Source organism: Zea mays, chromosome 3, assembly GCF_902167145.1.
Source record: "Zea mays cultivar B73 chromosome 3, Zm-B73-REFERENCE-NAM-5.0, whole genome shotgun sequence".
Classification (NCBI taxonomy): Eukaryota; Viridiplantae; Streptophyta; class Magnoliopsida; order Poales; family Poaceae; genus Zea; species Zea mays.
In genome coordinates, this window is record NC_050098.1 from 112,362,117 (window position 1) to 112,506,295 (window position 144,179).

The window sequence follows — 144,179 nt, forward strand, 5'->3', positions numbered from 1 at the left end:
CACGAGTGTGGCGGGGGAGACTGTACGTGGGCCCGAAGTGCAGCGAAGCGCGGACACGAGTGGGCGACGTGGCGCGACTGAGCGACAGACAGGTGGGGTCTGTATGCCAGGGCAGCAGGATGCGCGGTGGAGAGAAACCCAGGCCGCGCGAGTGATTTCCTCAAGCGGGCCGAATTGGGGTAAGCTGGCCTAGTAAGATTCTCTTTCCCTTTTTCTTTTTCCTGTTTGGTTTTCTTTTATAATTATTTTGAATAAAGTTTGAATTTGAATGTGAGTTTTACCTTTGAGTACATTTTACAAATTCACACTCTAGTGTAGGAATAATATATTTTTTGTACTTATTTTTATCCACATAATATTTATTTTCTTTTCTAAATTCTAGAATCTATTTTGGATTCTAGATTTCCTTTTTGAATTAATATATTCCTTGTCTCTTTATTTTTATATTGTCACAAAATGCATACACAAAAATAACATCCAGCATGATGCATAATTTATTTGAGTGTTATTTTGTTAATTATTTATCTGCGCAAGTGGGGTGTCCACATGGAATGATGGATTGTCATAACACACATAAATAAGGGAATATAATTTCTCCTTTTAGATTTTTTTCTTACAAAGTGGGTATTACATGCTGGAGGTTACCGGGGGTGGATGGCCCAAGAATGTTCCTATCCCCCGCGCGGCTGGCGAAGACTTCTTTACGTCTCGCATGGCTCATGACTTGAGGGTGTTTACTTACGAACAGAATATTGCTGCTGTTGTGTCGGCAGTGATGAACAAGGACCGTCAAGATGCTGCGCAGAAGCGTCGGGCAGTCGTCAGGATGGTCGATCCCGTGCGCGAGGCAAAGAGGGCATGTGGAAGCGCGAAGGCTGTAGCCTCCGGCAGTGGCAAGCCGGTGCCAGCTGCGCCCGGAGGCAGCAAGGCGTCGACGGGCGAGAAGGCTGCAGCCGTGGGCGGAACCAAGCCTCCCCCGGGCAGACCTTCGCCCGCGAAGCTGCCTCCGCCGGGGAAGCGTGTTGTTGACTTCGGCACGAATATCAGTGTCGAGGATTATCTGGTTGGTAAGTATATATATGTTTTTTTTGACCGGAGGCATGTTGCAGGGTCGGGCGAGGGACAATTGGTTGTTGTCCCGCCTTCGGTGGTAGCCACCTCGCCATCGGCGGTGGTAAAGGCGAAGGGGGCCACGCAGGACCCGTGGGCCGCCTTTTGCGTGAGCGGCGAGATTCTGACGGCCGCTGCCGCTAGGGACGTGGCGGGCACCATGTCCCAGCGGCTGAGGGAAGTGTCTCATCAGCTGTCGTAGCAGCTGACGCAGCAGCTGAAGCAAGTAAGTTGTGCTGGACTTCGATGTTTGTTGTGTTTTGGCTCATGTGTTTGTGTCTCATGAAGGTTTGACTTGTGTTTTTGGCAGGCGGCCGACTTCACCGACCGTGTTGCGTCGGGCGTCCTGACTGCGGACGTCGCCACCGAAGTCGAGAATCTTCGGGCGCAGCATGAGGATGCTGTCCGGGATAAGTCGGCTGCGGAGAGCAAGAACCGCAAGCTGGCGGAGAAGGTGGCCACCCTGGAGGCCGAGAAGACGGACCTCCGGCGATGGCTGGCGGAGGAGAGGAGGGAGGCTAACCAGGCCATCGCTGAAGCGCAGGCTGCGCAAGCGGAGGCTAAGGTGGCGCTGGCGAAGGGTAGCCTCGCTAGCCAACGCGCCGAGGAGTGGGAGGCGAGGTTCAACGCCCTGCGCAGTCGTGTGGACAAGGCCAAGACCTCAGTACGCTCAGAAGTCGTGCGGACGCACGCGCAGCTTGCGGAAGCATACCGCGATCTGGGTGCGTGGACTGCAGATTTCGATGTGCCCGACCACGAGGCCAGCCTCCGCTTCCTTGAATGGTTGCAGGAGGAGCTGCTGGTGCTCCCGACTATTGTGCAGGGCTTCATGTCCTACGCCTCCCTCGTCACATGCGAGGGGGCCATGAATGCGTTGTCCCGCGAGGGGTGCAAACACTATGAGGTCTTCGACCAGTCAGATGAAAACTTTGAGCGCGAAATTTTTAAGGTCGAAGACCCTGTGGTAAAGGATTCCGCGGGGACACTCTTCGATCGGATGTGGGGTCCTCATGGCCGGGAGGCGGTTAGGGAGCGGTCTGACCGGGCGAGAGAGCAGGTAAAGCTTGTCTTTTGTTTCGTGTGGTTGAATGTGGGTACGTGTGGGTTTGCTGAGTGAGTGTGCTGTTGCTGTAGATGGCGCGTGCTAAGGATGTCGAAGAGCTTGGAGATCTGAACGGCGCGCGGCCCGAGGCTGAGGTCAACCCGGTGCTGCCCAAGGCTGAGGTTGACCCGGCACTGCCCTTGGAAGCCGGTGAAGGCTCCTCCGCTGCGCCTGTGCCTACTGTGTCCGGTGAAGGCTCCTTGCCAGCCCCTGCGCCGATGGCGGAGGACCCCCCGAAGGCGGTGGTGGAGCTGGCAGCAGAGGATCCCATGGCAGCGGCCGGGCCTTCGCAGGTGGCTTAGTAGGTGTGGGGGAGTTAATAAATTTTGTCTGTGTTACTGAACCTTGGTTGCTGCGCAGGTTCAGGATTTTGGGCCTGCGCACGCAACCGCTACTGACACTGCTAATTTTGTGGTGGCTTCGACCGTGGTTGCTGAAAATGAATCGGATGATTCTGTGTCTAAGTTTTTTGAGTCTGATGATTCTGGGAGTTCGGTTGTGTGGACGGAAGAGTCTTCGGATAAGGACTTGGATTATTTTGCGGCCTTGGATGTGGCTGTGGCGGAGGCTTCTCCGTGTGTGACAGATGCTGAAGTTTTTCCTGGTCCAAGTGCTAGGCGTAGGCGGCGAAGGGCGGTGGCGAAGCGTAGAGTGAGTGAGGTGGAGGGTGGTCGTCTTCGTGTGGACAGGGCTGGCAAGCGGGAATTGTTGTCCTCGCCGGTTGGGGCGAGTGTAGGTGAGGGGGAGTTGCGAAGTCTTTTTGAGGGTGAGGAGCTGAGGATAATGTTGTTTAACTATAGGGAGATGGGTATCATCCTGAAGGTTGAACCAATGTAAGGTGTGATGCCCTCGCTGTACGTATGTAACTATAATTTGTATGATGAGGCTGTGTGCCTTCGCTGATCCGGCCGTGCCCGTAGGGTACTTGTGCACTTGATCTAGCGTGTTTATTATGTCGGTCCGGCTGCACCTGTAGTCGGTCTTTGCACGGATAGTCTTTTGAGGAAGACTTCGATTTTGCGCACTTGTTGTGCTAGTCTGGCTGCACCCTTAGGCGACTATTGCACGGATAGTCTTTTGGGGAAGACTTCAGTTTTGCGCACTTGTAGTGCTAGTCCGGCTGCACCCTTAGGAGACTTTTGCACGGATAGTCTTTTGGGGAAGACTTCGGTTTTGCGCACTTGCAGTGCTAGTCCGGCTGCACCCTTAGGCGACTTTTGCATGGATAGTCTTTTGGGGAAGACTTCGGTTTTGCGCACTTGCAGTGCTAGTCCGGCTGCACCCTTAGGCAACTTTTGCACGGATAGTCTTTTGGGGAAGACTTCGGTTTTGCGCACTTGCAGTGCTAGTCCGGCTGCACCCTTAGGCGACTTTTGCACGGATAGTCTTTTGGGGAAGACTTCGGGTTTGCGCACTTGCAGTGCTAGTCCGGCTGCACCCTTAGGCGACTTTTGCGCGGAGTGTCGCACGTGAGGGTAGCCAGCGCTGCCCCTCGCGGTGACTTCGTTGTGGTCGAATGCCGAAGACCGTCGATGCGATCTTTTTTCGACGTTGTAATTTTTTGCGGGGGATTTTTTGCGTGTATATTACATGGCTCCGCCTCATTAAAAACCTCACTCCCCGGGAGGAAAAGAGTGCGGGCCAGAATAAATCTGTTTGGGGAATTACAAGGGTGAGTTGGCCTTGAGGAGTCAAACAAAAAATTTGCGAAGGTTGTCTATGTTCCAGGAATGTTCCAGGTCTTCGCTAGATTGTGTTGTTAATCTGTACGCGCTGGGAGACGACTTCGTCTTGACGATAAATGGTCCTTCCCACTTTGGTTCTAGCTTACCCCGTGACTCTATCCGGGTTGTGCGGACAAGTAAGAGGTCCCCTTCGTTGAATTCTCTTGGGACGACTGCGTGGTCGCGCCAGGCCTTCGTTTGGGCTTGATATTTATCGAGGGCCTGCAGGGCGAAGACACGGTCTCCGTCAATGAGGTCTTTGGAAGTTGGCTCGTCGACGTCGGGTACTGCTGAAGCGCTTGTCCGCTGGGACCCATGTTTGATTTCCTGCGGGGTCATGGCCTCCGATTCGTATAGCAGGCGAAAGGGAGGGAATCCGGTCGCCCGGCACTCGGTCGTGTTCAGTGCCCAGACTGCTTCAGGTAGCAGGTCGGCCCATTTGCCCTTCTTGTCGTCGAGGAGCATTTTCTTGATCGCTATGAAAATCTTGCCGTTGGCGCGCTCCACGACGCTGTTGGATTGTGGGTGGTACACTGAGGCGAAGGCAAGTTTGGTGCCAATGGAGAAGCAGAAATCCCTGAAGTCTTGGCTGTCAAATTGCTTGCCATTGTCAACTGTGAGCTCAGACGGGACTCCAAACCAACAAACAATGTTTTGCCAGAAGAATTTCTGGGCAGTCTTTGATGTTATTGTGGATACTGCCCTCGCCTCGATCCATTTGATAAAATACTCGACAGCGACGAAGGTGAACTTGAGGTTCCCTTGGGCCGTGGGTAGTGGCCCGACAATGTCCAGGCCCCAGCGCTGAAGGGGCCACGTGTGGGCGATTAGCTTTGTGAATTGCGAAGGGCTTCCTAAGCGTGGAGAAAACTTCTGGCAGGCTTCGCATGACCTTGTGACCCGATTTGCGGCGCAGATCATGGCGGGCCAATAGAAGCCTTGTCGGATCACCTTTGCGGCTAGGGCCCCAGGCCCTGCGTGAGAGCCGCAAGTCCCGCTATGGACTTCGCGCAGGATTTGGACGCCTTTGGTCTCAGTGACACATTTAAGCATGGGTTGGCTAACCCCCTTGTAAAGTTGGCTTCGGTGTTTGAGGTGCTTGGCCTCATTGATATCGGTTGGATGATAGTACCCCTGCAGGAACAGGTTTATTGGTGCCCACGAGTCTTCGGTCATGATAAGGTTGACTATGCGGTGGCCCTCACTGTCATTGGTTATTTGGAGGCCCTCTGGGCTGCGGACGGCTGGCATGCCGATGACATGGTAGAATACGTCGGAGGGCAGGGCCTCGCCTCTGGCGGCTGTCTTGGCCAATGCGTCGGCCTCCTCATTCTTGGCACGGTCCACATGCTGCAAGGTGAAACCTTTGAATTGCCTCTCGAGACTGTGGATAGCCGCGAGGTACTGCATAAGTGCGGGGTCCTTCGCTGCGTAATCTTTCTCGACTTGGCCGGCGACTACCTTGGAGTCTATTCTGATGATGCAGGTAGTGACACCAAGTGCCCTTAGCTTGCGAAGGCCGAGGATGACAACTTCGTATTCTGCTATATTGTTGGTGCATCTGTCAGACTCCAAAGCAAAGCTGAGGCGTGCTGCATATCTGTGCTTCACCCCTGTGGGTGAGGTAATGACTGCAGCGGCGCCTGCCCCCTCATGGCACCATGCGCCGTCGCACTGGATTGTTCACACCTTCTCTGCGGACCTGTCCGGCTGCGTTATTGGCCCAGTCCAGTCGACGATGAAGTCTGCCAGGACTTGTGACTTGATGGCTGTCCTGGGCTTAAATGTGATATGGTAGCCGGAGAGTTCAGCTGCCCATTTGGTAATCCGGACTGATGCCTCCGGGTTTCTAAACAATTCACCGAGTCCCCTATCTGAGGTGACCCGGACCTTGAACGCTTCAAAATAATGGCGCAATTTGCGCGAAGCCATAACAACTGCGTAGGCGATTTTTTCCAGTTCCGTCATATTGCATTTTGATGTCATGAGTACTTCGGAGACGTAATAAACTGGACATTGCTTGATCGTGCCCTCTCTGTCCTGCTCTTGAACCAGTGCTGCGCTGATCGCATGCGGCGAAGCTGCGATGTAGAGCAACAGGGGTAGCGAGGGGTTGGGGCTTGTAAGAATCGCCAACTCTGATAGGTACTGCTTTAATGAAGAGAAGGCCGCTGCTTGCTCTGGTCCCCATGCGAAGTCTTTTGCGCCGCGGAGTGTTTTGAGGAAAGGGAGGCTTCGCTCTGTGGATTTGGAGATGAATCTGTTGAGGGCGGCCAATCTGCTTGTCAGTCGTTGGACGTCTCTGGCTGACTGCGGGGGCGTCATGTTGATGATGGCCTGGATTTTGGTCGGATTGGCTTCGATCCCGCGGTGCGACACCAGGTAGCCCAGTATTTTCCCCTGGCGAACGTCGAAGACGCACTTTTCAGGGTTTAGGCGAAGTCGTGCATCCCGCATGTTCGCAAACGTTTCGGCGAGGTCAGCCAGATGGTCTTCCTTGCTTCTGCTGGCGACGACGATGTCGTCCATATACGTAAATATGTTTCTGGCGACTTGGCTCTCGAGCACCGTTTTGGTGAGCCGAGAGAATGTGGACCCGGCGTTCTTAAGTCCCTCCGGCATTCTGATGAAGCAATACGTGCCGAAGGGTGTTATGAAACTAGTGCTTGCCTTGTCCTCCTCCTTCATATATATTTGATGGTAGCCGGAGAAGCAATCAAGGAGTGACATGACTTCGCACCCGGCCACACTATCGACGATTTTGTCGATCCGAGGCAGCGGGAAGTTGTCCTTGGGGCAGGCCTTGTTGAGACTGGTGAAATCAATGCACATCCGACATTTGCCACTCTTCTTCTGCACCATCACTACATTGGCGAGCCATGTAAGGTAGGCGACTGGCTCGATAAATTTGGCCTCAAGCAGGCGATGTACCTCGGCCTTGGCGGCTTCTGTCTTCTCATCAGACATCTTGTGCAGCCGCTGTTTCTTCGGCCTCACCGAAGGGTCGATTCCCATGCTGTGCTCGATGATGGAGCGACTGACTCCGACTTGGTCGAGGGCAGACCAGGCAAAGACGTGTTTATTTTTGGACAAACAGCAGAGGAGTCTCTCCTCGTCATGCGAAGTGAGGTCTTCGCTGATGGTGACCGTTTGCTTGGGCGTTGCCTGGTCGAGGGGAACAGTCTTGGTCCCATCGTTGCTCTGCAGCTGTGCCTTGTCATGTTCTTTGGCGGTTGGGCTGGCAGACTCGGGGACCTCGTGCTGGGTCGTGAGGCAGTGTATGTTCCTTTGCCCAGGAACGAAGTCACTTTCTATGTTGCACGCGGCCTGCTGGTTGCCGTAGACTGTGATCGCGCCTTGCGGACCTAGGATCTTCATGCACAGGTAAAGTCCGTGAATGGCTGCCTCAAACTTGTTGATGGAGCCCTGACCCATTATGGTGTTGTACGGGTACACCATGTCGACGATGTCAAACATGACTTTCTCACTTCGTGTATTGGGTGCTACACCGAAGGAGAGGGGTAGCTCTATTTTGCTGACAGGAAAGGTGCCCTTGCCGCCGAAGCCATACAGTGGGTTGTCCGAAGGCTTAAGCAAGATGTGGCTGATGCCCATGCGGTCGAAGGCATGGAGGAAAATGATATCCGCCTGGCTGCCATTGTCGACTAAGACTTTGTGCAGGTCCCAGCCTGCCACGCTGCAGTTGATAACCATGGCGTCGATGTGGGGTGCGCTGCGCAGGTCGACGTCTCGGGCGTCGAAGGTCAATGGCACATGGGACCACTTTGTCTACACGACTGGACCGGTGATTGCGACGTGGTTGATGTTGTGGTAGTGGTCCCTCTTCTGTCGCTTTGTGTCGAAGTCGACGCTAGACCCCCCAGTGATCATGTGAATGACTCTGCGATACGACTGATCGGCGAAGTCTTCTTGCTTTGGGGCTTGGGGGTGGTTGGGGTGGTGGATGTTTTGCTGTTGTGGGTGTGGAGGTGGGAGTGGGGGAGGTACGATTTGTACCTCCTGGTGGTGTTGGTATGCGTGGTGAGGTGAATGCGGAGCGGGGCCGTGGTTGTATGGCTGAGGGGGTTGTTGATATGTGTGCGCGACAACTCTAGGGTTGTCGGCTGGTTGCGCCCGTGCCATACTATCTCTGGTGGCCTTCGTCTCTGGGCAGTCTCTTGTAGGGTGCGCACAGTCTTCGCCGTGGAACAAGCAGTAAAATCCGCGCGGCTGCTGCGCACGTCCCCGGCCCCGACCACGAGTTCTGTTTCCGTGGCCCTGGGGGATACTCCTGGCGGCGAGGGGTCTCACCAGCGGGGTGCTGGTTGGCGATGTTGTGTACCTGCTGCTGACTGCGGCCGTCACGACCGGAGTCTGCCTGCGAAGGCCTCGTCCACGTACGGCTGGACTACGGAGGGTATTTAGGTTTCCTCTGAGACTCGACTTTGCACTGGTGGAGCTCTTCGGATCTGGCGTATTTTTCGAATAGCTGATACAACTCCTGGAGGTTCCTGGGCAGATCTCTGATGCAGTGGCTGTAAAGGACGCCAGCCCGAAGGCCACTGATGGCGTAGTGAATGGCGATTTGGTCATCAACCGAAGGCAGTTGTGACTTGAGAGTCAGAAACTTGTGGTAGTACTCCCGCAGAGTTTCTCTTTCTAGTTGCTTGCAGAGTGAAAGTTCAGCCAAGGCGTTGGTGTCTGGGCGGTACCCTTGGAAGTTGAGCAGGAATTTGTCCCGGATACTTCTCCAGGAGTCGATGGACAACGGGGGCAACCTGGTGTACCAGGTGAGGGCCGGGCCTTCGAGGGCGATGATGAATGACTTGGCCATCATGGCGTCGTCCCCTCCGGATGATGCAACAGCGACCTGATAGCTCATGATATACTCTGCTGGGTCAGTGCTGTCGTTGTACTTGGGATAGGTCCCTGCCTTGAGGTTGGCGGGCCATGGTGACACTTGCAGGTGTGGCGCCAGGGGACTCCGCTCGTCAAGGTAGTTGACACCTTGGAATGATGCGGCATGCGGGATGGCGTGTCCGCGCTGAGGGATGAACAGGTCTTCGATTTGTGCGCGCTGTTGGAGGGGTGGGCCGTGTTGCAGACCGAGTTGGCCTTCGCGCTGCATGAGTGCGATCTCTTGCTCAAGCTCCTGAGCCTTTTGCTCTTCATCGCGTATCATCTGGCGCACCTTGGCTTGCGCAGACACACGTTGGCACTTGGCCTCGAGGATCTCTTTTTGCTTCTGGAGGTTGCGGTTCTTGATGCGCAGGGCACGCAGCTGTAGTTGTTCCTCTGCTGAAACGCCGATGACTTCGCCGTCCTCGGTGGCGTCCATGCCCTCCAATGGAGTGAAGCCTGGGGGAGGTTGTGGTTGTCCTCCGGAGCTGCAGGTGCGGAGACTGCCTTCGGGTGTGGGTTGTTCATTGCGCTGCCTCTTGCTGAGTGCGTCGTCTTCGCAGGCTTCTTGGTGGGTGGTGTCGACAAGGGCCTTGCCCTTTTTCTCGGCCATCAGCGCTGCCTTCGCAGCTTCGTCAACGGATGGGGCTGCCTTCGAGCTAGCTCTCTTGGGTGCCATCGCGGGTGGTTTTTCGTAGCACGAACGGTGGGCGCCAAATGTTGGAACTTGCTCTCCCGAGCAAGATGATCCAACGGGGGAGTGAAAGTAATGAAAACAAGGTTTTAGCTCAGGAAGGCAATTGCTCTGTTAATCTAGCCTCTCAAGGGCACTGTGCGGGGGTATTTATAGGTGCCTGAGTGCCCAGCGTCTTGGGTTAAGGACGCATGTGCCCTCAGGCGCCCTGGTTATCCCCAGAATATTCCTATAAAGCAGGGTTACAGACTGTAATTACAGAGAAACCTTTACAAATTAGGCCCGTAATGCGCAACGGCCACGCGGGGCCTGTTACAATGGGCCGGTATGCACGTGGGCCTTCGTGTTGGACGAGGCTGCGGGATGGGGCGACCGCATCGTAGGCCTTCGTCCTGCGGCGTGTTGGACGAAGGGTGGAGACTGGCAGTCTTCTTGTCTCCGTTGGTGCAGCGAGATTGGCGAAGGCATCGAGCGAAGGGTAGCATCTTCGCCTTCGCCCCAACATCGACTAGCTAGTTCTCGGTGCTAATGTGGCAAACATTGATATCTCCCCTTTGTTGGTGGTCTCTCAAAAAGTGATGTCGGATGTCTATGTGCTTAGTGTGATTGTGTTCAACAGGATTATCCGCTAAGCGGATTGCACTCTCATTATCACATAGGAGTGGGACTTTGCTCAGATTGTAGCCAAAGTCCTGGAGGGTTTGCCTAATCCAAAGTAGTTGTGCGCAACACTGACCTGCGACAACATACTCGGCCTCAGCGGTGGATAGGGCAACAGATGTTTGTTTCTTTGAGCTCTAAGACATCTGAGACCTTCCTAGAAACTGATAAGTCCTCGATGTGCTCTTCCTATCAACCCGGCATCCGGCATAGTCGGAATCTGAATATCTGATAAGGTCAAAGGTTGACCCCTTTGGATACCAGATCCCGAAGCAAGGCATATGAACTAAGTAAAGAATACAGTTCACAAGCACAAGGTGACATTCCTTGGGGTTGGATTGAAATCTAGCACACATGCATACGCTAAGCATTAAATTCGGTCTACTAGCACAAAGATAAAGTAATGACCCTATCATAGACCGGTATGCCTTTTGATCAACGGACTTACCTCCTGTTGGGGACTTGTTCTCAAATGCTATGAATTAAGAACAAGGCAACACAAAAGTTAATGACTAAAGACCTTTCGTCCTTCGAAGCATTATTTCCCTTAGGATATAATGATCTTCAGACGAAGGTCATGAAGGACATACCTTCATCATCTCAATATACGATGGAAAGCATAATCATATGACATATATAAAACATGAGTAATCATATGGTATCATTCAAGCATTTTTATTATATAATTATGAATAAACATGGATAATATTTAATTACATTTATACCTTTGGCTTGACACAAGGTGAGAATCCGAGTATGACATGCGAGTGAATATAAGCCAACGTGAACAGTATGGGGGTACTGTTCATCTATTTATAGGCACAGGGCACAGCCTGTGAGATATTACATTCATGCCCTTTGCAAAATATTACAATTATGACACAGACTCTCATGGATCAATCGGTCATTTCATCTTTAAGTCGGTGCAGTCCTTCGTCTTGATACATGCCACTATGCCGAAGCTTTATGGATGATAGCTTCGGCACTGCTTTTGAGAGGATCTGCCGAAGGTGTTTCTTCTTACAGGATCTTCGGCGACGAAGCATACCCCCAACAGTAGCCCCTTCGCGGTGCTAGATCGTTTTTCGTAACGAGCTTGATCCGTGAAAAAGTCTCCTAGGCTTCGGAATGCCGAAGGTCCGAAAACACCTTCCCTGAGCTCGTTGCCGAGAAACGATTAAAATATTCCATGCGGCGGGTACATGCGTCCTGGCGATTCACCTTCTCGGGTTATGTGGCCCACCATTCAGTGGGTGCGGGCGACTGTTCGTCCGGTGCGGAAGACTTGACGATTTGCCTTCCCACCTGCGGCACTATATAAACAGACCGGTAGGTGTGAAGTTACCACAACATTCATTGCTATTGCACTGTTTTGCTGCCAAAAATTTGACCATAGCTAAAGCTTGTTCATCGCACTCAACCGAAGCACCGCTGTTGGTTTTGCTTCGTCACAAGAGGAAGAGCTTCGGGAAAATTAAAAAAGTTAACAACTTCATCAAAAATTGTGAGGAATTCATCATCAAATGGCAAGGGTACGTTCCACTGCTAGGGTTACACGTGACGGAGAAGAAGCCGAAGCTGCTGAAACCGCTCCGATTTCCGAAGTGATGAAACGGTCGGGGCTGGTAGTGCCGGAGGATATTTCTGACGAAGGTGCACCTGCCGCCGAAGCTGAGCAGATTATTGCTGAGGAAGGTGAATCTGAAGATGATTATAGTGTCGTGCCATCTAAACCCAGCCACCTGGAGTTTGGGAGGTCCACTGTTACTGAAGATGATATGCCTAAGTTGATAAAATTAGGCTATTTCAGTGAAGCCAAAAAGGAACTAATTCGCTTTGGCGGAGAGGAAATTACTCCGAAGCCAGAAAAGGATGAGGTGGTAGTCTTTAAAAGCTTCTTTAAAGCAGGATTAAGATTTCCTTTGATTGAGATGATTGCGGATGTTTTGAAGAAGTTTGGGATTTATGTTCATCAGCTAACTCCTAACGCCATCGTTAGGCTTAGCATCTACATCTGGGCTCTCCGAAGCCAGGGGCAGAACACCTTGCCGAAGGCTTTTGTCGGGCACATGAGCTTTATTATCAGACAAAAGCTAGAGAAGATGGGCTGCACGAGAACTTCGGCTGCTACAATTTTGCTTATCGCAAAGATGCGAAGTCTCCAGTTATCAGCTATCGTACCAAATGGCCAGCTGGCTGAAGACTGAATGGTTTTATGTCAAAGTTGATGAGAAAAAGGAGAAGCCGGTTCAAAGCCCATTAGAATTAATCTTCGGAGAGACTAGGCCCCAGTGCAACATGAAACCGGAGATTCCATGCCAAATTGCACTAGGCGAATTTCGAGTTATTACGGAGCACATTGGTACTAGGGATCTGGTGCAAGAATTCTTAGCTTTTAGAGTATTCCCAACTTTGAAAGAATGGGACATGCCGAAGCTCAAAGGGGAAAAGAAAAAGAAGGAATTTGTTAGGTTGCCCTATTACTATAAATTCAAGAAACACTTCAAAGAACCTTGCTAAGAATGGTTAGACATGATTGAAGTTATGTGCAATGAGATCCTCGGCAACTATTCTAAAAAAGAAGATCAATTAATGATTGCAGCCTTCGGCACTCGACCGAAGCGAAGGTTGAACCGGGTGATGGATGCCCTGAATTTTGAGTATCCGGACTATGAGCGATTGGACAGAGGTGCCGAAGGACAAAAGAGTTGCTAGCGTCCTGGATAAAGAAGCTGCTAAATTGGTGAAAAAGGATGAAGAAACTTTGAAGAAAAGAAAATTAAGCCCTGAGCTAAAGATAGCTGCTTCGAAGAAAAAGAAAGCTGTGGCTTTGAAGCGAAAAACGACTGATATTGAGGATGAAGCTCCTTCAACACCTCCTGCTACCGATGTGGAAGAAATTTTAAAGGTAATGACTGAATCTTTGCCTGTCAAGCTAAGTCCACAAGGGCCACATCTGACGAAGTTTTTTCAGAAGGAAAAGGAGCCTTCGGTGGCAAAGAAGCCAGATGAGCCGAAAAATGAGGAATTATTCAAGTAGTTGAAGTTATCGAGCAGACACCGCCGCTGGCATCGGCGTCAAAGACTCCAGCTATTGAGAGCACCGCTGCTGCCGAAAGTGCCAAAGGTGAAACCGCTGAAAATGTAAATCTAGAGGCTACACTCTCTGAAATTGATACCATGCTTCTGGATGCGGCCTCAGAAGAAGTTGTTGCAGCCGCAGAAGAGATCCCTAGCACAGTGGCTGGAAAAGGGAAGGAGAAAGTCGAGGATACTTCGGCAGAAGATGACTTCAATTTCCAAGATATACTTGGGCAAGAATTGTCAAAGGCTGAAAAAGAAGAACTGAAAGAGTATGCTATATCTTGCGGGTACAGACCAGGTGCATTACTCTTCGGGGGAGTCAACGAAGAAAGCTTAGGATGCCTTCAGGACCACACTGGGGCGAAGGTTGTCGGCACTTTATCGAAGAGTGTTGGCTTCCCGAAGGTTGAGGCAGACCTTAGCAGGTACCAGCGACAGCATATCGCCGGTAGCCTATTTTATGCTAACTTTAAGGTAAAATTCTTAACTTTTTATTGCTTTAACACGAAGATTGTTCTCTGATGAAGCTTATTTTATCAGAGCTTACTGCTGAGTAAAGTCCTGAGGATGCAACAAGACCTCGAGGACAAAAAGAATGAAATTATAATTGAAGGCCTAGAGAAGAAGATTAAAGACCATGAGGCTACCCTATAGAAAAAAGACTTCATACTTCAAACCATGGAAGGTTCACTAGCGAAGGCCCAGGCCGAAATTGCTAGATTGAATAGTTAACTCTCCACGCAAAAGAAAAATTTTGAAGCCAAACTCAAAGCTGAAGCTGAGAAAAAATCAAATTTGCGGAAATCACTGAAAGAACTTCAAGAAAATTGCGTAAACTTCGGCAACCAGTGCCTGCAGCGGTTAAAGCAGGTTTTCAACTCGGTTGGAGCTAGCGCTGAGAAATTCAGTCCTTCGGTTGAGAACCTGCCGGAAACCTTCAAACATATTGAAGGCGAAGTTGATGCACTCGACGAAGTTATAGCTGGACATGCCGATTTCTGCGCTCTGCTAGCTTCTCGGGGCACAGTTGTTGCCTTCATAAAATCTGGCTGTGAACATGGAAAAATTGTCAACAGACCAAATTTTAGCTTATCACCGACAGATTTAATTGATATCTCCAGCCTAGCTTGGAGTATAGGAAATAGATTCATAACTCAAATTTGGGTAAAAGGCGGGCAAAAAATGGCCGGCGACGAAGCTCGAAGCCACCTTAAGCCGGTAAAAAATTTGTGCCTGTTACTTTACCTTCTTCTTGAACTCTATGTTTCTCTCATACCGTTTTAATATGTACAGGATGACGATGCTGAGGAACAATGAGCTGAAGCTTGACAGATGATCCGAAGTTCAATGATGTCAAAGCCGAAGACCTTGCTAAAAAAGTTCTAGAGAAAAATCTTGTAATATCGTTGTAAAAATATTTGTAATTTAAGAATCAAATACTAATTTTGTAAATTTGTACATACCTTGTAATATATTTTTTCCTTTTCGTCCATGTATGAACTGCTTTGATGTGGACGAAACTAGTATTTTTTGAGCCGAAGGCGAAAAACACCTTCCCTTCTTTTCGTACACAACGAAGCATGAAACTGCTTCTTTTTCTTTTTTGCCGAAGCCTTATCTTTATAGCCGAAGCATCTGCCTGTGTCTGTATGTTATGATGATGATGATCCTATGTATGTCTAAATGTATGTTTATGTATGCAATGTATGATGTAATGTATCGTGTAAATGAATGCCCAAACACACACACATCCGAAGCTTCATCCACAACCTTCATTCCCTAAGGAATGACTGAAATCTCTTTGTCGTTTATTTTTCGGCTGCACCTTTTATTTTTTGGTGTAAGTTCAGCATTCCCTAAGGAACGTCTTTTGAACTTCTTCGCCTTCTATGTCGGCGGTATTCGCGTTGACTTTTCGCGCTTCGCCTTATATTTCGGCGGTACTAGCGTTGACTTTTCGCTGTAAGCTCTGCATTCCCTAGGGAAACGACTTTTGAGCAGAAAACTTACACTCCGCTTCCTTAGGAACGGCTTTTTGTAGCTTCGTCGTGATCTGCATCCCCTTAGGGACGACTTTCGAGCTTCTCCCTGTTTTTTCCTTTTTCCCTGCACTCAATGGTGCATGCTCAGTTTTTACACTTACATATTTAGGGGATTTTGCTCTCGTAGAGCTGAATAAGAAAAAGAGAAATTACATGCTATGGCCCCATTAAAAACCTTTCTCCCCCTTTGGAAAGGAAAAGGGTGCCATAGGAAAAATAAAAAGATTACATCAAGCGAGACATAATATCGCCAAAGCTCATCCACATTCCAAGATCTAGGAATGTCGTTGCCGTCCATATCCTTCAATCTGTAAGAACCGGGTGTTGACGAAGATACTACCAGAAAAGGTCTTTCCCACTTTAGCTGTAGCTTTCCTACTGTATCTGGATTGGCCACTCTCTGAAGTGCCAAATGCCCTGGCTTAATGTTCTTTAGCCGAACTTTTCTGTCACGCCATTTTATTGTTTCAGCTTGGTATTTATTGATATTTTCCAAGGCCTGAAGCCTGATCCCTTCTATAGCATCTTTTGCCACAGAATAATCAGCTTCGTCCTCTGCCAAAGCCACTATTTTATTGATCCTGCCTTATCTTCTTCTGGGGTTATTGCTTCGTCACCAAACAATAGTTTGAATGGTGTAAAACCTGTTGACCTTGATATTGTTGTGTTGTGGCTCCACACCACTTTGATCAATTCATCTGGCCACTTTCCTCTGGGATAATTGAAGATTAACTTCATTATTCTCGTCATTATAATGCCGTTAGCTCTTTCAACAAGTCCATTTGACTCCGGATGTCTGACCGATGCAAAATGAATCTTCGTGCCAATTTGTTCACAGAATTCCTTGAAAGCTTCAGCATCGAACTGTGTTCCGTTGTCTACAGTAATAGCCTTCGGCACTTTGAAGTGACAAACAATGTTTTGCCAGAAGAATTTCTGGACGGTGACCGAAGTTATTGTGGCTAAAGGCTTCGCCTCAATCCACTTGGAAAAATACTCTACCGCCACCACAACATATTTTAGATTTCCTTGTGCTGGTGGAAGTGGGCCTAGCAGATCGAGGCCCCACCTTTGTAACGGCCAAGTGGGCTGTATTAACTGAGTGAGGGATGAAGGTTGCTTCTGGTCTCTTGCACATTTTTGACAGCCTTCATATTTTTGGACTAATTTTGCTGCATCCAAAGCTGCCTTCGGCCAGTAAAATCCTTGTCAAAAAACTTTTCCCAATAAGGGCCTAGATCCAATGTGAGATCCACACAGACCAGCATGTATCTCTTTCATTAATTCCATACCTTCAGTTCTTGATAAACACTTGAGGAGTGGTGAACAAACTCCATGTTTATACAATTCCCCTTCTATCATCACATATGGTCTTGTTCTTGCCTCCATTCTCTTGTTATAAGCTTCGTCACTTGAGAGACAATTGCCTTGGAGGAAAGATATTATTTCAGTTCTCCAGTCTTCACTGTGTACTAGAGAAATAGTAAGCACTGCTCTCTCCATGAGCTCAACCGAAGGTGCTTTTATTGTTTCAAAAAATACTTCCGAGGGTAGGGGGAGCCCCTAAGCTACTGATTTGGCTAACAAATCTGCATGCTCATTTTCACCTCTTGGAATATTTTTGACAGAAAAACCTTCGAAGGATGCTTCCAACCTTCGAACTATATCTAGATATCTTTCAAACTTTGGGTCTCATGCCTTGTTACTTTTGTCCACGTGGCCAGCAATAACTTGAGAATCAGTCTTTAGGATGGCCCTTCTTATTCCCATTGCCCTTAGTTTTCGAAGCCCCAATAGAAGTGCTTCATACTCAGCAATATTATTTCTGTAACTGAAATCCAGTTTGACTGCATAACATGTTTTGACTTTTGAAGGTGCCACTAGGACCGCAGTTGCTCCTGCTCCGAAGGCTCCCCAAGAACCATCGCAAAACACTGTCCAAGCTTCGGCATCTTTGCTTGTCCCCTCTACGTGAGCCCCTGGCGTCCAATCAGCGGTGAAATCTGCTAGCGCTTGGGATTGAATTGAAGATCTGTGTACGTAGTCAATAGTGAATTCATTAAGCTCTGCGACCCATTTTCCAATCCTTCCAGTAGCTTCTCTATTCCTCATGATATCCTTTAGGGGCTGTGATGAAGGAACAATTATGTGATATGCTTGAAAATAGTGTCGAAGCTTCCTGGATGCCATTAACACAGCATACAACACCTTCTCCAATTCTGTATAGTTTTTCTTTGATAAACTCAAAACTTTGGAGACAAAGTATACTGGGACTTGCTTTTTAGCTTGCCCTTCAAGCTTCTCTTGTACAAGCGCCGCACTCACTGTAGAGTGCGAAGCTGCCACATACAATAGCAATGGAGCCCCTAGCACGGGTGGAGTTAATGTTGTTAAATCGATCAGGTATTGCTTCAACTCTTCAAAAGCTTTCTGTTGAGTTGGGCCCCATTGAAAAACTTCAGCTAACTTTAGTACTTCAAAGAATAGTAAATTTCTTTCTGCTGATCTAGATATAAATCGATTCAAATATGTCAGTCTTCCTGTCAGCCGTTGGGCCCCCTTCTTTGTGCTTGGCGGCTCCATTCGAAGGATAGCTTCGATCTTACTTGGGTTGGCTTCGATCCCCTTCGTTGAAACTAGACAACCAAGGAACTTGCCCTTCTTCACTCCGAATACACATTTTTCTGGATTTAATTTTAGGCCAGCTTGCCTAAAATTAGCAAATGTTTCCTACAAATCAGTAATGTGGTTTTCTTGCTTCGTGCTCTTCACTATGATATCATCAACATATGTTAGTACATTTCTGCCTATCTGAGAATGAAGAACCTTGGCTGTCATCCTGCTGAAGCTTCCTACAACATTCTTGAGCCCCTCAGGCATCCGAAGATAACAATATGTACCACTGGGGGTTATGAAGCTGGTCTTTGGCTCATCTTCCTTCTTCATCCAGATTTGGTGGTAGCCTGAATAGCAATCTAGTAGGCTCATGAGCTCTGACGAAGCTGCTACATCTACTAGAGATTCTATTCTTGGTAATGGGAACTCATCCTTTGGACAAGCCTTGTTCAGATCAGTAAAATCAATGCACATTCTCCATTTACCATTGGCCTTCTTCACCATAACAGTGTTGGCTAGCCATTCTGGGTATTTTACTTCTCTGATGACACCAGCACTGAGAAGTCTTTTTACTTCGTTCCGAGCACCTTCGTCTTTATCGTCAGACATTTTCCGAAGCTTTTGCTTCCTAGGTCTGAAGGATGGATCGACTTTGAGTGAATGTTCAATGACGTCCTTGTTGACACCACAAAGATTGTTGGCTGACCATGCAAAAACATCTTTGTTGTTGAATAAAAACCTTATCAAAGTTTTCTCCTGCTCTTTAGATAATTGGGACCCCAGTAATACCTTTTGCTCTGCTATGTCTTCACATAGAAGCATGGGCTTCAGCTGATCAGCCGAAGCAGCCTTCTCTCTTCTGTACTTATACTGTAAACAAGCTTCGGCTCCATCTATATTGTGGATTGCTTTTGAGTCTGTCCAATTTCCTTCAGCCTTTCTGGCAGCTTCCTGACTTCCATGAATAGCAATAGGCCCTTGATCCGAAGGTATCTTCATGCATAGATATGCTGGATGAAGAATTGCTTCGAATGCGTTGAGTGTTCCACGACCAATGATTGCATTGTAGGGGTATTCCATGTCAACAATATCAAACACAACCTGTTCAGTTCTTGTATTGTGGACAAATCCGAAGGTTACTGGCATCGTGATCTTGCCAAGTGCTACAATCTGCCTTCCTCCGAAACCACAAAGAGGGTGTGTACCATCATGGATCTTATCTTCTAGCTCTTGCATCTGTCTGAAGGCCTTAGCAAATATGATATTCGCTGCACTGCCTGTATCAACCAGAACATTGTGGACTAGAAATCCCTTGATGACACAAGATATGACCATAGCATCATTGTGAGGGTAATCCTTGAGCTGAAGGTCCTCTTGGGAGAAGGTAATTGGGATGTGGGACCATTTCGACTTGATGAAGGGTCCCTGCACTCCAACATGTTGTACCCTTCTCTGGGTCTCCTTCTTCTACTTCTTGTTGGCCGGCTCTGAGCATGAACTGCCTGTTATCGGGAGCACCATCTTCGTAGCCGAAGCAGCTTTGGATTGATTGTTGAACGAAGCCATCAGCTCAAAAAGTGGAAGTGAGTTCACCGAAGGTGGGCGCCAATGTTGGGGACTTGTTCTCAAATGCTATGAATTAAGAACAAGGCAACACAAAAGTTAATGACTAAAGACCTTTCATCCTTCGAAGCATTATTTCCCTTAGGATATAATGATCTTTAGACGAAGGTCATGAAGGACGTACCTTCATCATCTCAATATACGATGGAAAGCAGAATCATATGACATATAGAAAACATGAGTAATCATATGGTATCATTCAAGCATTTTTATTATATAGTTATGAATAAACATGGATAATATTTAATTACATTTATACCTTCGGCTTGACAGAAGGTGAGAATCCGAGTATGACGTGCAAGTGAATACAAGCCAACGTGAACAGTATGGTGGTACCGTTCATCTATTTATAGGCATAGGGCACAACCTGTGAGATATTACATTCATGCCCTTTACAAAAGATTACAATTATGACATAGACTCTCATGGATCAATCGGTCATTTCATCTTTAAGTCGGTGCAGTCCTTCGTCTTGAGACATGCCACTATGCCGAAGCTTTATGGATGATAGCTTCAGCACTGCTTTTGAGAGGATCTGCCGAAGGTGTTTCTTCTTACAGGATCTTCGGCGACGAAGCATACCCCCAACACCTCCCTTGTCGAGGTCCAAGTGTCCATCAGTTCCCATTGGTGTCTTTGCGGGCTCTGCATCCAAACTTTTTGAGCAAGTCTTGAGTGTACTTCATTTGGGAGATGAACATCGCTTGAGTTGTTTCACTTGAAATCCAAGAAAGTAGGTCAACTCGCCCATCATCGACATATCAAATTTTTGCATCATTACCCTGCTAAACTCCTCATAAGACTTTTTATTAGTAGAACCAAATATTATGTCATCGACATATATTTGGCACACAAACAAAACACCATTACAAGTCTTAGTAAAAAGAGTAGGATCAGCTTTCCCGACCTTGAAAGCATTGGAAATAAGAAAATCTCTAAGGCATTCATACCATGCTCTTGGAGCTTGCTTAAGCCCATAAAGCGCCTTAGAGAGCTTATAAACATGGTCGAAATACATGTCATCCTCGAAGCCAGGAGGTTGCTCCACATACACCTCCTCCTTGATTGGCCCATTGAGGAAGACGCTCTTCACGTCCATTTGAAAAAACTTAAAGGAATGGTGAGCAACATAGGCCAATAATATGCGAATTGACTCAAGCCTAGCTATAGGAGCAAAAGTCTCCTCAAACTTCAAACCTGTGACTTGAGCATATCCTTTTGCCACAAGTCAAGCCTTGTTCCTTGTCACTACCCTGTACTCGTCTTGCTTGTTGCGGAACACCCACTTGGTTCCCACAATGTTTTGCTTCGGACGTGGCACTAGGCTCCACACTTCATTTCTTTTGAAGTTGTTGAGCTCCTCCTGCATTGCCAACACCCAGTTCGGATCCGGCAAGGCTTCTTCTACCCTGAAAGGCTCAATAGAAGAAACAAAGGAGTAATGCTCATAGAAATTAGTCAATCGTGAACAAGTAGTTACTCCCTTGCTGATGTCACCAAGGATTTGATCCATCGGATGATTCCTTTGAATGGTGGCCCGGACTTGAGTTGGAGGTGCATGTTGTACTTCTTGCTCCTTGTCCTTTTCTTCATGTGCTCCCCCTTGATCCATGCCTTCTTCTTTAGGTACATGTTCCTCATCTTGAGTTGGGGGTTGCACCATTGTTGAGGAAGAAGGTTGATCTTGTTCCTGTGGTCGCACATCACCTATCGCCATAGTTCTCATTACGGCCATTGGAACTTCATCTTCATCTACATCATCAAGATCAACTTGCTCTCTTGGAGAGCCATTAGTCTCATCAAATACAATGTCACTAGTGACTTCAACTAAACCCGAAGATTTGTTGAAGACCCTATATGCCTTTGTATTTGAATCATAACCTAGTAAAAAACCTTCTACAGCTTTGGGAGCAAACTTTGAATGTCTACCTCTGTTAACCAAGATGTAGCATTTGCTTCCGAATACACGAAAGTATGAAACATTGGGTTTGTTATCGATTAGGAGCTCATATGTTGTCTTTTTGAGGAGGTGATGAAGGTAGAGGTGAGTTATGGCATGGTAAGCCATATTCACGGCTTCCAACCAAAACCGCTCTGTTGTCTTGTATTCTCCCAGCATCGTTGAAAGTTGCCTAGAGGGGGGGTGAATAGGGCGAATCTGAAATTTACAAACTTAAGAACAACTACAAGCCGGGTTAGCGTTAGAAGTATAAACGAGTCTGAGAGAGAGGGCGCAAAACAAATCATGAGCAAATAAAGAGCGAGACACGATGATATGTTTTACCGAGGTTCGGTTCTTGCAAACCTACTCCCCGTTGAGGTGGTCACAAAGACCGAGTCTCTTTCAACCCTTTCCCTCTCTCAAACGGTCACTCGGACCGAGTGAGCTTCTCTTCTCAATCAAACGGGACAACAAGTCCCCGCAAGGACCACCACACAATTGGTGTCTCTTGCCTCGGTTACAATTGAGATGATCACAAGAAAGAATGAGAAAGAAAAGAAGCGATCCAAGCGCAAGAGCTCAAATGAACACAACAAATATCTCTCTCTAATCACTAAAGCTTTGTGTGGAGTTGGGAGAGGATTTGATATCTTTGGTGTGTCTTGTATTGAATGCTATAGCTCTTGTAAGGTGTAGAAGTGTAGAAACTTGGATGCCATTGAATGTGGGGTGGTTGGGGTATTTATAGCCCCAACCACCAAAAATGGCCGTTGGAAGTGTGCTGTCGTATGCGCACCGGACAGTCAGGTGCGCCACCGGACACTGTCCGGTGCGCCAGCCACGTCAGCAAACCGTTGGGGTTCGACTGTTGGAGCTCTGACTTGTGGTGCCTCTGGGCTGTCCGGTGGTGCACCGGACAGGTCCTGTAGACTGTCCGGTGCGCCAACTGCGCGTGCTCTGACTCTGGCCCGCACTGTAGCGCATTGAATGCGGTTGCAGTCGACCGTTGCGCGCGAAGTAGCCGTTGCTCCGCTGGCACACCGGACAGTCCGGTGTGCACCGGACACTGTCCGGTGGCTCACCGGACAGTCCGGTGAATTATAGCGGAGCGCCCTCTGAATTTCCCAAAGGTGAAGAGTTCAGCCTCGAGTGCCCTGGTGCACCGGACACTATCCGGTGGCACACCGGACAGTCCGGTGCGCCAGACCAGGGTGCCTTTTGGGATGTCTTTTGCTCTCTTTGTTTGAACCCTTTCTTGGTCTTTTTATTGGCTTATTGTGAACCTTTGGCACCTGTAGAACTTATAGACTAGAGCAAACTAGTTAGTCCAATTATTTGTGTTGGGTAATTCAACCACCAAAATCAATTAGGAAAAAGGTGTAAGCCTAATTCCCTTTCAATCTCCCCCTTTTTGGTGATTGATGCCAACACAAACCAAAGCAAATATAGAAGTGCATAATTGAACTAGTTTGCATAATTGTAAGTGCAAAGGTTACTTAGAATTGAGCCAATATAAATTCTCATAAGATATGCATGGATTGTTTCTTTATATTTTACATTTTGGACCACGCTTGCACCACATGTTTTGTTTTTGCAAATTCTTTTGTAAATTCTTTTTAAAGTCCCTTTGCAAATAGTCAAAGGTAAATGAATAAGATTTTGAGAAGCATTTTCAAGATTTGAAATTTTCTCCCCCTGTTTCAAATGCTTTTCCTTTAACTAAACAAAACTCCCCCTTAATAAAATCCTCCTCTTAGTGTTTCAAGAGGGTTTTAAGATACCATTTTTGAAAGTGCTACTTTCTCCCTCTTTTGAATATAATAAGATGTCAATTGAAAACTTCATCATTTTAAAACCTTTTGAAAATGGGTGGTGGTGCGGTCCTTTTGCTTTGGGCTAATACTTTCTCCCCCTTTGGCATGAATCGCCAAAAACGGATACTTGAGTGAAATATAAGCCCTTTCTACTACTTTCTCCCCCTTTGGCGAACATAATATTAGTGAAGATTATACCAAAGTTGGAGAGTTGCTCGGAGCGACGGCGAAGGATGAGTTATGGAGTGGAGTGGAAGCCTTTGTCTTCGCCAAAGACTCCAATTCCCTTTCAATACACCTATGACTTGGTTTGAAATATACTTGAAAACACATTAGTCATAGCATATAAAAGAGACATGATCAAAGGTATGCTTATGAGCTATGTGTGCAAAACATCAAAAGAAATTCTGAGAATCAAGAATGTTTGGCTCATGCCTAAGTTTGTTAAAAGTTTGTTCATCTAGTGGCTTGGTAAAGATATCAGCTAATTGTTCCTTAGTGTTAATATATGCAATCTCGATATCTCCCTTTTGTTGGTGATCCCTTAAGAAGTGATACCGAATGGCTATGTGTTTAGTGCGGCTATGCTCAACGGGATTATCCGCCATGCAGATTGCACTCTCATTATCACATAGAAGAGGAACTTTGGTTAATTTGTAACCATAGTCCCTAAGGGTTTGCCTCATCCAAAGTAGTTGCGCGGAACAATGACCTGCGGCAATATACTCGGCTTTGGCGGTAGAAAGAGCCACAGAATTTTGCTTCTTTGAAGCCCAAGACACCAGATACCTTCCCAAGAACTGGCAAGTCCCCGATGTGCTCTTTCTATTAATTTTACACCCCACCCAATCGGCATCCGAATAACCAATTAAATCAAATGTGGATCCCCTAGGATACCAAAGCCCAAACTTAGGAGTATGAACCAAATATCTCTAGATTCGTTTTACGGCCGTAAGGTGAGCTTCCTAAGGGTCGGCTTGGAATCTTGCACACATGCATATGGAAAGCATTATGTCCGGTCGAGATGCACATAAATAGAGTAAAGAGTCTATCATCGATCGGTATACCTTTTGATCGACAGATTTACCTCCCGTGTCGAGGTCGAGATGCCCATTAGTTCCCATGGGTGTCTTGATGGGTTTGGCATCCTTCATCCCAAACTTGTTTAGAATGTCTTGAATATACTTCGTTTGGCTGATGAAGGTACCTCTTGGAGTTGCTTCACTTGAAAGCCTTAGAAGTACTTCAACTCCCCCATCATTGACATCTCGAATTTCTGTGTCATGATCCTACTAAATTCATCACATGTAGATTCGTTAGTAGACCCAAATATAATATCATCAACATAGATTTGGCATACAAACAAATCATTGTCAAGAGTTTTAGTGAACAAAGTAGGATCGGCCTTTCCGACTTTGAAGCCATTAGTGATGAGAAAATCTCTTAGGCATTCATACCATGCTCTTGGGGCTTGCTTGAGCCCATAAAGCGCCTTAGAGAGTTTATATACATAGTTAGGATACTCACTATTGTCGGCGTTTCGAGACCGGGGGGTCCCTGGGCCGACGAGTGAATGTCGCCGCGTGCCCCAGCCCATATGGGTCGAGCGCGAGGGCGATCGCGAAGGGGGGAAGAGCGAGGCGGCTGGAGACCGGCGTGAGAGAGGTGGGAATCCCGCGGCCTTCGTGTTCGTCCCGCGCCTAGGTCGGGTGCGCTTGCAGTAGGGGGTTACAAGCGTCCACGCGGGAGAGGGAGCGAGCGGCCCCAAGCGAGCGCCTGTTCTCGTCCTCGTCCCCGCGCGGCCAACCCTCTCTAAGAGGGCCCTGGTCCTTCCTTTTATAGGCGTAAGGAGAGGATCCAGGTGTACAATGGGGGGTGTAGCAGAGTGCTACGTGTCTAGCGGGGGAGAGCTAGCGCCCTAAGTACATGTCGTCGTGGCAGCCGGAGAGATTTTGGGACCCAGCTGGTGTGATGTCGTGGCCATCGGAGGAGCGATGGAGCCTGGCGGAGGGACAGCTGTCGGAGCGGTTGGGTCCTTGCTGACGTCCTCTTGCTTCCGTAAGGGGGCTGAGAGCCACCGTCGTCACAGAGCATGCGGGGCGCCATCATTGCCTATCTGGCGGAGCTAGCCAGATGGGACACCGGTCTGGTTCCCTGTGGCCCGAGTCAGCTCGGGGTAGGGTGATGATGGCGCCTCCTGTTGACGTGGCTGGCCTGCGCCCTAGGTTGGGCGATGCGGAGGCTCCTCCGAAGCCGAGGTCGAGTCTGTCTTCCGTGGCCGAGGCCGAGTCCGAGCCCCTGGGTCGGGCGAGGCGGAGGTCGTCGGCTGAGGCCAGGGCGGAGTCCGAGCCCTGGGGTCGGGCGAAGCGGAGCTCGTCGTCTTCTGGGACTTAGCCCGAGTCCGAGCCCTAGGTCGGGCGGAGCGGAGTTCACCGTCTTCCGGGACTTAGCCCGAGTCCGAGCCCTGGGTCGGGCGGAGCGGAGTTCGCCGTCTTCCGGGACTTAGCCCGAGTCCGAGCCCTGGGTCGGGCGGAGCGGAGATCGCCGTCTTCCGGGACTTAGCCCGAGTCCGAGCCCTGGGTCGGGTGGAGCGGAGTTCGCCGTCTTCCGGGACTTAGCCCGAGTCTGAGCCCTGGGTCGGGCGGAGCGGAGTTCGCCGTCTTCCGGGACTTAGCCCGAGTCCGAGCCCTGGGTCGGGCGGAGCGGAGCTTCCTATGGTGCCTCCGGTGGGGCCTGACTGCCTGTCAGCCTCACTCTGTCAAATGGCACCGCAGTCGGAGTGGCGCAGGCGGCGCTGTCCTTCTGTCAGGCCGGTCAGTGGAGCGGCGAAGTGACGGCGGTCACTTCGGCTCTGCCGGGGGGCGCGCGTCAGGATAAAGGTGTCAGGCCACCTTTGCATTAAATGCTCCTGCGACTTGGTCGGTCGGTGCGGCGATTTAGTCAGGGTTGCTTCTTAGCGAAGGCAGGGCCTCGGGCGAGCCGGAAATATGTTCGCCGTTGGAGGGGGGCCTCGGGCGAGACGGAAATCCTCCGGGGTCGGCTGCCCTTGTCCGAGGCTAGGCTCGGGCGAGGCGTGATCGAGTCACTCGAATGGACTGATCCCTGACTTAGTCGCACCCATCAGGCCTTTGCAGCTTTATGCTGATGGGGGTTACCAGCTGAGAATTAGGAGTCTTGAGGGTACCCCTAATTATGGTCCCCGACAGTAGCCCCCGAGCCTCGAAGGGAGTGTTAGCACTCGCTTGGAGGCTTTCGTCGCACTTTTTTGCAAGGGGACCAGCCTTTCTCGGTTGCGTTTTGTTCTGGTGGGTGCGCGCGAGCGCACCCGCCGGGTGTAGCCCCCGAGGCCTCGGAGGAGTGGTTTCACTCCTCCGAGGTCTTAATGCCTCGCGTAATGCTTCGGCTGGTCTGGTTGTTCCCTCATGCGAGCTGGCCGTAGCTCGGGTGTACGGTCGGGTCCCAAGTTCTCGGGCTGGTATGTTGACGCTGTCAACGGTTCAGCCGGAGCCGGGTTTGCGAGAGCAGCCCCCGAGCCTCTGCACAGGGCGAGAGGGCGATCAGGAACAGACTCGGCTTTTTTAAATATGCCCCTGCGTCGCCTTTCTGCAAGGAGGAGGGGGGGAAAGTGCCATGTTGCCCTCGATGGGCGCCGAACATGGTGTCTCCGGTGAGCTGCAAGCGGGTAATCCTAGTGGACGTCCGTGCCCCGTTCGTTAGGGATCGGCTAGGGGCCCAGAGGCACGCCCAAAAGTACCTGCGGGTGATCTACCGGACCCGGTCCCCTGGCGACGGGGTCCGAGGGCTTGATGCCTCCCTCTGATGGGATTCTGTTACAAGATCGCTCCCGCTGGTCTCGGAAATGTCCTAGGGTACCTCGGGAGCGCAGCCCGAGCCTTGGTTATGTATCGAACGTACCCATGGTCATCCCTCGCTCGGCGTCTGAGGCGGCTGTGAACCCTTCGGGGGCCAGCCTTCGAACCCCTAATCAGTAATGGGCACGGAGCCCGAGTAGCCTGAGGCAGCCGTGGAACCCTTCGGAGGGCCGGCCTTCGAACCTCTGACCAGTAGTGGGTGTAGGGCCCACGCGATCTGAGGCGGCTATCGAACCCTTCGAGGGGCCAGCCTTCGAACCTCTGATCAGTAGGGAGGCTCGGAGCCTGGTTCCTTCATGGGGAAGGACCCTTTTCGGGGTATCCCCCTTTCCCGGTCCCTGTTGTAAGAGAGAGAGAAAGAGGAAAAAAGGAAAAGGATAAGAAATCGAACGACACGGCGTACCTTTACTGGCGCGGACATTATGGCGAAGGCGAAGCGTCGCCTGCTTCTCCTGCCAGAGGCATCGCCTGTCCCGCCGCGGAGTTAATGCGGCGGGGCGAGTGGTTGGCGAGGCGGCCGTTGCGCGTGCACGAGCTGTTCGAGGAACGGAACACGGGCGCGTTGTCTTTACGCCGTGAGAGAGGGTTCTCTCGCTGCCCCTGGATGGGATGTGAGCTTGGCTGACGACGTGACTGCTGCTCCTGCCCGCCTGCCACCGTCATTACTGCCGGCCCATTTTTGGCCGCACTGACCGCCGCGCCAGGCTGGCGCTGCTGGGTCGTGCGCTGGGTCGCCTCGAGTCGCGGTATTGGTTCCGCAGTCGAGGAGGCGCGGTGGTGGCGCAAGTGGCGGTGCAGTTGCATGCACGAAGCAGTCGGCGCGCCGGTTGCATGACGCGTGGGCCTGGGCCTCCGTGCCGGGCGTGTTAGGAGTCGGAGAAGCGTGCCCACTTGGCGTGGTTGCATGCCGCCTGCATGGCCGCCCACCCTTTCGCCCGCTGGTCTGGGCAAAAGTGGAGGGTCGCTTGTAACCGCTGGGCGGTTGTATGCACCGCGCGCGGCGGTTTGGCTTCTTCTGCCCTGAGTCGGCTTGCATGACTTGTGGGGCCCAGCCCCCGCGCCGTAGGGGAGGACCTTGGAGTGTGTTGGAGAAGACTCAGCCCGTGACGGCTGGGGACGCGAGTAGGGAGAACCGCCCTTAAAAGGAGGGTGACCCCCTTGGAAGGCGACCATGTCTTCGCGCTCCCTTATGCATCGTGTCTTTCCACCTTCCAAGCCCCCGGATAGGGGAGATCCGCCGTCTTTCCGCCCCGTCGTTGGGGGAACGCAACTCCACGGGAGTTGGTACCTTTCAGCCATCACTCGGCTTCAAGGATTTTCATCACACAGCCCGGTTGCACCCCTCCGCTGGTGGTCACCCAAGACGGTGACCTCCAGCTCCTGTATGGGGAGAGGCAAGTCGGGCTGTGATCTCGATCCCGCCCTCAGCGTCGAGGGTGTTCGTCATCCTCGCTGGGGCGGGGAGCGAGGCGAGCCGGGGCTCTACCTCCTGCGCGGGTCGGCGGGCCACCTCTTCTTCCAGCTTCTGGTGGTGGCAATCGCCCTCCAGCCCTGCGGCGGAGACGTCCTCTAGCCATGCCGAGGAAGGCGAACTGTTGCTGCCCAGCTAGGATGCAACATTCCGCCCTCTTCCTCGCATTCGCGGCGGGGACGGCAGCGAGGACCTGCCGGTGCGCTTGGGAGCGGCCCGCTCTTTGGCTTTAATAGCTGGTTCGCGTCCCTTGAGCGGGAACGCGAACGAGAGCCCTCCGGCGGCCGCGTCCACCCGGGACCATGGCTGCTGCTGCAGAGGTCACTGGCGGGTCTCCCGATGTTCGTCGCCCCGCAGGCTCGAGGTTGCTCATACCCGCGGGGACGGAACCAGGGTTCCGTTTGTAATGGCACTTTGGATGCCAGTGTTTTTTGTTCATTGTGGCTGTCAAGGCCTGAACATGTATGTAATGGAGCCGTGTTTTTTCTCATTTTCGAGCACTAGGACTCGCCTGTTGGTTGTCTGAACCGCTTCATCAAGCGTGAGTCGCCCCGTGTCAAGGTGACGAGTGAGGTATCCGTATCCCGGAGGCGTAGGAGTCCCTCGGCTCGGTCGGCCTTGTTGTCTGAGGCTTCTCTAGCTTAGTTAAAGGGACCCCTTGGCCGCTCTTCGATGAGCCGAGGCCAGGGGTAGCGATATCAGCATGAACAGGGGCGGAGTTGGCTCGAAAATGAAACCTGGTTGGCCGGAGCCCAGCTGGGTCGTCCGTTAGCGGGACCGACGCCAGAGTTGACCAACCGAGGCCTCGGGTCGGGCTGACGTCCTTGGAGGGCAGCTGGCTGAGGCCCCGGGGTGACCGGCCGAGCCGCCTGCTCGGGCCAGATTTCCGGAGAAGACCCTGGCAGCGATTGCCCGGGTGTGGCGATGACGTCGTCCTTTAGAGCGGAGATCCTTGGACCGCGTCGCCGTCTGAGGCTAGGTCGGACCTCGCCGAAGGTGTCGTCGATGCTGAGGGTGCTGCTGCCCCCTTCCAGCGTCAAGACCCGAGTCTGCAGGATCAGATCGTCTTGTAGCGTGTGTCTCCTATGGCCGCCGAGGCCAGAACACACACCCTCGCTGTGTTGTAAAGCTGCGTCTCCTTTCTTCTTGTTTCGAGTATCTGGACTTTTTTGTCGGCAACAGGGATGTTTGTGCGAGCGAGAGTTGCTTCTCGCGGAAGGTGATGAGTGAGGTATCCATATCCCGGAGGCGTAGGAGTCCCTCGGCTCGGTCGGCCTTGCCGCTTACGCGCACTTTTACCCGTCCATGAGGCTCTGTCACCGACTCAGTCGAGAAGGCTCGAAGGATCACTTCGGCAGAAGAACTTCCGAACGTGAAGACTTGTTCGGTCCGCGGAACCACTTATCCGAACGTGAGTTACTTATCGCAGAAGGTGATGAGTGAGGTATCCGTATCCCGGAGGCGTAGGAGTCCCTCGGCTCGGTCAGCCTTGGCTGCTTACGTGTACTCCGTCGTTTTCAGGATCCACTTTTCGAAGTAGTCAAAAAGCACGAAAGACATTCTGGCAGAAGAGATCTTTTTTCGAGGAAAAAATTCGACGCAGAGGGGGTTCCCCCCCTTTTAGCCCCCGAGGGAGGGTCGGGCTTTGCCGAGGCGAGGCCGACCCTTCCTTGATGACTAAACTTTGCATGGGTGCGAAGTATATGAACAACTTGAAAACATCTTAAGGGTAGAAGCGACGTAGCTGTTGGATGTTCCAAGCGTTGCCGTAGACTTCGCCTTGACTGTTGGCCAGCTTGTACGTTCCGGGCTTCAGAACTTTGGCGATGACGAATGGCCCCTCCCAGGGGGGCGTGAGCTTGTGCCTCCCTCGGGCGTCTTGTCGCAGTCGAAGCACCAGGTCGCCCATCTGGAGGTCTCGGGACCGGACCCCTCGGGCGTGGTAGCGTCGCAGGGACTGCTGGTACCGCGCCGAGTGTAGCAAGGCCTGGTCCCGAGCCTCCTCCAGCTGGTCCAGCGAGTTTTCTCGGCTGACTTGGTTGCTTTGGTCGGTGTAGGCCCTCGTCCTTGAGGAGCCGTATTCTAAGTCTGTGGGCAAGATGGCTTCGGCCCCATAGACTAGAAAGAACGGCGTGAAGCCCGTGGCTCGGCTCGGCGTTGTCCTCAGACTCCAGACCACCGAGGGGAGTTCCTTCATCCATCGCTTGCCGAACTTGTTGAGGTCGTTGTAGATCCGAGGCTTGAGCCCTTGTAGAATCATGCCGTTGGCACGCTCCACCTGCCCATTCGTCATGGGATGAGCCACGGCGGCCCAGTCCACCCGGATGTGGTGATCCTCGCAGAAGTCTAGGAACTTTCTGCCGGTGAACTGGGTGCCATTGTCGGTGATGATGGAGTTCGGGACCCCGAAGCGATGGATGATGTTGGTGAAGAACGCCACCGCCTGCTCGGACCTGATGCTGTTCAGGGGTCGGACCTCAATCCACTTGGAGAATTTGTCGATGGCGACCAGCAGGTGCGTGTAGCCCCCGGGTGCCTTCTGCAAGGGGCCGACGAGGTCCAGACCCCACACCGCAAAAGGCCAGGTGATGGGTATCGTCTGCAGAGCCTGAGCGGGCAGGTGGGTCTGCCTCGCATAGAATTGACACCCTTCGCAGGTGCGGACGATTCTGGTAGCGTCGGCCACCGCCGTCGGCCAGTAGAAGCCCTGTCGGAAGGCATTCCCGACAAGGGCTCGAGGCGCTGCGTGATGGCCGCAAGCCCCCGAGTGTATCTCTCGCAGGAGTTCCTGGCCTTCGGCGATGGAGATGCATCGCTGGATGATGCCTGAGGGGCTGCGGTGGTAGAGCTCCTTCTCATCGCCCAGCAAGACGAACGACTTGGCGCGCCGCGCCACCCGCCGAGCCTCGGCTCGGTCGAGGGGTAGCTCTCCTCGGTGGAGATATTGCAGGTACGGGGTCTGCCAGTTTCGATTAGGTGCGACCCCGCTTTGCTCCTCCTCGACGCGCAGTGCCTCACCCTCGGGGGCCGAGGGTACCTCGGACTGAACCGAGGGCGCCTCGGGCCGAGTTGAGGGTGCCTCGGGATGAGCCGAGGGTGCCTCGGACTGAGCCGAGGGCGCCTCGGGTTGAGCCGTGGGTGCCTCGGACTGGGCTGAGGGTACCTCGGGCTCGGACGTGTCGTCGATCTTGACGGAGGGTTGATGCAGATCCCGGGAGAAGACGTCCGGGGGAACCGTTGTTCGCCCCGAGGCTATTTTAGCCAGCTCGTCCGCAGTCTCGTTGTAGCGCCGAGCGATGTGGTTAAGCTCGAGCCCGTAGAACTTGTCTTCCAGGCGCCGAACCTCATCGCAGTAGGCCTCCATCTTCGGGTCGCGGCAGTGGGAGTTCTTCATGACTTGGTCGATGACGAGCTGCGAGTCACCGCGGGCGTCCAGGCGCCGGACCCCTAGCTCGATGGCGATCCGCAACCCATTGACCAGAGCCTCGTACTCAGCCACATTGTTGGACGCCGGGAAGTGGAGGTGTAGCACATAGCGTAGGTGTTTCCCGAGGGGCGAGATGAAGAGTAGGCCTGCGCCGGCTCCTGTCTTCATCAACGACCCGTCGAAAAACATGGTCCAGAGCTCCGGTTGGATCGGAGCCGTCGGCAGCTGGGTGTCGACCCATTCGGCCACGAAGTCCGCCAAGACCTGGGACTTGATGGCCTTCCGAGGGGCGAACGAGATCGTCTCGCCCATGATTTCCACCGCCCATTTTGCGATCCTACCCGAGGCCTCTCGGCACTGGATGATCTCCCCCAGGGGGAAGGATGACACCACAGTTACCGGATGAGACTCGAAGTAGTGTCGCAACTTCCGCCGGGTCAGGATCACTGCATATAGCAGCTTCTGAACTTGTGGGTAGCGGATCTTGGTTTCAGACAGTACCTCGCTGACGAAGTAAACCGGCCTCTGAACGGGCAATGCATGCCCCTCTTCTTGCCTCTCGACCACAATCGCGGCGCTAACCACCTGGGTGGTCGTGGCGACGTAGACCAGGAGGGCTTCTCCGGCAGCTGGGGGCACCAAGATAGGCGCCTTTGTGAGGAGCGCCTTCAGGTTCCCGAGGGCTTCCTCGGCCTCAGGGGTCCAAGTGAAGCACTCGGCCTTCCTTAAGAGGCGGTACAGAGGTAGACCTCTTTCGCCGAGGCGTGAGATGAAACGGCTCAGAGCCGCGAGGCATCCCATGACCCTTTGTACGCCTTTCAAGTCCTTGATGGGCCCCATGCTGGTGATGGCTGCGATCTTCTCCGGGTTGGCTTCGATGCCCCGCTCGGAGACGATGAACCCCAAGAGCATGCCTCGGGGCACCCCGAAGACACACTTTTCGGGATTGAGCTTGACGCCTTTCTCCTTGAGACATTGGAATGTCGTTTTAAGGTCGGAGGCCTTCCTCGTCTTGACTACGATGTCATCGACGGTAGACCTCGACCGTGCGGCCAATGTGTTCGCCGAACACATGGTTCATGCACCGCTGGTACGTCGCGCCCGCATTCCTCAAACCGAACGGCATGGTGACATAGCAGTACATGCCGAAGGGTGTGATGAAAGAAGTCGCGAGCTGGTCGGACTCTTTCATCTTGATTTGATGATACCCTGAGTAGGCATCGAGGAAAGACAGGGTTTCGCACCCAGAAGTGGAATCCACGATTTGGTCGATGCGAGGCAGAGGGTAGGGAACCTTCGGACATGCTTTGTTGAGACCAGTGTAGTCTACACACATCCGCCATTTCCCCCCTTTCTTTCTCACAAGAACAGGGTTGGCAAGCCATTCGGGATGGAATACCTCTTTGATGAACCCTGTCGCCATTAGCTTGTGGATCTCCTCGCCTATCGCTCTGCGCTTCTCCTTGTCGAATCGGCGCAGAGGCTGCTTGACGGATCGGGCTCCAGCCCGAATATCCAGCGAGTGCTCGGCAACATCCCTCGGTATGCCAGGCATGTCCGAGGGACTCCACGCGAAGACGTCGGCGTTCGCGTGGAGGAAGTCGACGAGCACTGCTTCCTATTTGGGATCGAGCCCGGAGCCGATCCGGACCTGCTTGGAGGCGTCGCCGCTGGGGTCGAGGGGGACGACCTTAACCGTCTCCACTGGCTCGAAGTTGCCGGCATGACGTTTCACGTCTAGCACCTCCTTGGAGAGGCTCTCCAGGTCGGCGATGAGGGCCTCGGACTCGGCGAGGGCCTCGGCGCACTCCACGCACTCCATGTCGCATTCGAACGCGTGCTTGTACGTGGGGCCGACGGTGATGACCCCGTTGGGGCCCGGCATCTTGAGCTTCAGGTAGATGTAGTTGGGGACGGCCATGAACTTTGCGTAGCATGGCCTCCCCAGTACCGCGTGGTAGGTTCCTCGGAACCCGACCACCTCGAACGTCAGGGTCTCCCTTCGGAAGTTGGAGGCTGTTCCGAAGCAGACGGGAAGGTCGAGCTGTCCGAGGGGTTGGACGCGCTTCCCGGGGATGATCCAATGGAAGGGCGCAGCGCCTGCCCGGACAGAGGACAGATCAACACGCAGGAGCCCGAGGGTCTCGGCGTAGATGATGTTGAGGCTGCTGCCTCCGTCCATGAGGACCTTGGTGAGCCTGACGTCGCCGATGACGGGGTCGACGACGAGCGGGTATTTCCCCGGGCTCGGCACGTGGTCGGGGTGGTCAGCTTGGTCGAAGGTGATGGGCTTGTCGGACCAGTCTAGGTAGACTGGCGCCGCCACCTTCACCGAGCAGACCTCCCGGCGCTCTTGCTTGTGGTGCCGAGCCGAGGTATTCGCCGCTTGTCCACCGTAGATCATAAAGCAGTCGCGGACCTCGGGGAACTCTCCTGCTTGGTGATCTTCCTTCTTGTCATCGTCGCGAGCCCTGCCACCCTCCGCGGGTGGCCCGGCCCTATGGAAGTGGCGCCAAAGCATGACGCACTCCTCGAGGGTGTGCTTGACGGGCCCCTGATGATAGGGGCACGGCTCCTTGAGCATCTTGTCGAAGAGGTTGGCATCTCCGGGGGTTTCCGAGGGTTCTTGTACTCGGCGGCGGCGACAAGGTCCGCGTCGGCGGCGTCGCGTTTCGCTTGCGACTTCTTCTTGCCCTTCTTCTTGGCGCCGCGCTGAGTTGACGCCTCGGGAGTACCTTCCGATGGGCGGCCCTGGGGCTGCTTGTCCTTTCGGAAGATGGCCTCGACCGCCTCCTGGTCAGAGGCAAACTTGGTGGCGATGTCCATCAGCTCGCTCGCCCTAGTGGGGGTCTTGCGACCCAGCTTGCTCACCAGGTCGCGGCAGGTGGTGCCAGCGAGGAACGCGCCGATGACATCCGAGTCGGTGATGTTGGGCAGCTCGGTGCGCTGCTTCGAGAATCGCCGGATGTAGTCCCGGAGAGACTCTCCCGGCTACTGCCGGCAGCTTCGGAGGTCCCAGGAATTCCCGGGGCGCACATATGTGCCCTGGAAATTGTCGGCGAAGGCTTGAACTAGGTCGTCCCAGTTGGAGATCTGCCCCGGAGGCAGGTGCTCCAGCCAGGCGTGAGCGGTGTCGGAGAGGAATAGGGGGAGGTTGCGGACGATGAGGTTGTCGTCGTCCGTTCCACCCAGCTGGCAGGCCAGGCGGTAGTCCGCGAGCCACAGTTCCGGTCTCGTCTCCCCCGAGTACTTTGTGATAGTAGTCAGGGGTCGGAACCGGGTCGGGAACGGTGCCCGTCGGATGGCCCGGCTGAAGGCCTGCAGACCGGGCGGTTCGGGTGAGGGACTCCGATCCTCCCCGCTGTCATAGCGTCCCCCACGCCTGGGGTGGTAGCCTCGGCGCACCCTCTCGTCGAGGTGGGCCCGACGGTTGCGGTGATGGTGCTCGTTGCCGAGGCGGCCCGGGGCCGCAGGCGCGGTGTTGCGCGTGCGCCCGGTGTAGACCGAGGCTTCCCGCATGAATCGGGAAGTCACGGCATGAGGTTCCGAGGGGTATCCCTGCCTTCGGGAGGCAGAGCTCTCGGCCCGTCGGACCGCGGCGCCTTCCAGGAGATTCTTGAGCTCCCCCTGGATTCGCCGGCCCTCGGTGGTTGATGGCTCCGGCATTGCGCGGAGAAGCATTGCTGCGGCAGCCAGGTTCTGGCCGACCCCACTAGATGCGGGAGGCGGCCTGTCCCTGACGTCGTTGGCGACGCGGTGTTGGAAGCCCTGGGGCGGATGACGTATTTCTCCGGCCGGGGGTTGGCCCGCCCATGCCTGCCCGACGTCCCGGCGGATCGGCTCAAGCGCCCCTGCTCCCTCGTCGAACCTGGCCTGCGCCCCACGGATTTGCTCGAGCTGTGGGTCATGGCCCCCCGCCTGAACGGGGACCACAGCTAGCTCCCGTGGGATGTCGACGCGGGGCACTGGCCTAGGGAGATCACCGTCCTCCGGCATGCCGAGATGATTGCCTTCGGAGGGACCCCCTAGATCGACGTGGAAACATTCGCGGCTTGGGCCGCAGTCCTCGTCGCCGAGGCTGCGGCTACCGTCAGAACAGTCGGAAAGGCAGTAGTCACATGCGGTCATGAAGTCCCGCATGGCACTGGGGTTGCCAAGTCCAGAGAAATCCCAACAGATGCTGGGCCCGTCGTCTTCCTCAGACCCAGAGGGCCCGTAGGTCGAGACGTCCGTCAGCCGGTCCCAAGGCGACCGCATGCGAAACCCCAGAGGGTTCGGATTTGCCTCTACGAGAGCGCCCGCCAAAGCGAAGTCGCTAGACGGGTTGAGGCTGAATCCGAAAGACGCGGGATGGGAATCGATTGGTACCTTTTGGTCGACGAGCGGTGATGAAGTCACGTCGGGGACTGACCGCACCGTCGTCTGAGGTGCGAGGGTGATGTCCAGCAAGCTCTCCGCGAGCGCGCTGGCGTCGTCCGCTTGCTCGGGATTGGCGTGTCGCGGGGGGACGGCGCTCGCCTTCGTCTCAAACGCGAGGTCGACGCCCGCTGCGCCCCCCGTTGGGGTGCCGGGGCCGTCGGCTCGCTCGACAGCCGACGAGGCGCTGTCTCCTGCTTGGCCTTGGTTGCCCCACCTCCTCCTCCGTCGGCGGAGGAGAGGACGGGGTGAGCTCGAAGGTTGCTCTCCCACCATGCGGGGAAGACGTCGCCGATTCCGCCGCCGGCGGGCGGGCTGCCAGCCTCCATTGTCGTTGTCGCGCGGCGGTGGAAGGAGTATCATGTCATAGCTGCCGTCGAGGGACACGAACTCAAGACTCCCGAAACGGAGCACCGTCCCGGGTTGGAGAGGTTGCTGGAGACTGCCCATCTGGAGCTTGACGGGAAGCTGTTCGTCAACACGCAGCAGGCCCCTACCTGAAGCGCCAACTGTCGGCGTTTCGAGACCGGGGGGTCCCTGGGCCGACGAGTGAATGTCGCCGCGTGCCCTAGCCCAGATGGGTCGAGCGCGAGGGCGAGCGCGAAGGGGGGAAGAGCGAGGCGGCCGGAGACCGGCGTGAGAGAGGTGGGAATCCCGCGACCTTCATGTTCGTCCCGCGCCCAGGTCGGGTGCGCTTGCAGTAGGGGGTTACAAGCGTCCACGCGGGAGAGGGAGCGAGCGGCCCCAAGCGAGCGCCTGTTCTCGTCCTCGTCCCCGCGCGGCCAACCCTCTCTAAGAGGGCCCTGGTCCTTCCTTTTATAGGCGTAAGGAGAGGATCCAGGTGTACAATGGGGGGTGTAGCAGAGTGCTACGTGTCTAGTGGGGAGAGCTAGCGCCCTAAGTACATGCCGTCGTGGCAGCTGGAGAGATTTTGGCACCCAGCTGGTGTGATGTCGTGGCCATCGGAGGAGCGATGGAGCCTGGCGGAGGGACAGTTGTCGGAGCGGTTGGGTCCTTGCTGACGTCCTCTTGCTTCTGTAAGGGGGCTGAGAGCCGCCGTCGTCACAGAGCATGCGGGGCGCCATCATTGCCTATCTGGCGGAGCTAGCCAGATGGGACGCCGGTCTGGTTCCCTGTGGCCCGAGTCAGCTCGGGGTAGGGTGATGATGGCGCCTCCTGTTGACGTGGCTGGCCTGCGCCCTAGGTTGGGCGATGCGGAGGCTCCTCCGAAGCCGTGGTCGAGTCTGTCTTCCGTGGCCGAGGCCGAGTTCGAGCCCCTGGGTCGGGCGAGGCGGAGGTCGTCGGCTGAGGCCAGGGCGGAGTCCGAGCCCTGGGGTCGGGCGAAGCGGAGCTCGTCGTCTTCTGGGCATTAGCCTGAGTCCGAGCCCTGGGTCGGGCGGAGCAGAGTTCGCCGTCTTCCGGGACTTAGCCCGAGTCCGAGCCCTGGGTCGGGCGGAGCGGAGTTCGCCGTCTTCCGGGACTTATCCCGAGTCCGAGCCCTGGGTCGGGCGGAGCGGAGTTCGCCGTCTTCTGGGACTTAGCCCGAGTCCGAGCCCTGGGTCGGGCGGAGCGGAGTTCGCCGTCTTCCGGGACTTAGCCCGAGTCCGAGCCCTGGGTCGGGCGGAGCGGAGTTCGCCGTCTTCTGGGACTTAGCCCGAGTCCGAGCCCTAGGTCGGGCGGAGCGGAGCTTCCTATGGTGCCTCCGGCGGGGCCTGACTGCCTGTCAGCCTCACTCTGTCAAATGGCACCGCAGTCGGAGTGGCGCAGGCGGCGCTGTCCTTCTGTCAGGCCGGTCAGTGGAGCGGCGAAGTGACGGCGGTCACTTCGGCTCTGCCGGGGGGCGCGCATCAGGATAAAGGTGTCAGGCCACCTTTGCATTAAATGCTCCTGCGACTTGGTCGGTCGGTGCGGCGATTTAGTCAGGGTTGCTTCTTAGCGAAGGCAGGGCCTCGGGCGAGCCGGAAATATGTTCGCCGTTGGAGGGGGGCCTCGGGCGAGACGGAAATCCTTCGGGGTCGGCTGCCCTTGTCCGAGGCTAGGCTCGGGCGAGGCGTGATCGAGTCGCTCGAATGGACTGATCCCTGACTTAGTCGCACCCATCAGGCCTTTGCAGCTTTATGCTGATGGGGGTTACCAGCTGAGAATTAGGAGTCTTGAGGGTACCCCTAATTATGGTCCCAACAACTATCTTCAAAGCCGGGAGGTTGCTCAACATAGACCTCTTCCTTGATTGGTCCATTGAGGAAGTCATTTTTCACGTCCATTTGATAAAGCTTAAAGCCATGGTAAGTAGCATAGGCAAGTAATATGCGAATTGATTCAAGCCTAGCTACGGGTGCATAGGTTTCACCGAAATCCAAACCTTCGACTTGTGAGTATCCCTTGGCCACAAGTCGGGCTTTGTTCCTTGTCACCACACCATGCTCATCTTGCTTGTTGCGGAAGACCCACTTGGTTCCTACAACATTTTGATTAGGACGTGGAACTAAATGCCATACCTCATTTCTAGTGAAGTTGTTGAGCTCCTCTTGCATCGCCACTACCCAATCCGAATCTTGAAGTGCTTCCTCTATCCTGTGTGGCTCAATAGAGGAAACAAACGAGTAATGTTCACAAAAATGAGCAACACGAGATCGAGTAGTTACCCCCTTTTGAATATCGCCGAGGATGGTGTTCATGGGGTGATCTCATTGGATTGCTTGGTGGACTCTTGGGTGTGGTGGCCTTGGAACTTGTTCATCTTCCTTATCTTGATCGTGGGCATCTCCCCCTTGATCATTGCTCTCCTCTTGAGGTGGCTCAATATCTTGATCTTCTCCTTCATCATTTTGAGCCCCATCCTCATCTTGAGTTGGTGGAGATGCTTGCGTGGACGAAGATGGTTGATCTTGTACATGTGATGGCTCTTCGGATTCCTTAGGACACACATCCCCAATGGACATGTTCCTTAGCGCGATGCACGGAGCCTCTTCATCACCTATCTCATCAAGATCAACTTGCTATACTTGAGAGCCGTTAGTCTCATCAAACACAACGTCACATGAAACTTCAACTAGTCCAGAGGACTTGTTAAAGACTCTATATGCCCTTGTGTTTGAATCATATCCTAGTAAAAAGCCTTCTGCAGTGTTAGGAGGAAATTTGGATTTTCTACCTCTTTTAACAAGAATAAAGCATTTGCTACCAAAGACTCTAAAATATGAAACATTGGGCTTTTTACTAGTTAGGAGTTCGTATGATGTCTTCTTGAGGATTCGGTGTAGATACAACCGGTTGATGGCGTAGCAGGCAGTGTTGACCGCCTCGGCCCAAAACCGATCCAAAGTCTTGTACTCATCAAGCATGGTTCTTGCCATGTCCAATAGAGTTCGATTCTTTCTCTCCACTACACCATTTTGTTGTAGCGTGTAGGGAGAAGAGAACTCATGCTTGATGCCCTCCTCCTCAAGGAAGCCTTCAATTTGTGAGTTCTTGAACTCCGTCCTGTTATCGCTTCTAATTTTCTTGATCCTTAAGCCGAACTCGTTTTGAGCCCGTCTCAAGAATCCCTTTAAGGTCTCTTGGGTATGAGATTTTTCCTGCAAAAAGAACAACCAAGTGAAGCGAGAATAATCATCCACAATAACTAGACAATACTTACTCCCGCCGATGCTTAAATAAGCTATCGGATCGAATAGGTCCATATGTAGGAGCTCGAGTGGCCTGTCAGTCGTCATGATGTTTTTGTGTGGATGATGAACACCAACTTGCTTTCCTGCCTGACATGCGCTACAAATCCTGTCTTTCTCAAAATGAACATTTGTTAGTCCCAAAATGTGTTCTCCCTTTAGAAGCTTGTGAAGATTCTTCATTCCAACATGTGCTAGTCGGCGATGCCAGAGCCAGCCCATGTTAGTCTTAGCAATTAAGCAAGTGTTGAGTTCAGCTCTTTCAAAATCTACCAAGTATAGCTGACCCTATAACACTCCCTTAAATGCTACTGAATCATCACTTCTTCTAAAGACAGTAACACCTATATCTGTAAAAAGACAGTTGTAGCCTATTTTGCATAATTGAGAAACGGAAAGCAAATTGTAATCTAAAGAGTCTACAAGAAAAACATTGGAAATGGAATGGTCAGGAGATATAGCAATTTTACCCAATCCTTTGACCAAACCTTGATTTCCATCCCCAACTGTGATCGCTCTTTGGGGATCTTGGTTTTTCTCATAGGAGGAGAACATTTTCTTCTCTCCTGTCATGTGGTTTGTGCACCCGCTATCGATGATCCAACTTGAGCCCCCGGATGCATAAACCTACAAAACAAGTTTAGTTCTTGATTTTAGGTACCCAAATGGTTTTGGGTCCTTTGGCATTAGATACAAGAACTTTGGGTACCCAAACACAAGTCTTTCATCCCTTGTGTTTGCCCTCAACATACTTGGCAACTATCTTGCCGGATTTTTTAGTTAAAACATAAGATGCATCAAAAGTTTTAAATGAAATGTCATGATCATTTGATGTAGTTGGAGTTTTCTTCTTAGGCAATTTTGCACGGGTTGATTGCCTAGAACTAGATGTCTCACCCTTATACATAAAAGCATGATTAGGGCCAGAGTGAGACTTCCTAGAGTGAATTCTCCTAATTTTGCTCTCGGGATAACCGGCAGGGTACAAAATGTAACCCTCGTTATCCTGAGGCATGGGAGTCTTGCCCTTAACAAAGTTAGACAATCTTTTAGGAGGGGCATTAAGTTTGACATTGTCTCCCTTTTGGAAGCCAATGCCATCCTTGATGCCAGGGCGTCTCCCACTATAGAGCATGCTTCTAGCAAATTTAAACTTTTCATTTTCTAAGTCATGCTCGACAATTTTAGCATCTAATTTTGTTATATGATCATTTTGTTTTTTAATTAAAGCCATATGATCATGAATAGCATCAATGTTAATGTCTCTACATCTAGTGCAAATAGTAACATGCTTAGCGGTAGATGTAGAGGGTTTGCAAGATTTTAATTCAACAACCTTAGCATGTAATATATCATTTTCACTTCTAAGGTTAGAAATAGTAACATTGCAAACATCAAAGTCTTGAGCCTTAGCAATCAAAATTTCATTTTCATTTCTAAGGCTAGCAAGAGAATCATTTAATTTTTCAATCTTAGCAAGCAAATTAGCATTATCATTTCTAAGATTGGAAATCGAATCATCACAAACATTAGAATCAACCCTAGCAATAAGTTTAGCATTTTCATTTCTAAGGTTGGCAATAGTATCATGGCAAGTGCTTAGCTCACTAGATAATTTTTCACATTTTTCTACTTCTAGAGCATAAGCATTCTTAACCTTAACATGCTTCTTGTTTTCTTTAATAAGAAAGTCCTCTTGGGAATCCAAGAGATCATCCTTCTCATGAATAGCACTAATTAATTCATTTAATTTTTCTTTTTGTTGCATGTTAAGGTTGGCAAAAAGGGTGCGCAAGTTATCCTCCTCATCACTACAATTATCCTCATCACTAGAGGTTTCATATTTAGTGGAGGATCTTGATTTTACCTTCTTCTTTTTGCCATCCTTTACCATGAGGCACTTGTGGCCGACGTTGGGGAAGAGAAGACCCTTGGTGACAGCGATGTTTGCAGCATCCTCGTCGGAGGAGGAGTCGGTGGAGCTCTCGTCGGAGTCCCATTCCCGGCAAACATGGGCATCGCCGCCCTTCTTCTTGTAGTACCTCTTCTTCTCCTTTCTTCTCCCCTTCTTGTCGTTGCCCCTGTCACTATCACTAGATAATGGACATTTAGCAATGAAATGACCGGGCTTACCACACTTGTAGCATACTTTCATGGAGCGGGGCTTGTAATCCTTCCCCCTCGTTTGTTTGAGGATTTGGCGGAAGCTCTTGATGATGAGCGCCATTTCCTCGTTGTCGAGCTTGGAGGCGTCGATGGGTGTTCTACTTGATGTAGATTCCTCCTTCTTTTCCTTTGTCGCCTTGAATGCGACCGGTTGTGCTTCGGACGTGGAGGGGCCATCAAGCTCGATGATTTTCTTTGAGCCTTTGATCATCAACTCAAAGCTCACAAAATTCCCTATTACTTCCTCGGTAGTCATTAGTGTATATCTAGGATTGCCACGAATTAATTGAACTTGAGTAGGGTTAAGGAAAACAAGTGATCTAAGAATAACCTTAACCATTTCGTGGTCATCCCATTTTTTGCTCCCGAGGTTGCGCAATTGGTTCACCAAGGTCTTGAGCCGGTTGTACATATCTTGTGGCTCCTCCCCTTGGCAAAGTCGGAAGCGACCGAGCTCCCCCTCGATCGTCTCCCGCTTGGTGATCTTGGTCACCTCGTCTCCTTCGTGTGCGGTCTTTAGCACGTCCCAAATTTCCTTTGCGCTCTTCAACCCTTGCACCTTATTATACTCCTCTCGACTTAGAGAGGCGAGGAGTATAGTTGTGGCTTGGGAGTTGAAGTGTTGGATTTGTTCGACCTCCTCCGAGTTGTAATCCTTGTCTCCCTTCTTTGGTACCTACACTCCATACTCAACAATATCCCATATGCTTTTGTGGAGTGAGGTTAGGTGATGCCTCATTTTATCACTCCATATAGAATAATCTTCACCTTCAAACATAGGTGGTTTGCCTAATGGAACGGAGAGTAATGGAGTGCGTCTAGAAATGCGAGGATAGCGAAGGGGCATCTTACTATACTTCTTGCGCTCATGGCGCTTTGAAGTAGTTGAGGCCGATTCCGAGCCGGAGGTGGAGGGTGACGAAGAGTCGGTCTCGTAGTAGACCACTTTCCTCATCTTCTTCTTCTTGTCACCCATCCGATGGGACTTGATGGAGGAAGAGGATTCCTCCTTGTGCTTGTGGGCGGACTCCCTTGAGTGTGTTCTTCCCGAGCTTGCGGACTTGTCACCGGTCCCGAGATCCCTCTTGGCGGATGCTCCCGACATCACTTCGAGCGGTTAGGCTCTAATGAAGCACCGGGCTCTGATACCAATTGAAAGTCGCCTAGAGGGGGGTGAATAGGGTGAATCTGAAATTTACAAACTTAAGAACAACTACAAGTCGGGTTAGCGTTAGAAGTATAAATGAGTCCGAGAGAGAGGGCGCAAAACAAATCGTGAGCAAATAAAGAGCGAGACACGATGATTTGTTTTACCGAGGTTCGGTTCTTGCAAACCTACTTCCCGTTGAGGTGGTCACAAAGACCAGGTCTCTTTCAACCCTTTCCCTCTCTCAAACGGTCACTCGGACCGAGTGAGCTTCTCTTCTCAATCAAACGGGACAACAAGTCCCCGCAAGGACCACCACACAATTGGTGTCTCTTGCCTCGGTTACAATTGAGATGATCACAAGAAAGAATGAGAAAGAAAAGAAGTGATCCAAGCGCAAGAGCTCAAATGAACACAACAAATCTCTCTCTCTAATCACTAAAGCTTTGTGTGGAGTTAGGAGAGGATTTTATCTCTTTGGTGTGTCTTGTATTGAATGCTATAGCTCTTGTAAGGTGTAGAAGTGTAGAAACTTGGATGCCATTGAATGTGGGGTGGTTGGGGTATTTATAGCCCCAACCACCAAAAATGGTCGTTGGAAGTGTGCTGTCGTATGGCACACCGGACAGTCCGGTGCGCCAGCCACGTCAGCACCGTTGGGATTTGAACGTTGGAGCTCTGACTTGTGGGACCTCTGGGCTGTCCGGTGGTGCACCGGACAGGTCCTGTAGACTGTCTGGTGCGCCAACTGCGCGTGCTCTGACTCTGGCGCACTGTAGCGCATTGAATGCGGTTGCAGTCGACCGTTGCGCGCGAAGTAGTCGTTGCTCTGCTGGCACACCGGACAATCCGGTGTGCACCGGACAGTCCGGTGAATTATAGCGGAGCGCCCTCTGAATTTCCCGAAGGTGAAGAGTTCAGCCTTGAGTGCCCTTGTGCACCGGACAGTCCGGTGCGCCAGACCAGGGTGCCTTTTGGGATGTCTTTTGCTCTCTTTGTTTGAACCCTTTCTTGGTCTTTTTATTGGCTTATTGTGAACCTTTGGCACCTGTAGAACTTATAGACTAGAGCAAACTAGTTAGTCCAATTATTTGTGTTGGGTAATTCAACCACCAAAATCAATTAGGAAAAAGGTGTAAGCCTAATTCCCGTTCAATCGTCCTTGCCATGTCGATGAGCGTCATATTCTTCCTCTCTACTACACCATTTTGTTGTGGCCTGTAGGGAGCGGAGAACTCATGCTTGATGCCTTCCTCCTCAAGATACTCCTCTACTTGAAGATTCTTGAATTTAGATCCATTGTCGCTCCTGATCTTCTTTACCTTAAGCTCAAATTCATTTTTGGCTCTCCTTAGGAAGCGCTTCAATGTACTTTGGGTTTCTGATTTATCTTGTAAAAAGAATAATCAAGTGAAGCGAGAAAAATATCAACAATTACAAGACCATACTTACTTCCCTCGATGCTAAGGTAAGCAACGGGTCCGAAGAGATCCATATGAAGAACTTCCAGTGGCCTTGATGTCATCATCACGTTCTTGCTTGGATGATTTGTTCCCACCTGCTTCCCTACCTGACACACTGCACAAGGTCTGTCTTTCTCAAAACAAACATCTGTTAGTCCTAACTGAAAGTCGCCTAGAGGGGGGTGAATAGGCAAATCTGAAATTTATAAACTTTAAGCACAACTACAAGCCAGGGTTAGCGTTAGAAATAAAAGCGAGTCCGAAAGAGAGGGAGAAAACAAATCACAAGCAAATGAAGAGTGTGACACGGTGATTTGTTTTACCGAGGTTCAGTTCTTGCAAACCTACTCCCCGTTGAGGTGGTCACAAAGACTGGGTCTCTTTCAACCCTTTCCCTCTCTCAAACGGTCACTTAGACCGAGTGAGCTTTCTCCTTAATCAAACGGGTCACTTAGACCCTACAAGAATCACTACAAGCTTAGTGTCTCTTGCTTTGATTACAAGTCACTTGAAGAATGAGAATGAAGAAGAAGAAAGCACGATTGCAAACACCAAGCGACAAGAGCGACAAATAACACACGGATCACTCTCTCTCTCAAGTCACTAATCACTAATGATCACTTGTCTCAATTGTGGAACTTGGAGAGATTGGAAGCTTTGATTGTGTCTTGGAATGGATTGCTAGCTCTTGTATTGAATGTTGAAGGTTGGAATGCTTGGATGAAGTGAATGGAGGTGGTTGGGGTTGTATTTATAGCCACCAACCACTTCCTAGCCGTTGCTTCAATTCTGCCGACCGCGGACGGTCCGCGCCCCTAGTCCGGACGGTCCGCCCCTGTACATCAACGGCTAAAATCGCAACGGTCAGCAGTAACGGCTATATCAACAGCTATAATGCATTAAATGCGTCGTCAGATGTCAGATAAAGGTAGTCGCGGACGGTCCGGTCGTGCACCCCGGACGGTCCGCGAGGACGCTATAATTCATTTTACCGAACCCGTCACCTTCGGGTTTTTCGGATCCTCACCTACCGGACGGTCCGCGCCTGAGTCCAGACGGTCCGCGTGTGGTCTCGGGCGGTGCTTGCTTGCCCTCCGGACGGTCCATAGTGTAGACTTGGGTTTTTGCATTGGTTCTATCCGAGGGTCATCCTGGTGTCGCGGACGGTCCGCCGCAAGGGCCCGGACGGTCCGCGCTTAGTCTGTTTTTCCAAAAAGCTTCTCCTGTCCGGAATAATCTACGGTATTCCGGACAGTCGATTTAGAATAGTTGTAGATGAACCTTTGGCACCTGTAGAACATATAATCTAGAGCAAACTTAGTTAGTCCATTTATTTGTGTTGGGTAATTCAACCACCAAATTATCTAGGAAAATGTTTGATCCTATTTCCCTTTCAATCTCCCCCTTTTTGGTGATTGATGCCAACACAAACCAAAGCAAATATATAAGTGCAGAATTGAACTAGTTTGTGTAGGGTAGGTGCAAAGGTTACTTGGAATTAAACCAATTTACATTTCATAAGATATGCATGGATGGCTTTCTTCTTATTTAAAATTTTGGACCACGCTTGCACCACTTGTTTTGTTTTGCAAAGTTTTGGAAATCCTTTTTCAAAATCTTTTGCAAATAGTCAAAGGTAAATGAATAAGATTTTGAGAAGCATTTTCAAGATTTGAAATTTTCTCCCCCTGTTTCAAATGCTTTTCCTTTGACTAAACAAAACTCCCCCTCAGTAAAATCCTCCTCTTAGTGTTCAAGAGGGTTTTAGATATTAATTTTAAGAGAGGTTATACCAATTTGAAATTGAATCAAAAATAAGATACCAATTTGAAAACACTTCTTTAAATACAAATTGAAAGACTAAATTTTTGAAATTGATGGTGGTGTGGTCCTTTTGCTTTGGGCTAATACTTTCTCCCCCTTTGGCATGAATCGCCAAAAACGGATACTTGTGAGTGAAATACAAGCCCTTTTTCAAACTTTCTCCCCCTTTGGTAGATAATATAGGAGTGAAGATTATACCAAATTGGAGAGCGGTGTGGAGCGACGGCGAAGGATGAGTAATGCGATGGAGTGGAGTGGAAGCCTTGTCTTTGCCGAAGACTCCATTTCCCTTTCAATCTATGGCTTAGCATGAAATACACTTGAAAAACACATTAGTCATAGCACATGAAAGAGATGATCAAAGGTATAAATGAGCTATGTGTGCAAAGCATCAACCAAAATTGCGAGAATCAAGAATGTTGAGCTCATGCCTAAGTTTGGTAAACGTTTTCTCATCTAGTGGTTTGGTAAAGATATCGGCTAATTGTTCTTTGGTGCTAACATATGCAATCTCGATGTCCCCCCTTTGTTGGTGATCCCTCAAAAAGTGATACCGAATGGCTATGTGTTTAGTGCGGTTGTGCTCAACGGGATTATCCGCCATGCGGATTGCACTCTCATTATCACATAGGAGAGGGACTTTGGTTAATTTGTAACCATAGTCCCTAAGGGTTTGCCTCATCCAAAGCAATTGCACGCAACAATGACCTGTGGCAATGTACTCGGCTTCGGCGGTAGAAAGAGCTACAAAATTTTGTTTCTTAGAAGCCCAAGACACCAGAGATCTTCCCAAGAACTGGCAAGTCTCTGATGTGCTCTTTCTATAAATCTTACACCCTAGCCAATCAGCATCTGAATATCCAATTAAATCAAAAGTGGATCCCTTGGGGTACCAAAGACCAAACTTAGGAGTATGAACTAAATATCTCAAGATTCGTTTTACGGCCCTAAGGTGAACTTCCTTAGGATCGGCTTGGAATCTTGCACACATGCATACGGAAAGCATAATATCCGGTCGAGATGCACATAAATAGAGTAAAGATCCTATCATCGACCGGTATACCTTTTGATCTACGGATTTACCTCCCGTGTCGAGGTCGAGATGCCCATTGGTTCCCATGGGTGTCTTGATGGGCTTGGCATTCTTCATTCCAAACTTGGTGAGTATGTCTTGAATGTACTTGGTTTGGCTGATGAAGGTGCCCTCTTGGAGTTGCTTGACTTGAAAGCCTAGAAAATACTTTAACTCCCCCATCATAGACATCTCGAATTTTTGAACCATAATCCTACTAAACTCTTCACAAGTAGATTTGTTAGTAGACCCAAATATGATATCATCAACATAAATTTGACATACAAACAAATCATTTGCAATAGTTTTAGTAAAGAGAGTAGGATCGGCTTTTCCGACTTTGAAGTCATTAGCGATAAGAAAATCTCTTAGGCATTCATACCATGCTCTTAGGGCTTGCTTAAGCCCATAAAGCGCCTTAGAGAGTTTATAGACATGGTTAGGGTACTCACTATCTTCAAAGCCGGGAGGTTGCTCAACATAGACCTCCTCCTTGATTGGTCCATTGAGGAAGGCACTTTTCACGTCCATTTGGTAAAGCTTAAAGCCATGGTAAGTAGCATAGGCAAGTAATATGCGAATTGACTCAAGCCTAGCTACGGGTGCATAGGTTTCACCGAAATCCAAATCTTCGACTTGTGAATAACCCTTGGCCACAAGTCGGGCTTTGTGCCTTGTCACCACACCATGCTCATCTTGTTTGTTGCAAAAGACCCACTTGGTTCCTACAACATTTTGGTTAGGACGTGGAACTAAATGCCATACCTCATTCCTCGTGAAGTTGTTGAGTTCCTCTTGCAATGCCAACACCCAATCTGAATCCCTTAATGCGTCTTCCACCCTGTATGGCTCAATAGAAGACACAAAGGAGTAATGTTCACAAAAGTGAGCGACATGAGATTGAGTGGTTACTCCCTTATGAATATCGCTGAGGATGGAGTTCATGGGGTGATCTCGTTGTATTGCTTGGTGTACTCTTGGGTGTGGCGGTCTTGGACCCTCATCATCTTCCTTGTCTTGATCATGGGCATCTCCCCCCTTGATCATTGTCCCCTTCTTGAGGTGGCTCATCTTCTTGATCTTCATTTTCATCCTCTTGAGCTTGATCCTCAACCTGAGTTGGTGGAGATGATTGCATGGAGGAACATGGTTGATCTTGTGCTTGTGGAGGCTCTTCGGATTCCTTAGGACACACATCCCCAATGGACATGTTCCTTAGCGCGACGCACGGAGCCTCTTCATCATCTAGCTCATCAAGATCAACTTGCTCTACTTGAGAGCCGTTAGTCTCATCAAACACAATGTCACAAGAAACTTCAACTAGTCCAGTGGACTTGTTAAAGACTCTATATGCCCTTGTGTTTGAATCATAACCAAGTAAAAAGCCTTCTACAGCCTTAGGAGCAAATTTAGATTTTCTACCTCTTTTAACAAGAATAAAACATTTGCTACCAAAGACTCTAAAATATGAAACATTGGGCTTTTTACCAGTTAGGAGTTCATATGATGTCTTCTTGAGGATTCAGTGAAGGTAGAGATGGTTGATGGCGTAGCAAGCGGTGTTGATTGCTTCCGCCCAAAACCAGTCCGAAGTCTTGTACTCATCAAGCATGGTCCTCGCCATGTCAAGTAGAGTTCTATTCTTCCTCTCCACTACACCATTTTGTTGAGGTGTGTAGGAGAAGAGAACTCATGCTTGATGCCCTCGTCCTCAAGAAAGCCTTCAATTTGAGAGTTCTTGAACTCTGTCGCATTATCGCTTCTAATCTTTTTGATCCTTAAGCCGAACTCATTTTGAGCCCGTCTCAAGGATCCCTTTAAGGTCTCTTGGGTTTGTGATTTTCCTGCAAAAAGAACACCCAAGTGAAGCGAGAATAATCATCCACAATTATAAGACAATACTTACTCCCGCCGATGCTTATGTAAGCTATCGGGCCGAATAGATCCATGTAGAGTAGTTCAAGCGGCCTGTCGATCGTCATGATGTTCTTGTGTGGATGATGAACATCAACTTGCTTCCCTGCTTGACATGTGCTACAAACCCTGTTTTTTTCAAAATGAACATTGGTTAGTCCCAAAATGTGCTCTCCCTTTAGAAGCTTGTGAAGATTTTTCATCCCAACGTGGGCTAGTCGGTGATGCCAAAGCCAACCCATGTTAGTCTTAGCAATTAAGCAAGTGTCGAGTTCAGCTCTATTAAAATCAACTAAGTATAGCTGACCCTCTAACATTCCCTTAAATGCTACTGAATCATCACTTCTTCTAAAGACAGTAACACCTATATCCGTAAAAAGATAGATGTAACCCATTTTACATAATTGAGAAACTGAAAGCAAGTTATAATCTAAAGAATCTACAAGAAAAACATTGAAAATAGAATGGTCAAGAGATATAGCAATTTTACCAAGTCCTTTGACCAAACCTTGATTTCCATCCCCGAATGTGATAGCTCTTTGGGGATCATGGTTTTTCTCATAGGAGGAGAACATCCTTTTCTCCCATATCATGTGGTTTGTGCACCCGCTATCAATGATCCAACTTGAGCCCCCAGATGCATAAACCTACAAAACAATTTTAGGCCTTGTTCTTAGGTATCCAAACGGTCTTGGGTCCTTTGACATTAGAAACAAGCACCTTGGGTACCCAAACACAAGTCTTTGAGCCCTTGTGTTTGGCCCCAACATATTTGGCAACTACTTTGCCTGATTTGTTAGTAAGCACATATGATGCATCAAAAGTTTTAAATGAAATGTTATGTTCATTTGACGCAATAGGAGTTTTCTTTTTAGGCAATATAACATGGGTTGTTTGCCTAGAGCTAGATGCCTCACTCTTATACATAAAAGCATGATGAGAGCCTGAGTGAGACTTCCTAGAGTGAATTCTCCTAATTTTGTGCTCGGGATAACCGGTAGGGTATAAAATGTAACCCTCGTTATCCTGAGCCATGGGAGCCTTGCCCTTAACAAAGTTAGACAATCTTTTAGGGGCATTAAGCTTGACATTGTCTCCCTTTTGGAAGCCAATGCCATCCTTAATGCCAGGGCGTCTCCCACTATAGAGCATGCTTCTAGCAAATTTAAATTTTTCATTTTCTATGTCATGCTCATTAATCTTAGCACTAAGTTGAGCTATGTGATCATTTTGTTGTTTAATTAGAGCTAGGTGATCATGAATAGCATCAACATTAATATCTCTACATCTAGTGCAAATAGTAACATGCTCAACGATAGATGTAGAGGGTTTGCAAACATTTAATTCATCAATCTTAGCATGTAACAAAACATTTTCATTTCTAAGATTGGAAATAACATCAATGCAAACATTTAAATCTTTAGCCTTAGCAATTAATTTTTCATTCTCAATTTTAAGGCTACAGAGAGATGCATTCAATTTGTCAATCTTAGTAATCAAACTAGCATCATCATTTCTAATACTAACAACTGAATCATCACAAACATCTAACTTCTCAACCTTAGCAATTAATTTGGCATTTTCATTTCTAAGGTTTGAGATAACATCATGGCAAGTGCTTAGCTCACTAGTCAATTTTTCACACTTTTCTACTTCCTGAGCATAAGCATTTTTAACCTTAACATGCTTTTTGTTTCTTTAATTAGGAAGTCCTCTTGGCTATCCAAGAGTTCATCCTTCTCATGAATGGCACCTATTAACTCATTTAATTTTCCTTTTGTTGCATGTTTAGGTTGGCAAAAAGAGCAAGTAAATTATCCTCATCATCACTAGAGTTATCCTCATCACTAGATGTTGCATATTTAGTGGAGGCTCTAGATTTTACCTTCTTTTTGCCGTCCCTTGCCATGAGGCACTTGTGGCCGACGTTGGGGAAGAGAAGACCCTTGTTGACGGTGATGTTTGCGACGTCCTCGTCGGAGGAGGAGTCAGTGGAGCTCTCATCGGAGTCCCACTCCCGACAAACATGGGCATCGCCGCCCTTCTTCTTGTAATATTTCTTCTTCTCCTTCCTTGTCCCCTTCTTGTCGTCGCCCCTGTCACTATCACTTGATAATGGACATTTAGCAATGAAATGACCGGGCTTACCACACTTGTAGCAAACTTTCTTGGAGCGGGGCTTGTAGTCTTTCCCCCTCCTTTGCTTGAGGATTTGACGAAAGCTTTTGATGATTAAAGTCATCTCCTCATTGTCGAGCTTGGAGGCGTCGATGGGGAGCCTACTTGACGTAGACTCTTCTTTCTTCTCTTCCGTTGCTTTGAAGGCAACGGGTTGCACCTCGGGTGTGGAGGTGGTGCCTTGCTCGATGATTTTCTTGGAGCCTTTGATCATTAATTCAAAGCTCACAAATTTTCCTATAACCTCCCCGGGAGACATTAGCTTGTATCTAGGATCACCACGAATTAATTGAACTTGTGTAGGATTAAGAAATACAAATGATCTTAGAATAACCTTGACCATTTCATGGTCATCCCATTTGGTGCTCCCGAGGTTGCGCACTTGGTTCACCAAGGTCTTGAGCCGGTTGTACATAGCTTGTGGCTCCTCCCCTTGATGAAGCATGAAGCGACCGAGCTCCCCCTCGATCGTTTCCCTTTTGGTGATCTTGGTCACCTCGTCTCCTTCGTGCGCGGTCTTTAGTACGTCCCAAATCTCTTTGGCACTCTTCAACCCTTGCACCTTATTATACTCCTCTCGACTTAGAGAGGCGAGGAGTATAGTAGTGGCTTGGCAGTTGAAGTGCCGGATTTGGGCTACCTCATCCGAGTCATAGCCTTCATCCCCCACGGATGGTTCATGCGCACCAAACTCAACAATGTCCCAAATACTAGCGTGGAGTGAGGTTAGATGGTGCCTCATTTTATCACTCCACATAAAATAATCTTCACCGTCAAAAACCGGTGGTTTGCCTAGTGGGACGGAAAGTAAAGGTGTGCGTTTGGAAATGCGAGGATAGCGTAAGGGGATCTTACTAAACTTCTTGCGCTCATGGCGCTTAGAAGTGACGGAAGGCGTGTCGGAGCCGGAGGTGGAGGGCGACGAAGAATCGGTCTCGTAGTAGACCACTTTCTTCATTTTCTTCTTCTTGTCGCCACTCCGGTGCGACTTAACGCGGGGAGGTGATTCCTCCCTCTTCTTGTTGCCGGACTCTCCCGATGGAGCTTTACCGTGGCTTGTGGCGGGCTTGTCGCCGGTCACCATCTCCTTCTTGGTGTGAGCTCCCGACATCACTTTGAGCGGTTAGGCTCTTAATGAAGTACCGAGCTCTGATACCAATTGAAAGTCGCCCAGAGGGGGGTGAATAGGCAAATCTGAAATTTATAAACTTTAAGCACAACTACAAGCCGGGCTTAGCGTTAGAAATAAAAGCGAGCCCGAAAGAGAGGGAGAAAACAAATCACAAGCAAATGAAGAGTGTGACACGGTGATTTGTTTTACCGAGGTTCAGTTCTTGCAAACCTACTCCCCGTTGAGGTAGTCACAAAGACCGGGTCTCTTTCAACCCTTTCCCTCTCTCAAACGGTCACTTAGACCGAGTGAGCTTTCTCCTTAATCAAACGGGTCACTTAGACCCTACAAGGATCACTACAAGCTTAGTGTCTCTTGCTTTGATTACAAGTCACTTGAAGAATGAGAATGAAGAAGAAGAAAGCACGATTGCAAACACCAAGTGACAAGAGCGACAAATAACACACGGATCACTCTCTCTCTCAAGTCACTAATCACTAATGATCACTTGTCTCAATTGTGGAACTTGGAGAGATTGGAAGCTTTGTTTGTGTCTTGGAATGGATTGCTAGCTCTTGTATTGAATGTTGAAGGTTGGAATGCTTGGATGAAGTGAATGGAGGTGGTTGGGGTTGTATTTATAGCCACCAACCACTTCCTAGCCGTTGCTTCAATTCTGCCGACCGCGGACGGTCCGCGCCCCTAGTCCGGACGGTCCGCCCCTGTACATCAACGGCTGAAATCGCAACGGTTAGCAGTAACGGCTATATCAACGGCTATAATGCATTAAATGCGTCGTCAGATGTCAGATAAAGGTAGTCGCGGACGGTCCGGTCGTGCACCCCGGATGGTCCGCGAGGACGCTATAATTCATTTTACCGAACCCGTCACCTTCGGGTTTTTCGGATCCTCACCTACCGGACGGTCCGCGCCTGAGTCCAGACGGTCCGCGTGTGGTCTCGGGCGGTGCTTGCTTGCCCTCTGGACGGTCCGTAGTGTAGACTTGGGTTTTTGCATTGGTTCTGTCCGAGGGTCATCCTAGTGTCGCAGACGGTCCGCCGCAAGGGCCCGGATGGTCCGCGCTTAGTCTGTTTTTCCAAAAAGCTTCTCCTGTCCGGAATAATCTATGGTATTCCGGACAATCGATTTAGAATAGTTGTAGATGAACCTTTGGCACCTGTAGAACATATAATCTAGAGCAAACTTAGTTAGTCCATTTATTTGTGTTGGGCAATTCAACCACCAAAATTATCTAGGAAAAGGTTTGATCCTATTTCCCTTTCACTAACACATGTTATCCCTTTAGAACCTTATGAAGGTTCTTCATTCCAACATGTGCTAGATGGTGGTGCCAGAGCCAACCCAAGATCTAGATCAGCATTCTCTTTAGTAAAATCAACCAAATAAAGCTTGGCGTCTAATACACCTTTAAAGGCTAATGAACCATCACTTCTTCTAAAGACAAATACATCAATAATTGTAAATAATCAATTATAACCCATATGGCATAATTGACTTACAGAAAGCAAATTGTATCCAAGCTATTCCACTAAGAATACATTAGAAATTGAATGCTCGGTAGTGATGGCTATTTTACCCAAACCTTTGACCTTGCCTTGATTCCCATCTCCAAAGATGATTGTGTCATGGGAATCCTTGTTCTTGATGTAGGAGGTGAACATCTTCTTCTCCCCCGTCATGTGGTTTGTGCATCCGCTATCAATAATCCAGCTTGTGCCCCTGATGCATAAACCTGCAATGTACTTTAAGCTTGGGATTTAGGTACCCATCTCTTGTTTGGTCCTACAAGGTTAGTCACATAATATTTTGGAACCCAAATACAAGTCTTGCCTCCCTTGCATTTAGGCCCCACATTTTTAGCAACAACTTTATCATTTTTACAATGTAGCACATATGAGGCATCATAAGTACGATAAAGCATAGTTGGGCCATTAGATGCATTTCTAGGCGCATGAGAAACGACATGATGAACACGGCGCCTAGGTCTACTCCTACCATGAACATATGAAGAGCTAGATGATGCAATCATGGCATAAGCATCATGACACACATGTAAAACAGCGTGATCATAACAAACATCATGACGAGCAATATGAGGAACATTAGAAGCATTCTTAACATGAGCATACAAATAAGCATGGTTCTTCTTGTCATGAAAAGAATGTGAACTACTAGCCAAGGGTGCCTTCCCTTTCTCATTGATGAAGTTGGAAGCCCTTTGGCTTGTTAAGTTCTTGGTTCCCTTTTGGAAACCAAGTCCATCCTTATTAATGGAAGGATGTCTACCTATGGTGTAGGCATCCCTGGCAAATTTTATCTTCTCACATTCTGTCGGTGTTTGGACTAATGGACCTAACCAACTAGTGAAATGATGTCGCGTGCCCAGAATCTAGATGGCATGCAAGTTGACATAAATAATTATCCTGGTTCGGGCAATGCAAGTTGACATAAGTAATCAAGATGGCATGCAACTAGAGAGAGATGAAGCTTATATAACTCGCACCGTGGTGCTTGCAGTAGGGATTACAAGCCAAGCGGGAGAGGGGAAGTCCCCAAGTCCCTAGAACGAATTGAGGCAAGTGCCAATACCGAAGACTGGAGGAAAACTACCAAGTGTTCACCTGCCTCCATGGAGGAGTTACGACTGCCCTATTTATACACCTAGGGGGTGTACGCTGTTGAGTCGGAGGCCGTCGCACTACTAGGGAGACGTCTTGGCGCCCTGTGGATGACACGACCCTGCACTGCATTGTTGACTTGAGCTTGTTGTTTTCCCTCTGAGAGCCGAGGCCGATGCCGAGCGGTCGGCCACACACCTGAGCCCCCAGGGGAGGGGTTGTCCATACCGTAGTGGTTGTAACAGGGCCTTGGCATGGGTAAAAGCCTGCTTATGGGAGGCGTCAGCGTCCCTGTGCTAGGTGACACTAGGAGTCCTTCGCTGCAGATATTGAGGTCAGAGACCTGCTCGGGCGAGGCGGAAGTCTTCCCGAGGCGATGGTCGAGCTTTCCCTGACGTGCGCCACAGTTGGTGGAGTGGTCGTCTGCGGGATTCACGGTGGAACAGGTAGCCGAAGACGAGTTCGGGCGAGGTGGAGACGATACCCGAGGGCGAGCCCAAACGTCGGGTGAGGCGGAGATGGTGCTTGAGGGCAAGCCCAGCATCGGGCGAGGTAGAGTTTTGCGCCCGAGGGCCAGTCTACTCTTTCGCCGTATGAGGTATCCCATCCGGGTATAGCAGGTGGCGTGCGCGCATAGTGGCACATGCGTAATCATGTTGTTGCGTCCAGACGTGACCGCTGTCTTGTTGCCATTGTGCTCCTGTGCCTCTGTGTGCGGTAGGTATGCACATTAAATGCGAGTGTCCCTCGCTGGCCTTCGGGTGCGCCTTGTCCTCTTCGCCTGAGATGGGCTCGGGCGAGACAGATATGGCGATTGTAGAGCGAGGCAACCTCGGGCGAGGTGGAAATGGGAGTCATGAGCCATGAGAGGCTCAGGTGAGACAGATATTTGTCTGAGGTGGAGGGCCCTCGGGGAGGGGTCTCGGTCACGACGACATTTATGGGGAAGACCCCTGCGGTGGGCCTCGGATGAGGAGGTGACTTGGCCTCTTACCTTCGGGGATTACGCCCGGGCAATTAACCTTTCCTAATCCCCGAGCCTTTCATGGAAGTACTTTGTACTTGCGTGGAGGCTTTGCCACTTTCTGTGCGGGTGCGCTATATTCTCAGGGTGTAGAAGGCTCAGTTTCCGATGGGTGCGCGCGAGCGCACCCGTCGAGTGTAGCCCCTGTGGCCCTAAAGGCGTGGTTGACTCCTTTGGGGGGCTTCATTCTTTACTGTCGTTGGTGTGATGGGTTCAATTTGACCCTTGGCTGTTCTGTTAGAACCTGCAGTGTGGTTTAGCGAGGGCAGCTCCCGAGCCTTTGCTCGGAGCAAAAGGACGATCGAGGGGTGCCTCGACTTTTGATTTATACGCCCCTTCGTCGAATCTCTGTGAGGAGGAAGAGGAGGAACGTGTCATGCTACCCTCGATGGGCAACGAGCATGACATTTTTGTTGAGCTATTACCGGGTAATCCGAGCGGGGGGGTTCGAGCTCCTTTCGTTAGGGGTTGGCTAGCGGTCCGAAGACACATCCCAAAAAGTACCTACGGGTGATTCACTTGGTCCTGAACCCATTTGATGGGGTCCGAGGGCTCGATGCCTCCCTACGATGGGATACCGTCACGAATCGCTCCGGGGGGTCTCAAATATGTCTTAGGGTACCTCAGGTCGCAACCCGAGCTATGGCCATGTACGGGCATACTCACAGTCATCCGTGACTCTATGATCTGGGATAGTTATGAAGCCCTTCCAAGGAGCCAACCTTCGAACCCCTGATCAGTAATGGGCTCAGAGCCCTGACGTCCTAAGGCGGTCTTACCGAACCCTGCCGAGGGCCTAACCTTCGAACCTCTGAACAGTATTCCGCCTTGCCTTTTTTCTTCCCGAGGGAGGATGCCTGAGGTAGTAGACGCCTTCTTCCCATTGACTGCAAGGGGATGAAAGAAGGAAAGAGAGGCAGAGGGAAGAGAACATACCTTTTGAGGCATGATGTGAAATGGCGCTCATTGCATTTTCTCTTTAAGGGGACACGGTCATTTAATGCGATGGGATGCCCTGACCTGTCAGCCGACCATTCGCGGCGAGCATGCGCGCGGGATTCGAAACAACTGCTAACTGGTCCATTGCGGTCCGCACCTCGGTGACTTAAGATGGGTGCTTCGAACTTTACCTTGCCGCTTTTGCTTTTCTGCTTTACACACTATCTTCCTCCTCCACGCAAAGAGCTCCTTGCCTCTTTTTCATCTCCATTAACGGTTTCAATGGCCGAGAAGCTAAGCGTCCTCCCTCCCCGTGACCCATGGCCTATTTCCTCCGCTCCCGCTCCCACGGCCCGTAGCCCGAGTGGTATGCGCCGGGCGATGAGCAAGAGCCAGCTCCGCCCACGGGCTATGTGGTGAGCTTCACCTCGTTCCATGAGCGAGGGTTCAGAGTGCCAACGAGTCGCTTCATGTGGACACTCCCGCACTACTATGGGGTGGAGTTGCACAATTTCAACCCAAACTCCATCGCCCAGGTGGCCAACTTCACCGCCGTCTATGAAGGGTACCTGGGGATCAAGCCCCATTGGGACCTGTGGCTCCACCTCTTCTGGGCAGAGGCATTCTCCCTCCCTTGCAAGGTGAAGAAGGTGTGTCACGCCGTCTGGGCTAGCGGCTGCATGCTCCTGCTACGCTCGGACCGGGCGCGGCTGTATATTCCTACCACCCTTACCTCATCGAACAAGGGGTGGCAAAGTCGATGGTTTTACCTCCGCAACGACGACGAGCGACTGCCGGCGTTCATGCACTTCGTTGGTTTTTGAGCGAAGGAGCGTTAGAGGTGGGGCTTGCCTCGGGAGCTCTAGACCCACCTGAAGCCCTACGGAGTCTCTAGGATCGCGACCTCACTGCGACCGGGGTCGTCGCCGCGTTCCACCGGTGGAGGGTTCTGTCGCTCACCGAGCATCGGCTCCGCCTCGATGAGATGATGCCCGAGGCCTCCATGGAGAAGTCCCGGATGGCTTCGATTGCCCTCCCCACCGACAAACTCCTCCTGCGGGTGAAGGGAACAGTGGGGAAGGTGGATTACTCCATCGTTGTGTCGATGCACCCTGATCAGGGCTACGTGTTCCTAGTGAGTCCTCTGTTTTTACATCTATTTCTGGTTTTTTCCTTCCCATCTTACTCCTCCTATCCCTTCATAGGGGTTGCGAGGCTTTTGGACCGCCCGACCCCCAGTTTCGGAAGACATAACTGGTGGGGAGGCGCGTCGGCTGGTAGCCGAGGAGAAGAAGAAGAAGAAAGACTAGGAGAAGAAGCGGTCTCATAAGAAAATGCTGGCCCACGATGCACTGGGGAAGCGCCGCAGGGCGCAGGTGATGGAGGGGCTACCGCTTGAAGCCTCGCCTAGCATGGAAGATGACAACGACAATGATGATGAGGGGATGGAAGTCCGCTTGGGCTTCAGCCCTGAGGCCGGACTTTGGTCCGCATTGGCCTCAGCGGGCCCCTCTGGCAGCGTGGCCCTACTGCGCAGGGGTCATCATAGCCCCTGTCTGAGTCGTGGGCGTCGGCCGAGCCTGCCCCTGTCCCTGCTTCCGCGGAAGAGGCGGGGCCATGGAGGAGCAGGTCGCCCCCCTCTCCTGCGAAGCCATCGTGGAGCCTGCATGTTTGCAGGCTGGGACCCCCATCGATCGCCTGCTGTGGAGAATACGGAGGAGGGGCTCGTCACCCCTCCCCATGCAGTCGTTCCGGGGCCCGTAGTGGACTCGGCCATCGCTTTGCCTCAGGCCCCCACCCCGGGCCCCACAGAGGAGAGGGCTAGCGCCCCGCCACCAATGTCTGTGGCGGAGTGTCAGGGTCTGAGGAGCTGGAGGCCGATACCGGCCATCGTGCCCCTTTCAGGGTAAGTCATCGGACCACAAAAATGGCTTTTTAATGTGTGAGGCTTCTTCGTTTTCCTGACATACCCTTGTTTCTCCCTCACGCATGCGACTCGGCTATGGTTATCTCGCCATCTCACATCGTGTCGCGGTGTTGATGTCTTCCAGATCCTTATCTAGTGATGGTTTGGTTTTGATCTAAGTTGGGATGAGTCGAGAGGGCGCAGGGGCCCCCCATATTTATATGAATGGGAAAACCGACGTAAGATCTGGGGTTCACGTGAAACTCGACAACAGAATTCATCATCCAGAGCGAACTCGGGGTAGGGAAGGTGCTGAATTTAGGGTCCCACATGTAGGTGCCAGCTAAGCAGGGCGCAGATGGAGATTGCCTCGCGGGCCCCGCCTGTCGGCGTTCTAGGGTGGGCGCGAGTGAAAGGGGTTGGCCAGATGCCTGCTGGGCTAACATTCGGGCCACACGGGTGAGGGTGGGACTGGGCCGGGTGGGAACCAGTCTAGTGCTGGTCCTCTATTCTTTTTACGAATGCAAAGTAGTATTTTATTTATTTATTTATTATCCTATTTAAGAAAATGCTTTTAAATATATAATTCATACACCAAAACATAGGTATTTTAAGAAAAAAGAAAATTTTTAGTGTATAACCTTTGCCAAAATATGCTTTAACTTAAATAAATCATTTGTCTATTTCAACAAAGGGATAACTAAATTCGTACATGGATCCCTTTATTTAATCTTTATTAGAAAGCATATTTATTTTATGAGGTGGAACTTCAAAGGTAATAAAATTCTAGTTAAAAGATATTATAATTTAAAACTTTTTGGAAAATTTTGGTAAATTGCCAAAATAAGATTTTGAGGTGTTACACACCCTCCCTGATAAGCAAATTTACATTGAGGTCCTCATAGCTTTAATAGAAATTTTGTAACAACTCCTAGTATTCACAGTTTGGCCCTAGAACTTAATTTTCAATATAAAAAATCACTAAACTTCCTTTCTTCATAACTTCCACTTTTAACTCCGATTTTAGTGGTACTCGAAGCTACAGATTCGTCTTGATGCATGGATTTGTTTTACACAGTTGTTTTCTTTGTTTGGTGTACTGTTATTTTTTATTTATTTATTGTTTGCTTGTTTGTTTATACTATTGTGATTAGAAGAACAAGTGTTCGAGGGATCTGAAGCCCAACATTTAGAAGACGTTGAGCAGTAGGAGTTGACTGTAGAAGGCAAGTTGTGTTCTTGATCGTATTGTTTTGATCTATATAATATTTACTATTATGTTCTCACATATGCATTGTACAATTCGATTAACGTGATGGGACCAATTAAGGATGTCTAGTTTTGTTTTTTCCCTATACCTTATTTACATTGAAGGAAGCGGTGACGTCTAAGAGGGGGTGAATTATGACTTCTAAAAACTTTCTCTAAACTAGGCCACAAATAAATCCCTAGAGCAAAAACTATGCAAATAAACAGTCGATAATGTGCAAACTAGGTTTTGTTTAAGTGTTGATATCTCTATCGCAAAGTCTAAGTTCCAATCCTAAATTGTCTAACTAGAAAGGTAATACTGAAACTGAAATACTTAATATAAATGCAGAAGGTAAAGAGCAAGGTAGAGAAGCAAACTCTCGTGGATGATGCAGGTATTTTTACCAGCATCCGGAACCACGTAAGGTCCCGACTAATCCTCGTTGGTGCCTGTAATACCACTTTGTAAAAAAAAAATCTAAGAGGAGAAATTATATTCCTTTGCATATATGGGTGTCATCCCTATTTATCATTTCATGTGGGCACCTCACTTACACCAATAAATAATCAACAAAAGACACCAACTAAATTATGCATCATGCTGATATTTTCTTTTGTGTGCACATTGTGACAAAATAAAATAATAATGTGACAAGAAATATATTAAAGTCCAAAGTGGAACTTAAAATCCAAAAGGAATTGTTGAATTTAGAAAAGAGAAGAAAATAGGAATTTTGTGGATAAAAATAAGTAAATAAAAATATATTATTCCTCCACTAGAAGCTTGAATTTGTATACTTGACTCAATGGTGGAATTCGTATTCAAAATTTAAATTTATATTCAAAATAGTTAAGAATAAATAGGAAAACAAATCAGGAATTATAAAAAAAACATTACCTGCGTTGGGTCGTATTCCCCTAGCTTGGCCCAGAACAAACCTATTTCCCCGCAGCCCACTACAACAGTCGGCGCCGACATGTGGCCCCGCTTGGCCAGTCAACCGCGCCATGTCACTGCCCGGTGGGCCCCAAATCGCCAGCTCCTTATCTGCCTGCCCGTGATGAACAACACCAGCCGCCGCGAGAAACCAGGGCGTGATCCGCTTCCACCGGCCGACTCCTTCCCCATAAAATCCATGGATTGCGGCGCCCCCTTCCTGAGCTGACCCCTCCTCGCCTCATCGTTCCGATAAGGCGATGTCCAGACCTCAAACGACTCACTCCGAGGCGATTCATGGCTTGTGGCGGGTGAACGAGAGCAAGGAACGTGTGTTGGGGTCGGAGTTGTGCGGCGCGGGCGTTCGAATTCCAGCGGGGAAGCCTGGAGCTTGGCGTGTGGCGGCATGGCGCCCTCCTGGGTACTGCCGAGATGACCGCCTGGGTTCTTGGTACCCTGTGGTGGGATCAGCGTGCATAGGTGCCTCGGTACTCTACGAGATTCTTCGCCGGTGGTCGATTTTGTCTCCGTGCCGCCGTTGACATGGGTAGTACTGGGGAGCTCAAAGCCGCCGCGAATCCTCTGCCTGTCGACGTCCGGCTCCTGTGCAACGCTGCCACCGGGTGCTCGACGGCGGGGCTTTGCCTGGGCGGGTTGGGGTTCTGCACCACTTGAATCTCCTCGGAGCACTGATTCTACCGACGTGCTACTGTCCGCTGTAGGTGAGACCCTCTGCCCTAATTTCGTTTTTGTCTAATTATCGCGTAGCACTGTTTTCTTGTGGGAGTTGGCGCGCGGTAGTGGTGGTTGGACAAACACCGGTGTAGCCGGCTGCCCTGGTGTTACGGTCGCCTCTGGCTGGCTTGCAGGGAGAGAGAGTACGGGCCATGAGGTAGAAGAAGGCCAGCAACCGTTGATCGTGCAGGGGGGTGGTCTAGATCGAGTCTTGGTGTACCCCTTCGAGCCATTAAATCAGAACCGTGAATCCTGGATCCGATGGCCTGGGTTACTCATGGGGTTGATGGATGTCGAATCTAATCGTGGTCGTTCGCGCTTGATCGGGCGGCCGAGGTTTGCGGATACCCCTTCGCGCGTGCAAATTGCTAAAGAGCCCCTGGAACCTTTACAAATTAACCCGCCATCCATGTGTGACTATTCGCTGTGTCCTGGCAGTCTTGCGAGTTAGCCCCTGCACATTTCAGTAAATGAGGCCTGGACCAAAGTAATAGAAAACCAGGGAAATTAAATTATAAAAGGATTTTTAATATATAAATTAGTGCTAGAACTTATAAAAATCATAGAAAATCCATACTTGGTCCAAATTGAGCCATTCCAGTTCCTAAAATTTTGTAATTTTATTCTCTAGCACTTAGTGTCTCTGTTTTATCATGACAACAGTAAGAAAATTAATCCCACACTTAATCCTATTTGAAACACATAAAACCTTTGAAAATCCATAACTTAAATTCTATAACTCCAAAAATTATGATTCCTGTTCCTAGAATTTTATTTTAATATGTAGAATATCTCTGTGTATTTTGTTTATATGTTTGGTGTAATGTTAATTTCTCTATATACACTGTGCTTGTTTGTATTGTGGCGAATAGAAGAGCCCGTGACCGAGGATCCTGGTGAGCAGCAGGTTGAAGTAGCTGAGCAGGAGCTCATTGAAGGCAAGTTGTGCCCTTGACCACATTTTACCCAATAATGTTCTTTAATATCACTTATCCATGCATAGGTTAATTTTGATGGGACCCAATAGGTCACCCTAGATTGTTTATCTCATTACCTTGTTTACCCCTGATTCACTTGGGTAGTTTGCTATTGCTTTACATGGTTTTGGGATAATCATTTATTATATCTATGTTCCAATTACTCTTGTTATTCTGTTTATGTTCATGTCAAGTTCATTAATGTTAATTGGAACATAGAGCTTAACTTGAGAACCACGTGCCACCACAAGGGTTTAATGGGACGCCCTTGGCTGACTAATTAGGAAAGCTAGTGGAAGACTACCTTACCCGAAAGGGGCAAGGGCAGTAGGGAAGTGGTCAGTGTAGGGAGGTCCCTGGTTGATTTTGCTGCGATGGCGGTCAGCCAGGAACCCTGCATTGGAACTTCCTATAAACTGTAGCGGGTTTTCGGAAGCTAGTGGAACTTTGTAAAGGCCTCGTAGTGTTGCCCTGCCGCGCTTCCTAGGTAGAGGTGTATGGGATTCGCGACCCCTTGGCAGATGGGTAGCATGACTTGTGGGTAAAGGGTACAACCTCTGCAGAGTGTAAAACTGGTATACTAGCCGAGCTCACGGTCATGAGCAGCTCAGGACTCTCTGATGATTAAATTATGGAACTTAAATTCAATTTTGTCATTTGCATATGCATGGGTTTATTATTAATTTTGTTCTATTATTTATTAAGGTTTGGTATTTACTTACATCTAGTAATTGCTAATAAAAGTTTGACCAACATTAAAAGCAATGCTTAGCTTTAACCATTCTCTTTGATAAGCCTTACACTCCATGAGCTCCCACCTTTGGTGAGTTCATGTCACATTATTCCCCACAACTTGTTGAGCGATGATCATGTGTGAGCTCACCCTTGCTGTCTCACACCCCCCCACAGGAGAAGAGCAGGTGGTTCAGGAGGAGCCGCCTAACACTGAGGAGTTCGATCTGATCTAGGTGGCGTTTCCCAGTCGACATTGGCGCCGACGATCCTTAGTTCGTTTTATCTCTATTATTTTAATTTGTAATAAGTCTTCCGCTCTGTAATAAATACTCTGATGTTTATGACATTTATCTCTATACACTCTGTTATTATATATGTTGTCTTCTTGGCGCATGTATGAGATGCACCTGGCTTTGTTCCTTAAAGCCGGGTGTGACAGAAGTGGTATCAGAGGAAATGTTGACTATAGGACGAAACCTAGATAGAAATGGACAAAACCCTTACCTACTTACCTTCTTCTGATTCATTCTATACTTACCTTACTCTGATTCTCTCTATACTTATCTTGATCATGTCTCACCTTCTACTGTTCTACTCTGATTATTCTTATCTTTTCTACTTCAAGACAAGATGGATTTCACACTTTGGAATCCTACAACTATGAACTTTTTCAGAGATAGGGAACCTAAGACGAAATTAAAATTATTTTCTCTATTAAAAATGTTGGTTGATTGTTCTGATGATCAATGTCTGATTTGCTTCTTTGATTGATTGAAATAGTATAGACGGGCATCTTAGCATGTACCACCATAAGGTAATGTATTAGCTTTAGTGGATAACACACTAATCTACTTAGCTAATAAATCCCCCGCAGTAACATTCCTCATAATTACTCGCCTTATCTACAATTCTTCCTTTCTTACCCTGTATCTCTAACCTAGATGGGCTACCCCTATAGTGTTAGAAGAGAGCACTATAGACGTGATCCTTGGTATGTCATGGTTAAGAAAGGCAAAGGAGGTTTATTCATTGTGCTAAAGGAACCATAGAACTCACCAGTTCCAAAGGAGAAAGATTTGAAGTTGGAATTGCAGTAACTACCGCCACCAGACTAGCGACATTCTTAGTAGATGGGAAGTTTGTTGGTGTCAACATCCGTATGGTTAGAGATTTTTTTTCGGATGTCTTCCCAGAAGAGTTACCAGGGATGCCACCATATAGGGAAGTTGAGTTTGTCATTGACCCCTTACCTGGGACTACCCCTACTTTCAAACGACCATACAGGAGGTCTGTAGAAGAGTTAAAGGGACTGAAGAAGCAATTAACAGAATTACAAGAGGCTGGGTACATTCGTCCGAGTTCCTCACCTTGGGGAGCACCGGTACTGTTTGTACAGAAGAAGGACGGATCACAGCGGATGTGTGTGGATTATAGGTCCCTTAATGACGTTATCGTGAAGAACAAGTACCTGTTACCCCGCATTGAAGATTTATTTGATCAGATGAGATGTGCAAGGGTATTTTCGAAGATTGAACTCCGACCGGGTTATCACCAAATGAAGATTAGGCCATCGGATATTCCCAAGACGATTTTATCGACCCGATATGGTTTATATGAGTTCACCATTATGTCATTTGGACTAACCAATACACCAGCCTATTTTATGGAACTGAAGAATAAGGTGTTCATGATCTAGACATATTCGTCGTGGTTTTCATCGACGATAATTTTTATTTATTCCAAGAGTGATAGTGATCATGAGGAACATCTGAGATTGGTGCTACAAAAGCTAAGAGATAATCAACTCTACGCCAAGTATAGCAAATGCGAGTTCTGGATTGACGAGGTGTCATTCCTTGGACATATCATTTCTAATGGTGGAATATCAGTGGATCCTGCTAAGGTTAAGGAGATAATGGAGTGGAGAGTACCCACTACAGTTACTGAGATTCGGAGTTTCTTGGGACTAGCAGGATATTATCGGAGATCTATTGAAGGATTTTCTAAGATCGCTAAGCCTATGACATCGCTTCTGGAGAAGGGAAGAGAGTTTAAGTGGGACAAGAAGTACCAAGATAGCTTCGATCAATTAAAGGAGAGGTTAATGTCGCCACCAGTATTGGTTATGCCAGATCTACAGAAAGGATTTGATATCTATTGTGATGCATGTGGCCAAGGCTTAGGATGTGTGCTCATGCAGGAAGGACATGTGATTGCCTATGCGTCTCGTCAGTTACGGAAACATGAATTGAACTACCCCACTCATGACTTAGAACTAGTAGCCGTTGTGCATGCTCTTAAGATATGGAGACATTATATCATGGGAACCAAGTGTCAAGTATGCATGGATCATAAGAGTTTGAAGTATATATTCACTCAAAAGGATCTCAACCTTAGGCAACGCCGTTGGTTGGAGCTTATTAAGGATTACGACTTGGAGATTCACTATCACCCGGGCAAGGCGAATTTGGTTGCAGATGCCTTGAGTCGAAAGGAACATGTTCATTCAGCTATTGTTGCCCAGCTACCCGACGAGATTGTTGAGGATTTCAGGAGACTTAACCTGGGGATAGTTGCTCATACTGAAGGAGTTACTATTGATGTGGAACCTACTTTGGAGCAAGAAATCCGCAAAGGTCAAATTGGTGATGCTAAAATAAAAGAGATTAAGGATCTGATTACTGAAGGACGAGGTCCGGAATTTACGGAAGATGAGCAAGGCACCGTATGGTTCAAGGACAGGATGTGTGTTCCTGATATTGAAAGCCTTCGAGAGACTATTTTAAAGGAGGCCCATGACTCGGATTATTCTATTCATCCTGGTAGTACTAAGATGTATCAGGATTTGAAGCGGAAGTATTGGTGGTATGGATTGAAAAGAGATGTGGCTGCACATGTAGCTATGTGCGATGTATGCCAAAGAGTTAAGGCTGAACATCAGAGGCCAGCTGGACTACTGCACCCGCTGAAGATACCCGAGTGGAAGTGGGAAGAGATTGGTATGGATTTCGTTACTGGATTGCCTCGCACCCAGAAAGGATATGATGCAATATGGGTGATTGTGGATAGATTGACTAAAGTGGCTCACTTTATTCCTGTCAAGACTACTTATAAAGGTTCTCAGCTAGCAGAGTTATATATGGCTCGGATTGTGTGTTTGCATGGAGTACCGAAGAAGATCGTGTGTGATCGAGGTTCGCAGTTTACCTCAAGATTTTGGAGAAGCTTTCATGAGAACATGAGCACGAAGTTGAATTTTAGTACGGCTTATCACCCTCAGACTGATGGACAGACTGAAAGGACTAATCAAGTATTGGAGGATATGTTGAGAGCTTGTGCACTTCAGCATGGAGGAAGTTGGGATAAAAGTCTACCTTATGCTGAGTTCTCATACAATAATAGTTATCAGGCCAGTCTGAAGAGGTCACCTTTTGGAGCTTTATATGGAAGAAAGTGCAAGACTCCTTTGTATTGGGATCAGACTGGAGAAAGACAGTTCTTTGGGCCTGAATTGATTCAAGAAGCAGAAGAACAAGTCCGTATAATTCGAGAGAATTTGAGGGTGGCTCAAACCAGGCAAAAGAGCTATGCTGATAATAGAAGGAGACCACTGGAATTTGAAGAAGGAGATTATGTGTACCTCAAGGTGTCACCACTGCGTGGAATGAGGAGATTTAAAGTCAAGGGCAAATTGTCCCCTCGCTACATTGGACCATTCTTGATCTTTAGAAGAGTTGGGGAGATGGCATACCAACTCGAGCTACCTGATAGTCTATCGGATGTGCATAACGTGTTCCACGTATCTCAACTAAAGAAGTGTCTCCGTGTCCCTGAGGAACAGTTACCAATGGAAGAGCTTAGTGTTCAGGGTGATTTGACTTACACGGAATACCCGATCAAGATTTTGGATACTTTGACTCGAGTTACGAGAAATAAGGTGATAAAGATGTGCAAAGTGCAATGGAGTCACCATGGTGAAGATGAAGCAACTTGGGAAAGAGAAGAAGAGCTTCACATAGATTTTCCCCATCTTTTCCCTAGTCCTTCTTAAATCTCGAGGACGAGATTCTTTTTAAGGGGGGTAGGATTTGTAATACCACTTTGTAAAAAAAAAATCTAAGAGGAGAAATTATATTCCTTTGCATATATGGGTGTCATCCCTATTTATCATTTCATGTGGGCACCTCACTTACACCAATAAATAATCAACAAAAGACACCAACTAAATTATGCATCATGCTGATATTTTCTTTTGTGTGCACATTGTGACAAAATAAAATAATAATGTGACAAGAAATATATTAAAGTCCAAAGTGGAACTTAAAATCCAAAAGGAATTGTAGAATTTAGAAAAGAGAAGAAAATAGGAATTTTGTGGATAAAAATAAGTAAATAAAAATATATTATTCCTCCACTAGAAGCTTGAATTTGTATACTTGACTCAATGGTGGAATTCGTATTCAAAATTTAAATTTATATTCAAAATAGTTAAGAATAAATAGGAAAACAAATCAGGAATTATAAAAAAAACATTACCTGCGTTGGGTCGTATTCCCCTAGCTTGGCCCAGAACAAACCTATTTCCCCGCAGCCCACTACAACAGTCGGCGCCGACATGTGGCCCCGCTTGGCCAGTCAACCGCGCCATGTCACTGCCCGGTGGGCCCCAAATCGCCAGCTCCTTATCTGCTTGCCCGTGATGAACAACACCAGCCGCCGCGAGAAACCAGGGCGTGATCCACTTCCACCGGCCGACTCCTTCCCCATAAAATCCATGGATTGCGGCGCCCCCTTCCTGAGCTGACCCCTCCTCGCCTCATCGTTCCGATAAGGCGATGTCCAGACCTCAAACGACTCACTCCGAGGCGATTCATGGCTTGTGGCGGGTGAACGAGAGCAAGGAACGTGTGTTGGGGTCGGAGTTGTGCGGCGCGGGCGTTCGAATTCCAGCGGGGAAGCCTGGAGCTTGGCGTGTGGCGGCATGGCGCCCTCCTGGGTACTGCCGAGATGACCGCCTGGGTTCTTGGTACCCTGTGGTGGGATCAGCGTGCATAGGTGCCTCGGTACTCTACGAGATTCTTCGCCGGTGGTCGATTTTGTCTCCGTGCCGCCGTTGACATGGGTAGTACTGGGGAGCTCAAAGCCGCCGCGAATCCTCTGCCTGTCGACGTCCGGCTCCTGTGCAACGCTGCCACCGGGTGCTCGACGGCGGGGCTTTGCCTGGGCGGGTTGGGGTTCTGCACCACTTGAATCTCCTCGGAGCACTGATTCTACCGACGTGCTACTGTCCGCCGTAGGTGAGACCCTCTGCCCTAATTTCGTTTTTGTCTAATTATCGCGTAGCACTGTTTTCTTGTGGGAGTTGGCGCGCGGTAGTGGTGATTGGACAAACACCGGTGTAGCCGGCTGCCCTGGTGTTACGGTCGCCTCTGGCTGGCTTGCAGGGAGAGAGAGTACGGGCCATGAGGTAGAAGAAGGCCAGCAACCGTTGATCGTGCAGGGGGTGGTCTAGATCGAGTCTTGGTGTACCCCTTCGAGCCATTAAATCAGAACCGTGAATCCTGGATCCGATGGCCTGGGTTACTCATGGGGTTGATGGATGTCGAATCTAATCGTGGTCGTTCGCGCTTGATCGGGCGGCCGAGGTTTGCGGATACCCCTTCGCGCGTGCAAATTGCTAAAGAGCCCCTGGAACCTTTACAAATTAACCCGCCATCCATGTGTGACTATTCGCTGTGTCCTGGCAGTCTTGCGAGTTAGCCCCTGCACATTTCAGTAAATGAGGCCTGGACCAAAGTAATAGAAAACCAGGGAAATTAAATTATAAAAGGATTTTTAATATATAAATTAGTGCTAGAACTTATAAAAATCATAGAAAATCCATACTTGGTCCAAATTGAGCCATTCCAGTTCCTAAAATTTTGTAATTTTATTCTCTAGCACTTAGTGTCTCTGTTTTATCATGACAACAGTAAGAAAATTAATCCCACACTTAATCCTATTTGAAACACATAAAACCTTTGAAAATCCATAACTTAAATTCTATAACTCCAAAAATTATGATTCCTGTTCCTAGAATTTTATTTTAATATGTAGAATATCTCTGTGTATTTTGTTTATATGTTTGGTGTAATGTTAATTTCTCTATATACACTGTGCTTGTTTGTATTGTGGCGAATAGAAGAGCCCGTGACCGAGGATCCTGGTGAGCAGCAGGTTGAAGTAGCTGAGCAGGAGCTCATTGAAGGCAAGTTGTGCCCTTGACCACATTTTACCCAATAATGTTCTTTAATATCACTTATCCATGCATAGGTTAATTTTGATGGGACCCAATAGGTCACCCTAGATTGTTTATCTCATTACCTTGTTTACCCCTGATTCACTTGGGTAGTTTGCTATTGCTTTACATGGTTTTGGGATAATCATTTATTATATCTATGTTCCAATTACTCTTGTTATTCTGTTTATGTTCATGTCAAGTTCATTAATGTTAATTGGAACATAGAGCTTAACTTGAGAACCACGTGCCACCACAAGGGTTTAATGGGACGCCCTTGGCTGACTAATTAGGAAAGCTAGTGGAAGACTACCTTACCCGAAAGGGGCAAGGGCAGTAGGGGAGTGGTCAGTGTAGGGAGGTCCCTGGTTGATTTTGCTGCGATGGCGGTCAGCCAGGAACCCTGCATTGGAACTTCCTATAAACTGTAGCGGGTTTTCGGAAGCTAGTGGAACTTTGTAAAGGCCTCGTAGTGTTGCCCTGCCGCGCTTCCTAGGTAGAGGTGTATGGGATTCGCGACCCCTTGGCAGATGGGTAGCATGACTTGTGGGTAAAGGGTACAACCTCTGCAGAGTGTAAAACTGGTATACTAGCCGAGCTCACGGTCATGAGCAGCTCAGGACTCTCTGATGATTAAATTATGGAACTTAAATTCAATTTTGTCATTTGCATATGCATGGGTTTATTATTAATTTTGTTCTATTATTTATTAAGGTTTGGTATTTACTTACATCTAGTAATTGCTAATAAAAGTTTGACCAACATTAAAAGCAATGCTTAGCTTTAACCATTCTCTTTGATAAGCCTTACACTCCATGAGCTCCCACCTTTGGTGAGTTCATGTCACATTATTCCCCACAACTTGTTGAGTGATGATCATGTGTGAGCTCACCCTTGCTGTCTCACACCCCCCCACAGGAGAAGAGCAGGTGGTTCAGGAGGAGCCGCCTAACACTGAGGAGTTCGATCTGATCTAGGTGGCGTTTCCCAGTCGACATTGGCGCCGACGATCCTTAGTTCGTTTTATCTCTATTATTTTAATTTGTAATAAGTCTTCCGCTCTGTAATAAATACTCTGATGTTTATGACATTTATCTCTATACACTCTGTTATTATATATGTTGTCTTCTTGGCGCATGTATGAGATGCACCTGGCTTTGTTCCTTAAAGCCGGGTGTGACAGTGCCCCTACTCAAAGGGTAGCAGACACGAGGGCCAAGCACCTCTGTCAAGTAACTGCGTAGAGAGTCATGGGCCTTGTCCACGCATAAGTGGTGCTCCGCTTCTGGTTCCTCTCGGATGCTCCCCGCCGTCTCCACTATCGAGCTTCTGGTCAAAACGCCGTGGGCCTCATTCCCTCTGGTACACGGTGGCGGTCGTGACACAAACGCGGTTGTCATGGTCTCGCAAGATTCTTTTCTCACTCGGTACAATTACAACGACTCGCACAAGAGCCGAGGGGTTGTGTGGTTTTTCTAAACTTACACTACTAACTAGGATTCACCTAGAGTAAGCGCTAATGCGGTCTAACTAACCTAAGCACTTCACAAAGCACCTGCGCTAATCATCGAGTGGTTCTATTAAGCATTTGGGTGTTTGAGCACTTAGAAAAGTCAACAATATGCCTTGATATGTTGCTTTGGCTTCCACACCTTGAAATGGACGGTTTGGGGGTATTTATAGCCTCCCCCCACAATTATAGTTGTTGGACAGAAGCAGTAGCTTTCTGTCGACGGGAGCACCGGACTGTCCGGTGCACACCAGACATGAACTGTTCATTGTCCGGTGCCCTGGCCACGTTAGCCGACCGTTGGAGTCTATAGCAGTCGATCGTTGGATCGGACCGTTACCCAGACTGTCCGGTGCACATCGGACAGTTCGGTGCTACAGCCTAAGGGCGCCTGGTTGTGGGCCCCTCTGCGCAGACTGTCCGGTGTCCCATCGGACAAGTTACTATTGTTCACTGTCTGGTGCGCCACCAGTGCGCCGGCTGACTGCCCACTTCATGGATTTCTTCGTTCTTTCCTCAGGCTTCTTTTGTTCTTGAGTCTTGGACTTCTACGCTTCTTTTATGTCTTCTTTTGAGGTGTTGCATCCTCAGTGTCTTAGTCCAATCCTCTTCACATCCTGTGAACTATAAATACAAACACTAGCAAACATATTAGTCCATAGGTTATGTTGATCATCAAACACCAAAATCCTTTTATCCAAATGGCCCGAGGTCCATTTTCCTTACAATCTCCCCCTTTTTGGTGATTGAAGACAACACAACCAAAGCAAGCAAATATAACAAACATTTCAATGAAAATATGCAATCTACTTGCTAGGATGCATGAGTGTCCCCTTAAAGTAAGATTATGGACTTAAGCCTCCCCCTTACTCCATAATTCACATGCTTCCTAGTTTATACCAAAGATACTTGAAGAACCAAAAAAACCACTTGCAAGATAAAAAATTTAAATTGGTGGTGTTTGGTGTTTGATATGTTTTTCATACTTTGGACCCTAAAACTTCTCCCCCTTTGGAATCATCCATCGAAAAGGAAGAAATTAAAAGCATATAGGAAGCAAATAAGACTTTCCCTCTAAAAGATTTACCCATCGAAGCTTTTAAAAGATTACTCCCCCTAAAAGAGTGTTCTCCCTTTTGAAAGAATATTCTCCCCCTTTGTCATAGATGAAGAAATACTCCCTCTGAAGGAGATCTTCTACTTAGGAAAAGTACATGAGAAAGAGGGGTGCAAGCTATGGTTTGATTAGACATATATTTTGTATAGGTAAAACATATATTTTGATAACATATGCATTTAGCAACATGGGAAGCATAAAATATGAAATATAGTCTAATCAAAGTCTGGAGAAGACATGTAAATAATACCAATTATGGAATGAAACCACTTGTGGAATCAATTTGAAAATTCTTGTAGATTTGCAGTGGAAGCTTATTGTCTTTCGCCAGGGACTCCATTTTCCTTCAATGAGACTACTACACATAATAGACTTGAAAACGGGTATTAGAATCAAAGACTTAGATTATAGAGTAACCTTCCCCAAAAGTGTGCATACAAGTTTTGAATACATGTAGGAGACTTGCACTTTGATTTTTTATATCAAGAGGGGAAAATTATGTATAATCCGAGCATTGGCACATATAAGTCAAAATGACACCATTTGGAAAATACCACTAGCAGGATATAAACTTCGATGCATTAGTGTCATTTACTTAGGAATGTTAAATAAGCTATGTGTCGTGCTTAACTAAACTTTTTAAACCAAGTAGGCTTGCTCAAGAATATGTTGAAAACGAGCATTCCTACCATATGATTGACCTAGTATGCATGCAATTTAATTAAAGAAAAATACATCATGTAAAACTAGGTATGAAAAGTAAAACTTGATACATGAGAATAGATACGCATATATAAAAACAAGAAATACAATAAATCTAGTTACCATAGTCATGGGTGGGGAATTTGGGTCTAAAGTATTTACTAACCCACTTGGCAATAGACTTGATCCAGCATGATGCATCCCATGATATACATCCCAATTTTGCTAAGTCTCCAAATTCCCCGAAGTTCTTTGGACTTCTTACTTCCCTCTTGGGATCCAAACCTTCTTGGTGCTTTTCATGGTTGAAATAATTTCCTTTGGCACCCAGATGTGTTTGACCCCTTTCCCTTTGTTGGCTTGCTTGTTGGCCTTGATTGCTATCATCTTTCCATTCTTTTTCTTCTTGATCAAATATGGTGTAGCAGCCTTTTATCCACCTTATTGATGTAGGTGTTGGACATTTTGCTTGTTGGCTTGATTTTTTGCTTTTGCTTATCCTCGATCTTCGCCTTGCATTGGTAAGACTTGTGGCTTTCCTTGTGGCATAGTCTACAAATCATAGTTTCTCCCTTCACAGGCTTGTTCACTCCCGCAGTGGTGTTATCCTAGGGAGGTTGGATTTTTTTGGCTTTGTCTTTCTTGCATACAAAGCCTTGCCAAGGCGAGCCACCTGTGACACCAGGTTTTGGAAGGCAAACTGAATGCGAACCATGTACGTGTCAGGATTAGAAACTCACGTACACAGTGATTACATAGTTGGACATCATCACACATTGCTCAAAATAAAAGCCAAAATAATACTTTATTACATCAAGATGTCCAAGACATCCACAGAGTCATTAACTTAACATAGATCAAAATGAGGATACGAAATGTAGTACGATAAGGCCTTCACAGGCAGCTGACTGAGGGTTTGCCACTAAACACGACTAGAACTCATCGAAGTCCTAAAACTCCTTAAAGTCCTCCATGTTGCCTTCATCTTCCCTGAACACTGATTTCAATGGGGACACATTGGGGGTTTGAGTGTTTTAAAGCAAGGATGAGTACACATCAACGTACTCAGCAAATGTCCCGTTTGGCTAAAGTGGACTAGTTGTATGTAGGGTTAAGCTCAAAGTAGTTGCTTTTAGTTGGTCATGTATTTATTACTAGTAGAAAGCCAAATTTTAGTAATAAACCCAAGTTATTACCCAAAAGTACTCCCTCCAAGAGGAAATACCAGAATCCATAGTTATAATCATCACCATTAACCATCATCATAAAAGTATCCAAAGTTATTCTAATCAAACGAGCTCCTAAGGCTTCTCATAACCACGAGCACGTCTAATATACCAGTTTCTAACACTCTGCAGAGGTTGCACACTTTACCCACGAGCCGTGATCCCTTTTTGCCTCGAGTCGATCAAACCCTCAAACACTACCAAGGTGAGTAGGCAAGGTTTGACTACATAGCCTTTACAAAGATTACTCAAAGGTCATAGTAGCATGTTAGGTTTCTCCAGTTTGATAAACACAGTACCTCTCCCCGTAGGAAGAGTGACTAACAAAAGTGATACGAAAGTACCTTGGCACCCAACCTCGGTAGAGCAAGTACTGTGCGTGGACCCCATTGACGACACGACGGCGAAGCCGACTACACCTCAAGTTCCTCTAATTAATCAGCTAAGGGCATCCCATTCCACCCTCATGGTTGTACTATTTTCCTGGGTGGTCATCCAACGAACAGGTCCCTACGGAGAGGTACTCGGGAAACAACCCAAGCCACCTAAAGTATCACAAGTTCATCATCAATAATAGGATAACATAATCGTATGATAAATATTCTCATCATGTTCATTGATTAGAGTAAAGCAGTAGCATCATATTAATCATAATAACCAATTCCCAAAGGGTAAACAAGGACAAGAAAACAGAATACTAGTAAATTCTTAGGTTGATTATGGTATGTTGGACAGTGGATTATAAAGAAAATAAGACATAATGGGTCAGACGGCATTTGCCTTCACCAGGTTGCTGCTCAGGGAAGTCTCCTACAACACACTTGGGAACCACAGACCGCTCGTTGTCTATGCAAAGCAATCATTCATTCTACACACTTGGTGTTGTTCACTTGTTCTCAAATGTTGTGAATCAAGAACAAGGCAACACAATTATTAATTATTAAAGACCTTCGTCTTCCAAAGCATTATCTTCCCATTGGTATAATGGTCATCAGACGAAGGTCATGAAGGATATACCTTCATCATTTTAATGTGCAAACAAGAATACAAAGGAATGAAGATAATAACTGCATCTTGTTAATTCATTCATATTTGTATTCCGTAAAACATGGATAAATATTAATAAAATTCATATTACATTGATACCTTCGGCTTGTTCAAAGGCGAAGACGCGAGAGAGTGATTACAATTCAGCGTGAACAGTACGGTGCTACTGTTCATCTATTTATAGGCACGTGACACAACCCAGGTAAAAGTACATTTATGTCCCTGACATCTATTTATAATCATAACATGAATCATTAAGGACTAAATAGCCTTTTTCCCCTTTCAGTCAGCATCATATTTGGTCTTCGTCACCATATTTCTTATCACCTTCGGGTTACATCTTCACATCGTATGTCTTTGCCATGAGAGAAGACCTTTATGCCGAAGCGAAGCCCCCTGTAATAATCCATGTACTGAAAACATATGGTCAGTCACATTTTTTAGGACCTTCGGAAGAGGAAGGCCCCCAACAGTAGCCCCTCGCAGTATTGATTTGTTTCTTTGTAACAAATTTAGACTGCGATGTGAACGAAGACCTTTAGCCGAAGGTCCGAAAAAACACCTTCCCTTCGCTAGAATAGTGAATCATTCTGAATTGTGGGGCCCACCGAACTGTGGGGCTCTGAGTATATATTTAGAAGCCTGTGTCGTGAGTATTTTTCGTGCTATCTAGCTGATTGCGCTGTGTTTGCCATTTTAACTTTCTTTGCTTTCTCGAGCTCGATTGACTTTTGAGCTTCGGCATCTGCGCAACCATCATCAGAATGACTGAGGAGAAGAAGATCATAGACCCTGTACTGGTTGGGTTTTACAAAGCTATGGAGAAGACCAACATAGAAAAAATCACCAATGAGATGTTGGTTGGGTTATCTGAGAACTCCAGCGATAGTGAAAGCTTCGATATTGATAGTGAGGATGAGAATGCCGAAGATCGGTCGTGGAGACCTAGCCATGTTGTTTTTGGGAAATCCACCATCAAGCAAGGGCAAATTGAATCGATGAAGGGGAAATATTTTCATGATGTGTCTATAGTGAGGGCTGTGGGAGAGGACACCGTTCCGCTGCCAGAAAGCGATGAAGTGGTAGTCTTCAAGAGTTTTATGAAGGCTTGACTTCGTTTCCCGCTTCATAAGATGCTAGTCGATGTTTTGAAAACATTTGAGATATACCTTAATTAGATTACCCCCAAAGCTCTTGTTAATGTGGAGGGTTTTATCTGGGCCATGAGGAGCCAAGCACTGGAACCAGATGCAAGATGCTTTTGCAATGTTCATGAGTTGTCTTATGAGACGAAGGCGATTGGAAAGGAACAGTATCGCAACAATTTTGGTTTTTACAGCTTCGTGCCTCGATCTGAGGCGAGTTACCCTGTGGCGACATTTCGGAAGAGGTGGTCAGGCTCCTGGAAGCAGGAATGGTTTTACGTAAAGAATGACCTAAGTAAGAGGGGGAATGTGAGAGGGATTATTCAACGCCCTATATGGTCTTGCTTCGGCATTAGGAGGCCAGCCACTGCACTTGGGAATGATGTGCAAGCATGCCAGACGGCTTTCAACACAGTGTGCACCTATATTGGCACAAGAGACTTAGTTCAAGAGCATATTGCATACAAAGTATGGCCTCTTGCAAGCGAGTGGGAAATGCCAAAGGAGGTCGCCGCTGGCTCCAGCCAGGGTGGCCTGGTTTATCTGAAGTACACTTTTCGGTTCAGGAACCAATATGACGAGCCAAATGATTATTGGTTGGATGCCATAGAAGCAACAAGTGATGAGATACTTGGAGCGTATTCGAAGGTAGAAGATGAAGCTATGACAACTGGCTTCGGCGCTCGTGGCAAGAAGCGGTTAAACAGGGTGCTTGATGTTATCGGGTTTGTATACCCAGACTACTGTTATCGCACCCGGAAGCAAGGGAGGAAAAGGAAAGCCGCTACCTCAGCAACTACTGGTGTGTCGAGGTCGAAGAAAATCAAACTTTTAACATGTAGACCTAGGCACATCGAGATGGCTGATGTGCCGAAGTTAAGTGAAAGGGTGGAAACAACCCCTCTGGCCATAGAGACTGCTCCTGTTGCGCCTACTGGAATTATTGCAGACCCGACCAAAGAGCTAGAACCAGAAAATGTACCAGAGTAGCCGAAGATGAAAGTAACGATATTGCCGAAGCTGCCAGCTACTAAAGGAACTCCAAGGAAAAGTAGGATGACTAGAGTTTTGGAAGTTGTTCTAGAATCTGTGAAAACGCCACCTCCTTCTTCTGCCGAAGCTTCTAGGAGTAAAATCGAAGATGTTCCAAAGATGATTACTGCCAATACTTTTTCTCATGCCGAAGCGGGACCTTCGGAAGCTGTACCAGAAAATCTTACGGAAAAGAGCCTTCCAGAGAAACCCTCGGCGTGTGCTCCCGAAGCATCTTCCCACGATGATTTGAACTATATTGTTCGACATGCTTAGGGAAAGCAACTATCAGAAGAGGAGATTGCCAAAGTGCAACACTATGCCAAGGATCTGAAATACCCCGAGGGTCCTTGGTATATGGTGGAAATGACAAAGATGACTTCCTTTATTGTCTACCAGACAGTAAAGAGATACATGTCTATTAGAAAATAGTGGACAACATAGGAAATCCGAAGCTTGAACTTGGCCTGTCTGCAATGTCGAAAGATCAACTTGCAGACAGTCTTGCTTACAACAGTCTGAAGGTGTGTATACTTTGACTTATCTAGAATAGATTATTTTATGGTTTTCCTTGACATCGTTACGTGCTCACACTTTGTTTTCCAGGGCTTAATTCTAAGGAAGGCTTTAAACGCCTAGAAAGAAGTAGAGGATGAGAGCTACCGAATAGCTCTTGGAAATCTTCGTTCAGAAGTTATCACATTAAGAAACGAAGCTCTTGAAAAGGATAAAATATTACTCTCCTTAGTGGATAGACTGAAATCTAACGAGGCCAAGCTTTCCGCTCAAGCCGAAGCTCACGAGGCCGAAGTACAAGATCTAAAGAGAAAGGTTGCTGAAGCAACTGAAAAAATTGAAGTTGAAGTGGTGAAGCATGAGATATGCGAAATCGAAAGATCAAGAGCACAAAAAAATGCCAATGAGCTTCGTGCTGCTAAAGAAAAATGTTATGAGATATCCATGGAATGCGCAAAAAATCTAAAGAGCAGCTTTGCTAAAGTTGGAGCCTTCTCCTCCGAGCAAAAATTCATCTGCGGTGACCCTGATGGAGTTATCCAGTGGATTAGTGGCGAGGCTGAAACTTTTGAAGAGATTTTTAGTGACAGAGTGGATTTTTGCGCCTTTGCCGATGCCCGTGGGGCTGCATCAATTCTGGGAAAGGTCGGTTGTGATCATGCGAAGGCTGTTGTTCAGCCAGAATTTGCTCTCTCAGCCGACGACATAAAAAACCCTTCAGCCGAAGCTTCTGCGCTAAGTGGGAAATTTTACTCCGAGGTATGGCTGAAAGGCGGACGAGAAGTCATCGACGAAGCCACCAGAAGAAAAGAAAAGGAATCTCATGATGCTTCGAAAGAGGCAAGAAGGGCTGAAGAAGCTGCCGAGCGGGCTAGACTTATAGGTATGCATTTGTTGTGGTTTAGCTTCATAATCTGTTTTAGCTTCAGAACTAACAAACATATACTACGGTGCAGCTGAACTATCTCCCCTCCGGAGCCATACGATCTAGAAGCCGACCCGTTCCTGAAGGAAACGCTCGAGACTATAAGAATCGCCAATGAAGCCATTGACGAAGCTGTCAACAAGCTGTTAAACGAAGCTACCGAGAAGGTCCTGAATGAAGACTAGAACTTTGTATTTTTGCTAGTTTAATGTCGTTGAACATGATCCCTAGTCTTGAAAGAAACACTTGTAAACAATTTATATGTATATTGATGTAATATATTTCTTTGTGATGCATGAAACTTCCGTACATACCATTTTTTTGAGCCGCTGGCGAAAAAAACACCTTCCCTTCTTTTCATGCTTCACGAAGAAAAAGATTCCCCTTCTGTCAATTCAATACTGAGTATTTTTGCCACAGTTGCTGCATAGTAATACTGTTGATGAAGATTCCCCTCCTGTGTAAAAATATATTTGTCGAAGGCATATCTTGTGCTACAACACATTCTTTCATGATCTGACAGGTATTTTTGAAGGAGCAATTTTCCTTCTTCTCCATGGCTTTTTGCTGATGCAAAATGATGTATGATGTGATGCTATGCGATATGATATGATGGTATGATGCAAAATGATGTTTATGCCGAAGATAAAAACCCACACAAATACACAACCAAACTCTACATCCCCTTAGGAACAACTTTGGAGTCTCCTCACCTTTTACTTAGGTAGTATTTTAGCTCTACATTCCCTTAGGAACGACTTTCGAGCTAAGCTCTGCATCCCCTTATGAACGACTTTGGAGCTTCTTCACCTTTGACTTAGGTGTCATTTAAGCTTTGCATCCCCTTAGGAACGACTTTAGAGCTTCTTCACCTTTCACTTAGGTGGTAACTTAGCTCTGCATTCCCTTAGGAACGACTTTGGAGCTTCTTGATTCGTTCTTGTTACACTCAATGGTATAACCACAGGCGTATTACATCAAGCCGAAGGTTAAACCTTCTTGTATTGTCTTTTTGGGAAAAAATATAAAGGCAAAAAGGGTAAAAGTACATTGGATTAGGGCATTCTTTGGCCGAAATGTTGTGCCACCTTCAGTAGATATGCCTCGACTCAAGCACAGTGTTGTTGACTGTGTGAGCTTTGGACTCCTCCCGAATGTGCCGCTATTGCTGAGCCTGACAATGCCCTTCTGGCTATTGGTTATGAACCAAGGCAGGCGCCATGACTTGCCGAAGCAATATAAGTCGTAGGTTGTTGATTGCCCTCATACTCCGGGATATATGGAGAATAGCATGAAGAAGTATGCAAGACCTGCTTCGGCGGGTTCTGTCGTGCTTCGGCTTCAGCGATTTCCTTCTGTTTCTATATCGTGACTTGGCACATCCTTGTCGTGTGTCCCTTATCTTCCCCACAAAATAGGCAGAACATTCTCCTGGGCTGATTACAATATCTTCCTTCAAAGCTTCTCCCCCTCTGCCTCTTGCAGCTTGTGGCCTGAAGGAGCTTTGTTGTGCCCCTGATGATTGGGAGTTGTGTTGATGCCCTTGAGTATGATTTCCCCTGTCGTCGCTTGAGCTAGGATTATGGATCGTCCTGACATGTCTAGGGTGGAGTCTTCCTCTGAAGCCCTTGGTCATCTCGGAGTATCTGTAGGCTTCTTCCCTTCTCTGCTGAAAGTCATTGTCAGCTCTGATGTACTCGTCCATTTTCTGAAGAAGCTTCTCCAAGGTTTGCAGTGGCTTCCTTGCAAAATATTGTGCCGTTGGTCCTGGTCTGAGCCCCTTGATCATGGCTTCAATGACAATCTCGTTAGGCACTGTAGGCGCCTGAGCTCTAAGTCGCAAGAACCTTCGGAGGTACGCCTGCAAGTACTCCTCATGGTTCTGCGTACATTGGAACAGAGCTTGGGCAGTGACCAGCTTCGTCTAGAAACTCTGGAAGCTAGTGACTAGCATATCCTTCAGCTTCTGCCACGACGTGATTATCCCAGGTCGAAGAGAAGAATACCATGTTTGGGCCACACTTCTGACTGCCATGACAAAGGACTTCGCCATGACAACAGTGTTGCCCCCATATGAGGATATAGTTGCTTCGTAACTCATCAGAAACTGCTTCGGATCTGAGTGCCCATCATACATGGGAAGTTAAGGTGGCTTGTAAGATGGTGGCCACGGGGTAGCCTGCAACTCTGCTGCTAGAGGAGAAGCATCATCAAAAGCAAAGTTACCATGATGAAAGTCATTATACCATTCATCATCATTAATTGGGCTTTCTTGACGAAGCTCCCGGTGTTGGGGCCCTCGGCCTTGGTCATCCTGAGTAATAGCCTCCAAGTCCCTGATCTCCTGGTCCAGCTCCTCCTCTTGAGGTGTTGGGTTGGTAGCCTTTCTCTTCTTGCTTCAAGCTTCTCGCTGTGAGAGTGTCTCCTGATTTGTGTCCAGTGGCTGCAGAGCAGCCCCTGGCGCTGTTGTCTTCTTCGATGGCATGACGAAGGTGAATGCTTGCCGAAGGTGGTCGTTTCAATTCACCAACGGTGGGCGCCAATGTTGTTCACTTGTTCTCAAATGATGTGAATCATGAACAAGGCAACACAATTGTTAATTATTAGAGACCTTTGTCTTCCGAAGCATTATCTTCCCATGGGTATAATGGTCATCAGACGAAGGTCATGAAGGACATACCTTCATCATTTTAATGTGCAAACATGTTTACAAAGGAATGAAGATAATAACTGCATCTCGTTAATTCATTCATATTTGTATTCCGTAAAACATGCATAAATATTAATAAAATTCATATTACATTGATATTTTCGGCTTGTTCGAAGGCGAAGACACGAGAGAGTGATTACAATTCAGCGTGAACAGTACGGTGCTACTGTTCATCTATTTATAGGCATGGGACACAGCCCAGGTAAAAGTACATTTATGTCCCTAACATCTATTTATATTCATAACATGAATCATTAAGGACTAAATAGTCTTTTTCCCCTTTCGGTCAGCATCGCATTTGGTCTTCGTCACCATATTAAGTCGAAGCTCTTCGGCTATAGCTTCGGCGACCATTCTTATCACCTTCGGGTTACATCTTCACATCGTATGTCTTTGCCATGAGAGAAGACCTTTATGCCGAAGCCCACTGTAATAATCCATATACTGAAAACATATGGTCAGTCACGTTTTTGAGGACCTTCGAAAGAGGAAGGCCCCCAACACTTGGGGAATAACAAAGAACATTACACCAAACATATGCAACAGATCAAACACAAGTCCAGTAGAAAAGTATAGATACCCACGTGAACTCTAGGTTCTAGGGTAGATCACTTTATTTAAGGGTATATTGTTCTCTAACTAAGTTTATCTTAGTAAAAATTACTTACTTTACCAAAGTTATTCCATAGATGGGATTACACTAAATGAATTTAAGTTTACAAAGTTACAAACTTGAACATTCATTGGTGCTTTACCTTTTAACTTATTCTTGAATAAATATTCTATTACTTTAAGTTAACCTAGAGTCTAGTCACAAAATAAAGATATGCAGACAGTGGGTGAATATAATTTAAACAGATAGAGAATAACATTATGAACATTTTGCAATTTGAACCATCCAATTTGGAGTTCATATGCAAAAGATATAAAATTTACAAGTTTTGGAATTTAAAACCCTAAATTAGACACCTTTTATTAATTAAACTAAAGCCCAGGGCTCTTTTTGCAAAAGTCTAGGGGCTCGGCTGAAAGAAAAAAAGGACGGCGGGTTCTAATACCCGAGAACCAAGGGTTTTTTTTACAAAACAACAAACAAAAGGGGTATCAGATCTCCTTGGCCGTTAGATCTCGAATCAACGACCGAGATTAGAACCAATGGGCGGGAGCGGGGGCCTGACAGGTGGGGCTCGAGGCGGGGCGTGACGCTGACGCGCGGGACCCATGTGACAGCGGCGCGTCGAGGGCGCGGGGCGCTCTGGCCACTAGATCTCGAAACAACGGCCCTGGTTCATTGAACCATACGAACTGTTACCCGAAACCCTAGACCATCGGATCATGGGTGGACGGCCATGATCGGGCGTCTAGGGACTTAACAATCCCTGGTCAGCCAGGGGCGGCGCTGCTTGTGCCCGCAGCGGCGTAGCCGCCGGAGGTGAGGCAGGCCGGGGGTTCTAGGGCGCTGGGGTGGTCTGGGTAGGCCAGGGAGGTTAAGGAGGGCCCAACAAGCACTATGGCGAAGCATGGGTCGCGAGAACGGGACCGAGGCGGGCAGACGACGGAGAAGGGGCTCGGGCGGACCGGAGAGCACTCCGGCGAGCAATGTCGGGCGCAATGGGGGACAATCCGGTGTGCCGAGGCCGGCATGAGCTCCGGTGAAGGGGTAGGAGTACTCTATGCCTGGGTTTGGGCATGGGGAGGGGCTATACTGGCTGGACGCTATGAAGACGCGGCGGCCCAACGAGGAGTGGCTCCGGCAAGCCCAAATTCCTCACGGTGAGACAAATTCAGTGCAAAAGAAGGATGGGGAAAGGTTCCTTACCTTGAGGTGGTGCTCGGGGAAGGTTGGCATGGCGCTGGAGGGCTTCGGTTGGCCAGACGATGAGGAATCACGACGGCGACGAGCTCCGGTCTGTGCAGGGGACAGGTTAGGCGTGGACCGGACATAGGGGTCGGTGAAAGGGGAAACCATGGCGGGTTCCCGGTGCACAGAGCTCAGGCGAAGCTCACCGTGGTCGAGGTGATGGCAAAGGCCCGGCGGGGACGGCGGAGCAACGATGGTGGTGGCGCTGCGAGCTAGGTGGGTGCGAGAGCAGAGAGAGGGTGAATGAGGGGCAGGGGCGAGCTGAGGGGGCGCGGGGTTTTCACCTAGGCGCTCGAGCGATGTGAGTGGCGAGTCATGGGGCGTGGGCGCGGTTTGACCACGCGGAGCGCACGCCATGGGCGCGGGCACGACAGTTGTGGGGAGGGGACGGGACTGACGGGCGGGGCCCGCGGGTCAGCGAGGGAGCACGCGAGCGAGCAGGCGAACCGGTGCTGACGGGACGGTCCCACTAAGCAGAGAGGGAGTTAGCGAGTGCGCGCAGACGAGCGAGGCGCGGAGCCGACGGGTGGGACCCACCTGGCAGTGGAAGAGGGCGCGCGGGCGGATTAGGCTTAATGGGCCAAAAGGCCAGGGAAGGGGGCAGCTGGGCTTCTTTACCTTTTTCTTTTTTAGAATTTTCTAATTCCTTTTCCTTTTGTTTTCTCTTTTGGTTTCAAATTCAAACATGCCACAAATTGAAATAATTCAAACATATGCATCAAACAAAAGAACAATCTAAGTTCAGCATGGTGCAACATTTCATGACTCCCATATGTTTTGATATAGTAAAAATGATTTATCTCCCAAATTGTTGCACCCGGGTTTCGGGGCACCAAGACCCAGGCGCGAACATAATCACCAGGTGTGATGGGACCAAATCTCACACATATGATGAATCATGATACAGAAACGAATGTCACATATTTACTATATAATAGGAGTTCTATACAAAATAAATAAATAATTACATCATAAGGAGACAACGATCCAGCAACCCAAAGTTGACTGGGAGACGATGGCCTAGACTTCTCACGAACTCATCACAGCATCCTCCATGCGCCTCATCCTGCGGTACGTGTTCTTGACCTGTGGGGGTGTGAGACAACAAGGATGAGCTCACATACGTTCATCGCTCAACAAGTTGTGGGGAATAATATGCATGAACTTGCCAAAGGTGGGAGCTCATGTGAAGTGTAAGGCTTACCAAAGAGGATGGCTAAAGCTGAGCATTGCTTTTAAAGTTGGTCAAAATTTTATTAGCAGTTACTAAGTGTAAGTAGATACCAACCCAAATAAGTAATAGATCAAAATTTATAACAACACCCGTGATGCAATGCATATGACAAATTAAGTTTAGTTCCATAAATTACTCATGTGAGTGTCCGAGCTGCTCATGACCGTGAGCATGGCTGATATACCAGTTTTACACTCTGTAGAGGTTGCACATCTTTACCCACAAGTCATGTTACCCATTTGCCAATAGGTCATGTATCACATACACCTCTACCAAGGAAGCGAGGCAGGGTAACACTACGAGGCCTTTACAAAGTTCCACTAGCTTCAGAAAACCTGCTACAGTTTCTAGGAAGCTCCAATGCAGGGATCCCTCGCCTGACAGCCATCGCAGCAAAATCAACCCAAGGACCTCCCTACAATGACCACTCCCCTACTGCCCTTGCCCCTTTCGGGTAAGGTAGTCATTCACTAGTTTTCCTAATTAATCAGCCAAGGGCGTCCCATACCACCCTTGTGGTAGCACTGTTTTCTCGGGTGGTTCTCCATGTTCCAATTAACAATATGATCTTATCATGAACAATAATCAAACAACAACATAATTGGAACATGATCATAATGAACATTAGTTTCCCAAAACTAGGTAGAGCAATAACAAATGTACCCAATAATTCATCTGTTTACAAGGCAGGGAATAAACAATGGTAGTTAAACCTATTAGGTCCCATCAAATTAACCTGATGCATGTCACAATGATTAACAGCGAACATTATTAGGTAAAAAGGAGCGATCAAGGGCACAACTTGTCTGGGACTCAAGATTCCAGGTACAAGGAGGATCTTGAGATTATCGTAACCTTGCTGCTAATCGTAGCAATACAAACAAACATAGTATAGGAAAAATTAACATCACACCAAACATAAGCACAAATTGCAGAATAATGTTCTACGCGTTGCTATGAGACCGTGGGTTCGAGAACTACTAAAATTGGAGTTACGGTTACAGAGTTATGATTTACTGAAGATTTAAGTGTTGGCTATAAAATAAACTAAGTGCATAATTTTAACTTAGGTTTCATAATAAACTAAGGTTACCAAAGGATAAACAATATTAATATGAACCCAATGCAACTGGAATGGATCAAAAAGGAATTAAAATAAAGAAGTTATGAATTTATTAGTGTTTAGGGAATTATTTTCTCTATTAGAATCATTTCCTGATTTGTTTTATTAAACTGGAACTCAAATTTGGACTATGTGCACCAATAGCCGAGGACCCAGGGTCTTTATTGCAAATACTTGGGCCTATGTGTATTCATCTTCTCAGGCGAATGGACTGCGGGTTCTTTTGAAGAAAACCGAGGGGTCTCTTTGAAACTTTGCCCGCAAAGGGGTATTTTCACGTCACAGCCGTTGGATCGCGATCCAAGGGTGTAAATTAGATCAATATCTGTTTGAACCAGTATGCTCTCGAGACCAAGGGATCAATATCTGTCCAAATCAGGATTGACGGCTAGTATTCATCCTACGAAGAGGTATGAGCTAGATCTGATCTTGGCCCTTATTCACTCGATGGACGGCTCACATATCCCCGCCCGTCCTTCCAGTGGCCACCCACGGCGGCGCAGAGCCCATACGGAGGCACCCCCCGCTGGAGACTCGTGAGGCCATTCCCGGGCCCCTAACCCTGATCTATTTGGTGCTACACGAAGAGAGGACAAAAGCGAACATAATAGGTAGCGATTTACCGTTGGTCGATTAGCGGAGTTCCCCACCCATGGTGAAGGATGGATCCGCGGTGGCGCCCATGCTCCATCGACAATCCCAAGCGTCCCTAACATCAACCCTGCCTGGTGATGCCACGGGAGTCCTCCACATGACCTACGAAGTATCCCAGGCTGGACGCAGATGCCACATCATTGATGCACACGTGGATTAACGAAGGCGACGATCTCCCACCATCTCTCCGACCGCACCCTCAGCCCCCGTTGAGGTGCACACACGAGCCCAAGGTTATTTCGGCTGTGGGGACATAAGGACGAGGCGCAAAGCTTCCTTTTATACCTAGGGCCCGAGTCCAACCACGGGAACCACAATTAGCGCCAAACCCGGCGGCGGTCACGGCGGCGTTTCTGTAGGAGTCTGATGCCGAAGACGAAGAGGAGTCTGACATGGGAGTCCCACTGCCAGAGGCCAGCCGAGGGCATGCACGCGGGCGTGGCTTCAGAGAGGGCCGACGCGAGGGGGTGAGGGATTAAAGTGGGCCAGGGTCAGAGAATCGACCCATTAACTGCTTTATCATTTTATTTTTTATTTCTATTTCTAGTTTTCCTAGTTTCTATTAAACTCAAAAATTTGAATATGAGTTTGAGTAAATGCATAAACAATAAACTCCAATATGAATGCAAAGGTTTTATAAAATCTTTATTTTACTTGTTTGTAACTATTTAGGTAAATAATTCAAACACCAGTTAAATGCAGCAAACAAAGAACCTCAACATGAATTTATGATATATTTTATTTATTTATTGGTTAATTATTCACCTAAATGAATGCTTCTATATGCATAATTCATAAGGGATTGATTTACACATTACTTATTTAGTTTAGGAGAAATTTAATATAAAGTCTTCATTATGATTTATTTTTTCTTTTGATCCAAATATTTCTAAGGAGTGCTCTAATTATAAAATTATAATAAATAGATTGAAAGTGTTTCTTTTACTTATTGTTCCATAGTTTTAACTTGAACTTTAGCTGCAAGACTTGAATCTCAGTTTTAAACTACCAAGCTCTTGATATTACTATTTATTTATTCTTGGGAGATATACTTTGAAACCTAAGGAATCTATTAAATCATATTCTAACTCAAATCTTTCTAGGGAAACCTTTATGAACCCCAAAATAGAATTTTGGGTGTTACACAAATGTTGAACATAACTCTAATAAAAAGAAGAGATAATAAATCTAGAGAGAGAAACAAGGAGTAGCACCTGAATTTGGTAGATATTAGAGAAGAAATTTTATACCCCTAAATTGAGGGTGTTACAAAACCTCTTGCTTTAATTGCTCATTCTCCATTGCAATCTCATCCGAACATGTTTCTATAACAACATTCTTAACAAAAACTTGATTGCAGGGGTTATAATCATCAATGAAATCAAAACAAGAAGTAGATACATATTTCTTAATAATTTCAGGTATTTCAACCGAAAATACTCTTGGGGAGCTTAATAGTTAACTCATTATTGTGTCTGCTAAGAATTTCCATTTCCCTAGCAAGTTTTCAATGGCTTCTTGGGAGCTAGCTAACTTATCCTTAAGTTTTTGCATTCTTTTTAATAAGGCTATCATCGGTAGCTAAGGATGTAACATTAGACTCTAATTGCTTAATTTTACTTGATAGCTCACAATTTAAATTTACAAATGTTTCACTTTTTTCTAGCAGACATTTATACTCATCTTGAGAGCTAATCAACTTATTTTTCAAAGTTTTAAGTTGAGCCTTTTGTTTAGTGCATACATCCTCAAAAAATTTATCAGCTTCCGCAAGCTCATCTAAGTAGTGCTTTTCCTCACCTTCATCATCACTACTGCTATCATCACTAGAGGATGGAATACTCATTTTACCTCTTGCCATAAGGCACTTGCGTGATGACTGTGATGAGCGTGATGAGGATCATTGGCTGCGCGTCCTTGGATGTTCATCTTCGCTTGAAGAGTCATCCCAAGTTTTGACACTTGTAAGCGCCTTGCCTTTGCTCCTCCCCTTTGTGGGTTCGGCCATATTTGGACAGTTATCCCTGAAGTGGCCCTTCTCCCCGCATGCGAAGCATCCTCTCTTTCTTTTCCTTTTCCTATCAATGTTAAAGAGAAGATCCTCGAACCGCAGGAGGTACACCCATTAGATAATCTTGCGGATCATCCCCATTACCTTTCTGACGCGTCAGATTGTTTCTTCATCCTCGGAGGATGATGTTGATGGTTGATTATCTTCATCATCATCACTTTCTTCTTATTCCTCTTCTTCACTTGAGGAGCTTGGAGTGGGAGCCTTCTTATGTCCCTTGTTCTTTTCATCACATGCAAAAGCATATGGTCTTGAAGAAGTTGGCTCCCCTTATCGACCCATTTTTCGCGACATTTCAAATGCCGCAATCTTTCCGATCACAATTGTCAGGGTCATTGTACTCAAGTCCTCCATGTTGCGAAGAATGGTGATGATGATCCCATATCTTTGTTGTGGTAGTAGGGAGATAATCTTCCTCACAATGTCCGCATCACCTAACTTATCAATGCCAATATAATTGAGCTCATTGATGATTAGATTTAAACGAGAATATATGTCTCTAATAAGCTCATTTTCTTTCATAGAAAAAGAATTGTATTCATTTAAAACTAGGCAATGTTTTTGCTCACGGACATTTGATGTACTGTAACGCCCTGAATTTGGGGGTAGAATTTTTTCCTCTTTTCTCTCACCAAATTCGGGCGTTACTCTCTTTTCTCTTGCCGTTTCGCTCCTTCTTCCCAAGTTCAAAACCAGTATAGTGACAGGTGTTCGTGTCATGTATGAACAAAACCTAAGTGTCATGGGTGTTGCATCATGCCGAAGCACATTTCTTTGTCTGATGTTGCGTATTCGTCTCGTTCCGTCTCGGTTTTTGGTTCGCGATTGGAGTCTGTTTGATAGTCGTGCGTGTCGTGGGTTTCTATCCGCGAAGTGGCCAGGCCCAACCCAGCCCAGCCCAGCCCGGCCCAGCCTGGCCCGCGCGCCCCCGGCGCCCCCACACCCCCCATGCGCCCCCTCCTTCTCTCTCTCTCTCATTTGGATTTCCCGCGCAGCAACCTCTCTGAAAGTAGCCTAGAGGGGGGTGAATAGGCTACACCTGAATATTTTCACTAAAAACTTCGAAATAGGTTAAATTAAAGTTGCACAGGTGCAAACCGGTTCAGTCAATTTTAATCACAACTGAACAAGTTTGAACCCGCTCAACTTAAATTTGATAATCTATTGAACAAATGCGAAGTAGTGAAGAATATAGCTAAAGATTTGTCCTACACAAAAAAAACTACTTAAATGAATAATATGAACCAACCACAGAATGTAAAGCGCTTGACAAGAGCACACAAGAACACGCGATATAACCCGAGGTTCGGCAACCACCACAAAGGTGTCCTACTCCTCGTTGAGGAACCCACAAAGGGTCGGGTCTTTTCCAACCCTAATCCTCCACAAGCCGACCACAAAGGTCAAGGCAATCTCTTCTCAAATCAGCTCAAGGAGCGGGTGATACAAACTTCTTGGGGTCGTCCACAAATTTGGAGACTCCCAAGCAACCTCTAACCGTCAAGGAACACGAGGTTCCAAGAGTAACAAATCCGCACACGGTTAAGTTTGCAACGAGCTCAAGAACAAGAGAATGGGAGAATCGAGATGAAATTGACAGCGAGTTCGATCGAGTTCACCTCACACCAAGGGTCCTTCAAATGATTGAAGGAGATGCGATTGCGGGTGTGAAAGGTGAAGTGAATGCTCTTGTTTGAAGGTTGGTCAGCCAAGGATTCGTGGGAGAGGCAGGAGTTAATGAGAGAGAGAGTGTGAGGGGGTATATAAAGGATCCCCCAAAAGCTGGCAGCCGTTGGGAGAAAATGGCCAAAAACCGGTTGAACCGGTTTCCAAACCGGTTGAACCGGTTTCTGCCAGGGGGAACCCGGTCCACTGATCTACTCAGCCGGACACTCGACCGGTTTCAAAACCGGCTAAGTAGGGACAAAATTCGGCTCAACCGGTTTCTAAAAAATATCTGCTGCGACTTTCTCTGACAGCTCTGACTGTCAGATAGGTCAGAGCAGAGGTGGCAGGTGAACAGTACCGAAACCGGTTGAACCGGTTTCAGGACCGGTTGAACCGGTTTTGGGGGCTGAAACCAAACTTTGAGAATTTTGAAAAGAACAAAAGGGGAGTCTTTGTGAGAAGTAAAATTTGTTTTTCTCAAGGGCATTCATGATCTGGGAAAATGATCTCCAAGAAGTTTTAAAAGATTTTGAACTTGGCTCGTTTCACAACTTACTTAACCGTCGCGGATCCCTCTTAATTGTACGGCGATTCCTATGACTCAAGAATTATAAATTTAGCACCGTCGTTGTTTCTTAGCACTTGGAGCACGCCATTTGATGTGGAATTTTAAATCCGCTGTGCTTTATACTTTTATGCTTGTAAGGTCTGTGCTTCTCATGTCTGTAGAAATACTGTGTACATACTAGGAGCAAACTTGTTAGAATCTTAGTTTGTTTTGTCATTAATCACCAAAACCCTCAATTAGGGTTGATTGCACTTACAATCTCCCCCTTTTTGGTGATTGATGCCAAAACAAACTAGAATGGAAATAAGAATTAAAAGTTACAAGTACTTGCGATATAAAATCTTTTGTGTATGTGTAGCTCCCTCTAAATATGTGCATGAGTTTTGCGATATTAACATTGACTTGATATGTCAATTTGCAACATATTTAGAGAGAGAGAACAATCAACATCATACACAAAAATGATGAGGTATGAAACATAATTGAATAGAAAGAGTAAAAGCACATTCGAGCTCATTATTGCATAGCATATGATCTAAAAAAAGGTTCTACAGCTATTACAATAATGAGAGCTCGTCTCATCACATCATAGAAGTGTTTATGGCATTCAAGCCATGCATGCAACAAATAGTTATTACAGACCAAGTGTTCATTACAAAAATAAAAGGGTACTGCATAATAAACGTTCTCCCCCTTTTTGGCACAAGAACCAAAAAGAGAGAGAGAATCGCCAATCTAATGATCACCAGTGAGGAGGAGGAGGATGAGGAGCGAAGAAGTGTTGCGCCAGGTCGGAGGCAAAGTGTTCCTCTCCAGACTGGGCCAGAGGAGGAGCACTGCCAGACGGGTCCTGGGGCGGAGGATAAGAGGACGATTGGCCCGGATCCCCGTGATATGGGGGCGGGACAAACTGCTCTGGATCATCAAAATAAGTTTCTTCTTCTTCGACGTCATCAGCTGATGAAAAAGGTACCCCATATGCCTGCTGGTACCACTCGTTGACATCTGGAGGAGGAGGGTGGAGAGGTACATCAGGAGAGCGAGGGGCGAAGGGAGTACCCAAAGCGGAAGCTTGACGACGTAGGTTGTCGTCGGTCTCCCGCTGACGTCGAGCCACCTCATGGACATCTGCAGCAATATTTCGGCACATGGAGAAGAAAGCCGCAAACCCGTGGGCCAAGCGGGCACCCATCCCACGGCCACGACCTCGACCACGACCATGTGGTGTGGGAGATCCGCGGCCAGGGGAAGGGCGCGAGGCACCAGCAGCAGCAGTACCAGCACCAGCAGACGGACCCGCAGATGAATGACCACGAGAACTGGAGGGGGCTTTCCTGAGGCGCCCAGCTGGATTGTTGGGATCAATCCAGAAAGGGGTGTATGATTGATGTCAGGTACCTTTGTCAAATCTGAACTGGGTCACGACCTCAATCATCTTCATAATGAATGGAGCATGAAGACACCCCTTTAAAGGAAAGCAGGCGGCATGAATAATTTCCTGCCATATCATGTCAAAGACATTAATCCTTTCTGAGCTGTTGGGTTTCATAAAAGAGAGCAAGACCTTGCTCTCCCCAAGGATGTTCATCTGATTTCCCCCTTTTGGAATGAGGGTCATCCTGCAGAGGGAGTTAATATAACGATAATACTTATGAATGTTGGTCGACTCCCAATACTTTCCAGACTCAGACAGATGAAGATCCTTGGCTTCATCTCTTGTGGGCTGCCGGAAATCATGAATCTTGATCTTGTCTCCAGATATATCATCGTCAGAAAAGCCAAGAATGTGAGCAAATCGACGATAGCTCACCTTGTACCAACTACCTTCAATGAAGAAGTTCAGATAGGGGTAGTTGTAATGACTCTCCTCGTCAGCAAGCTTTATCCAGAGAGTGGAGTAGAATTGAGCAATCACTTCATCATTCCAATCATATTGGAATGTCATGATATTCTTCATTTGTTTCCTTTCACAGGCCCTCAGTGCCTGTGACATTTCTGGGTCCCCAATGGCTTCACAACCTTCCCAGTTAATATATCGTTGATGCAGGATAGGTTGATGCTTCTTGGGGAGAATAACGGAATTATAGAAATCCACGTGGTGAAGAGTCCAAAAGCGATTTCCATCGATCCTGGCATCACGAATACGCAATACAGGATTTTGGAAACAAAGATCCTGGAGAAGAGCAGAGCCTCCACTGGCAGTGAAGTCAGTGACTGGCTCATTGCCAGCACGCCGAGCCTCTGCCCGGTGGAGGACCAAGCCGCGAATCACAGGAGCGTGGGCCGGGGGAAGATCAACTTCATCGTCCTTCCCGCCATCATCATCACTTGCAGGCTCCCACGCCTGCGGATTCGTCGCAGGTCGAGACCGTCCGGAAGGATTCCGGGATGTCCGACCGCGAGCACTTTGAGACCCGGAGGCCTCAGCACCCGGCATGACATTGCCGCTTCCGCGCCCTCGCTTGGATCGAGAGCGAGGTGGGGTATCTCCATGGATTTCCTGGTCATCCGAGGAGTCGGATTCGACCACGGACGGGTTCCTTCGACGCACCATTCTAAGAAATAAGAAATAGAACCTGTGATGAGCAAGGATCAAACATGTTTGAGTAGGAACACATAAGATATTGACCATGCACTTCAACCGTTCATATGAGCGGTTCAACTACAACGAACAATATCGAATCGCTAATCTCTAACAATGTTTGTGACAAATGAAGATAGTCTAAGTGTTGCAATCACTTAAACTAAAGTGTACCCAACGAATGATACAATAGATAATCAAAAACGCGTAGGATCGAGTACAAGAAAAAAACATAGGGCAATACCTCGATCCGAAGATTGGGTCAAGAACTCTCAACGAGATGGAGGAAAATGGTGGAAACACGCCGGGAAGAACGGATCTCCAACCACTCTTCCAAAAGGTGTGAGGGCACGAGAGAGTTTTTTTTGGAGTGGAGTGTGAAGGTGAGAGAGAGGAGAATGAGAGGGCGGCGGCGGCTGGAAAATGAGTCTGAGAAGGGAAGAGGAGAGAGGGAGAGACATAAAAAGAGGAGTAGTCGGCCACCAGAAAACCGAAAACCGGTTCAACCGGTTCCAAAACCGGTTCAACCGGTTTCGGGTCAAACTGTGCAGTAAAAGCGCGCAGAAAACGGTGTTGACTGCGCGAAAATCCTGGCAGTCTGACAGCACAGACTGCAAAACTGACAGCGCAGACTACGCAGCTGTCAGCGCAGACTGCGCGCTGACTGACGGCGCGACGGCCAAAACCGGTTCAACCGGTTTTTATACCGGTTCAACCGGTTTCCACCAGGGAGAAACCGGTTGAGTGGTCTACTCAGCCGGTTTACTCAACCAGATTTCAAATATTGCCCTGAAGGGCTGTAATAGCACTTAGCAAATATGACATGAAATATTTTAAAGATAAAAATGATATTTCTCATTTCATATAGCTCAAACAATCAATTTTCAACCGTCAAATTTGATCAAAATTTTAGTTATTAAGCCACGTTTTGAGAATCCAAGATATTTAGCTCACTCCTAAAAAAACAAAACCTAGTCTCATCAAGGGGTTTTGTGAAGATATCGGCTAGTTGATTTTCGGTGCTCACATGAAATAGTTCGATATCTCCTTTGGCTTCATGGTCTCTCAAGAAATGGTGTCTGATGTCAATATGTTTAGTTCTAGAGTGTTGCACCGGATTGTTTGCAAGTTTTATGGCACTCTCATTGTCACACAAAAGTGGAATTTTGTTAAACTCACAACCAAAATCTCTAAGGGTTTGCTTCATCCATAACAACTGTGCACAACATGCCCCAGCTGCTATGTATTCAGCTTCTGCAGTGGAAAGTGCAACACAATTTTGTTTCTTGGAACTCCATGACACTAAGGACCGCCCAAGGAATTGGCAAGTCCCAGTAGTGCTTTTTCGATCTACTTTGCAACCGGCATAATCTGAGTCAGAGTAGCCAAGCAAATCGAAAAGGGAGCCTTTAGGATACCATAATCCTAGGTTTTGGGTGTGGACTAAGTATCTTAGAATTCTCTTAACGGCTACAAGATGGCAGTCTTTAGGATTTGCTTGAAAACGTGCACACATGCAAACACTCAACATTATATAAGGCCTAGATGCACATAAGTAAAGCAGTGATCCTATCATTGATCTATATAATTTTTGATCTACAGGTTTACCTTCCTCATTTAGGTCGAGATGTCCATTTGATGACATTGGAGTCTTGGCGTGATTTGCTTTTTCCATGCCAAACTTCTTGAGCATATCTTGAGTATATTTAGTTTGGCATAGAAAGGTACCTTCCTTGAGTTGTTTGACTTGAAATCCCAGGAAGTATTTAAGCTCGCCCATCATAGACATCTCAAACCTGTTCGTCATTACTTTGCTAAACTCTTCACAAAATTTTTCATTAGTACTACCAAATATAATGTCATCAACATATATTTGGCACACAAATAATTCATTATCAACTTTTCGAGTAAATAAAGTAGAGTCAGCTTTTCCTATTGTAAACCCATTTTTAATTAAAAAATCTTTAAGACAGTCATACCAAGCTCTAGGGGCTTGTTTAAGCCCGTAGAGTGCCTTGTGAAGAAGATAAACATGATTTGGCTTCTTTGGGTCTTCAAAGCCCGGTGGTTGCTCCACATATACTCTCTCTTGAAGTGGTCCATTTAGAAAAGCGCTCTTGACATCCATTTGATATAGCTTGAAATCATGGTTAGTAGCATAGGCAATTAATATTCTAATTGATTCTAACCTTGCTACAGGCGCATATGTTTCACCAAAATCGAGTCCTTCCACTTGAGTATAGCCTTGGGCAACCAACCGTGCCTTGTTTCTTGTAACCACGCCATGTTCATCTTGCTTGTTCCTAAAGACCCATTTAGTCCCAATCACATTTTGTTTGGGTCTTTGGACTAAGGACCAGACTTCATTCCTAGTGAAGTTGTTCAACTCCTCTTGCATGGCAATTATCCAATCCGGATCACCCAATGCTTCTTCAACCTTAATTGGCTCAAGAGAGGAAACAAACGAGTAAAATCCACAAAAATTAGCTAAACGAGATCGAGTTGTTACCCCTCTCCTGATGCTACCCAGGATGTTGTCCACTGGATGATCCCTTTGTATTGTTTGATGGACTCTAGGATGAGGCACTGATGGATGTCTTTGTATTTGCTCTTCCTCATCAATTACTTGATCAAGAGGCACTTCACCATCAATATTTTCTTGTTCATCTTCTACCACTGTTGGCATCCTTTGATGATTTTCTTCGTGGCTTGGATGACTTGAGGTTGATGGGTTTGCTTGGGTGGAGACTTTGTCACTCACCACCCTTGCACCCACATCAACTACCTCATTGGTCATCCACAAGGTTCCTTCTTCATCATCCCTTTCTTGAGGTCTCACCTCACCTATGGCAAGTTTCTTTATGGCCTCACAAGGTAGTTCTTCATTTCCTGCAGTGTCATTAGAAACATGCCCTTGCGAGCCATTAGACTCATCAAATGTCACGTCTATTGCTATTTCAACAAGACCGGTGGAATTGTTGAAAACACGATATCCATGCGCATTTGATGCATAACCAAGCAAGAAGCCCTCGTCCACTCTAGGAGCAAACTTTGAGCTCTTGACTTTCTTGTTAAGAATAAAACATTTACAACCAAATACTCTAAAATAATCAACTTTAGGTTTGTTACCAGTGAGAAGCTCATAAGCAGTCTTTTTGTAGATCTTATGAAGATAGAGACGGTTGATTGCATGACAGGCGGTGTTGACCGCCTCTGCCCAGAAGTTGTCAGGTGTCTTGTATTCATCCAACATGGTTCTTGCAGCTTCAATTAGAGTTCGGTTCTTTCTTTCCACAACACCATTTTGTTGTGGAGTGTAAGGCACCGAGAACTCATGTTTGATTCCCTCTTCTCCTAAGAATTCTTCGACACCTGTGTTCTTGAATTCCGTCCCATTATCGCTTCTCACTTTCTTGATTTTGAGCTCAAATTCATTTTGAGCTCTCCTCATGAATTTCTTTAAAATTTCTTGAGTTTCACCTTTGTCACTCAAAAAGAAAACCCAGGTGAATCGAGAAAAATCATCAACAATAACTAAACCATACTTACTACCACCAATTCTAATGTAGGCCACAGGTCCGAAGAGGTCCATGTGAAGAAGTTCCAATGGCCTCTTTGTTGTGACCACATTCTTTGATTGATGTGGGACTCCATGTTGCTTTCCTGCTTGGCATGCGCCACAAACCCTATTTTTCTCAAATACAACATTTGTTAGTCCAATGATGTGATTATCCTTTTGAAGTTTGGCCAAATTCCTCATACCGACATGGGCTAGCCGGCGATGCCATAGCCAACCCTTGTCGGATTTTGCCACTAAACAAGTCTCAGGCGTCACTTTACTTGTTGTGAAATCAACAAGATAAAGCTTGCCCTTCAAGCGACCGGTAAAGGCAACTGAGGAGTCCTCCCTTCTAAGGATCTTCACATCCACATCCGAAAATAAGCAATTATAACCCATTCCACAAAGTTGTGAAACGGACAACAAATTATAGCTTAAGGAATCTACTAATAAAACATTTGAAAGTGATTGTTGGTCAGAGATAGGAATTTTACCAATACCAATCACCTTACTCTTGCCACTATCTCCAAACACAATTTCTTGTGCTTCTTGAGTTAGTTGCAATGTATGAAACATGTCTTTCTCCCCGGTCATGTGATTTGTACATCCACTGTCAAGCACCCAACTTGACCCACCAGAGGAGTAGACCTGCAAAACAAGTTTAGGCTATGCTTTTAGGTACCCAAATTGAATTGGGTCCTACAGTGTTAGTTATAGCCTTGGGTACCCACACACTTCTTTTCATGACTTTTCGTTTAGTGTAGGCACCCACATATTTCACAACCAATTTCCCTGAATCCCAAGTCAACATATAATCACAAAGATATGAGTGGGAAATGGGAGCATTAGATTTTTGTCCACTTGAGGATCCCACTTCCTTCATCTTACTCTTTGTGGAACTCAAGTTAACCTTTACCTGAGATGACTTGTCATTTGAGGAGTGGATCCTCCCCAAGGCATCATATAGAGTGGTTCCCTCTATGAACTTGGGGGATCTCCACCCCTTATGCACTGTGCTAGGGTTTTCCTTGGATGAGTTGAACCCAAGCCCCCTTCTTCCATTGTTGGGCTTAAGGGACTTGTACTTGGGTTCAACTTTCTTTAACCCATCATTGCTAGAGCATCTTTTCAAAATTTCTTTGACCTTCACCTGTGGGCTATGCTTCCTTGCATGGTTAGTTAGACAACAAGAAGCATGATATTTGGCACAATGCTTGCAAGAATCATCATTAGAGCTAGACTTAGATTCAAATACTAAAGAGGGGGCATTGATGTTCTTGCAATTTTCAAGTTGCACTTGAAGTTCTTGATTTTGAACATTCAAGATTAACATGCTTGATTCAAGTGCATTCTTTTCATTTGCAAGATTATCAATAGAGGTTTTCATGTTAATTACTTCTTTATCTTTATTGTGAATCAACTCTTGAAGCTCTAGGTTTCTTTCCTTTTCAAGGATAAGCAAGTCTTCTTGAGCATCAAGAGTTGCTTTTCTTTTATCTAGCTTTTCCATTAATTTGGTGATAACATTGTATCCATTTAAGCCAAATTCTTTAATCATTTTATTTTTCATAGCAATTTGATCATCATCATCATCATTTGAAAAATCATTACTAAATAAGGTTACCTTATCTCCCTTTGCCATGAGGCAAGTTGGAGTGTAGGAGTCGTCTTGAAGGTTGGTGAAGAGTTGCGCGCTTGATGTAGATTGGATGGCCACATTTGCCACCACTTCCTCTTCCTTTGGAACTTGTCATTCTTCCTTACAAATTTCTTGAATGTTTTGATGAACATAGCTGTGTCTTCATCACTTGAGCTATCTTCATCACTTGAGGTCTCGACCACTTTCTTTGCTTTGTGGTCTTTGTTCTTCTTGAGGTTGTCTTGTTCATTTGTGATCAAGGCATGAGAGTCTCTTGTCTTGATGGGGGCTTCTTCGGACTCGTGTTGTTGAATTTTTGCAAATAATTGATGAGGCGTCATATCCTCATAGTCATCACGATCCCTTATCATCCTTGCAAGACTTTTATCCTTCTCTTTATAGGCTCTCATGAACAATCTTGTGACCTTGGAGTCACTCCAATCTTCACTCCCAAGAACTCTTATTTTGTTGACCAATACCATCAACCGATCAAAGAGTGATTGGAGCGACTCACCCTTTGTCCAATCATATCTTGCAAGCTCACTTTCCAAAGCTTCAACTCTATGTCTTTTAGCTTTGGGATCTCCTTCATGTGACATTTTAAGAATATTCCAAATGTCACGGGCATCTTCTCTTCCTTGAACTTTCCGGTATTCTTCCGGACAAAGACTTCCTTTAATTATGCTCACTGCTTGAGCATTTCGATGAACCTCCTGCATCATTTCCGGAGTCATCTCTTCTCCTTGGGCGGGCTTATACATACCTACATTAACAATCTCCCAAAGACTAGGATGCACACCGATTAAATGCGACTTCATCTTGTCGGCCCACTCATCATAGTTTAACTCACTAAGATTTGGTAACTTTCCGAGTGGGGCGGAAGAGAAGTTGGGAATATAATTTCTAGAGTAATCGAATTGAACTTTGCTAAAGTCATTACCTTTGCTTTTGGTAGATGATCCTTCGGTGTTGAGACTTACCTTGCTCAATACCTTAGACACCAAAAGGTCCACTAGATCGTCATTATAATCAAATGTTCCCTTACCTTTATCTTCTTCGGCCTTTCTTCTTGATTCTTCTTCTTCGGCCTTTTTCTTTGCATCTTCCTCTTTCATTTTGAGAAACATTCTCTCGACAATCTTCATGGCGAGGTCGAGGACCTTGGGGTCCACTTCCTCACCGGAAGATGTGACGGGGATTTCCTCGAGGAGAGAATCCACATGGTCCCGTTGTGTAGACATGATCGTTTCCTCACGCGGTTAAGCGTAGAACGAGGCACGTAGCTCTGATACCAATTGAAAGTAGCCTAGAGGGGGGGTTAATAGGCTACACCTAAATATTTTCACTAAAAACTTCGAAATAGGTTAAATTAAAGTTGCACAGGTGCAAACCGGTTCAGTCGATTTTAATCACAACTGAACAAGTTTGAACCCGCTCAACTTAAATTTGATAATCTATTGAACAAATGCGAAGTAGTGAAGAATATAGCTAAAGATTTGTCCTACACAAAAAAAACTACTTAAATGAATAATATGAACCAACCACAGAATGTAAAGCGCTTGACAAGAGCACACAAGAACACGCGATATAACCCGAGGTTCGGCAACCACCACAAAGGTGTCCTACTCCTCGTTGAGGAACCCACAAAGGGCCGGGTCTTTTCCAACCCTAATCCTCCACAAGCCGACCACAAAGGTCAAGGCAATCTCTTCTCAAATCAGCTCAAGGAGCGGGTGATACAAACTTCTTGGGGTCGTCCACAAATTTGGAGACTCCCAAGCAACCTCTAACCGTCAAGGAACACGAGGTTCCAAGAGTAACAAATCCGCACACGGTTAAGTTTGCAACGAGCTCAAGAACAAGAGAATGGGAGAATCGAGATGAAATTGACAGCGAGTTCGATCGAGTTCACCTCACACCAAGGGTCCTTCAAATGATTGAAGGAGATGCGATTGCGGGTGTGAAAGGTGAAGTGAATGCTCTTGTTTGAAGGTTGGTCAGCCAAGGATTCGTGGGAGAGGCAGGAGTTAATGAGAGAGAGAGTGTGAGGGGGTATATAAAGGATCCCCCAAAAGCTGGCAGCCGTTGGGAGAAAATGGCCAAAACCGGTTGAACCGGTTTCCAAACCGGTTGAACCGGTTTCGGCCAGGGGGAACCCGGTCCACTGATCTACTCAGCCGGACACTCGACCGGTTTCAAAACCGGCTGAGTAGGGACAAAATTCGGCTCAACCGGTTTCTGAAAAATATCTACTGCGACTTTCTCTGACAGCTCTGACTGTCAGATAGGTCAGAGCAGAGGTGGCAGGTGAACAGTACCGAAACCGGTTGAACCGGTTTCAGGACCGGTTGAACCGGTTTTGGGGGCTGAAACCAAACTTTGAGAATTTTGAAAAGAACAAAAGGGGAGTCTTTGTGAGAAGTAAAATTTGTTTTTCTCAAGGGCATTCATGATCTGGGAAAATGATCTCCAAGAAGTTTTAAAAGATTTTGAACTTGGCTCGTTTTGCAACTTACTTAACCGCCGCGGATCCCTCTTAATTGTACGGCGATTCCTATGACTCAAGAATTATAAATTTAGCACCGTCGTTGTTTCTTAGCACTTGGAGCACACCATTTGATGTGGAATTTTAAATCCGCTGTGCTTTATACTTTTATGCTTGTAAGATCTGTGCTTCTCCTGTCTGTAGAAATACTGTGTACATACTAGGAGCAAACTTGTTAGAATCTTAGTTTGTTTTGTCATTAATCACCAAAACCCTCAATTAGGGTTGATTGCACTTACACTCTCTCTCCCCCATCTCTCTCTCTACCTCCCGTGGTGCCCTAGGTTTTGGAGACGGTGATCGCCGGAGTTGGATCCCCGGAGGTGAGTTTTTCTCCTCCCCTTCCCTTCTTCTCTCTCTCCCTCTACCTCCCCTTCTCTTCCCTGCACGCGCCCTCCCTCTCTCCCCTGCGCGCGTGCCCCTGCCCGTGGCGGCGCTCGCCCTGCTCGCCCTGCGCGCGGCGACCTGCCCCGACGGCGCTCACCCCCGCCCCTCCCTCCTCGGCCCCGGCGCGACCCCACCCCGGCCCCCTGCGCGGCGGCGCTCACCCCCGTCTTGGCCCCCGGCGAGGCGGCGCTCGCCCCTACCCCCTCCCCGCGGCGGCGCCCCCGGCCCCGGTGTGGTCCGCCCGCCCCCTGCTCGCTCCCCAGTGTGGCGGCCTTGCCCCGGCACGGCGGCTCAGCCCCCCGGCGCGGTCCCCTGCCCCCTGCGCGCGGCCTCGGCCCCTGCGCGCGGCGTCCCGACCCTCGGCGTGGCTCGCGTGGCCTCGGCGCGGCCTCGCGTCCCCCCGTTTACCCCTAACGTGTTCCCGCGTGCGCAACCCCACGCGCGCGGTGATTATTCTTGGTTTTTAGTTAATTTCAAACTCCGTTGGTTAGCGTGCTGTGTCGCGCGCTTCGTCGCGTGACGAATTTATCTAATTTCAGATCCTATTGATGTGTTGCGTCGTGCGCTTCGTCGCGTGACGATCCTTTTAAATTTCAGGTTGTTTAATGTGTGACGTCGCGCGTCAAGCCACGCGACGTTCCACTTTAAACTCAGTTCTGTTGACGTATGTCGTCGTGCATTTCGCCGCGCGACGCTCAACGTCTCTTTATAATTAATGCAAGTGTCTCGTCGTGCGCTCTGTCGCACGACGAGTCGTTGATTTCTTAATTCGATTTAGAGTGCTATGTCGCGCGTCTCGCCGTGCGACAATCCTTTTAATTTATCTTCATCTGCTTATAATGATTAGACATGAAACATGACTTACTTTATGCTAAACGTAGTGTCTACATTAATGTCCTTCAATTGAGCGAGTGGTTTAATTTATAATAATGTAACGTGATCGTTTCTTGACTGTCTTTTCCTCTTTCTCTCTTAACCGTAATTGCGAGCCCGCGTGGAACGTCTGTTTATTTATTGCATCCTATTGTATGGTGTACTGTTCTTTTGTATTAAATGTGTGGATGTATGTATGTTTGCGCTCGCATAGAGAACGATCCGGTTGAGGAGCCCAAAGAACTCACAGGAGAAGCCCCTGAGCAGCAGTCGGTTGGTGGAGGCAAGTGTCCCTTGACCTATCTCTGTCCTATACATTCTTTAATTTACCTCCCGCATTTCACAGTTATACCTAAGGATTGACTAGCTTTTGTTATCCATGTCCTTGTTACCTATCTGGGTTGGATTATTATTGCTTACTCTTATGCTATTGCTCAACTCTAATCAATGAACATGATGAGAATTGTCAATGATACGCTGTTTTCCCCTCTTTTATTATGATGTTATACTTGTGTCCTTCAAGGGGGCTCAAGCGGTTTCTCAAGTGCCTCTCCGTAAGGACGTGTTCGTTGGATGACCGCCCGGGAAAACAGTGCAACTATGAGGGTGGAATGGGGTGCCCTTAGCTCATTAATTAGAGGATCCGGGGTGTAGTTCGCTTAGCCGTCGTGTCGTCAATGGGGCTCAAGGTATGCGGCTCGCTCTACCAAGCTTGGGTTCGCCCCTTGGGGAGGAGTGCGGTGCATTTAGGAAACCTAACGGGCGGCTACAGCTGAGAGCACCTAGAGGGGGGGTGAATAGGTGATCCTGTAAAACTTAAGCTTATAGCCACAAAAACTTGTTAAGTGTTAGCACAATCAATGCCAAGTGGCTAGAAAGGAGTCTCAACAAAACACAATACCACAGAGATGACACAGAGGTTTATCCCGTGGTTCGGCCAAGACCAACGCTTGCCTACTCCACGTTGTGGCGTCCCAACGGACGAGGGTTGCAATCAACCCCTCTCAAGCGGTCCAAAGACCCACTTGAATACCACGGTGTTTTGCTTGCTTTTTCTCAATCCCGTTTGCGAGGAATCTCCACAACTTGGAGCCTCTCGCCCTTACAATTGAAGTTCACAAAGAACACAGAGCAAAGGGGGAATGAGCAACGCACACAAGACTTCAAAAGATCAGAGCAACAACACGCACACAAGTCGCAACAAGAGCTCGCAACACAACTCAAAGAGTTCGCAACTCAACAAGAGCTCTAGATGCTATCACAATGAAACGAATGCGTGAGATCGATGTCTTGGTGCTTAGGAATGTTGTAGGAATGCTTGGTGTTCTCCTCCATGCGCCTAGGGGTCCCTTTTATAGCCCCAAGGCAGCTAGGAGCCGTTGAGAACAAATCTGGAAGGCCATCCTTGCCTTCTGTCATCGGGCGCACCGGACAGTCCGGTGCACACCGGACAGTGTCCGGTGCCCGATTCCTTTCCTTAAATGGCGAAGCCGACCGTTGCAGATCTGGGAGCCATTGGCGCACCGGACATGTCCGGTGCACACCGGACAGTCCGGTGCCCCCTTCCGACCGTTGGCTTGGCCACGTGTCGCGCGCAGAATCCGCGGCCGACCGTTGGCCCGGCCGACCGTTGGCTCACCGGACAGTCCGGTGAATTTTAGCCGTACGCCGTCAGCAAATTCCCGAGAGCGGCCTCTTCGGCCGAGGCAGCCTGGCGCACCGGACACTGTCCGGTGCACCACCGGACAGTCCGGTGCTCCAGACCGAAGCAGCCTTCTGGCTGTACACAGCCAACTCTTTTCTTTTCTTTTTCTTCCTGTTTCCAATACTTAGACAAGTATATTAGTACACAAAACCAATGTACTAAGACTTAGAAACATACCTTTGCTCTTGATTTGCACTTTATTCATCCATGGCATAAATTCACATTTAAGCACTTGAGTTGGCACTCAATCACCAAAATACTTAGAAATGGCCCAAGGGCACATTTCCCTTTCAATCTCCCCCTTTTTGGTGATTTATGCCAACACAACATAAAGCAACTAGAACAAGTGCAAAATCACTTCAAATAAAACTCAAATTGATTTTGATTCAATTTTGGCATATATGGATCATCCTTTGCCACCACTTGGTTTGTTTTTGCAAATCAAACTCAAATCTCTATCTCTAAGTCAAACACACATGTTGAAGCATAAAGAGAGTCATTCCAAAAGAGATTGATCAAAGATTTCAAAAACTTCCCCCTTTTTTCCATAATCAACACTTCTCCCCACAAGAGGCCAACTTTTGACAAAAGAGACAATACAAGAGTTTTGACAAACCAAAAGCTCTATTCTACTATTTTCAAAGTTTCTCAAGTGGTAGCTGATCCATCTATTGCTTTGGCCTTTATTTTCTCCCCCTTTGGCATCAAGCACCAAAACGGGATCAATCTTGGCCCTTTAACCCCATTGCCTCACCAAAATCTTCAATTAAGAGTACAAAGGCAATAAGATCATAGAGATGAACTTGGAATAAGTTACCCTCTCATCGGAGTGCAGTGGAAGTCTTGCATGGTCCAAGTTCACCTTTCCCTTTCAATCCACCTTCGAGACTAAATCAAGCAAACTCAAGCAAATGGTTAGTCTCAAAGGGTCACGTTGTAGCACCTCTCCCCCTAAACATGTGCATCACTTTGCAACGGACTTGTGAGGTCCAGGGAGTGTTTGTACAACTTGAGCACCACAATAAGCAACAAAATGCAGAAAGGAACATGATCATAAGGCATAAACACATGTATGCTACAATTCAATCCAAGTTCCGCGAATCTAAGACATTCAGCTCACTACGCAACCTGCAAAAGGTCTTCTCATCTAGAGGCTTGGTAAAGATATCAGCTAGCTGGTTCTCGGTGCTAACATGAAACACTTTGATATCTCCCTTTTGCTGGTGGTCTCTCAAAAAGTGATGCCGGATGTCTATGTGCTTTGTGCGGCTGTGTTCAACAGGATTTTCCGCCATGCGGATAGCACTCTCATTATCGCATAGGAGTGGGACTTTGCTCAGATTGTAGCCAAAGTCCCGGAGGGTTTGCCTCATCCAGAGTAGTTGCGCGCAACACTGTCCTGCGGCAACATACTCGGCCTCAGCGGTGGATAGGGCAACGGAGGTTTGTTTCTTAGAGTTCCACGACACCAGGGACCTTCCTAAGAATTGGCACGTCCCTGATGTACTCTTCCTATCAACCTTACATCCAGCATAGTCGGAGTCTGAGTATCCAACCAAGTCAAAGGTAGACCCCTTTGGATACCAGAGCCCGAAGCAAGGCGTAGCAACCAAATATCTAAGAATTCGCTTCACCGCCACTAAGTGACACTCCTTAGGATCGGATTGAAATCTAGCACACATGCATACGCTAAGCATAATGTCTGGTCTACTAGCACATAAATAAAGTAAAGACCCTATCATTGACCGGTATGCTTTTTGATCAATGGACTTACCTCCTTTGTTGAGGTCGGTGTGTCCGTCGGTTCCCATCGGAGTCTTTGCGGGCTTGGCGTCCTTCATCCCAAACCGCTTTAGCAGATCTTGCGTGTACTTTGTTTGGGAGATGAAGGTGCCGTCCTTGAGTTGCTTCACTTGGAACCCAAGGAAGTAGTTCAACTCGCCCATCATCGACATCTCGAATTTCTGCGTCATCACCCTGCTAAACTCTTCACAAGACTTTTGGTTAGTAGAACCAAATATTATGTCATCGACATAAATTTGGCACACAAACAAATCACCATCACATGTCTTAGTGAACAGAGTTGGATCGGCTTTCCCAACCTTGAAAGCATTAGCAAGTAAAAAGTCTCTAAGGCATTCATACCATGCTCTTGGGGCTTGCTTAAGTCCATAGAGCGCCTTAGAGAGCTTACACACGTGGTCGGGGTACTGTTCATCCTCGAAGCCAGGGGGTTGCTCCACGTACACCTCCTCCTTGATTGGCCCGTTGAGGAAAGCGCTCTTCACATCCATTTGGAACAACCTGAAAGAATGGTGAGCGGCATATGCTAGCAAGATACGAATTGATTCTAGCCTAGCCACAGGAGCAAACGTCTCCTCAAAGTCCAAACCTGCGACTTGGGCATAACCTTTTGCCACAAGTCGAGCCTTGTTCCTCGTCACCACCCCGTGCTCGTCCTGTTTGTTGCGGAACACCCACTTGGTTCCCACAACATTTTGCTTGGGACGAGGCACCAGTGTCCAAACTTCATTGCGCTTGAAGTTGTTGAGCTCCTCCTGCATGGCCAACACCCAGTCCGGATCTAGCAAGGCCTCCTCTACCCTGAAAGGCTCAATAGAAGAGACAAAGGAGTAATGCTCACAAAAATTAACTAATCTAGATCGAGTAGTTACTCCCTTACTAATGTCACCCAAAATTTGGTCGACAGGATGATCCCTTTGAATCACCGCTCGAACTTGGGTTGGAGGTGCCGGTTGCGCTTCTTCCTCCAACACATGATTATCTTGTGCTCCCCCTTGATCACACGCCTCCTTTTGATGAACCTGTTCATCGTCTTGAGTTGGGGGTTGCACCATAGTTGAGGAAGAAGGTTGATCTTGCTCCAATTGTTCCTGTGGTCGCACATCACCAATCGCCATGGTGCGCATAGCGGCCGTTGGAACGTCTTCTTCATCTACATCATCAAGATCAACAACTTGTTCTCTTGGAGAGCCATTCGTCTCATCAAATACAACGTCGCTAGAGACTTCAAACAAACCCGATGATTTGTTGAAGACTCTATACGCCTTTGTATTTGAGTCATAACCTAACAAAAACCCTTCTACTGCTTTGGGAGCAAATTTAGAATTTCTACCCTTCTTCACTAGAATGTAGCACTTGCTCCCAAATACACGAAAGTACGATACATTGGGTTTGTTACCGGTTAGAAGCTCATATGACGTCTTCTTGAGGAGGCGGTGAAGGTAGACCCTGTTGATGGCGTGGCAAGCAGTGTTCACGGCTTCCGACCAAAAACGCTCGGGGGTCTTGAATTCTCCAAGCATAGTCCTCGCCATGTCGATTAGCGTCCTGTTCTTCCTCTCTACCACACCATTTTGCTGTGGTGTGTAGGGAGCGGAGAACTCGTGCTTGATCCCTTCCTCCTCAAGGAACTCCTCCACTTGAAGGTTCTTGAACTCCGACCCGTTGTCGCTCCTTATCTTCTTCACCTTGAGCTCAAACTCATTTTGAGCTCTCCTGAGGAAGCGCTTGAGGGTCCCTTGGGTTTCAGACTTATCCTGCAAAAAGAACACCCAAGTGAAGCGGGAAAAGTCATCAACAATAACTAGACCATACTTACTTCCTCCTATGCTCAGATAGGCGACGGGTCCGAAGAGGTCCATGTGTAGCAGCTCCAGGGGTCTTGATGTGGTCATCACATTCTTGCTGTGATGTGCTCCTCCCACTTGTTTACCTACTTGACAAGCTGCACAAGGTCTATCTTTTTCGAATTGTACGTTAGTCAAACCTATCACGTGTTCTCCCTTTAGAAGCTTGTGAAGGTTCTTCATCCCCACATGTGCTAAGCGGCGATGCCACAGCCAGCCCATGCTAGTCTTAGCTATTAAGCATGCATCTAGACCGGCCTCCTCTTTTGCAAAATCAACTAAATAAAGTTTGTCGTCTAATACACCCTTAAATGCTAGTGAACCATCACTTCTTCTAAAGACAGACACATCTACATTTGTAAATAGACAGTTATACCCCATGTTGCATAATTGACTAACAGATAGCAAATTATATCCAAGAGACTCTACTAAAAACACATTAGAGATAGAGTGCTCATTAGAAATTGCAATTTTACCTAACCCTTTTACCTTGCCTTGATTCCCATCACCGAATATAATTGAATCTTGGGAATCTTTATTTTTGACGTAGGAGGTGAACATCTTCTTTTCCCCCGTCATATGGTTTGTGCATCCGCTATCAATAATCCAGCTTGAACCCCCGGATGCATAAACCTGCAAGGCAAATTTAGGCTTGGGACTTAGGTACCCAACTCTTGTTGGGTCCTACAAGGTTAGTGCAAATTTCCTTAGGGGCCCAAATGCAAGTTTTGTCTCCCTTGCATTTTGCCCCTAACTTCCTAGCAACTATCTTCATATCCTTTCTACAAATAGCAAAGGAAGCATTTAGGGCATGATAAATTGTAGAAGGTCCATGAACTTTCCTATGAGCATTAACAACATTTCTCCTAGGCATATTGTGAATAACATTTCTTCTACCAACCTTTCTATCATGCACAACATGAGAACTAGAAGCAGTCATAGCATAAGAATCATAAGCATGTGAATCAAAAGCATCATAACTTCTAAAAGCATTTCTAGAATTTTTCCTATCATGATACAAAAAGGCATGGTTCTTTTTAGCACTAGTAGCCATAGGGGCCTTCCCTTTCTCCTTAGCGGGAATGGGAGCCTTATGGCTTGTTAAGTTCTTGGCTTCCCTTTTGAAGCCAAGTCCATCCTTAATTGAGGGGTGTCTACCAATCGTGTAGGCATCCCTTGCAAATTTTAGCTTATCAAATTCGCTTTTGCTAGCCTTAAGTTGAGCATTAAGACTAGCCACTTCATCATTCAATTTAGAAATTGAAACTAGATGTTTACTACAAGCATCAACATTAAGATCTTTACACCTAGTGCACGTTTCAACAATTTCTACACAAGATGTTGATTTACTAGCTACTTCTAGTTTAGCATTTAAGTCATCATTAACACTCTTTAAAGTAGCAATGTTTTCATGACAAGAAGATAATTCACTAGAAAGCACTTCATTTCTTTTAACTTCTAAAGCATAGGATTTTTGTGCCTCTACAAACTTATCATGTTCATCATACAATAAATCCTCTTGCTTTTCTAAAAGCCTATCCTTTTCATTCAAGGCATCAATCAATTCATTGATTTTATCAATTTTATTTCTATCCAATCCCTTGAACAAACTAGAGTAATCTATTTCATCATCACTAGACTCATCGTCACTAGAAGAATCATAAGTGACATCATTACGAGTGATTAGCTTCTTCTCTCTTGCCATGAGACAAGTGTGACGCTCGTTGGGGAAGAGGGATGACTTGTTGAATGCAGTGGCGGCGAGTCCCTCATTGTCGGAGTCAGACGAGGAGCAGTCCGAATCCCACTCCTTGCCAAGATGAGCCTCGCCCTTTGCCTTCTTATAATTCTTCTTCTTCTCCCTCTTGTTCCCTTGGTCCTGATCACTATCATTGTCGGGACAGTTAGCAATAAAATGACCAAGCTTACCACATTTGAAGCACGAACGCTTCCCCTTGGCTTTGGTCTTGCTTGGCTGTCCCTTGTGACCTTTAAGCGCCGTCTTGAATCTTTTGATGATGAGGGCCATCTCTTCATCATTAAGTCCGGCTGCCTCAATTTGTGCCACCTTGCTAGGTAGCATTTCCTTGCTTCTTGTTGCCTTGAGAGCAAGAGGTTGAGGCTCATTGATTGGACCGTTTAGAGCGTCGTCGACGTATCTCGCCTCCTTGATCATCATCCGCCCGCTTACGAATTTTCCGAGTACCTCCTCGGGCGTCATCATCGTGTACCTGGGATTCTCACGAATATTGTTTACGAGATGAGGATCAAGAACGGTAAAGGACCTTAGCATTAGGCGGACGACGTCGTGGTCCGTCCATCGCGTGCTTCCGTAGCTCCTTATTTTGTTGATAAGGGTCTTGAGCCGGTTGTAAGTTTGGGTTGGCTCCTCTCCCCTTATCATTGCGAATCGTCCAAGCTCGCCCTCAACCAACTCCATTTTAGTGAGCATGGTGATGTCGTTCCCCTCGTGAGAGATCTTGAGGGTGTCCCATATCTGTTTGGCGTTGTCCAAGCCGCTCACCTTATTGTACTCTTCCCTGCACAAAGATGCTAATAGAACAGTAGTAGCTTGTGCATTTCTATGGATTTGTTCATTTATAAGCATAGGGCTATCCGAGCTATCAAATTTCATTCCATTCTCTACAATCTCCCATATGCTTGGATGGAGAGAGAATAAGTGACTACGCATTTTGTGACTCCAAAATCCGTAGTCTTCCCCATCGAAGTGTGGAGGTTTGCCAAGAGGAATGGAAAGCAAATGCGAATTCGAACTATGTGGAATACGAGAATAATCAAATGAAAAGTTCGAATTGACCGTATTTTGTTTGTCGTAGTCGTCGTCCTTGTGGGAAGAAGTAGACTCGTCGCTGTCGTAGTAGACGATCTCCTTGATATGTCTTGTTTTCTTCTTCTTCCCATCTTTACGTCTGTGGCCCGAGCCAGAGTTGTTGGATTTGTCATCTTTTGGCTCGTTGACGAAGGACTCCTTTTCCTTGTCGTTGATCACGATTCCCTTCCCCTTAGGATCCATCTCTTCGGGCGGTTAGTCCCTTTCTTGAAGAGAACGGCTCTGATACCAATTGAGAGCACCTAGAGGGGGGGTGAATAGGTGATCCTGTAAAACTTAAGCTTATAGCCACAAAAACTTGTTAAGTGTTAGCACAATCAATGCCAAGTGGCTAGAAAGGAGTCTCAACAAAACACAATACCACAGAGATGACACAAAGGTTTATCCCGTGGTTCGGCCAAGACCAACGATTGCCTACTCCACGTTGTGGCGTCCCAACGGACGAGGGTTGCAATCAACCCCTCTCAAGCGGTCCAAAGACCCACTTGAATACCACAGTGTTTTGCTTGCTTTTTCTCAATCCCGTTTGCGAGGAATCTCCACAACTTGGAGCCTCTCGCCCTTACAATTGAAGTTCACAAAGAACACAGAGCAAAGGGGGAATGAGCAACGCACACAAGACTTCAAAAGATCAGAGCAACAACACGCACACAAGTCGCAACAAGAGCTCGCAACACAACTCAAAGAGTTCGCAACTCAACAAGAGCTCTAGATGCTATCACAATGAAACGAATGTGTGAGATCGATGTCTTGGTGCTTAGGAATGTTGTAGGAATGCTTGGTGTTCTCCTCCATGCGCCTAGGGGTCCCTTTTATAGCCCCAAGGCAGCTAGGAGCCGTTGAGAACAAATCTGGAAGGCCATCCTTGCCTTCTGTCATCGGGCGCACCGGACAGTCCGGTGCACACCGGATAGTGTCCGATGCCCGATTCCTTTCCTTAAATGGCGAAGCCGACCGTTGCAGATCTGGGAGCCGTTGGCGCACCGGACATGTCCGGTGCACACCGGACAGTCCGGTGCCCCCTTCCGACCGTTGGCTTGGCCACGTGTCGCGCGCAGAATCCGCGGCCGACCGTTGGCCCGGCCGACCGTTGGCTCACCGGACAGTCCGGTGCACACCGGACAGTCCGGTGAATTTTAGTCGTACGCCGTCAGCAAATTCCCGAGAGTGGCCTCTTCGGCCGAGGCAGCCTGGCGCACCGGACACTGTCCGGTGCACCACCGGACAGTCCGGTGCTCCAGACCGAAGCAGCCTTCTGGCTGTACACAGCCAACTCTTTTCTTTTCTTTTTCTTCCTGTTTCCAATACTTAGACAAGTATATTAGTACACAAAACCAATGTACTAAGACTTAGAAACATACCTTTGCTCTTGATTTGCACTTTATTCATCCATGGCATAAATTCACATTTAAGCACTTGAGTTGGCACTCAATCACCAAAATACTTAGAAATGGCCCAAGGGCACATTTCCCTTTCAACAGCCCCGGGGAATCTTTGTAAAGGCTATGTAGTGATGCCCTGCTGGACCACCTAGGTAGTGGTCAATGGGGAGTAGCTCTCTCCGGGCAGAAAGGGAATCACGGCTTGTGGGTAAAGTGCACAACCTCTGCAGAGTGTTTGAAAACTGATATATCAGGCGTGCTCGCGGTTATGAGCGGCCAAGGGAGCTCCAGTGATTAGTGGTACTTGATCAGAGATGTTCGATTTGCAGGTGGCAATGAAATTGATGGTTCTTGGTTTTGACTCTGGTAATGGTAAGTGGTACTCTTTCCGTTTGGAAAGGGGTACGTTTGGGTTAATAACGTGGGTTAATTCTAAAACTTGGCTTTCTCTACTAGTAATAATAATCTGACCAACTAAAAGCAACTGCTTGACTTACCCCCCATATAAAGCTAGTCCACTACAGCCAAACAGGATACTTGCTGAGTATGTTGATGTGTACTCACCCTTGCTCTACACACCAAGCCCCCCATCCCTAGGTTGTTAGCATTGCAACCACTGCTCAGGAGAAGATGAAGTTGTGGAAGGAGACCATCAAGAGTTCCAGGACTACGACGAGTTCTAGGTGTGGGTTAGCGGCAACCCCCAGTCGGCTGCCTGTGAAGGCCGCGTTTATCTACGTTTCTTTTCCACACTTTGATTATTGTAAAGACTATATGGATGTCTCAGACACATGATGTAATCGACTACTATTCCCCTTTTTAATACTATTTGAGCACTATGTGATGATGTCCATGTTATGTAACTGCTGTGTACGTGAATTTCTGATCCTGGCACGTACATGGTTCACATTCGGTTTGCCTTCTAAAACCGGGTGTGACATAGGTGGTATCAAAGTCGTGCTGACTGTAGGACCGCTAACCTAGAGTAGAATGGTCGTTCTAAGGATTATAGACCTATGTCCCTGCCTTGACTTTGATATCCCTTCAAAAGTTGGTCATATCGACCAAACCTATGTTCTACTATATATTATACCTTGCTGAAAATTGTGTTTTATTCTAATCCTTCATTTATTTATGGTTCATTACTTGCTGGTCATACTAGTTCTGTTCTCACTCTTATGCTTGCGGTGTCTTTTGTAGATGGCTCGTCTTAGACACACCGCACGGAAGTCTGTCATCCCCTTCTTACCTTCCCGTCTCGCAGAGCGTTCGCTTCACCGTCCCGTGACCGGTCAGTCCAGTCACCTAGAGAGGCTGCACCATCGCCTGCATGAGGAGCAGGAATGTCAACGACAGGAGCAGCAGGGCTCTTCTTTCTCGCTCCAGCAGGAGATAGAGTCTGTGAGGAGCTAATCCCCCGTGCTTCCCCTGGAGGCGCCCCCTGCACCACCACTGGACGCCCCAGCCCCTGGAGTAGCTGCTGGAGGAGACCCAGACGACGGAGGTGGCGACGACAGCTTGAGCCACGACACCGACTTTTCTGCTGACCAGGAGCCAGAAGGATGGGTTGCTCGACCCATCACTCGCGATGCTGCTCACGGGTGTCACTTCCACGATGCGCTCGACACCCTGCTACGTCGGACACTTGACCGGCGTACTTGGTCTATCGAGTATCGCTGTGTGGTCTACCAGCATAGTCGCGGGGTCTACCCGGACCGCTGGGAAGCGACCTGCTTGGTGCGCCGTCCGGAGAACAGTCTCTGGGGTGCTGAGGTCTACTCAGAGCACTACTCCATCTCTGAGCGGGACTCAGCTGAGGCGGCCATGCAAGATGTCGCACGGCGTGCGCTTTCGCACTACTTCTCAGTGCTCGGTGGGGTAGCTGATGGTCTCAACCTGAAGTATTACCCTCGCCGTCCATCTGGCAGCACAGGAGGTGTGATTGTTTCACCTGTTGGTGAGGACAATCCTAGGTTGAGCAGTACAGTCAACCTAGCCGCCATGCTAAACACGGAGCTGGACCATGCATTAGACGAGCTGAGTAGGGCTCGTGCTGAGATCGCCCTGCTGTGGGCTGAGCGCGCGGAGCGTCGTCACCTGGACGATGGTTCCCCCGCTCCCGTCGGGACTCAGCACCCGTACCGCTCACCTCGGCGTGGACACCAGTCTTATGGCAATCCCGACTGCAAGACCAAGATAGACTTAGAACCATAGATCGTCAGAGTCGGATCTTGTAATTAATACGAAAATATATATATATATATATATATATATATATATATATATATATATATATATATATATATATAAGCTACAGTCTTAGCGTTAGTCTCACTTTTAGTTAGTCTTAGTTAGACAGGGTAGTTTGCTATATCCTGTGCATTTATGTTTGTCATGATGAACTATGTTTGATTTGGATCTTTGTAATGACTGTCACCAGAGTGTGGGCATCCCCTGCATTTTGGTTTACCTGTTATGCTAATAGAGTTAGTTATCTAGTTGGGAAGCCTTTTGCTCCACTTTCCTCTTTATCTGAGAAGCTGTGTTGGTCTGTGTTGGGGATCAGTGAAGATGCTCGTCTGTTCAGTGTTGTGGAGAATTCTATACTCTTTTCTTATGCTGCAAGATTTGCAAGGTCAGTTCTGATGTGTGTTTGCATTCTGCAGATGTCAGAAAATAGGCGCAGAGGAGGAAGGCGTGCTCAACAGGAGCGACCAGCTCAGCAGGATGAGGCACCCCAGCAACAGCAACTGTCGCCCCCGCCCCTGATGTCCATCGAGCAGATGTTCCTGATGCAGACTCAGGCAGTTCAAGCCATTGGTCAGACTCTGGCCGCCATTCAGCAGCAGCAGCAGCAACAGCCACCACCTCAGCCTCAGATGCCTCAGATGCCCAGGGACAAGCGTGCTGAATTCATGAGAGGTCATCCCCCAACGTTTGCTCATTCTTCTGACCCCATGGATGCCGAAGACTGGCTGCGCACTATGGAGCGGGAGTTGCATACCGCTCAGTGTGATGACAGGGAGAAAGTTCTGTATGGTCCCCATCTGTTGAGAGGAGCAGCCCAGTCATGGTGGGAGTCTTATCTCGCCACCCATGCCAACCTTGACACCATCACATGGGAAGAGTTCAGAGGTAGCTTTCGTCAGTACCATGTGCCTGCAGGTCTGATGACAGTGAAGAAGGAGGAGTTCCTGGCTCTCAAGCAAGGGTCATCGTCTATCAGTGAGTACCGGGACAGGTTTCTGCAACTGTCTCGCTATACTCCTGAAGATGTCAACACTGATGCCAAGCGACAGTACCGTTTCCTGAGAGGCTTGGTCGACCCTCTATAGTATCAGCTGATGAATCATACCTTCCCAACATTCCAGCACCTGATTGACAGAGCAATCATGACAGAGAGGAAGCGTAAGGAGATGGAGGATCGCAAGCGCAAGATCAGTGGACCCCAGCCTGGAAGCAGCAATCGTCCTCGTTTCTCAGGCAATCAACCTCAGCAGTTCAGGCAAAACCAGCGTCCACCTCAGCAGCAACAGCAGTTTCAAAGGCAGTATCCTCAGCATCAGCATCAGAATTGCCAGAATAATCAGCCAGGAGGAGGTCAGTTCCAGAGGCAGAATCAGCAGGCACCTCGTCTTCCTGCCCCAGCAAACCAGCAGAACAGTCAGGCAGCACCAGCTCAGGTTGGAAACAGAGCATGTTTCCACTGCAGAGAGCAGGGCCATTGGGTGATGCAATGTCCGAAGAAGGCAGCCCAACAGCAGTTAGGCCCCAATGCCACAACAAAGCAGAATGTGTCTCAGCCTGGAGCAGGCAACCGCTCTCAGCCACGTTATAACCATGGGAGACTGAACCACTTGGAGGCTGAAGCAGTTCAGGAGACCCCCGGCATGATAGTAGGTATGTTTCCAGTTGACTCCCATCTTGCAGAAGTGTTATTTGATACTGGAGCAACGCATTCTTTCATTACTGCATCATGGGTAAAAGCACATAATCTCCCAATAACTGCCATGTCAACCCCCATTCAAATTGACTCAGCCGGTGGTAGAATTCGAGCCGATAGCATTTGTTTGAATGTAAGTGTGGAAATAAGGGGGGTAGCATTTCCCGCTAACCTCATAGTAATGGGTACTCAGGGAATAGATGTCATCCTAGGGATGAATTGGCTAGATAAGTATCATGCAGTTATCAGTTGTGATAAAAGCACAATCAAGTTGGTGTCCCCACTAGGAGAGGAAGTGGTGACCGAGTTAGTCCCGCCTGAGCCAAAGAAAGGAAGTTGTTATCAAATGGCTGTTGATAGCAGTGAAGCAGACCCAATTGAGAGTATCAAGGTAGTGTCTGAGTCTCCAGATGTGTTTCTGAAAGGGAATTAGGCTTACACCTATTTCCTAATTGATTTTGGTGGTTGAATTGCCCAACACAAATAATTGGACTAACTAGTTTGCTCTAGTCTATAAGTTCTACAGGTGCCAAAGGTTCACAATAAGCCAATAAAAAGACCAAGAAAAGGGTTCAAACAAAGAGAGCAAGGGTCACCCCAATGGCACCCTGGTCTGGCGCACCGGACTGTCCGGTGTGCCACCGGACAGTGTCCGGTGCACCAGGGGACTCCAAGCTGAACTCCTCACCTTTGGGAATTCTCAGAGGCGCTCCGCTATAATTCACCGGACTGTCCGGTGCACCACCGGACAGTGTCCGGTGCCCCAAGGGAGAGCAACTCTGAACTCGCCAGCTTCGGGAATCCGCTCCGCTATAATTCACCGGACAGTCCAGTGAGTCACCGGACAGTGTCCGGTGCACACCGAACTATCCGGTGTGACAGCGGAGCAACGGCTACTTCGCGCGCAATGGTCGACTGCAACGCATTAAATGCGCGCCTGCGCGCGCAGAGGAGCAGAGCACGCGCGGGTGGCACACCGGACAGCCTACAGGGCCTGTCCGGTGCACCACCGGACAGCCAGGCGGGCCCACAAGACAGAGCTCCAACGGTCAGAACCCAACGGCCAGGTGACGTGGCTGGCGCACCGGACAGTGTCCGGTGGCGCACCGGACTGTCCGGTGCGCCATGCGACAGCAGCCTCCACCAAACCGCTAGTTTGGTGGTTGGGGTTATAAATACCCCCAACCACCCCACATTCAAGTCATCCAAGTTTTCCACCTTCCAACTACTTACAAGAGCTCTAGCATTCAATTCTAGACACACCAAAGTGATCAAATCCTCTCCCAATTCTACACAAAGCTTTAGTGATTAGTGAGAGAGATTTGTTGTGTTCTTTTGAGCTCTTACGCTTGGATTGCTTCGTTCTTTCATTCTTTCTTGCGAACAACTCAATTGTAACCAAGGCAAGAGACACCAATTGTGTGGTGGTCCTTGCGGGGAAGTTTGTTCCCGTTTGATTGAGAAGAAGAAGCTCACTCGGTCTGAGGGACCGGTTGAGAGAGGGAAAGGGTTGAAAGAGACCCGGTCTTTGTGACCACCTCAACGGGGAGTAGGTTTGCGAAAACCGAACCTCGGTAAAACAAATCCTTGTGTCACACTCTTATTTGCTTACGATTTGTTTTACACCCTCTCTCTCAGACTCGTTCTTATTTCTAACGCTAACCCGGCTTGTAGTTGTGATTAAGTTTGTAAATTTCAGATTCGCCCTATTCACCCCCCCCCTCTAGGCGACTTTCAATTGGTATCGGAGCCCGGTGCTTCATTAGAGCCTAACCGCTCGAAGTGATGTCAGGAGATCACGCCAAGAAGGAAATGGTGACCGGCGAGAAGCCCGCTACAAGCCACGGGAAGGCTCCATCGGGAGAGTCCTACAACAAAGGGAAGGGGAAGGAAAAGGAATCCCATTCACACAAGTCGCGTCGGAGCGGCGACAAGAAGAAGAAGATGAGGAAGGTGGTCTACTACGAGACCGACTCCTCGTCGCCATCCACCTCCGGCTCTGACACGCCGTCCGTAACTTCTAAGCGCCATGAGCGCAAGAAGTTTAGTAAGATCCCCCTACGCTATCCTCACATTCCTAAACATATGCCTTTACTTTCTGTCCCATTAGGCAAACCACCAACGTTTGATGGTGAAGATTATGCTAGGTGGAGTGATTTGATGCAATTTCATCTAACCTCACTCCATAAAAGTATATGGGATGTTGTTGAGTTTGGTGTAGATGAAGATTATGATGAGGACGAAGTGGCCCAAATCCAACACTTCAACTCCCAAGCCTCAACTATACTCCTCGCCTCTCTAAGTCGAGAGGAGTATAATAAGGTGCAAGGGTTGAAAAATGCTAAGGAGATTTGGGACACGCTAAAGACCGCGCACGAAGGAGACGAGGTGACCAAAATCACCAAGCGGGAAACGATCGAGGGGGAGCTCGGTCGCTTCCGACTTCGCCAAGGGGAGGAGCCACAAGACATGTACAACCGGCTCAAAACCTTGGTGAACCAAGTGCGCAACCTCGGGAGCAAGAAATGGGATGACCATGAAATGGTCAAGGTTATTCTAAGATCCCTCGTTTTTCTTAACCCTACGCAAGTTCAATTAATTCGAGGAAATCCTAGATATACACTAATGTCTCCCGAGGAGGTAATAGGGAATTTTGTCAGCTTTGAATTGATGATCAAAGGCTCAAAGAAGATCAACGAGCTTGATGGCCCCTCCACGTCCGAAGCACAACCGGTCGCATTCAAGGCGACGGAGGAAAAGAAGGAGGAGTCTACATCAAGTAGACAACCAATCGACGCCTCAAAGCTCGACAATGAGGAGATGGCGCTCGTCATCAAGAGCTTTCGCCAAATCCTCAAGCAAAGGAGGGGGAAGGACTACAAATCCCGCTCCAAGAAAGTTTGCTACAAGTGTGGTAAGCCCGGTCACTTTATAGCAAAATGTCCTATTTCTAGTGACAGTGACAGGGGCGATGACAAGAAGGGGAGAAGAAAGGAGAAGAAGAGGTACTACAAGAAGAAAGGTGGTGATGCCCATGTTTGCCGGGAGTGGGACTCCGACGAGAGCTCCACTGACTCCTCCTCCGACGAGGACACCGCAAACATCGCCGTCACCAAGGGTCTTCTCTTCCCCAACGTCGGCCACAAGTGCCTCATGGCAAAGGACGGCAAAAGGAAGAAGGTAAAATCAAGATCCTCCACCAAATATGAAACCTCTAGTGATGAGGATAATGCTAGTAATGAGGAGGATAACTTGCGCATTCTTTTTGCCAACCTAAACATGCAACAAAAAGAAAAATTAAATGAATTGATTAGTGCCATTCATGAGAAGGATGATCTCTTGGACACCCAAGAGGACTTCCTTATTAAAGAAAATAAGAAGCATGTTAAGGTTAAAAATGCTTACGCTCTAGAAGTAGAAAAATGTGAAAAACTATCTAGTGAGCTAAGCACTTGCCATGAGACTATTGGCAACCTTAGAAATGAGAATGCTAATTTGTTAGCTAAGGTTGTGTTGGAGACTTGTTCTCAAATGCTATGAGTCAAGAACAAGGCAACATAGAAAATGTTAATCGGTAAAGTCCTTCGTCCTTCGAAGCATTATTCCTCTCAGGATATAATGGTTTTCAGACGAAGGTTATGAAGGGCATACCTTCATAAATATATTATATAATAACGAAGGATGAATTATAAGAAATATAATGAACAACATAAACAATTATGTCTTATTATCATGTATAAACAGGAATAATCATTGGATTACAAATGTACCTTCAACTTGAAGGAGATGAAAGTACAAGCGTGACGCAAAAGTGAATGCCCAATCAGCCCCCCCCCCAGTACGGGGGTACTGTTCACCTATTTATAGGCACAGGTCATAGCCTATGCAAAATTACATTCATGCCCTTTACATTTGATAATAATTCTATTGTAATCTATCGAGGTCTGAATAGCCTTTTCATCTTTAAGTCGGTTTCATTTTGTTGCTATCATGCCGAAGCTTTCCTGCTCACACCTTCGGCGTTGTATCAACCTTCGTATTATTCTGGTCTGCTGTGATACCGATTTGAGTCCGAAGATACCTGTTCACACATTAAACTCCAGAAATACTGTTAAATCCTGTTTTTGAGGACCTTCGTAAGCCGAAGGCCCCCAACAGTAGCCCCTCGCAATATTAATTTGTTTAAAACAATAAATTTAAATTGTGATATGGATGAAGGCTTTACGCCGAAGGTCCGAAAAAACACCTTCCCTTTGCTAGAATAGCAACATTCACTGACAAGCGGGGTCTTTCAATTTTCAGCGCACTGGGCGTATAAATACGGTCATACCGCAAACTCATTTGGCACGCTCTCTTGTCATCTGCTCTCGCTCACTCGATTTTTAGCTTTTGTGCACTAAGAATTTGTGAGCTTTTAGTTTTGAAGCTTCGGCTTTGAAAACAGTTTTTTAGTGTTTCCGAAGATGTCTGGAGATAAGAAGGCTGCTGCTGAGACGAAGCTGAGTCTTGACGAAGAGAAAAACTTGGGGTTTCTTATAGCGATGTCGAAGACCAACACGGAAAAAATCACCAAGGAGATTCTAGAAGGTTTGTCTGAGGATACTGGTGACAGCGACAGTTATGATGTGGACAGCGGTGGTGAAGACTCCGAAGATCGTCCCTGGCGACCAAGCCACTCAGTTTATGGTAAATCAACTATCAAAGAGAATCATCTTGTCAACATGAGAGGGAGGTATTTCCGGGATTTGTCCATTGTGAGGGCCGACGAAGGGGAGAAGACTTGTCCACACCCTGAAGAGAATGAAGTCGTAGTGTACCGAAGCTTTTTGAAAGCTGGGCTGCGATTTCCCTTGAGCAACTTCGTCGTTGAGGTGTTGAAAATCTTCGAAGTCTATCTTCACCAACTTACCCCCGAGGCAATTATAAGGCTGAATATCTTCGTGTGGGCCGTGAGAAGCCAAGGTCTGAAGCCTGATGCAAAAAGCTTCTGCAATATACACGAATTATCCTACGAAACAAAACCTTGGGGTAAGGAACAGTATCATAATAATTTTGGCTGCTACAGTTTCGTTTCTCGCTCCGGGTCAAGCTGTCCCGTGCCAACCTTTCGGAAGAGATGGCCCGGCGACTGGATGACAGAATGGTTTTATGTGAAGAATGACCTGTCAGAACGAGAAGATATCAAAGGTATAATTATGCGCCCTATTTGGCAAAGCTTCGGCCTTCGGAGGCCGAAGGTTGAAATGAATGAAGCTGCCGAAGAATGCCAGAGGTCCTTCGGCGTTATCTGTTCTTTTATTGGAACGAGAGATTTAGTACAAGAGCATATTGCCTTCCGGGTATGGCCGCTCGCGGAGAAATGGGAAATGCCGCAAGAAATCATAAAAAAGGCCGACGAAGGTGGACTTGTCAGACTGAAGTACACCTTCAAGTTCGGAGATAAATTTGTTGAGCCAGATGATGACTGGTTAAAAAGCATTGAAAATTTAAGTGATGAGCTGCTTGGGGCTTATTCGAAGGCCGAAGATACTGCGATGTCAGCAGCCTTCGGAGGCTGCAAAAAGAAGAGGCTGAATCGGGTATTCGATGCAATTGGGTTTGTCTACCCTGACTATTGCTATCCCATTCGAAGGCAGAAGAGAAAAAACACAACCTCTGCAAAAGAAGAAGCGGAAACTGCTCCTAGCGGGCCAGAACCGAAAAGAAAGAAGATAAAGGTCCTCACACATCGGCCACGCTATATTGAACCAGCTTCGGTGCCTGAGTTTACCGGGAAAACTCCTTCGGCCGCCGAGGCTGAAAGGCCAACCGAACCAACCTTGCTGCCAGTAGTTACAGAAATGGCCGAAACGCCAAAAAGGATAGAATTGGAAGGACCGAAGATTTTGCTACCAGAAACCAAAAAAATGACCGAAGCGCCATCCACAGAAAAAATGGAAGAAGTGAAAAAACCATCTGAAGAAAAAGCATCAGAAGTTGTGAGTCCTGCAGCAAATGTTGAGACAGTAAAAAATCAAAAAGTGCCAGCAGTGACTCCGAAAAGAAAGAGAATGGCTAATGTGCTAGATGTACTGGAAACAATCAAATCTTCAAGCACACCTCCGAAGAATGCTGCTGCCACTCCTGAAACAACAGCTGAAATTTCTGATACAAAAGCTCCAGAGCAAGAAACTAAAGCCGAAGCTGGGGCCTCAGAGCCCGTAAAGATGAAATCCTTGGAAACTGAGGAAGAAAAAATAACAAAGCCAAATTTTGTTGAAGAAGTCGGTGTCGTTGCCCCCGAAGCATCCTCCAAAATTCGTGATTATATTGTTCGTCATGCTTCGGGGAAAAAACTATCAGAAAAAGAAGAGCAAGAGGCCCAGCGCTACGCCCAAAAACTGAAGTATCCAAAGGGGGCGTTAATATTCAATGGTAGTGGAGAAGAAGACTTTTTGTATTGCCTCCCTGACAGCAAGGAGATTTCTGTCTGCCGGGAGATGAGCAAGAGCTTCGGATTCCCAACTTTAGAAGACGGGCTCTCGGTGTTGTCGAAGAACGATCTGGCCGACAGCCTGGCCTATAATAGCTTAAAGGTGCGACAAATAGAATCCTTGTATTTTTTGTTGAGACCAAAATTTTTCGTTTGTTTAAATTTATTGACACACACATATTTCGCTTTGCAGGGTCTGATACTTAGCAATGCCCTCAGGGCACAGAAAGATGCTGAAGACGAAGGGTGTGCTATAGCCCTGAGCAACCTTCGTTCCGAAGTAATTGAACTGAGGAACGAAGGCCTCAAAAAAGATAAAATATTACACTCATTGATAAATAAAATAAAGGAAGACGAAGCTTCTTTTAAGGGTCAAGCTGAAGCTCAGAAGCGCGAAATTGAAGATCTTCAGAAACAACTGGCCAGAGCCAAGGAAGAACGCATACTTGAAGAAACAAGGCGAGAACTCAGCGACCAATGGGCAGATCACTTAGAAGTAACCGTTGAAGAGCTTCGTTCGTCCAAGAAAAGATGCTACAACAAATCTATAGAGTGTGTTAAGAAGTTAAAAGCTAGCTTCGCCAGGGTCGGCGCCTTCTCAAGCGAAGAAAACTTTACGAGAGGCAATCCCGAAGGTCCCATCGAATGGATCGACCACGAAGCTGAGGCCTTCGAAGAAATTTTAAATAGCCGTGGAGATATATGTGCTTTCTCTGGTGCCAGAGGAATTGCCACCATTTTAGAGAAGAAGGGCTGCGGACATGTAAAAATTTTAGCACAATCCGAAGCTGCTTTGTCCTTTGAAGATGCAAGAGATCCTTCGGCCGAAGCTAGTATGATCGGTGGAAAATTTTTCACCGATATCTGGGATAATGGTGGCCGAGAAATGGCCGGAGAAATTATTCAAAAAAGTGAAAAGGGCATTCACGATGCTAGAGAAGTGGCTGAGGCTGCTGAAAAGAACGCAGAGCCCGAAGGTCAATTAGGTAGTAACTAATAGTTTTTATTATGTTGTAATTTTTGGTTTTAAGCTTCGTTTGCCATTTGTAATAGCAATGTAGCCGTATCCTGTCCTTCTTCAGATCCTGCTGAAGCGTCTCCGGGCCCCCAGCCGAAAGGAGACGACGAAATTAAAAAGATGGCTGAAGCCATTATGGACGAAGTCGTCAATCGGCTCCTGAATGAGGCTGCAGAAGTTGTTCTGAGAGAAGATTAAATACTATTGTAAATTAAACCTCTAAAATGTAATATATTGTAACATTTTGTAATCCTGAATGTAATATACCCGTTTTTATTGCTCAACTCTTTACGATGCATGAAACTTTAGACGTACCGCTTTTGAGTCTTTGACGAAAAAACACCTTCCCTTCTTTTCATGCTTCGTGAAGAGGAATTTTTCTTTGTCACAACAATATCCAATGTTCTAATAAATAATATCCAGGCTTCGTGAAGATACTTTCCGAAGATATACGTCCGAAGATCAATAATGTATCTCCTTGTGACATTATGATTTTTCCCTTTTTTTCAAAACGTTCTTCTGTAGATTAACATGATGACCACCTCTTGTGCCATATGCAACATGATGTATGATGCTTATGCTATGCGAAATGATGCGATGATGTTATGCTGTGTAAGATGGTGTTTATTCCGAAGATACACACATTCCTGCGAAAAACACAATCTTTTGAACCAGCATTGTCTTTTTACTATAAGCCTCCCTTAGGAGCTTCTTCGCCTTTTACTTCGGCGGAATCAGCATTTATTTTTCGTTGTAAGCCTCCCTTAGGAGCTTCTTCGCCTTTTACTTTCAGCGGTATTCGCGTTGACTTTTCGCGCTTCGCCTTTTACTTAGGCGGTATCAGCGTTGACTTTTCGCTGTATGCTCTGCATTCCCTTTGGAACGACTTTGGAGCAGAAAACATACACTGCGCTCCCTTTGGAACGACTTTTTTGTGACTTCGGCATACTTACTCTGCGTTCTTTAGAACGACTTTTTGTTGCTTCGAAGAATTTTCGATAGTTCGAAGGTCCTCTTTGTTATCACAAGTCTTTCAACAATTTAATCCTGTGAAGAAAATATATTTTCCTTGTGGGAATCAACGAAACTATTTACATGAAACCTGAACAATGTTCTTTATTACAGAAAATAAAACTGAATGAAAAAGATTGCTATTAAGGTAGGATATTTGTCAATAGATGTGCTTTGACTATGGCACAGTGCTGTTGACTGTGCGAGCTTCGGACTGTTCTCTGAAATCCCTTTGATGTGGAGCATATTGGCTCCCTTCTGGCTGCTGACCTTGTTGCAGCGGTGGTGGAGGCGGAGGTTGTTGCCAGGAAGCCTGAGGTTGACTCGCCGAAGCAACAGAAACTGCAGGGTGATTGCCTACATACTCTGGGATGTAGGGCGAATGATACGAAGCAGTGTGCATGACCTGCTTCGGCTGAGCCTGTTGTGCTGCCGCTTTGGCTATTTCTTTTTGCTTCTGGATGGTAACATGGCACATCCTGGTGGTATGACCTTTGTTCTCACCACAGAATAAGCAAAAGATTCTTCTCGGTTGATCGCCAAATCTTCCTCCGAAGCCCCTGGCGCCTCTGCCTCTTGGAGCTGGTGGTCGGAAGGAGCCTTGCTGTTGCCCCGAAGCCTGTGAGGAACATTGTGGCCTTTGCTATTGGCTCCCTCTATCATCATTTTGTGTAGAGTTATGAATTGATCTAACATGCCTCAGGTAGAACCTCCCTCCGAAGCCCCTGGTCATTTCAGAAAACCTGAAAGCCTCCTCCCTTCTTTGGCGAAAATCATTATCGGCCCGAATGTACTCGTCCATCTTCTGGAGCAGCTTCTCCAAAGTTTGAGGAGGCTTCCTAGCGAAGTACTGAGCTGACGGTCCTGGCCGAAGCCCCTTGATCATGGCCTCAATGACAATTTCATTGGGCACTGTTGGTGCCTGTGCCCTTAAACGCAAGAACCTTCGGACATACGCCTGAAGGTATTCTTCGTGATCCTGGGTGCACTGGAACAGAGCTTGAGCAGTAACCGGCTTCGTCTGAAACCCTTGGAAGCTAGTTAACAACAAGTTCTTCAGCTTCTGCCATGAAGTGATCGTTCCTGGTCGAAGGGAGGAATACCAGGTTTGAGCGACACTCCTGACAGCCATAACAAAAGATTTGGCCATGACTGCAGCATTGCCACCATACGAAGATACTGTTGCTTCGTAGCTCATCAAAAACTGCTTCGGGTCTGAGTGGCCATCGAATACGGGAAGCTGAGGCGGCTTGTAGGACGGAGGCCAAGGTGTAGCCTGCAGCTCAGCGGACAGAGGAGAAGCATCGTCAAAAACAAAATTCCCATGATGGAAATTGTCATACCAGTCATCTTCGTTGGGAAAACCCTCCTGATGAAGGTCTTGGTGCTGAGGCCTTCGGTGTTGCTCATCCTGAGCAAGATGACGAACTTCTTCAGAGGCTTCGTCTATCTGCCTCTGCAGTTCAGCTAGCCTGGCCATCTTTTCTTTCTTCCTCTGTACTTGTTGATGAAGTATCTCCATATTTCTGATTTCTTGATCTATCTCGTCCTCTGGTGGTGTCGGGCTAACAGCCTTCCTTTTCTGGCTTCGGGCCTCCCGAAGGGAGACTGTCTCCTGATTGTGGTCCAGCGGTTGCAGAGCTGCGGCCGCAGTTGCTGAAGCTTTCTTCGGCGCCATAACGAAGGTTTATGATCGCCGAAGGTGTTCAAAAAACTCAAAGAGTGGAAGTGAGTTCACCGGAGGTGGGCGCCAATGTTGGAGACTTGTTCTCAAATGCTATGAGTCAAGAACAAGGCAACATAGAAAATGTTAATCCGTAAAGTCCTTCGTCCTTCGAAGCATTATTCCTCTCAGGATATAATGGTTTTCGGACGAAGGTTATGAAGGGCATACCTTCATAAATATATTATATAATAACGAAGGATGAATTATAAGAAATATAATGAACAACATAAACAATTATGTCTTATTATCATGTATAAACAGGAATAATCATTGGATTACAAATGTACCTTCAACTTGAAGGAGATGAAAGTACAAGCGTGACGCAAAAGTGAATGCCCAATCAGCCCCCCTCCAGTACGGGGGTACTGTTCACCTATTTATAGGCACAGGTCACAGCCTATGCAAAATTACATTCATGCCCTTTACATTTGATAATAATTCTATTGTAATCTATCGAGGTCTGAATAGCCTTTTCATCTTTAAGTCGGTTTCATTTTGTTGCTATCATGCCGAAGCTTTCCTGCTCACACCTTCGGCGTTGTATCAACCTTCGTATTATTCTGGTCTGCTGTGATACCGATTTGAGTCCGAAGATACCTGTTCACACATTAAACTCCAGAAATACTGTTAAATCCTGTTTTTGAGGACCTTCGTAAGCCAAAGGCCCCCAACAGGTTGATTCAAATGTTTGTGATGTTTCAATTCCAAATCTTAGAAATGATAATGTTGATTTGCTTGCTAAGATTGAAGAATTGAACATTTCTCTTGCTAGCCTTAGAAATGAAAATGAAAAATTGCTTGCTAAGGCTAAAGAATTAGATGTTTGCAATGCTTCCATTTCCGACCTTAGAAGTAAAAATGATATATTGCATGCTAAGGTTGTAGAATTAAAATCTTGCAAACCCTCTACATCTACCGTTGAACATACTTCCATTTGTACTAGATATAGAGACATTAATGTTGATGCTATCCATGATCACCTAGCTTTAATTAAGAAACAAAATGATCACATAGCTCAACTTAATGCTAAGATTAGTGAGCATGACTTAGAAAATGAGAAATTTAAATTTGCTAGAAGCATGCTCTATAATGGGAGACGCCCTGGCATCAAGGATGGCATTGGCTTCTAAAAGGGAGACAATGTCAAACTTAATGCCCCTCCTAAAAGATTGTCAAACTTTGTTAAGGGCAAAGCTCCCATGCCTCAGGATAACGAGGGTTACATATTGTACCCTGCCGGTTATCCCGAGAGCAAAATTAGGAGAATTCATTCTAGGAAGTCTCACTCTGGCCCTAACCATGCTTTTATGTATAAGGGTGAGACATCTAGTTCTAGGCAATCAACACGTGCTAAATTGCCTAAGAAGAAAACTCCTACTGCATCAAATGATCATGACATTTCATTTAAAACTTTTGATGCATCTTATGTTTTAACTAACAAATCTGGCAAAGTAGTTGCCAAGTATGTTGGGGGCAAACACAAGGGATCAAAGACTTGTGTTTGGGTACCCAAAGTTCTTGTATCTAATGCCAAAGGACCCAAAACCATTTGGGTACCTAAAGTCAAGAACTAAACTTGTTTTGTAGGTTTATGCATCCGGGGGCTCAAGTTGGATCATCGACAGCGGGTGCACAAACCACATGACAGGGGAGAAGAAGATGTTCTCCTCCTATGAGAAAAACCAAGATCCACAACGAGCTATCACATTCGGGGATGGAAATCAAGGTTTGGTCAAAGGATTGGGTAAAATTGCTATATCACCTGACCATTCCATTTCCAATGTTTTTCTTGTAGACTCTTTAGATTACAATTTGCTTTCCGTATCTCAATTATGCAAAATGGGCTACAACTGTCTTTTCACAGATGTAGGTGTTACTGTCTTTAGAAGGAGTGATGATTCAATAGCATTTAAGGGAGTGTTAGAGGGTCAGCTATACTTAGTAGACTTTGATAGAGCTGAACTCGACACTTGCTTAATTGCTAAGACTAACATGGGCTGGCTCTGGCATTGCCGACTAGCACATGTTGGAATGAAGAATCTTCACAAAGTTCTAAAGGGAGAACACATTTTGGGACTAACAAATGTTCATTTTGAGAAAGACAGGATTTGTAGCGCATGTCAGGCAGGGAAGCAAGTTGGTGTTCATCATCCACATAAGAACATAATGACGACTGACAGGCCACTGGAGCTCTTACATAAGCATCGGCGGGAGTAAGTACTGTCTAGTTATTGTGGATGATTATTCTCGCTTCACTTGGGTGTTCTTTTTGCAGGAAAAATCTCATACCCAAGAGACCTTAAAAGGATTCTTGAGACGGGCTCAAAATGAGTTCGGCTTAAGGATCAAGAAAATTAGAAGCGATAATGGGACGGAGTTCAAGAACTCACAAATCGAAGGCTTCCTTGAGGAGGAGGGCATCAAGCATGAGTTATCTTCTCCCTACACCCCACAACAAAATGGTGTAGTGGAGAGGAAGAATAGAACTCTATTGGACATGGCAAGAACCATGCTTGATGAGTACAAGACTTCAGATCGGTTTTGGGCTGAGGCGATCAACACCGCCTGCTACGCCATCAACCGGTTGTATCTACACCGAATCCTCAAGAAGACATCATACGAACTTCTAACCGGTAAAAAGCCCAATATTTCATATTTTAGAGTCTTTGGTAGCAAATGCTTTATTCTTGTTAAAAGAGGTAGAAAATCTAAATTTGCTCCTAAGACTGTAGAAGGCTTTTTACTAGGATATGATTCAAACACAAGGGCATATAGATTCTTTAACAAGTCCTCTGGACAAGTTGAAGTTTCTTGTGACGTTGTGTTTGATGAGACTAACGGCTCTCAAGTAGAGCAAGTTGATCTTGATGAGATAGGTGATGAAGAGGCTCCGTGCATCGCGCTAAGGAACATGTCCATTGGGGATGTATGTCCTAAGGAATCCGAAGAGCCTCCAAATGCACAAGATCAACCATTCTCTTCCACGCAAGCATCTCCACCAACTCAAAATGAGGATGAGGCTCAAGTTGATGAAGGAGAAGATCAAGAAGATGAGCCACCTCAAGATGACAGCAATGATCAATGGGGAGATGCAAATGATAAAGACACGGAGGATGAAGAACCAAGGCCGCCACACCCAAGAGTCCACCAAGCAATCCAACGAGATCACCCCGTCGACACCATCCTCGGCGACATTCATAAGGGGGTAACCACTAGATCTCGTGTTGCACATTTCTGTGAGCATTACTCTTTTGTTTCCTCTATAGAGCCACACAGGGTAGAGGAAGCACTACAAGATTCGGATTGGGTGGTGGCGATGCAAGAGGAGCTCAACAACTTCACTAGGAACGAGGTATGGCATTTGGTTCCACGTCCTAATCAAAATGTTGTAGGAACCTAGTGGGTGTTCCGCAACAAGCAAGACGAGCATGATGTGGTGACAAGGAACAAAGCCCGACTTGTGGTCAAGGGATATTCACAAGTCGAAGGTTTGGATTTCGGTGAAACCTATGCACCCGTAGCTAGCCTTGAGTCAATTCGTATATTATTAGCCTATGCTACTTACCATGGCTTCAAGCTTTATCAAATGGACATGAAAAGTGCCTTCCTCAATGGACCTATCAAAGAAGAGGTCTATGTTGAGCAACCTCCCGGCTTTGAAGATAGTGAGTACCCTAACCATGTTTATAAACTCTCTAAGGCGCTTTATGGGCTCAAGCAAGCCCCAAGAGCATGGTATGAATGCCTTAGAGATTTCCTTATCACTAAAGGTTTCAAAGTCGGAAAAGCCGATCCTACTTTATTTACTAAAACTCTTGACAATGATTTGTTTGTATGCCAAATTTATGTTGATGATATCATATTTGGGTCTACTAACGAATCTACATGTGAAGAATTTAGTAGGATCATGACACAGAAATTCGAGATGTCTATGATGGGGGAGTTGAAGTACTTCTTGGGATTTCAAGTGAAGCAACTCCAAGAGGGCACCTTCATTAGCCAAACTAAGTATATTCAAGACATTCTAAACAAGTTTGGGATGAAGGATGCCAAACCCATCAAGACACCCATGGGAACCAATGGGCATCTCAACCTCGACACGGGAGGTAAATCCGTCGATCAAAAGGTATACCGGTCGATGATAGTCTCTTTACTATATTTATGTGCATCTCGACCAGATATTATACTTTCCGTATGCATGAGTGCAAGATTCCAAGCCGACTCTAAGGAAGCTCACCTTACGGCCGTAAAACGAATCTTGAGATATTTAGTTTATACTCCTAAGTTTGGGCTTTGGTACCCTCGGGGATCCACATTTGATTTAATTGGTTATTCGGATACCGATTGGCGGGGTGTAAGATAAATAGAAAGAGCACATCGGGGACTTGCCAGTTCTTGGGAAGATCCTTGGTGTCTTGGGCTTCAAAGAAGCAAAATTCCGTAGCTCTTTCTACCGCCGAAGCCGAGTATATTGCCGTAGGTCATTGTTGCGTGCAACTACTTTGGATGAGGCAAACCCTTAGGGACTATGGTTACAAATTAACCAAAGTTCCTCTTCTATGTGATAATGAGAGTGCAATCCGCATGGAGGATAATCCCGTTGAGCATAGCCGCACTAAACACATAGCCATTCGGTATCATTTCTTAAGGGATCACCAACAAAAGGGAGATATCGAGATCACATATATTAACACTAAGGACCAATTAGCCGATATCTTTACCAAGCCACTAGATGAACAAACCTTTAACAAACTTAGGCATGAGCTAAATATTCTTGATTCTAGGAATTTCTTTTGATGTCTTGCATGCGTAGCTCATGAATATACCTTTGATCATGTCTCTTTTATATGCCATGACTAATGTGTTTTCAAGTATATTTCAAACCAAGTCATAGGTGTATTAAAAGGGAATTGGAGTCTTCGGCGAAGACAAAGGCTTCCACTCCATAACTCATCCTTCGTCGTCGCTCCGAGCAACTCTCCGTCTTTGGTATAATCTTCACTCATGTTTTATTTGCCAAAGGGGAGAAAGTAGTTAGAAAAAGGGCTTATATTTCACTCAAAGTATCCGTTTTTGGCGATTCATGCCAAAGGGGGAGAAAGTATTAGCCCAAAGCAAAAGGACCGCACCACCACCCTTATTTTAAAACTATGATTTTAAAAGATTTTTTCAATTTGGTATCTTATTGTGTTCAAAAGGGGAGAAAGTAGCACCTTCAAAATTGATATCTTAAAACCCTCTTGAACACTAAGAGGAGGAATTTATTAAGGGGGAGTTTTATTAAGTCAAAGGAAAAGCATTTGAAACAGGGGGAGAAAATTTCAAATCTCAAAAATGCTTCTCAAACTTTTATTCATTTACCTTTGACTATTTGCAAAAGAACTTTGAAAAGAATTTACAAAAGAATTTGCAAAAACAAAACAAGTGGTGCAAGCGTGGTCCAAAATGAAAATAAAGAAACAATCCATGCACATCTTATAAGTATTTCTATTGGCTCAATTCTAAGTAACCTTTGCACTTACAATTATGCAAACTAGTTTAATTATGCACTTCTATACTTGCTTTGGTTTGTGTTGGCATCAATCACCAAAAAGGGGGAGATTGAAAGGGAATTAGGCTTACACCTATTTCCTAATTGATTTTGGTGGTTGAATTGCCCAACACAAATAATTGGACTAACTAGTTTGCTCTAGTCTATAAGTTCTACAGGTGCCAAAGGTTCACAATAAGCCAATAAAAAGACCAAGAAAAGGGTTCAAACAAAGAGAGCAAGGGTCACCCGAATGGCACCCTGGTCTGGCGCACCGGACTGTCCGGTGCACTAGGGGACTCCAAGCTGAACTCCTCACCTTCGGGAATTCTCAGAGGCGCTCCGCTATAATTCACCGGACTATCCGGTGCACCACCGGACAGTGTCCGGTGCCCCAAGGGAGAGCAACTCTGAACTCGCCAGCTTTGGGAATCCGCTCCACTATAATTCACCGGACTATCCGGTGAGTCACCGGACAGTGTCCGGTGCACACCAGACTGTCCGGTGTGACAGCGGAGCAACGGCTACTTCGCGCGCAACGGTCGACTGCAACGCATTAAATGTGCGCCTGCGCGCGCAGAGGAGCAGAGCACGCGCGGGTGGCACACCGAATAGCCTACAGGGCCTGTTCGGTGCACCACCGGACAGCCAGGCGGGCCCACAAGACAGAGCTCCAACGGTCGGAACCCAACGGCCAGGTGACGTGGCTGGCGCACTGGACAGTGTCCGGTGGTGCACCGGACTGTCCGGTGCGCCATGCGACAGCAGCCTCCACCAAACGGCTAGTTTGGTGGTTGGGGTTTGTTGGGGGCCTTCGGCTTCCGAAGGTCCTCAAAAACATAATTTGACAATGTTTTCCAAGTATGCGAACAGGTATCTTCGGAATCAGGTTGCGGGTATACAAAAGCATGGTCAAGACGAAGCTTGACTGAAATGGAAGACGATCGTGACGAAGGATGAAACGATCACGAAGCTATGTGCAGAAAAGCTTCGGCATGACAGCAGAAAAGGGAAACCGACTTAAAGATGAAAAGTCAAATTAGACCTCGGAGAATTACTATAGAGTTATTGATAAAAGCAAAGGGTATTAATGTAATTTTACATGGGCTGCGTCCCATGCCTATAAATATATGAACAGTACTCTCGTACTGTTCACGCTGACTTGACATTGGCATCACGCTTGTACCCTTACTTTCCTTCAAGTCAAAGGTACATTTGTAATTTGTTGTCGTTTATATAAGTAAAATAAATAGAAATGTATTAATGTTCAAAGTAACCATATTATTTTATGTATGAACCTCTCTTACCTTTCATTATGATTATGAAGGTGTGACCTTCATAACCTTCGTCCGAAATCCATTATATCCAAAGGGAAATAATGCTTCGAAGGACGAAGGGCTTTGATATTTAACATTTTATGTTGCCTTGTTCTTAATTCATAGCATCTGAGAACAAGTCCCCAACAGGGTTATAAATACCCCCAACCACCCCACATTCAAGTCATCCAAGTTTTCCACCTTCCAACTACTTACAAGAGCTCTAGCATTCAATTCTAGACACACCAAAGTGATCAAATCCTCTCCCAATTCCACACAAAGCTTTAGTGATTAGTGAGAGAGATTTGTTGTGTTCTTTTGAGCTCTTGCGCTTGGATTGCTTCGTTCTTTCATTCTTTCTTGCGAGCAACTCAATTGTAACCAAGGCAAGAGACACCAATTGTGTGGTGGTCCTTGCGGGGAAGTTTGTTCCCGTTTGATTGAGAAGAAGAAGCTCACTCGGTCCGAGGGACCGGTTGAGAGAGGGAAAGGGTTGAAAGAGACTCGGTCTTTGTGACCACCTCAACGGGGAGTAGGATTGCGAAAACCGAACCTCGGTAAAACAAATACTTGTGTCACACTCTTATTTGCTTGCGATTTGTTTTACACCCTCTCTCTCGGACTCGTTCTTATTTATAACGCTAACCCGGCTTGTAGTTGTGATTAAGTTTGTAAATTTCAGATTCGCCCTATTCACCCCCCCCCTCTAGGCGACTTTCAGTTTCCAAAGGACTTACCAGGTATGCCACCAGAGCAGAAAGTTGAATTTGCCATAGAGCTTCTTCCTGGAACCGCCCCCATCTTTAAGAGAGCTTACAGAGTATCAGGACCAGAGTTGGTTGAGGTTAAGAAGCAGATCGATGAGCTGTCAGAGAAAGGTTACATCCGACCAAGCACCTCGCCTTGGGCCGCCCCTGTCCTATTCGTGAAGAAGAAAGATGGCACCAGAAGGATGTGTATCGATTATCGAGCTCTAAATGAGGTCACAATCAAGAACAAGTACCCCTTGCCCAAAATAGAAGATCTGTTCGACCAGCTGAGAGAAGCCAATGTGTTCTCCAAGATAGATCTGAGGTCAGGTTATCATCAGCTCAGGATTCGACCTTCAGACATTCCGAAGACGGCATTCATTACCAAGTATGGGTTGTATGAGTTCACCGTGATGTCTTTCGGTCTAACCAATGCACCGGCCTTCTTCATGAACTTGATGAACAATGTATTCATGGACTATCTTGATAAGTTTGTGGTGGTATTTATTGATGATATTCTGATTTATTCTCAAAGCGAAGAAGAACATGCAGATCATTTGAGGATGGTATTGCAGAGATTGCGAGAGCACCAGTTGTATGCAAAGTTGACCAAGTGCGAGTTCTGGATCAGTGAAGTCCTGTTCTTGGGTCACATAATCAACAAAGAAGGATTGGTCGTGGATCCGAAGAAAGTGGCAGACATTCTGAACTGAAAAGCGCCAACAGATGCTCGAGGGATCAAGAGCTTCATTAGAATGGCCGGATATTATCGGCGATTCATTGAGGGATTTTCGAAGTTTGCGAAACCAATGACAGTTTTGCTAGGCAACAAAGTCGAGTTCAAGTGGACCCAGAAATGTCAAGAGGCCTTTGAAGCGCTGAAAGAGAAGTTGACTACAGCGCCTGTCTTAGTCTTGCCTGATGTGCACAAGCCCTTCTCGGTGTATTGCGATGCTTGTTACACAGGTTTGGGATGTGTGTTGATGCAAGAGGGAAGAGTTGTGGCTTACTCGTCCCGACAGCTGAAGGTTCATGAGAAGAATTACCCAATCCATGACCTAGAGTTGGCAGCAGTGGTTCACGCATTGAAGACATGGAGGCACTATCTGTATGGACAGAAATGTGACGTTTACACAGACCACAAGAGTTTGAAGTACATATTCACTCAGTCAGAGCTGAATATGAGGCAACAAAGATGGTTAGAGCTGATAAAACACTATGAGTTGGAGATTCATTACCACCCAGGCAAAGCGAACGTAGTGGCAGATGCTTTGAGCAGGAAGAGTCAAGTCAATCTGATGGTCGCTCGTCCGATGCCTTATGAGTTGGCCAAAGAGTTTGACAGGTTGAGTCTTGGATTTCTGAACAACACGTGAGGAGTCACAATTGAGTTGGAACCTACCCTGGAGCGGGAAATCAAGGAAGCGCAGAAGAATGATGAGAAGATCAGTGAGATCCGACGACTAATTCTAGACGACAGAGGCAAAGATTTTCGGGAGGATGCAGAAGGTGTGATATGGTTCAAAGACCGCTTGTGTGTTCCCAATATCCAGTCTATTCAAGAATTGATTCTCAAGGAAGCCCATGAGACAGCCTATTCGATTCACCCTGGTAGTGAGAAGATGTATCAGGATCTGAAGAAGAAATTCTGGTGGTACGGAATGAAGAGGGAAATCGCAGAGCATGTGGCTATGTGTGATAGTTGTCGAAGGATCAAGGCAGAGCACCAGAGACCCGCTGGATTGTTGCAACCGCTACAAATTCCTCAGTGGAAATGGGATGAAATCGGTATGGACTTCATAGTCGGATTGCCTCGCACTCGAGCCGGCTACGATTCCATTTGGGTAGTAGTGGACCGCTTAACCAAGTCAGCCCACTTCATACCTGTCAAAACCAACTACAGCAGTGCAGTATTGGCAGAGTTGTACATGTCTCGGATCGTTTGTCTTCATGGTGTGCCAAAGAAGATAGTGTCAGACAGAGGAACACAGTTCACCTCTCATTTCTGGCAGCAGTTGCATGAAGCCTTGGGCACACATCTGAATTTCAGTTCAGCTTATCATCCGCAGACAGATGGTCAGACCGAAAGGACCAATCAAATCCTTGAAGACATGTTGAGAGCCTGTGCGTTGCAAGATCAGTCCGGATGGGATAAGAGATTGCCTTATGCAGAGTTCTCCTATAACAACAGTTACCAGACCAGCTTGAAGATGTCACCATTTCAGGCGCTCTATGGAAGGAGTTGTAGAACTCCGTTGCAATGGGATCAGCCTGGAGAAAAGCAAGTGTTCGGGCCAGACATTTTGCTTGAAGCTAAAGAGAACATCAAGATGGTTCGAGAGAATCTGAAGATAGCGCAATCAAGGTAGCGAAGCTATGCAGACACAAGAAGAAGAGATCTGAGTTTTGAAGTCGGTGATTGTTGGGGCGAAGGCGAAGACGCCACCCTTCGCTCGATGCCTTCGCCGTAATCATCGGACCAGCGGAGACAAGACAACAGGCAGGCTCACCCTTCGTCCCACACGTCATCGGACGAAGACCTGTGACGAGGTCGTCCCATCATTGCGACCTCGTCCAGCATGGAGGCCCACGTGTGATCCGGCCCATTGTAACAGGCCCTGCGTGGCCGCTGCGCGTTACGGGCCTAATTTGTAAAGGCATCCCTGTAATTACGGTCTGTAACCCCGCTTTATGGGAATATTCTGGGGATAACCTAGATATCTGAGGGCACATGCGTCCTTAACACAGGGCGCTGGGCACTCAGGTACCTATAAATACCCCTGCACAGTGCCCTTAAGAGGCGAGATTAACAGAGCTTTTGCCACCTCGTGCGAGAACCCTGTTCACGTCAACTCTCACCCCCGTTGGATCTCCTTGCACCTGGTAGCAAGTTCCAACATTTGGCGCCCACCGTTCGTGCTACGAAAAAACCACCCGCGATGGCACCCAAGAAAGCTAACTCGAAGGCTGACGAGGCTGCGAAGGCAGCACTGCTTGCCGCAAAAAAGGGCAAGGCCCTCGCCCTCACCCACTCCACCCACCAAGAGGCTACTGAAGACGACGTTCTCCGCACCTGCGAAGACGACACTCTCCGCACATGCGGCCCTAAAGGACAATCGCAGCCTCCCCCAGGCTTTGCCCCACCGGAGGGCGTGGACCTCACCGAGGACGGTGAAGTCCTCGGCGTCTCAGCGGAAGAACAGCTACAGCTGCGCGCCCTACGCCTCAAGAACCGCAATCTCCAGAGGCAAAAGGAGACACTGGAGGCGAAGCGCCAGCGCGTGTCCGCACTAGCCAAGGTGCGGCAAATGATACGCGACGAAGAGCAGAAGGCCCAGGACCTCGAGCGGGAGATCGCACTGATGCAGCGCGAAGGCCACCTTGGCCTGCAGCACGGGCCACCCCTGCAACAGCGCGCACAACTGGAAGACATGCGCGAAGGCCACCTTGGCCTGCAGCATGGGCCACCCCTGCAATAGCGCACACAACTGGAAGACCCGTGTTTCCCCCAGCGCGACCACACCTTCCCACACACCGCGCCTTTCCAAGGGGTCAACTACCTCGACGAGCGAAGTCCCCTAGCGCCACATCTGCAAGTGACGCCTTGGCCCGCCAACTTCCGGGCAGGGACCTATCCCAAGTACAACGACAGCACTGACCCAACACAATACATAATGAGTTATCAGGTCGCCGTTGCATCTTCCGGAGGGGACGACGCCACGATGGCCAAGTCTTTCATCATCGCCCTCGAAGGCCCAGCTCTCACCTGGTTCACCAGGTTGCCTCCGCTGTCCATTGATTCCTGGAGAAGCCTCCGGGACAAGTTCCTGCTCAACTTCCAAGGGTATCGCCCAGACACCGACGCCTTGGCCGAACTCTCACACTGCAAGCAGCTGGAAAAGGAGACTCTGCGGGAGTATTACCGCAAATTTCTAACACTCAAGTCACAGCTGCCCTCAGTCGATGACCAGATCGCCATCCACTACGCCATCAGTGGCCTTCGCGCCGGCGTCCTCTATAGCCACTACATCAGAGATCCGCCCAAGAACCTCCAGGAATTATATCAGCTATTTGAAAAATACGCCAAATCCGAAGAGCTCCACCAGCGCAAGGTTGAGTCTCAAAGGAAGCCCAAAGATGCTCCACAGTCCAGCCGCACGTGGACGAGGACTCCGCAGCAAGACTCTGGTCGAGACGGCCGCAATCAACAGCAAGTGCACAACATCGCCAACCAGCACCCCGCTGCTGACGCCCCTCGCCGCCAGGAATATCCCCCCAGGGCCGCGGAAATGGAACTCGCGGTAGGGGTCGGGGGCGTGCGCAGCCGCCGCGCCGATTCTACTGTCTCTTCCATGGCGAAGACTGCGCCCACCAAACCAGAGACTGCCCAGAGACAAAAGCCACCAAAGACAGGATGGCACGGGCGTAGCCAACCGACAACCCCAGAGTTGTCGCGCACACTTACCAGCAACCCCCTCCACCATATATCCACGCCCCCGCCCCGCATCCACCGCACCACGCTTACCAACACCATCAGGAAGTACAAATCGTACCTCCCCCACCCCCACCTCCACACCAGCAACATCAAAACATCCCCCACGCCCCAAAGCAGGAAGACTTCGCCGATCAGCCATATCGCGGAGTCATTCACATGATCACTGGGGGGTCCAGCACCGACTTCGACACAAAGCGGCAGAAGCGGGACCACTACCGCAACATCAACCACGTCGCCATCACTGGCCCAGTCGTGCAGACAAAGTGGTCCCACGTACCGCTAACCTTTGACGCACGAGACGTCGACCTGCGCAGCGCCCCCCACATCGACGCCATGGTTATCAACTGCAGCGTGGCAGGCTGGGACCTGCACAAAGTCCTAGTCGACAATGGCAGTCAGGCGGACATCATTTTCCTCCACGCCTTCGACCGCATGGGCATAAGCCACAACCTGCTCAAGCCTTCGGACAACCCGTTGTATGGCTTCGGTGGCAAGGGCACTTTTCCTGTCGACAAAATAGAGCTGCCTCTCTCCTTCGGTGTAGCACCCAATGCCCGAAGTGAGCAAGTGACCTTTGATATTGTGGATATGGTATATCCGTACAACGCCATCATGGGCCGGGGCTCCATCAATAAGTTTGAGGCAGCCATTCACGGACAGTACCTGTGCATGAAGATACCAGGTCCGTTAGGCGCCATTGCGGTCTACGGCAATCAACAGACTGCGCGCAACATAGAGCGGGACTTCGTCCCCGGACAAAGAAACGTGCACTGCCTCACGGCCCAGCGCGAGGTCCCAGCGTCCGTCAACCCAACCGACAAAGAGCACGACAAGGCACAGCTGCAGAGCAACGACGGGACCAAGACTGTTCCCCTCGACCAGGCCACGCCCAAGCAGACAGTCACTATCAGCGAAGACCTCACTTCGCATGAAGAGGAGAAACTCCTCTGCTGCCTGTCCAAGAACAAAGATGTCTTCGCCTGGTCAGCCCTCGACCTAGTCGGGGTCAGCCGATCCATAATTGAGCACAGCTTGGGAATCGACCCTTCGGTGAGACCGAAAAAACAGCGGCTTCGCAAAATGTCCAACGAGAAGACAGAGGCTGCCAAGGCAGAGGTGCACCGCCTCCTGGAAGCCAAATTCATCGAGCCGGTGGCTTACCCCACGTGGCTCTCCAACGTTGTGATGGTGCAGAAAAAGAGCGGCAAGTGGCGAATGTGCATCGACTTCACCAGTCTCAACAAGGCCTGCCCAAAGGACAACTTCCCGTTGCCGCGGATCGACAAAATAGTCGATAGCGCGGCCGAATGCGAAGTCATGTCACTCCTCGACTGCTTCTCCGGTTATCACCAGATATACATGAAGGAGGAAGACAAGGCTAGCACCAGCTTTATAACACCCTTCGGCACATATTGCTTCATCAGAATGCCGGAGGGACTCAAGAACATCGGGTCCACCTCCTCCAGGCTCACCAAAACAGTGCTCGAAGGGCAAGTTGGCAGAAATATATTCACATATGTGGACGACATCGTCGTCGCCAGCAAGAGCAAGGAGGACCATTTCGCTGACCTCGCCGAGACATTCGCGAACATGCGAGACGCACGACTCCGCCTAAACCCGGAAAAGTGCGTCTTCGGCGTTCGCCAAGGCAAAATATTGGGCTACCTGGTATCACACCGCGGCATCGAGGCCAACCCAACCAAAATTCAGGCCATCATCAACATGACGCCTCCGCATTCCGCCAGAGACGTCCAGCGCCTGACGGGCAGATTGGCCGCCCTCAACAGATTCATCTCCAGATCCGCTGAGCGAAGTCTTCCTTTCCTCAAAACTCTCCGTGGCGCAAAAGACTTCGCTTGGGGACCAGAGCAGGCAGCAGCCTTCGCCTCATTAAAACAGTACCTGTCGGAGTTGGCAGTCCTTACAAGCCCCGACTCTTCGCTACCCCTGTTGCTCTATGTTGCGGCTTCGCCGCATGCGGTCAGCGCGGCACTGGTGTAGGAGCAGACAGTTGAGGGCGTGATCAGGCAGTGCCCAGTTTATTACGTCTCTGAAGTGCTGACACCGTCCAAATGTAACATGACAGAACTGGAGAAGATTGCATACGCAGTTGTTATGTCTTCGCGCAAATTGCTCCATTATTTTGAAGCATTCAAGGTCCGAGTCACCTCAGACAGGGGACTCGGTGAATTGTTCAGAAACCCGGAAGCATCGGTGAGGATTGCCAAGTGGGCGGCCGAACTCTCCGGCTACCACATCAATTTCGAGCCCAGGACGACCATCAAGTCACAAGTCCTGGCAGACTTCATCGTCGACTGGACTGGGCCAATAACACAGCCGGACCCGTCCGCAGAGAAGGTTTGGACGATCCACTGCGACGGCGCATGGTGCCATGCGGGGGCAGGCGCCGCTGCAGTCATCACCTCACCCGCCGGGGTCAAGCACAGATATGCAGCACGCCTCAGCTTCGCTCTGGAATCTGACAGATGCACAAATAACATAGCAGAATACGAAGCAGTCATCCTTGGCCTCCGCAAGCTGAGGGCCCTTGGGGTCACCACCTGCATCATCAGAACAGACTCCAAGGTAGTTGCCGGCTAAGTCGAGAAAGACTATGCAGCAAAGGACCCCGCACTTATGCAATACCTCGCGGCCATCCGAAGTCTCGAGAGACAATTCAAGGGATTCACCTTGCAGCATGTGGACCGGGCCAAGAATGAAGAGGCCGACGCACTGGCCAAGGCTGCCGCCAGAGGCGAGTCCCTGCCCTCCGACGTGTTCTACCATGTCATCGGCACGCCAACCGTCCGGAGCCCCGAAGGGCTCCAAATAACCAACGACAGCGAGGGCCACCGCATAGTCAACCTTATTATGACTGAAGACTGGCGGGCACCAATAACCCTGTTCCTACAAGGGTACTACCACCCAACTGACATTTAACAAGGCCAAGCGCCTCAAACATCGAAGCCGGGACTTCGCACTGATTGAGGGCCAACTCTACAAGAAAGGGGTCAGTCAGCTAATGCTTAAATGTGTCACCGAGACCGAAGGCGTCCAAATCCTGCGTGAAGTCCACAGTGGTACTTGCGGCTCTCACGCAGGGCCAAGGGCCCTAGCAGCAAAAGTGATCCGCCAAGGTTTCTACTGGCCCACAATGATCTGCGCTGCAAATCGGGTTGCAAGGTCCTGCGAAGCCTGCTAGAAGTTTTCTCCTCGATCAGGCAGCCCCTCGCAATTCACAAAACCGATCGCCCACACATGGCCTCTCCAGCGCTGGGGCCTGGACATCGTCGGGCCCCTGCCCACGGCTCAGGGGAACCTTAAGTTCGCCTTCGTCGCTGTCGAATACTTTACCAAATGGATCGAGGCGAGGGCCGTTTCCACAATAACATCAAAGACTGCACAGAAGTTCTTTTGGCAAAACATTGTTTGCCGCTTCAGAGTACCGTCCGAACTAACAGTCGACAACGGCAAGCAGTTTGACAGCCAAGACTTCAAGGATTTTTGCTTCTCCATTGGCACCAAGCTTGCCTTCGCCTCAGTATATCACCCGCAGTCCAACAGAGTTGTGGAACGAGCCAATGGAAAAAATTTCACAGCTGTCAAAAAGATGCTCCTCGACGAAAAAAGGGCAAGTGGGCCGATTTGCTACCTGAGGCGGTCTGGGCGCTAAACACGACTGAGTGCAGGGCGACCGGGTTCACCCCTTTCCACCTTCTATATGGATCGGAGGCCATGACCCCACAAGAAATAAAACATGGGTCCCCGCGAACAGTTCCGTCAGCCGTCCCCGACGTGGACAAGCCCACTTCGAAGGATCTCATCGATGGAGACCGAGTCTTCGCTCTACAGGCTTTGAACAAATACCAAGCCCAGACAAAAGCATGGCGCGACCACGCAGTCATCCCGAGAGAATTCAGCGAAGGGGACCTCGTACTCGTCCGAACAGCTCGGACAGAGTCCAGGGGCAAGCTGGAGCCCAAGTGGGAGGGCCCTTTCATTGTCAAGACGAAGGCTTCCCCCAGCGCTTACAGGCTTGCAACGCCAAACGGCGAAGACCTGGAGCACTCCTGGAACATCGACAATCTCCGCAAATTTTTTGTTTGACTCATCAGGGCCGATTCGCCCTTGTAATTCGCAAAAACAATTTTATTCTGGCCCGCACTCTTTTCCTCCCGGGGGGTGAGGTTTTTAACGAGGCGGAGTCATGTAATATACAAGCGAAAAATCCCCCGCAAAAACCTGCGTCGAAAAAAGACCGCACCGGCGGTCTTCGACATTCGACCAATACAAAGTCACTGCGAGGCTCAGCGACAGCCACCCTCGCGTGCGACAACTCCGCGCAAAAGTCGCCTAAGGGTGCAGCCGGACTAGCACAACAAGTGCGAAAAATCATAGTCTTCCGCGAAGACTATCCGTGCAGAAGTCGCCTAAGGGTGCAGCCGGACTAGCTCAACAAGAGCGAAAAATCGAAGTCTTCCGCAAAGACTATCCGCGCAGAAGTCGCCTAAGGGTGCAGCCGGACCAGCACAACAAGTGCGAAAAATCATAGTCTTCCGCGAAGACTATCCGTGCAAAAGTCGCCTAAGGGTGCAGCCGGACTAGCACAACAAGTGCGTAAAATCGAAGTCTTACGCGAAGACTATCCATGCAAAAGTCGCCTAAGGGTGCAGCCGGACTAGCACAACAATTGCGACAAATCGAAGTCTTCCACGAAAACTATCCGCACAACAGTCGCCTAAGGGTGCAGTCGGGCGAAGCTTAACAAGCGTACACCAATCTGCCCGTGCAAAGACCGGCTACATGCGTACCCGACTAACACAACAAATACACCAGACAACGTACGTAACGCCTTCGTGAGCATAGCCGAATGTGCGAAGGCACACAACCTCATCATACAAGCCATTACATATGTACAAGCGAGGGCAACACACCTTACATCGGCTCAACCTTCGGAATAATTCCCATCTCCCTATAGTTAAACAACATTATCCTCAGCTCCTCACCCGCAAAAAGACTTCGCAACTCCCCCTCACCTGAACTCACAGTGGTCGGCAAGGACAACAGTTCTTGCCTACCAGCCCTGCTCACACGAAGCCGACCGCCGTCCGCCTCACTCACTCTACGCTTCGCAACCGCCCTTCGCCGCCTGCGCCCAGCACTCGGACCAGGCACAGCT